The sequence below is a fragment of the Neopsephotus bourkii genome, unplaced genomic scaffold, assembly GCF_033783945.1.
Source record: "Neopsephotus bourkii isolate Nb327-2 ecotype Australia unplaced genomic scaffold, CSIRO-AGI_Nbou_v1 NB_867, whole genome shotgun sequence".
In the NCBI taxonomy this organism is placed as follows: Eukaryota; Metazoa; Chordata; class Aves; order Psittaciformes; family Psittacidae; genus Neopsephotus; species Neopsephotus bourkii.
Genome location: NW_026901363.1, coordinates 1,171,375 through 1,315,553, shown reverse-complemented (window position 1 = coordinate 1,315,553; position 144,179 = coordinate 1,171,375). Strand labels below are relative to the sequence as shown.

The 144,179-nt window shown below is 46.5% G+C and overlaps 1 protein-coding gene across 2 annotated transcripts; it reads right to left on the bottom strand.

Annotated features, from left to right (window-relative positions):
* Positions 1-51,013: 51,013 nt before the first annotated feature.
* LOC133214076 (gamma-aminobutyric acid receptor subunit beta-4) lies at positions 51,014-124,338 on the bottom strand. 2 transcript variants are annotated; one of them, XM_061356758.1, is made up of 9 exons: positions 123,336-124,338; positions 119,254-119,342; positions 96,326-96,393; positions 76,560-76,780; positions 64,128-64,210; positions 59,809-59,946; positions 57,925-58,077; positions 54,917-55,161; positions 51,014-54,417 (listed from the first exon to the last, which is right to left on the bottom strand). In XM_061356758.1, the coding sequence occupies exons 1-9, from the start codon at positions 123,413-123,415 to the stop codon at positions 54,040-54,042; spliced, it is 1,455 nt and encodes a 484-aa protein (XP_061212742.1). In that variant the 5' UTR covers positions 123,416-124,338; the 3' UTR covers positions 51,014-54,039. The 2 variants fall into 2 exon arrangements, with proteins under 2 accessions (XP_061212742.1, XP_061212741.1); XM_061356757.1 differs by having other exon boundaries at positions 54,905-55,161; positions 123,336-124,336.
* Between the last annotated feature and the right edge of the window lie 19,841 nt (positions 124,339-144,179).

Genomic DNA, 144,179 nt, shown 5'->3' with positions numbered 1-144,179 from the left:
CACTGGGAGGGCAGAATGTACAACCATCAGGGACATCATTCCAGAAGACATTTCCATTCTGCAAGTCTTGAATTTCACCTTTCCTCTGTGGTATATGGCCCTGTGTCCCCCCGATGCCCACTGTCTCCAATGGGAAGCCAAACAGACACAGACGAATTCAAGCTCCCCATCTCCACCCAAGCTCAGCTGACATCAGTAACTACTTTGTTTCTGAATACCTCCAAACTTACAGCAAAGAGAACCCTTTGCCCTGCAACAGCACGTTTGATGCCTTGTGCTGATGCATTGTACTTTACGATATGAACTTTGAGAGTGCCCCAAGGTTATCAGCTATAAAAGCAGCTAATATGACAGGAGGTTTATCCAAGCATTGCTCCAAGCCCTGAGACTGGCAGCTCATCAATAGGGAAGGGATACTAGGCACTGAATGTTTTAAATCAAAAAACACATCCTTAAAAGAGGATACTAACAATAGCGATTCTTTCCCCCATCCCACTAGGGTGGGAGTGAGCAAGCGGCTGTGTGGTGCTTAGTTGCCGGCTGGAGTTCAACCCTGATACAGAGGAGGCCACTCAAACTGTAGCAGGCACGTTTAGATGCAGAGCAACGATGCTGTTACTGCCAGGGTGACAGCAGGCTGCTCCTGCTCATATCTGGGACAGCCACATGGCAGGTGTTAGGAACACCTCTTCACATTCCAGAGCAGAGGGAAACTGAGCAACACCTCCAGTGCCACAGAAACTTACCTACAAGGAGCAGTTCACGTACAGGTTACCACTGAAGTGTATTGCAGGGGAATGACCTAAACTTGTCTGCCTGTTCCTGCGCTCAGCTAATTTCAAGAAAGTGCAGCAGCATGGATTTCAGAGTGCATTTATTAAATCACCTAATGTGGTATGTCCTGTGTTGCTACAGTCATTTCACCTTAACCCTGCCGCATGGGAAATTTCTGCATAAACAACATAACCCGTTATAGTGTTGTGATGCATAAACCCACAGTGGGATGAGAGAGAACAATTAATGAGTATAAAATTTTGTGTTGTTTTTCAGTTGAAAAAGAAGCCTGGGAATTTGAAGAGCTGTTTTCTAAAAACCTGCCTAGGATGTCAAGGGAAAAAGCCAAAGAAAAGAAAAGAGAATCAGCCTTTTGCATGTGATTCATGCCTAAAAACACCCACGCAGCTCATCACATTGACCTCAAAAGACAGAAATGCTGCAGCAAGACGCTTTCAGAGAGGGAATCCATGGGCACTAAACCACAGGGAACAAAGAGCCCATGAATTACCCACTCTTCAGAGCTAATCTGCCGAGCAGATATTAATACAATTAGTGCTGATCCCTGAGTCTCATTGTTTTGAAGATATACTGAATTTTTTGAAGGATGGAAACTTGTCACTGCTGTCAGCAGATCTGAGCTGGAGGGAAAAAAGGCTGAGAAAAACCTAATGAAACAAGGAACTGTTTCTTTTCTCTCTGTGTAAGCAAAGAGCAACTGGGTATAGCCAGAGTGGCAGAGATGATGCTTAGTGTTGCTTTCATCAGGCTGCTGCAGAGAAACTGTTCTCTTGGCTTTTGAATTGGTATTGCCCATCACTGCTTGCTCTGCTGTCTCAATCTGTCACATGTCAAGCTAGTCCAGATTTACCAAGAAGGGAAGGTCTGAAGGGCCTGTGCTCATTCTCTGGGTGCCAGCACAGTAAACTGTGCTCCTGAAGAATTTCATATGCCCCAACAGTAGCTCAGCCCAGCCCAGGCAGGAGTTGTTCATGGCTCCCTAGAAGAGAAGACGCTGCATATCAGGGCATACCTAGAACAATAGGCCACCCACTGTCTGATCTCCAGAATCCTCATTGAATCCAAACATAGATCTCCTCTTTCTTCACCCCAATGACAAGAATAAAGAAACCTACTGCTTGGGTATCTACAGATGAATCTGCATGAATAAGTACAAAACTACTTTCAACTTCTTTTAACACTGCTTCATGTGATATCTGGTCAATTTCTGACTTCTTCATATATCTTTGGACTTCCTGAAAAGTGACCCTCTCCATAGGGATACAATCACTGGAGAGTTTGCACAGAGACCTTCATTTCCTCAGTACACATCCAAGTTTGAAAATTGCAGCCCTCAATGTTCAACCCAGACAATTCTTACTAAGAGACAAGGATTAGGCTACAGCTATCTAGTGTGTGAGCATCATAACCACTGGCTTTGAATACATCTGACTAGAAACAATGAACAAGCTGAATACACTGGTCCAGCTATGAAATCCACAACAAGCATATTGAAGTGTCAGCCATAGCTTCAACCCTCTGAAGACAGGCAAAACCTCTAAATGCTCAGGCTAGCAGTGTCCTAATATATTCATAACTAAAAAGAAAAATCCCTATGGCACCCCAAACACTGAGTCCTCACCCCAGGCCCCTCTGAACAGTGCACTTCTTGGAGTTATTCTGCAATAAGACAACATGCACATCAGAACAAGCAGCTCTTACAATTCATTTATACCTTATCTGCATCCAGGATAGGTTTTTTTCATATTCTTAATATTGTTAAACATAGTCCTGGGGAATTCCTGGCCTAATACTGATTATGGTTCAAAAATGATGTGCTCCTGAAGGTAAAATATCTTGTGAAAATATGGACAATGGCCTCGCACAAAGAGTTGTTATCAATGGCTCAATGTCCAGCTGGAGACTGGTAACGAGTGGTGTCCCTCAGGGGTCGGTGTTGTGACTGGTCTTGTTCAACATCTTTGTCGCTGACACGGACAGTGGGATTGAGTGCGCCCTCAACAAGTTTGCCAATGACACCAAGCTGTGTGGTTCGGTTGATACGCTGGAGGGAAGGAATGCCATCCAGAGGGACCTTGACACGCTTGTGAGGTGGGCTGATGCCAACCTCATGAAGTTCAACCATGCCAAGTGCAAGGTCCTACACCTGGGTTGGAGCAATCCCAGGCACAGCTACAGGCTGGGCAGAGAAGAGATTCAGAGCAGCCTTGTGGAGAAGGTCTTGGGGATGTTGGTTGATCAGAAAATGAACATGAGCCGGCTTCAGTGTGCGCTTGCAGCCCAGAAAGCCAACCGTATCCTGGGTTGCATCAAAAGGAGCGTGACCAGCAGGTCGAAGGAGGTGATCCTGCCCCTTTATTCTGCTCTCATGAGACCTCACTTGGAGCATTGTGTGCAGTTCTGGTGTCCTCAACATAAAAAGGACATGGAACTGTTGGAACAAGTCCAGAGGAGGGCCACGAGGATGATCAGGGGACTGGAGCACCTCCCATATGAAGACAGGCTGAGAAAGTTGGGGCTGTTCAGCCTGGAGAAGAGAAGGCTGCGTGGAGACCTCATAGCAGCCTTCCAGTATCTGAAGGGGACTTATAAGGATGCTGGGGAGGGACTCTTTATTAGGGGCTGTAGTGATAGGACAAGGGGTAATGGGTTAAAACTTAAACAGGGTGAGTTTCAGTTTGATATAAGGAGGAAAGTCTTTACTGTAAGAGTGGTGAGGCACTGGAATGGGTTACCCAAAGAAGTTGTGAATGCTCCATCTCTGGCAGTGTTCAAGTCCAGTCTGGACAGAGCCTTGGGTGCCCTGGTTTCGTGTGAATTGTTCCTGCCCATGGCAGGGGGGTTGGAACTAGATGATCTTAAGATCCTTTCCAATCCTAACTATTCTATGATTATATTCCAAAAGATGAATGAAAACCAGTTAGGAACACTCTAACTTATCAGTTTAAGCATTTTGTGAGAATTCATCTTTTACTTTCCAAATATAAACACTTTTAGCATTCAAAAATATTTGTATTGAATAAAAATCGTAAGTGAAATAAAAATCTAAGTTTAAAAGTGCACCATAATGAGTCACACAGCTGTCCGCCAGTCTTAATACGTAATTTCTAACTGGAGCTGAAAGCGAAAGGAAGAAAAGCAAGAGCAAAGCAAGGCTGCAAGATGCTAATACTCTATAATACCTTAAAACCTTTTCAGCTCCCGTGACTGAGGCACATACAATTCCTCTGTCTTTAGCAACAGTAGGAGGAATGCCTTTCATTAATTGACCATTTTCCCCTTGATTGCATATAAATCTTTGCCATCCATGATGTCTCTTTGCAGGAAGATCTGTAGTTCAGCCCCTTGCTGAGTGAAGAATCACATCCTTTTGCTTGCTTCCAAACTGTTCCTATCAGTATTATTTGGTGCCTCCAGATGCTTGTAGTAGAAGAGAGATCAACAGTCAGTACCCAAACACTGTTTCTATTCTGCTCATATGTATACAAGCTGTGGGCATATAGATGAGTTACTGGAGTACATATTGGGTAGTGTAACAGAACAGATATTAGAATTCAGTGTAATAATATAGTAAAGTATTTTGATGGACTCATAGATGTCCTCCACCAAGTTGTCACGAAGCAAGAAATCCCAAAGTTTTAGTTTTGAACATTTCTGCATGAAAACCAGTTTTAAAAGAGCAGAATTTCCTTTGACACACAAAATCTGGCTTCTGCTAAGCAGTGCTGTTGAACAAGCACATTCTGAAGCACTTTTCCTGTATTGTTTCTTTCCAGAGACAAGCTCCGTGCTGTCCCCTTTCCAGGTGACGTCTGTTACTAGTGAGAGGATGTGACAGGCCGTTTTGAAGTTTCCTTTTTCACTTACTCGAGAAAGGAGAGCTCTGAAGCTTGCCGCAGTGAAGTGATTTCTTGCCATTTTCTCTCTTTGTGCTTAACTGCAGGTTTCCACCTCTGGTCTGCAGCACCCTAGGGAAAATACATACTACTTGTAAGCTGTCAAGGCAAGGCAACTCACTGAAGGAAGTCATAATCAGGAGGCTTAAATTAGCTGTGGAGAGGACTGCACCTTCACTGGAAAATACCAATTGAAACTGAAAACAGAGAGAGCAGCCCTGGATGTTGGTTGGTAAGAGAAAAATGATAGAAGCAGCATTTTTTTCTTCTCCCTTCTCCCTTCTTGCTTCTTTATTTTTTGGTCTCTATCCATTTTAACCAGGGCAGTGCAGAGGCTTTCCTGTCATAGATAATCGTTTTGGGGTGGTTTACGTTATTTTTTTCCCTTCCTCCTTTTTTTCCTCTCCTCATTGCCCCTTTTCCTTTTCTCCAAAGAGCTTTCTTGGACCAAAAATGGCAGCCACCTGCTTCTGTTGTGAGGCTGCTCCCAAATGCGAACAGCCACTTTACTGAACACAACTGCCTTTGGGCAGAAGCAGGCCCAGCTGGGACTGAGATCTACAAGTGGACAATTAGCAGCCAAGTAGTGGACTAAAGCTGGTTATTTTTATTGCTGCCTGAGGAGATAGGTCAGACAAGGCAAAACATTAGTATAACCAGCAAACTGTAAGCATCTGAAGCTTCTGCAGGCTCTGAAATGCCTGCGTGCCACATTTTTGCACAGCACCAGGTAGCAGGAAGATGTTTTTCACATCATGTTTGTAGCAAGAAAGCAGGAAGCACTCTATGTTATTGTTAATATCAATATCTCAGCTTTAAAAGCCAATTTAGTATTTTTTCTTTGCTCACCATGTTACGATTTTTCAGTGCTGCCAGCACCACTGGTTGCTGGCAATGCCAGAATGGCATCTTCCACTTGCATGTGCTAAACCTACATCTGCAGAACCAGTCCAGAGACACGGGGCAGGCTCCAGGTGAGCATCTGTCAAAGGAACTGCTGCCATAGGCACTGAAAAGGAGGTGGCCACAATTTTCTTATGCTTCTTTGCACATCAGCACCATCAGCTAGCACTGCTGTTTGGCGGAGCTGGGCTGCTCTGTGAGGTGCGGATCTAGATCAGAGGGGATGTTGCGTTGGAGAAGTGGCCTTAAGCTGTGGATATGTCAGTGTGAATGCCTTCAGGGAATTATCTTCCTCATCACAGACATTTGGCTGGACTTTCCTTCTTTCCAGTTTGCAGGCATGTTTGATTAGAGGAAGTGGGACATTGGAGACAGAACTGGAGCCTGCTTGCCTGAATCCTCCATGTACTGTTATGACTGCTCTTCAAGCCCCAGTGACACCCCATGTAGTGCCAACCTGGCAGCCGAATTCCCAGAATAGATGCACGTGATTTTTTCAAAGTCTGTTGTGATGTCAGAAAACTTCCTTTTTTAGCTTTTGCCTCATCTATCAGCTAGAACTTGCTCATGGTTGCTGAGCCATAAATAGAGGCTAGCGGTTAACGTAGGCTAAGATTCACAAAATCATTTGAATAAGTTAAAAGATCATTAAGAGGGAGCCTGAATCTCCTAAATAGCTTTTATTGCCTTAACCTCATGGCATGAAGAGAGGCATGAAAATGTGATAGAAATACATGATGCTTCATTGTAATGCAGGGAAGCTCTTCCAACATATTTTACATCTATCACCGTGAAAGACTAAAGGCACCAGGTAGAGATATGTTTTTGCTTGGCCTAAAAAGGTCGAAGGCTGAGAAGGGAGGACAGACAGGCGGACTTGTACACCACTTCCAGAGCACAATTCGCCTTTCCCTGAAGTAACTGAGGTACCTCCTAGGGGTGGACTATAAGTGAAGCTTTGGGTGAAAGCTTCCTATGGAGGCACCTGAACCATACTGAAAGAGGATTTAGAGTCTGCCCACCTATGTGTGCCTACAGCTTCACCAGTGGAACCTGCCAGCAGCCAGGGTCCTCAGCACAAGCTGAAACCCTCTGGGACTTTCTGAGGTTGTGCCAGTTGACAGTGCACTGACCATTAGTCTTCGCAGATAGAAGTCACCTCACTTCTAACTATCTATCCAGTCAAAGCACTGAACATCTCTGCCACAACCAATAAATCAAAACCATCAAGGAGTCCAAAGAGCTATCTGGCTAAGAAGCTGGTAGAGATTTTGTACATTTAAGCCAGAAGCATTTGCTGATCTTTCTTTCTAGTTATTTACCACACAGCAAGAACATGCAATGACACAATATCTGCAGATACACTCACGTGCACCCACTTCTTCAGGAGCTTGTGAGCCCACCCAGGGAACACCTATTGCTCTGGCAGCTGGTAAAATCTTGCTTTGCAGTGTCAAATCCTGTGGAGAAGAAAGACCAAAACTTTAGTGGGTGAGCAAAATATTGCAATCTTCCCTTCACATCACTCCCCAGTAGTGAAACACTTTATCTTTCCTATCTGCATTCGCCTCCTTTTTCCCCAGCTCAGAAATGGCAGCTTTGCTTAAATACTCAGAAAGAAACCTTTAAATGGTGAATTTTGGAAAGCAGGAAGACTGCTTCTTCATGTGTAACTGCACATGAAGCAGTTTGCCTTCTAAATCCCCTATTATGCAGGAAAGAAAGCTTCTTCCAATTCCTTTACTAAATGTCTCTCTTTAAGGAGATGTGCAAGCCGTTCCTCACCCTGCTCCCACCTCAGCCCCCTTTCATTCACCTCCTCACTGTTGCTGTAATTCATGTTATGCAATTCCAGATGACCCAGTACACCCAGTAACACTGAGCCAAGTGGAGCATTATGTGTGAATAAAAGGAGCTATGGAGCGAACCCTGATGCACCTCATGGGAAAACTCCTGCATGCAGCAGGCACATTTCTCCAGCACAGAATCATGGAGCTGTGCTACAGCACAAGAAACAGCAAAGGTCAGAGTCAGATGGGGCCTGGTATCTAAGATAGATGGGATTTGGTTTATTTTTAACTGGTTTGTCAGTGGCTGGTGTCAGGCTGCAGTGAGCTACAGAAGACAGCACAGGTTTATAAAGTTACATCTCTAGGATTATTTATCTCTGTGGTAGAAGTGCAGGTCCCTGCCTGGTGACTTTCATGTTGTTTCAGATAGGGATTCTTAGAAGATTTCAATTTCAGATTAAAGATTTATGAACCTTACGTTAGTGACAGCATAGCAAGTGTGCAGGTGATCTGTCTGCAGGCACACGGCAGCTGAGGGCAAAGCTATTTTAATCCACAGGGCTGTTGTTTTGGTGGTGGGTTTTGTGTGTGTGTGGTTATTTATTTTCCTTCTTCTGTTGCTTGTTTTTGGTGGCATTTATTTTTTAAAAGAAACCAGGAGACTTGCACCTTGGAGATGTTTAGGTACGTTCCTACAGTGGCAGTCAGGTTAAAAAATCAAAGGTCAGTACATTTACTTATCCAGTACACTTCAATATTATTTTTGCTAATTGCAGCTTCAGTGCTCTTTCACTTAAACCATGCTGAGCCTGCAGTAAAGTAAAAGATGGAGCATTCCCGTGCCCTGTGCAACTCCTGCTCATCCCTGTCAGTTTTCATCTCTCTGCTAGGGAATCCCTTTAAGGATGGTGCCCATTCACTCAAAATACCTGCTAGTCCAGGCATGGCAACACCATTACAAGCCCTTCTGGTTTGTCTCTGCAGCCGTCCAGTGCTGATCAAGTTGACCTTAAAAACCTTGATGACTTCGCACATTAAGAGCCCCTGATGAGATCCCTCTCATGGATCTATCCTAGATTAGTTTCCAGTTAATTCATAGGGTATCCATCTTTTAGAATTTGTTTGCTGCCTTTAAGCTACACTTTGCAAGAGACTGAAACACCAGGGGAGCCGTGGGTTGTAGATCAAGTGTATGTAATCCTTTCTGCATGGATATTTAAGGCTGAATTTGTGGGAAGCCAGCAATATTGGTTTATGAGCTAAAGATAAAATTAGTGGGGGCAAAAAAATAGGAATCAATAAAGGGACTGCAAGGGGCTGTGCGATCATACCATGCAATCTTCTGGGATAGTTTTAAATCCGATTTAAAGCTGCAGTTCCCAAGGTCTGCCACTAGATGGTGATAAAAACCAAACCGCTAAAGCTGACTCGGCTTTAACATCTCCTCCAATCTCAGCTGCAGGAGTTTCCCCGCACTACACCACAGCCCAGCTATGCCCGTGAGCCCAGAAGACGGCCACTTGTCCCTGCAAAGACCATCAGACTGGTATCACCTCCTAACCACAAGTCGCAGTAGCTGGGCTCTGCTGCTGTGCTAGGAAGGACATTGTATAGGTGTACCTGCCAATGGCCGGTGTGCAAGGTAAGTGTAAAGATTGGTAGAGTTTTGCTGTTGCCAAATAGGGTCATTCGTTGCCAGTCTTGCAGTGAGTTAAACCCAAGGTACCATGGTCCCAGCTGCAGAGGGCTCCAGAAGGGAACGCTTGCCTTTTCTTTTAAGGATGGTCTCCACAGAGCATCCTCCTCATTATGGCACACATACCCAGGCAGGGGCTGCCACTTCCACAGTGATTACCGCTTCCCTCTAGCAAGACTTGAGTAGTCTGGAAGGAAAATCTTAAGTAGAACATTTAAAACACCAAAATAAATGGGACTGCTCGAAGCACCGCGCTGCTCAGCAGGCGTCAGGAGCTAAATTATTCCAGAAGCACCGTGTGCCTGTCAGGGGCAATTCTGTATTGGCAGAGAGAGGATGGACAAAGCAGCCTGATAGATCCCTTCTTTCCATTCTAGCATCTATAATTTCTCTGTTAATCACTTGTAATTGTGTCCTACATGTCAGGACACATTTTGATTCCTTGCTTGATAAAGCGCTGGGGCCAGTAAGATTATTCAATTAATTGCACAGTCCAATACCTCCCCCAGCACCAAAACCTCCCATCCCAAATCAGCCAGGATTGCCTTTCTGTACCTCTGCAAGAGCCCAAGGGGGAAGAGAGCAGAGCAGAGAGAAACGTTTGTTCCCCTCATTTAAAAAATGTGAAACACATTCAGGATGGTGTGTAACAGTGTTGTAAATCTTATTTCCATAAAGTACCTCCAGGGCTAATTCACGAGCCATCAGTTATATTCCAGCTTCTCCCAGCTCTTAACTCATCTTCAGGGTTTTTAATGAAAGATGTTGCATGCATTTTCTAAGGGCAAGTCATACCAACAGGAGCTGGCCTACTTGGAGGTGAGGTTTACATGGTCTGGAACAAAGACCACTTTAGAGGCTCCCAAGCCCCTGCCTGGCAGATTTCACTCCCCAAACAGAGTCCTCCCCAGCTCTGAGCAGTGTTAGCTCACCCTCCATTCAATGATGCCCCATGGTGATGAGGTTTGGCTAAGGGACAGGCAGTAATGTATTTCCAGGTCACTTCCTTTAAGCGCAATCGGATTTATTCTCAGCCAGTGCACTGCCATTGTTCAGTGACAGAACCTTTAATTATTCCTTTAAATCTCATTTCAAATTCCAAGCACTGCCTCCCTCCCTCCAGCCTCCTGGAATTATAATCTGATTGTCTGGATAAACACACTGTTTCCTTTTATCCCACCTGTCTGAAGGCTCTTCTCTCCAGGAAAGGCCTTGTTTCATCTCCGTGTCATGCTGGGGAGGTGACAAGCTCACACAGGCATGGGATCTGCTGTCTCAGGGACCAGGGAACACAACTGTCCCCAACCTGGGAACACCACAGCACATCCAGAGAGATGGGATACACCTCTTTAAAATGCTGCACATACAAATCTCCCTTGGCAAGACAACAAGTGACTCCAAGTTGCAGCAGCAAGGTGACCAGGCACTGGTGTGCTGCATTACAATGTCTATTCAAAGCCCTTCTCCGCTGACATCTCCCCCACCCCAATCTGCTCACTCATCTCATGGGCCTCACCAAGTCCTTGTCTCTTTCTTCTCCTTGCAAAAACAACCTCTCTGGTTGCCAGGCCTGTACCTCCCCATTCAACCTGCATGATTTTTCCTCCAGATGAGCCTGGGATAGCAGGGGAGAACTGTCCTCATGTTAGCAGCCAGGCAGCAGGTCTGCCCCAGCCTCTTCTTCCTCAAGCTCTTTTTCCATATGCAAAGCCAGATTTGGGAGGATTGCATTGTCTAAGTCCACTCCCCAAATCAGCCTGCTGGCTAATCCTGTTTTAAGCATATTCCACATTCAAGGGACCATCACTGTCGTTGCAGAAGACCTTCTTTTGCTCCACTTACTTGCACACGGTAACATTAAAACCAGCCTCAAACTGGAGGAACCCGGTTGTCAAAGTGGCATAGTCTTTCCAAAACCAGTTTCTTCTCCACTGTGAAGGTTATACAAATTAAAAGCCAGCAGCTACCTCAAAAAGGGAAAAAGCTGGGCATCTTCCCAGTATCAGGACAGGCAGTTTTCAGTAGTGGTGTTCACTCAAGGTTGTGTTCTCAACTGATAACTCAGGTTTTCATTGATTTATTTAACCACTTAAAAAGCCCAAACAAACCGACTAATTTTAAAACTAAAAAAAATCCTACTTTGTACTGAAGCATCCAGGTGTTCAGAGCTGTTGTTTTCCAAGGGAAGTATTTCAACCTTTTAATTCCTTTTCTCAGCTACAGTTAATCAGCAAATTTGCCTCAATTCCTCAAACTGCGTCTTTAGCAGAAGAAATCACTGGTGTTGCTAAATCCAGGAACATTTTTCTTTCTTAAAAATATAACAAAAGAAGATGTGAGTAATAGAAAGCCAAGTTAAGCATAGGTGGGACCACATTAGATCTAGACAGAGGCACAGTGTGAGGAGAGACATGTCTTAGTTTTTACTGGAGGAGAAAAGATGTAGAAGTTTAGGTATAACTGTTGGTGGGCAAATAAAGCCTCTGCTTGTGCAGCCTTCCCTGTAGTTATTTTCCTTCCAGACCAGCTTCAACTTTCTACTCTCACCATAAACAGTTGTGGTGTCAGTGCCCTCCAATGATCCGACATCTGGAATGGGACTAACTACTATTCCCAGCTTCCCTTCCACGTGCTTTGCCATCTTGAAGGACCCTAATGAGTGGTTTAAGGCTAGCAGGGAACCTCCAGCTGCTCAAAAAATCCAGGCACCCTCCAGCACAGTGTGAACTTTCAGCCATCTGCATCAGAAGTGATGGAAAGCCAGCATCTGGACAGGCCACTGAACCAAGAGACTGTACTTGCACATCTTGTAAAGCTGCTACAAGCTGGTTGCTGCTGTAAAGCAGAGAGAGATGGCCAGTATTTGCTGGGAATGGGAACCTGCCTCTAAGCCTGTGCTGATGAGACAAAGCAGAAGGGGTCTAACCTCACCACAAGGTCATTCAAGTGGGTGTAAGGATAAAGCAAAAAACCAGAACAACTGAGCAAGTCAGAGTCAAAATGCTGATTGCTGCTGCATTTTGGGTAAGAAAGCACAGTCCGTGCTCCAACCCTTTGTCTGTTGACATCTACTAAAACCCATCTCCCCAAGCTCAGCACCAGCACAAATGCATTCTCTTGGGACTGCATGCGTGTTGCTTGCTCTGTCTGCAACTGTCCCCTCAGAAGAGCTTGCACTGCCTCTCTCCTTCCTTTTCTTTATTGGTGTTTCTTCCTTTCTAGAAGCCTTCCTTCAGAGGTGACAGTTCAATACTGCAGCTATTCCTGATATGCCACTCTCTAAAGAAAAGGGAACATTTCTCTCCTACTAATCCATTGCCTACCATGCTGCAGGCCTCACTCTTCCTGCCTGTTGCATCTCAGTTTAATCTTTAATACCACAAAACAGTGTCCTAGGATTACCTCATTAAAGGCAGAAAAATTCAAGAGTAGCTACCTAGCACCCTGGCTGTATCACAGCTAAAATGTGGTCTTGCAAGTGACAGAGGCAGTCAAAAAAATCAACCATTAAAGGAAAAAACAACTCCAATTCCTTTTCTCACCTTTCTTTTGCTTCCATTCCTAAAAGATGATGGTTTTGGCTTAGCATTTCTGTAGGTTCCCCACTGCCCCACACAGCCTTTCACTATAAACAAAAAGAATGTCCACATTATTATCAGACAATCTTATTCACACTTTAAAGCTGTTTGCTACTTACCTTGGAAAGTACCATTCATATCACTGCTATAATCTTCGTACTTCTTTTGAGTAGGAGAAAAATCCAATACCAAGTGCTATTAAACCTATGTGATACCAGCAGTTATGTTCATGGTTACCACTGCATGGAGTGTCTGTACTTCTTTTCTCCAAGCCCCTGCTGAGAAACCAGCCCTCCCCACAAAATTCCCAACCCATCACACATTTGGCAGCTACCAATAATTTGTTTGGAGTCACACGGCTGCAACTGAACAGACCCATTATGAGTTCTGTGAGCAGCTTAATTTAGTTGTTGTGGATAATCTGTTTGTTTCCTTAGTGCTACATTGTTCAGATTGATTTTGCCATTATTTTCAGCTCCACAGGAAAGAAAATGTGTAAATAACTTCCTTTTTTTTTTCCAAATCGTGACAATCATTAACTGTCAACAGACCATCAGACAGTCAGAAGCCAGCAGCAGAGATCACTCTGTAAGAAGGAAAAGACCACAAGCTCTACAGGCACTCTCAGGCTCAGGAAGAGCTAGTACTCAGTGAACACAGCAAAATCCAGGCAGCCCTCCTACTTCTGGCCCCACACAACCATGAAAATCCATGTTTTCCTCAGTGAAAAGAGGGATTATGAGCTCATAAAGCTGTAACACGTCCTTGCACTTCTGGGAGGGTGCACACACAAGACATAGCTCTGAGCCTTGATATTCTCCTGCAGAGCTCAAGACCTTCCTGGTCAAATCTCATACCCAGGCGTGTGGCAAGCTCTCTGCCAACTGCCCTGCTTGAAGATCACCTGCTGGGACCACCCTGCATCCCTTCAATAACACATCCTTGAATGCTACCAGGCAAAGTTGAAATCACTCCCAGCTCTGAGCTCCAGACCAACGGTACAGCCAAAGCCGACTTTTCTGTTCCAAAGCCACTGCTTACTTTGCCTTTTCTTCTGGCTTTTCTTGCTCTTCCCCACCACTTACCCATCATCTCAGACAAACCTACAGCAGCAGCTCCACATCTTCAGACCATCATATTCACATCAAACTCTCCTCATTCACCCAGCCTTCACACCAGCCAATAGTGCAACACAACACACCCCAACGCTTACCTAAAAGCTTACATTCAAAAACTGCTCTCCAGACTTTACCACCAGCCTTCTTCTGCTGGGCTTTGCCCCTTTTAGCTGTAACGCAATATAGCTGTGGCAGGTAGGGCTGACTGAGCAGAGCCTGTGACCAACACGGTGATAGGTACCCCTGTTGTATTTGAACACCAGTTTTTGTGAGATGAGGCTTACTCATGAAGGGTGAGCAATCACATACCACCTCTTTTCCCCCTTAAATATGAGATTTCAGCAAGTCAGGGAGAAGTATACTTCCTGTTTAGAAAGCATTGCTCCTTTAGAGCTTGATGCTCCTGTACAAAGTATCAGCAGGTATCATTAAACAAAGCTCCTACTGCTGCTTGCTTCCAGGATTAAAATTGTGTGGGGACTGGGACATAGTTCTCCTAGCAACAGAGATCCTTCTCCTTACAGTCCCTAATTCACGACATGTCAAAGCTATCCATGTACCATCTCCCAGCCATGAGAAACAATCTACCCTTCATTTCACTCCAGCCAATCTGGCTATTTTATGGCTCAGAACAGCACACATCACTTACTGTTGCAATCTGCAGCACAGCTGTACCAAGAGCAACACTCTGCATTTCCCAGAAGATTATATGAAGTCTTTAACCAGGCCAAATACTTTAAATAAACATTTGAAGACATGTTTGCATTCTGGGAATTCTTCAATGCTAGCAGATGGATTGATAGATGCACTAGATTAGTTTGGGTACAATATGATCTAACGTGATACTCAAGTGATTCAAGCAAGGAAACCACATGCAGTGTACTGCTCAAGGAAAAATTATGTGTTTTCTTGTCAGGAGCATCAAGATGTTTTGATGCTAACCCTCTCCCCACATACACTTCCTATACAAATATGGTCTGCTATCATTCATGGCCAGATGGCCACAGGTCCCTCAGTGTTTCTTGAAGTGAGCATCATAGGGAAAATCTTGTTCCCACATACCCTGGATTATACAACTCCAGGGGAGACTGTAGTGGAGCATTTCTGGTGAGGTCAGTGCAGGACTGATGGCACAACCAGTTTTGATGGGGGAGAGATCTGGACACCAGACAGGCAGGAAAAGCATCAAACGTCAAAGCTTAATTTTATGTTATGTCAGGTCTTCAGACTGCCTTTTCACTCACCTCTGTATAATAGACTACCCTTTTCCTAAATATGTATCTGAAAACAGTTCCTGAGTTTATCCTGGGAGCTGGAAAAAGAAACTCTGAGGTTTTTGTGTCCAGGAAAGCTGCCTGTGCTACACCCGCCTGGCTGTCTCTGAAGGCAGCATCTCTTTCCCGAGGCAGGCTTTTGAAGAGCTGTCATACTGTGACGTCTAATGTTCAGCTCATGTGCCTTGTTCTTGGATGCCAGCCTTTCACCCTTCATACTCAGTGTCATTTTGCTGTCAGAGCAAGAAGAGCTGCTGCAGAAACTGCAGCAGTCATGATTGCTAGGGCTGGGATTGGTGTACCCTCTGTGCAAAGGGGAATGATGGCATGGTGGCAGCCAGGTGATGGCTTGAGTCAGTTTACTCCTGGCATAAGGATCATATTCTGGCTGAGGACTGACATTGACACCTCAATTTACCTCTTTCCCAGACTTTTCACTAAGCCTTCCCCTTAATGAGTGGTTCTTGGAGTGTTTTGTGGGGAGGGGTGGGACTAGCTTCACCTAAATGCATGGCTTTCCCCACCTGACGGTGCCCTTGCTCTCCCCTTAGTACTGCATCTTTGTTATAGCACTTACCTCTCGTGGGAAAATGACTCATGTACATGATGATTGGACAGTCTGATGAAGGCAAAATCACACGTATTATACTGGAAAGGAAAATGAAAGATACTTTCCAGACCTCTGTGTGCACTAAAATAGGCTTCATTCTCCTGGACTAGCCTAATCTGGGACACTCACCTACATATCATCCATGGGCCTAAGAGCTATATGAAAGCTCTGGCACATTTTCTAGCTTTGTCTTCCACTACTCCTGACTGAGTAGGGACATGGCTGCATGGACAGTAACTTCCCTTCCCTTATGACCATGGCTCGCCAGAGCCTCTTACCATCACCAGTCCACCTTGTTCAATGTGGTGAGGTTGTACCGTGGCTGCTGAGGATACAGCTGGCACTGTGGTAACCTGCCTTCAGCTTGGTTTTCCTTTCCTGGCTTTCTTTCAGTGCTAGATTTCATGCATAGACAAGACAGGAAAGGGAGGATGGAAGGAGAAAAACTTGCTCCCATGCTCAGACTGTCAGGGAATAAACAGCAAAGGCTGAGCAGGATGTGATGGTTGTTTGCAGATGGCAAATCTAGAAATTAAAGAAAGATGTCGCTTGGTAGGTGGGGAATACAATGAACCACACTTTCTGCTGTCCTGTGCACAGCCCTTCTACTGACATTGGAAAGACAGAGGGGATAAGACCACGCAGCTCATGTATTTGACTGTGAGCATAATATTAGCTTGTGGAAAGCTGCATTTGCAGGATGCAGCTCAGCTCTGGTGAAAGCCTCTGGCAAACTCCTACTGCTTTCAATAGCATGCATGGAGAAATCCAGAAACACCAGGCGCTCTGTTGATGTAACTTGATGGATTTGTCAAACACGTTTTTGCAGTTTTACCATTTTAACATAGTTTTATGTGGTGCAGAATCACAAGCTTTTTCTGTGCTTGATGCAGCTTAACTGCTTTGAATTGCTTATAATGGAAAGCTGACCTTTTGTGTGCTGATGCCATACCACATCATGTTGAGGGAGGGGGTTTGGAGGCAGCATGTGCCAAGGTTAGGAAGAGAGCAGTTTGACGCAGTGGGACTGTATTATGTGTGCAAGTCTTAACCTGGGAAATTGGGAGGCAAGCTGTACTGGTGGGATTGACAACTTTGGGAGGTTGAAAGGGTGTCCCTGGGATCAGCAGATATCCCTTGCACCGTGCTTGCAGGATGGCAAAGGAAAAGCATTCTCATCCCTTAGCAGATGGTGTGTGGCCCATGCAAAGAGCAGCAGGGAGGAGAGAACTCAGGTGGAAGGGGCAGACCATGGCAAGGAAATGGTTGCCTGAGCACTATAAGGGTTAAATGTTTCTTGCTCTGCCAGGCAGTGTGATCTTAGGGTCTGAAGAGAGAGTAACTGTCACAGAAGATATGGGGAAGAAAATGTCAGATTGCTAACTGTCCCATGGGCGAGGGAAGGGAGAGGAGCCGCACTCTGCAACATGCAAGGAAAGGCTCCCTGGTTATTTCTGGTTTTGAAGACTTGGTTGAATGAACTCTCTTTAAGCCAGCCTTCAGAAGTCTTGGAGCAATTTAAACTGTTTTTGGTTGACAGCAGCTGCTCCACTGCCTGTGAAGAGGAGTGTGGAGCTGAACATGGAGGAGGAGCAGAAGGAACAGTAGCAGAGAGCAGCAGTGTTGCAGTGGCTTGATTGTTTGGGTGTCAGCCAAACTGGAAATGGGGACATGTGTGAAGCAGGGTCAGGGGAAAGTGAACAGCAGAGAAACTGCTGAACATCTCAGCCAAGACTTTGTCAGTTGCTCAGCACTAGCACAGCTGGTGCTGTTGTGAGGATGCTTCAAGCTGTTATTAGTCCCTGATCCTTACAAGCCTGGCTCCAACAGTGGAAAAGGAGTGGGAGCAGGATTTCTCCAAGAAATGAGTGAGAGCCTCTGACTGCTGCCTTCAGAAGTTGGTGATGGGTGGTGCTGAGGGTCCCCCATGCCTATGATGGAGGTCAGAGTCTCACCAAGCTCCTTTACAGGCCATAACAGAGACCATCTATATTGCATTGCATCTCTCATCTTTACAGATGTGATGAGGAAGTGTAAGCTGATGGGGCTTGAAATTATGGTCTCAGCCATGCCTACAGTCCACTTGGACAGCACAGTGCTTTGCCTTCTTGTCAGGGAGCAAAGGAGGACTCTTCTAAACACGTGGTGTCCCCATTTAACCACACAAGCACACCCTGTGAACTACAGGGAGATGTTTCCCATGTTCACATGGACAGGAACTGTTAACTGGGTAGATGCAATGGCACTAAGAATAGCTTTGTGCTGGATGTTATGTGCTCCACCATGTACACATCTATCTCCCAGCCAGAGACCATCTGTGGCCTTGCTAATACTCAGTGGGAAGCAGGAGAGGTGGAGGAGGTGTGGGTGCTCCCTGGACAGCAATACAGGCACTGGGGGCTGTAGGAACTCACCAGTGCTCATTTCCAAGCCAAACCCAGGCTCTTGGACTCAGTGCAAAGAGCCTCAGACATCAGGTACATTAACAAGTAGGCTTTAATGGTCCTCAGCAGGCAACCTTGGCCCTGCCAGAGTTCCTGCAGCACAGTTGGGAAGATCAAAGCTGTCACACATGATTGCCAACCTGACTGATGGTGATACAGGAGAACAAATACAATTAAGCAGGAGGAACAAGGCTCTGCCTAGGTCTTCCCTGACAGCAGTGGGAGGTTGGAGAGCAGCTGGTGTTGATCTGATGTCATGTCCTGGGTTGGGTACTGCTCCCCAGCTTAGTTTCACACAGTGCTATGTGGGAGTAACTCAGCTCTTGGCATCCAGTTTTCAGCCCTTCCCTCTGCTCTGAGTGAATGGGGATGGGCTCTCCCTCTCTCTTCCTCCTTCCCTGCTCTGTAATTCAGGGAAGCACCATAGTGCACACTGAGCTTTGGTCTTTTCAAATCCCTCACCAGGAGCCTGAGTAGGGGATGGGGAATTTCCCTGTGGTAATCCCACTTCTGATGCTGACTTTGTAACAGACACTTATAATGAATTAATTATGCATTATTAGCATCCATTATTCATTCCTATTATGTGTACATACATGTGTGGCACTGAATAATAAGGGAATTATGCCAAACAATTAAATGGCCCTCCACCGAGAAACAGCCTAGAGAGGAGGGACTGTATTACAGGCAGAGGGGAGTTATAGAGGACTGGCACCAAACTGGATGGGGGAAGGATGCAAACAGACTACGTAGGAGGAAAGCCAGGGCAGAAGGCAAGAAACTGGAAGAGGTGTATGAATTACAGCTGGTTGAACAGACTATTTTTCATGCGAGTGAACCTAAAGCAATCAGAGGAAATCTGGGTCAACCTTTTCTGGAAAACAGAGTAAGACCCTAAAGGTCATGAAAGTCAAGCCTAAGTGCTTCCTTGAACAGGAAAAGTTTCCTTTATTGTCTAGTCTGGTTTTTAATGTTATGCTAAATAAAATTTGCGTTAGTTTTAAGATTTTAAAAATGTCTGTTTCAAAACATTTTATTTTGATGTCAAACTGAAAAATGTTTCAATAATGTCCTGCATGCTTTCAGCTGAAACTGTCTGTGGAATTTGACCCAAATTTTGGGTCTACTTCAGAAAGGAAAAGTTATCAGCAATTTGGCAATTTTTCAGCAATTTTTCAGCCATTTGTTTTGATTATTCATGGCATGGTGGGAAGGGAAGAAGGAGGAATCACCCAGTGCTCAGGGGAGAAAAGCAGATCAACCAGCACAGCTCAGAGATGCAGTTGGTGTGCAAAATACCAGAGCTACAGAGCAAAGCTGGAAAGGGGAAGCTCAGGTTTTCAGAATCCATCTTAGTTGGTGGAGATAATTACAAGTGCCACATTCCAAATTTCTTCTTCTGGGAACTCTCTTCTTTAATAAACTTGTTCTAACAAATTTATCACAGCCTCTCTAGTACTCAGCACATATCAAAGCCATTTTTAAGATTGAAGAGGACACTGTGGGTGAAAAATAGGAACCAGTGCTAGACATTATGGGGAACTAAATCTACCTCAACTGTAATACAATTGGATTAACTTGCTTAATTCACATACCCACTACTTAATATGTTAATGAATGTCTGTTTCTGAGCTTGGGTCAGTGCTGAAACTGGAGTCCAAAAATCTCAGGAGAGGCAAGGACCAGTGGGACATCTTGTCGCTGTACTGGTTTGGGCTGACCTCAATAGATTGAGCCCAGCAGGAAAAAAATCTCTCTGGAGGGGTTTGGGTTGACGACTACTTGATTGGGTCTAGAATACTTCTCTTAGTCCTTTCCAGTTCTTTATATTCTCAGGGAAATATTTGTACCATCATAGTTCTAGTGAAATAACTAGACAAAGCAACTTTTTCACAGGAGAATCCATATGCTAACAAAGGACCTTGTTTTCTAAATCAATACAATTAAACCAGCTGCAAAAAGAAATTCAACAACTTCCTAGGTGAGCTTTAAACCTAGGCTTTTAAGAGCCTTTCATTAGGCAGATGCAAATACTGTGAGGATGCTCTGATTTCCTATTGCAAGTTAGTGTGAGGCCATGAGGAAAACATGACAATTAACTCCCTTGCCTCCAAATAAACACTTCTTAACCCAAACTGAGAGTGTGCAGACTGCCATTGTTCCCTCAGCTACTAGTTCAGACAAGTAGTGCAGGCAGAGTGTGATCTATGTGGAGATGGTTTGCTCCCCACATAAAGAGCAATGACCCATCCAGCTATTTTGTCTGCCCCATGTTCTTGCAGCAGTCTAGGCTGTCAGTAGTTTATAGGAAGCAGGAATACAGGGATAGGGCTTATCCTGGCCTGTTTTCCTCATGTCCAGTCAAAATGGTGCTCAATCTAATGTGGGCTTCCCCTTCTGCTGAGTAAAGGGGGGATGTGGGGTGTGTGTGTGTGATGGTGAAGAAATGGCCTGCTTTCCTCAAGGAGGCTGGAAGGAGCATGTGAGGTTTGCATTAAGACCAAGTCCCAAGGGAGAGAGAGGTCCAAGGCTCAGTCTGCTGCAGCTACAGCTGAGTTTTGTCATAGTCAGGTCTTGTGGGAGTTACAAGTCACAAGTTACAAGTTTTCCCCAAGATGCAGGAGCTTATTTGCAGCTGCTGAAATTCCCAAAGTGATGAGGGCTGAATCAGAGATCCTCACCCTCCCCTTTCTGTTTTTCTTGCATTTCCCAAACCCTTTCTACCCAGAAGAGGCTTTGCTGCACAAGAAAGGTGCATCAGTTTTATGTAACACAGAGTTGAAGCCAAGGCAGACACCTGCACAAGCCCTCTTCTTGGCACCCATTGTACAAGCTTTCAGTGCCAAAAGCACCACCTCCTGGTCCTCAGTGACAGCACTGCTAGCCTCAGGGCTTTATAGCCAGATCCAAGAAAGGGAACTGATCGATATCTCTCAGAATCATATAATCATAGAATGGTTTGGGTTGGAAAGGACCTTAAGACCATCCAGGTCCAACCCCCCTGCCAGGGACAGCTCACACTAAACCATGTCACCCAAGGCTCTGTCCAGCCTGGACTTGAACACTGCCAGGGATGGAGCATTCACCACTTCCCTGGGCAACCCATTCCAGTGCCTCACTACCCTTACAGTAAAGAACTTCCTCCTTATATCCAATCTAAATTTCCCCTGTTTAAGTTTTAACCTCTTACCCCTTGTCCTATCACTACAGTCCCTAACGAAGAGTCCCTCTCCAGCATTCCTATCGTCTTCTTTGCACTCCTACCTCCCTTAGACAGCAAGACTTCGTTACTGACCAGCCCCATTTCCCTTCAGACTCAGGAAAAGGTCCTCTGCTGGCTTGCTGATATAGCACTGCTGGTCTTCAAGGGGCTGTGCATGCTTCCATCATGGCCACAACTGTGACACTCCCTTAAGAGCTAGAGAGGGATGTGGAGAGCAAGGCACAAAGGCAGCTGTCAGCACCACATGCCTTTGGCTAGCAGAGCTCAGCCCTGCAGGCAGGTACCAGGGGCACCATGAGCAGCATATATGGAGCAGCCAACAGTGGCTTATCAGCAAGATGCTTCTTGGGGCATCCCACTAGGACATCAGGCCTTTGTGGGAACAGCACCAGCACTGGGACTGCAGAGAGGAGCTGCTGGCGGACTGCTTGTGCTTAAAGGGACCTCACAAAGAGCTGGGTGGGTGGCTGACAGCCTGGGAAAGGAGCCATTCAAAAGCAGAGGGAAATGATTTTTCCAATTCAGGTGTGGTTTTGATGTTTCATACGCATTTTTTTTTTTCCAGCCTAAATGAGGATGGAAATTTCAAATGGAAAAATAAGTTCTAAAATGGACCAAATAAGCACGTCTGAGCTGCTGAAACATTGTCCTGGTAATTGTTGTGTTTCATTTCTCTGGGATTTTTTTTAGATTTTGAACTATGACTGGATATAAATTTATGTAAAAAAGACTGGCCTTTTTTTTTTTTTTTGAGCATATTTATATAGGAGTTTTGGTTTTATTGATTTATTTTTTAATATATACTTTATTGAGACCTTCCCTGTTCCATATTTGCTTTTGGCTTTACAGAGTTTGCTCTCTGATTACTAAAAAAGAAAAGAATTCACCCAGGCACACTCCCTCTCCCACCCCCCATCTTCCTGCAAGGACTGTAGAAGGCAAGGCCATGATTACATTCATGTACCCAGGGGACCCTATATCTGGATTCCCAACTAAAAAAGTTGGAGGCCTGTGGCCTGAGGCTCAGCCTCAGGTCACAAGCACTGGGTGAACTAAGGCTAAATTTCAGCTTCATAAATAAAAAATGAAGGAGGACAGGCATAATTTGCTCTGTGGGTTTTACCCAGGGGCAGGGATTGAAGGTGAAAAGAAAGCCATGAGTGGGTTAAAAGCACAGCTCCTGAATCAGGGAAAGCCTGGATTTGACTTATAATAGTAGAGGAGGAAGCTGATGGAAGAGCAGACAGCACATTTGCTACAGGGAACCAGTCTACATTTGCCCACCTGCAGGTCCATAAGAAACATTAGGGCAGCACCAAGAAACCATGAAACAAATCCAAAACATGCTTGGTGCTGTACAGATGTAAAGGAAAGAGACTGCTTTGCTCTGAAAGGTTTCCTCTGCTTGTCACCCACTCTGCAGTGGCCAATTCTGCACCTGGGGCACTTCTGTGCCCCCCTTGGGAACACCTCATCCCCCTGGTCCCACCGCACCACGGTGGCAGTCATCTCCCTCTCCTGCTAGGGACAGCAGGAACAAGACAGGCACCATGAGCAGTGTTTGGGGAGAAAAGGCCTTTTCTGCTTTGCAGAGCAGTGCCCAGCTTTAGCACAGGGTGCCTACATCAAGCTGGGCAGCAAAGAGCTTTTTCCTGTGTATTGGTGGAGATGTTATGCGGCCATTGCTCTGGAGCCTTTCCTTGCTATTGCCCTCATGCAGCCACTTGGCCCTGTTCTTGTACTCCTTCTGTGTCCTTGCTACCACCCTGCTACCAGTCCCCCCTGCCCACCAGCACCCCTTCACTCCCCAACTCTGAGGTCAGGGCTCAGCTGACTGGGAGGAATGGTAGCCATAGACAGAGGGCTGGCAGGACACCCAGCTGTGCCCTTTGCACTCCATCCTTGCTGTACTTCTCATTTTTGGCTGGGGAAAGGGGAGCAGGGGGTATTTCATTTTGCTGCTTTAAACACATGCAGGATCATCTGCAATAAGAACATTGCTGTGGTCATTAAAAGCAAGTGAGACACGCTGACTCCCAGCATCAACACCGCCACCGAGGGACAAGGTGAGAGCCGGCAGTCTCTCCAAGGAGTCCATGACTTTCCTGAGGTGGGAGCAACTGGTGTATTTGGGTTGAGGTGAAGACACTCTCCAGATTAGACTCCAGATAAGGAGCCCAGACATTGCCTGGAGAAGAGGGGAAAGACCAAACCATCTATCCCTAAGACATAAATAATCAGTGCAAGATCCTCTGCTGGGACAAAAGCATGTTATTCTCTTGGCTTCCCATCACTGCTGCTGTTTCATGAGTTCTTCACAAGACAAAGCCACACTGACCTGTTCTAGTGACAGTGGCATACCTATTTTGAGGTTGGCCTGGATGGCCTCCACACCAGTGTCTCAGGCATGGAAACTGGAGGGCCACCTGGAGAGGATCCCTTACCAGACCCCAGTAAGACCCAAACCATTCTCACCAGTGTTAACAGCAGACAAACAGAAGCTTATTCCAAGCTAGGCAAATCCTGGAGCTGGTGGGCTCTTCTACAGCCCCTGCTTGGCTCACAACCTTGTGGCAGAGGATATGTTATGTCTGAGAGACAGCAAGGTTGAATTGTGGTGTGGTAGGGTCCTAGATTAGCAGCGTGTCAGCACAGATTCACTGGCACTGTAAAAGATCAAGCAAGAAAGGTCAAATCCATTACATCAACTTCTATTTTGGCTGAAAATATATTCGCTTTTAACATTAAAAAAATGTTTCTCCTGGGGTTAGTATTTTAGTGGCATTTATGGGAAAAGCAGACCACCGCTGTGTTGCTTTTCAGGAATATTTTTGGATTTGTTAAGGCTCCCGTGGTCTCCCAAGCTAAAAATATTATTTGGGTTTTGGTTATTACTGCTGCCAAATATAAGTCAAAATCAAAGCCCCAAATAGAATCTCATTAGAGGCTGTTTAAAGGTCAATTTAAAGGGTCCCTGTAAGATGGATTATTAAGACTGTGTTAGTGCAACCTGGCCTGGATCTTGGAATGGGTTTGGAGAGGTGCAAGTTCCCTTCCTGTCAGCAGGCATGCTCCCTTGTCCTGGTGCACACCAGAGCCAAAAGCCATTCATCACTAAGCTACAACTGCTCACTGCAGTTGCTGGTCATTTGGTCATTTGCCAAGGTGAGCAGCTCCAGAGAGGATGCCTTCAACATCAGAGCGAGGGGAAATGCAGGGTCCAGGAGCCTCCATTCTGAGCAGCAAGAGCCATCAATGGAACCTCAAGCCCTCGACAGGACTTGTCCAGGAACTGGGGCCAGTGTGGGAGCTCAGGTCTGGCTGCAGGGGTATTACAGATGTGTGCATAGCCACAGGGGTATGATATAATAGGCACCACAGAAACATGGCGGGATGGCTCTTATGACTGGAGTGTTGGAATGGAAGGTTAGAGGCTCTTTAGGAAAGATAGGCCCTGCAGACAGGGAGCAGGAGTAGCTATTTATGTTAGGGATAGGCTGCAGAGTATGGAACTCGGTACCGGTGATCAGTTAACAGAGAGCTTGTGGGTCAGGGTCAAAGGGAGAAGAGCTATGGGGGACATTACTGTGGGGATCTGATACAGACTGCCTGATCAAGAGCAATTTGTGGATGAAACACTATAGACATATAGGAAAAGCCTCATGCTCACAGGCCCTTGTTCTCATGGGTGACTTCAAACACCCTGACATCTGTTGGAATGACGATACAGCCTGGCAAAAGCAATCCAGGAGGCTCCTTGATTGTGTGGAAGACAACTTCCTTCTGCAAGTAATAGAGGAGCCATGTTTGACCTCATGCTCACCAACAGGGAAGGGCTTGCTGGAAATGTGATGCTCCAGGGCAGCCTTGGCAGTAGAGATCATGAGATGGTTGAGTTCAAGATCCTCAGGACAGTGAAGAGCATGCAGCAAGCTCACTGCCCGGGACTTCAAGAGGGCAGACTTTGGCCTCTTCAGGAAGCTGCTTAGTAAGGTTCCATGGGATATAGCCCTAGAGGGCAGGGGGCCCAAGAATCACCTACTGCAAGCTCAGGAGTGTTGCATCACAACTAGAAGGAAATGTGGCAGGAGGGCCAGGAGATCTCCTTGGATGGATAAAGAGCTGCTGAAGAAACTTAGAGTGGAAAAAAGAACCTTATAAAAAGTGGAAGTGAGGAGAGGCAGCCTGGGAAGAATACACAGATGTTGTCCAGGAAGCTAGGGACCAGGTCAGGAAAGCCAAGGCCCAGTTAGAATTTAATCTGGAAAGGGATGTGAAAGATAGGAAGGGATGCTATAAGTATGTAGCAAATAAAAGACAGACTAGGGACAACATGGGCCCTCTCCAGAAGCTATTAGGAGAACTGGCTACCCTGGATTTGGAGAAGGCTGAGGTTCCGAATGACTTCTTTGCCCCTCTCTTCATTGGCAAATGCTCTGACCGCACCACCCAAGTCTTGGGAGGAAGACGCAGGGACTGTGAGAATGAAGACCTTGGGCCCACTGTAGGAGAGGAACTGATTCAAGACCATCTTAAAAATCTGAACATGCACAAGTCCATGGGTCCTGATGGAATCCATTGCGGGTCCTGAAGGAGCTGGCGAATGAAGTTGCTAAGCCGCTGGCCATCATATTTGAGAAATCATGGCAGTCAGGTGAAGTTCCCGACGACTGGAAAAAGGGAAATATAACCCCCATTTTCAAGAAGGGGAAAATGGATGACCCGGGGAATTACAGACCAGTCAGTCTCACCTCTGTGCCTGGCAAAATCCTGGAGCAGATTCTCCTGCAAGGCATGCTAAAGCACATGAAAACCAACAAGGTGCTTGATGACAGCCAACATGGCTTCACTAAGGGGAAATCCTGCCTGACCAGTTTGGTGGCCTTCTGTGATGGGGCTACAGAACTGATGGACAGGGATAGAGGAGTTGACATCATCTACATGCACTTGCGTAAAGTGTTCGGCACTGTCCCACACAACATCCTTGTCTCTAAATTGGAGAGACATCAATTTGATGGATGGACCACTCGGTGGATAAAGAACTGGCTGGCTGGCTGTGCACAAAGAGTTGTGGTCAATGGCTCAATGTCCAGCTGGAGACCAGTAACGAGTGGTGTCCCTCAGGGATTGGTGTTGGGACTGGTCTTGTTTAACATCTTCCTCGCTGACATGGACAGTGGGATTGAGTGCGCCCTCAGCAAGTTTGCCGATGACACCAAGCTGTGTGGTTCGGTTGAGGTCCCGTATGAAGACAGGCTGAGAAAGTTGGGGCTGTTCAGCCTGGAGAAGAGAAGCTTCATGGAGACCTCATAGCAGCCTTCCAGTATCTGAAGGGGGCCTATAAGGATGCTGGGGAGGGACTCTTTATTAAGGACTGTAGTGATAGGACAAGGGGTAACGGGTTAAAACTTAAACAGGGTAAATTTAGATTGGATATAAGGAAGAAGTTCTTTCCTGTTAGGGTGGTGAGGCATTGGAATGGGTTGTTAAGGGAAGCTGTGAATGCTCCATCCCTGGCAGTGTTCAAGACCAGGTTGGAGAGAGTCTTGGGTGACATGGTTTAGTGTGAGGTGTCCCTGTCCATGGCCGTGGAGCTGGAATTGGATGACCTTAAGGTCCTTTCCAATTCTAACTATTCTACAATTCTGTCAAAGAACAGAAAAACCAAGTTAGAATCCCACAGGGCCTGAAGCTGCTGTTCCCCCTGGGTGCACGTGAGCATTGGCATTTGGGAATGAGATGAGCACATGGAGAGGAAGCTGGGGGTAGGGAGAGAAGAGATTCAATGGTGTAGATAAGCTTCAGAAGCCATGCTGGGACATCACAAGTTCCCCCGAACAATCTGGTACAAGCAGAGAAACTCATTACGATGAATTCCAAGTCCCAAATTTGCATCTTTGAAACTAGGATTGTAAAGGAAAAGGTTAGACTTTTTTTTTTTGTTTGTTTATTCATTTTCTTAAGTGGCAGCTCAGATTAGAGGCATCACCAGAAGGATAAGCACTGAGTCCTGGGCTAAATATTTCATTTCCACAGATGCTAACATCAAGTTGGTTACAAGAAACTCTTTTGCATGGTTTTTTCTTTGGGGTTTGTTTTTGCTGTTGTTTGCAGGCTTTCATTTAATTCTGTTTATTTTTTTACACAGCCTTCTGCTAAATTTTGGGGTGAACAAGGGAACCAACAATTAAGCTCAATGAAATTGATGTGAAACTGAAAGGGGGAAGTAAACCCACATCACCTCTGCCTTTCTGCACAATTTTCCTGTGCTCAGCTCATCTGCCTCATGCAACAGTCAAGGAGGGCCTTGCCCTAATTCATGGCAAAGAAGAGATTTTTCTCAAGTATTACCGGAGGTGGGAATCAAATTTAGACAGCAGGGAGTGCTGCCAGGGTCACTTTTATCTTGCTGTTCCCCTGTGCATCACTGACGTCAGGGAGCCCACCTCAGACACGCAGGTAACATTGCTTTTGGTACAGTCAGCAAAGAGAAGCTAAAGAAAGAAACGATGCTGAGGAGCCACAGCTCCTTTGTTATATTTCAGAGAATCACTGTAAAAACTTCACATGGGAAATTATGTTTATGCTTCAATGCAGTGAGCAAGAGCATTCCATTTCTCTCCTCTGCCATTCAGGCTAAATTCAGCTCTCCCTGACACTGGTATCTTTGGAATACATCTGCTGAATTTATTCCGGATTTCCAGAGCGGCATCTGGGAGCAGAACAGGGAACCTTATTTATTTATTGAGGCTATATGGCTTTGAGATTTGCAGCTGCAGGAGGAAACTTCCTCAATATATTTTATGCTTGGTTGCGGCGGATTCAGTGTTACCTCCAGAGGAACAGAGCCAATTAGCAGAGCCAGGGCTGCAGCAGCCTGCACGCTGCAATCCTCCTGAGCTGCTGCTGAGAGTGCCAGCTTCCAGGAGATCAAGCAGGGTCTTTCCTGGCTGAGGAGCCTTTGACGTCGGCGCTGATGCTGAGGCAAGGGAGACACGGATGGATTAAAATAGCACAGCTATTATCATCTTCATTCAAAATTCTGGTTCAATTTAAATTCCTTTGTCAGGAGAACAAGAAAACTGACTTTTTCTTTGAGAGGCTCTTCTTCCTCCTGGCTCCAGAAGCATCTCAGTGCTAGGAACAGCAGAGTCCAAGGCCTCACAACAAAAGGCACCATCTGGCTCCCAGGGAGGTTCCCGAATTTCTTCCAAATCAAATTTCTTCCAAACCAAATTTCTTCCAAACACAACCAAGTGCTGCTGGCTCAAGTTGAGGTCCTGCCAGACATAAGATACAAGAGGCCAACCACATCCTACTGTCCCAATTACTTTAGAGGTAAAGAACCAACCCACACAAAGAGAAATCCAGTGGGCTTGCTGTGCTCAAAACATATTCTCTGTGCCAGGAAGTGGAGTTCCAGTTTCACCTTCAACTGGGGCAGCTGGCTCCCTTTATCCTTCACTCTGTTGCATGTGGGAAAACAGCCATTGATGGCATTTTCCACTTTGCAAAATGTGTCACCTCTGGATACAATTCTGTCTGCATTTGTGCAGACTAAGATGTTCTCAGACTGGTATTTAGGAGCTGGCACGTTAGGTTTCCCTTATAAGCACGTTTAGGTACTTTGTGCTTCAGAGCTTGGGGACATCCAGCTGTACACTGGGCTAGTCCACGAGGGTGACACCTGTGTCTCCTCTTCATCCCAGCTCTGACCTCCTGCTTTCCTACCTTGTATTACTGCAAAGAGATGATTTCTCTTACTGCTCAAAAAATGGGATTATGGGATGCCTCAATAAAAAAAAGCCTCTGAGGAAGTGGTTGAATTTTTCTTGCTCTTACTGAAGGAAAGACATCACTATGAAGCCCAGTGTGATTCTAGCATGGCCCCTTCCTTCAGCACCTCAGACCCTGGGGTGCCAGCAAACAACAGAAAAATACAGAAAGGTTGACACCTGCACCCACCATCTTGATTCCTGAACATGAAAGTATTTGATGCCTACCATATATGATGTGATTCAGAGACACCTCCTTTCAGTATGAGGTACATTAGCACCCTGTGCTCAGCAGTGTCTGCCTCCAGCTCGCAGCACATGGGCAGGGCAGGGATGTGCTGATAGGAAGAAACCCAGGCAAGGAGGAGTAATGGGTAGAGACATGGTTCTGAATGAGGTCCTTGTGCAGCCGGGCCAGGTCACACACGCACACCACAGCCCGCAGCCATCCCCTGCCAGAACTGGTGCTCAGCTAAAGATTTGGAGTGGTGAGCTCCTGTACCCCATTTGTAAAGCAAGTTCTGCCTGTGGGGAAATAGAGAGAACATGGGCAATGAAGGAGGAAAAACCATCATAGACATCAGCCAGTGGATTTACAGTACCTCTGCTCTATCAGCTAGAGACTTCCTCAGTTTCCCATCTTCTCTGCTTCCACAACTCTGTTCCCCTCCCCAACCTCCAGATCAGAAGATGGTTTTCTTTCTCCTCCCTCCTTTCCCAGTGGCAATTCTTACTGAATTCGTGACAAGAAGATGAGCGTGTTTCACACACAGCTGCCCATCTCTGGAGACCACTGGAGCGAGAGCCAGAGCTGCATCACTGGGTACTCTGCGGCAGGACTCCCGGGAACCATCCTCCCCTTCCCTGGGGATGGGGCTGCTCTGCTGACGTGCTTGGCTGGGCATGAATAGGACTCATTAGAGATGGAGGAGTCCTGCTGGCCCTGACTGTGGTGCAGGCAGCACAGCGTCAGCACACCCCTCACTCACTCTTCGCTTCATGTCTCTGAAGAGGGATTCATCTCCTTTCAACCCTTTCAGAGCCACCCCTGGTCTCCAGCTGGAGACGGGTACTTCCCAGTCATCTACCCCAGCCCTGCAGCATATGGGCAGCTTGTCCAGGGAAGGAGAATTTAAGGTAGAGAGCCTGGGTTTCTATTTAAGTACTGCAGCTACTTCCCAGTAAGGAGATAGAAAGCATGCGAAATGTCTGCCCTCCTGTAGAACCTTGTCATGAATTTGCAGAGGATCACTATAACACTCCTCTGAGGAGGGACTCTCCAGGGTTGCTCTCCTGAGTGTTTGGTAGAGCAGTCTCCCACTCACTGCATCCCTGGCCCTCACTCTGCTCGTCCTCACTGTGCTCTGCAAACCCCTTGCCTGTGACACGATGGTTATCAAGGCTCTTTCTAGCTCTGCTCCCTGCTATGGTGGTGTGACCTTGTTGGATTTCAGGTGTGCTCTGGGCCTCAGCTCTCCATCGAAAAGGAAGGGTTAATGTATAACCTTGTCAAGGGGCCATGATGGGCACAAGCAGAAGTATACCAAGGAACATTCAGCTGCATAAAAGATGAACTGAGCAGATGGCAGTGATTCTGCCAAACTCTCCATCACTGCTGACCACATCTGTCTGCAAAGCAGAGCTGACAATGCAAATTTTGGGTGGGAATAGCTGCATTGGCCCATAATGGCACTCGATGCTATTCTTGTGATGCCAGTGCCTCAATGCCCCTGAATCCTGACCCCATCGCAGAGCTGGTCTCCGCTGGATTGTTATATACGGCCCAAAGTAGAGCTGGCATCAGGAGCAGAAGTGCATTGGATGGACTGGGTCTCTATAGTTTGGAGAAGAGGAGATTGAGGGGTGACCTTATTAGTGTATATAAATATATAAAGGGGGAGTGTCACGAGGATGGAGCCAGGCTCTTCTCAGTGGCAGACAATGATAGGACAAGGGGCAATGGGTACAAACTGGAACACAAGAGGTTCCACTTAAACTTGAGAAGAAACTTCTTCTCAGTGAGGGTGACAGAACACTGGAACAGGCTGCCCAGGGAGGTTGTGGAGTCTCCTTCTCTGGAGACATTCAAAACCCACCTGGACATGTTCCCGTGTAACCTTATCTAGGTGTTCCTGCTCCGGCAGGGGGATTGGACTAGATGATCTTTTGAGGTCCCTTCCAATCTCTAGCATACTGTGATACTGTGATACTGTGACTTGTGAGTGGCTTTAATACAGCTGCAGTGATGTTCAAGATCGTTCTCCAAACAACACTTGTGCATGAAAAAGCATCCCCTCTGTGCTTTCTTGCATGTTGGAGACTTTAGACTGTTCCTTTCACTGTTCACTCATGTAATCCAAGTGGGATTTTCCTCTTAAGGCACAAAAAGAACCATGTTGATTTGGGGCAGCTATGTGGGTGTGATAATTTCTGCCCACGTCTGCCTCATGAACACAAGACATGGGCTCCTAGTTGTCTGTATGAGAGTACATGATAAGAGAGTATACAAAAAGCTCTTCACCTGCCTTCTCCAAAATGCAGGGACCTCACCCCTGAAAAGCATCCACTGGTGAAGAAAAGGCCCCTGGCTGCTCTAAGGAACAGTGCTTTGCCCCAGCTCACTAGCTGCAAACCCGTGCAAACTCCTGACCAACCCATCTCATTCAGGTAAATCCCAAGCTGTTGGACTAGAACTTAAAAAGTATCCAGGGGAGAGGAAAGCTGGATTATTGCATCCCTTTAGAAAGGTTTGTTTCTATGCAGGGAAAGCCCCATTCTTCCCTCCCTCCCTCCCCAGCTTTGGAGGAATTGCCCACACAGTTTTGATTTAGTATTTCCCACCTCTCTTCCTCATTTCAAATCCTGAGGCTCTCCACACCTTCTACACTGGGAACAAAGCCTTAAAATAAATTAGAGGAGAAAGGGAAAAGAGTGCACACTGATCCCCCAATTAGCACCAAGCACTTAAGCAGTCAAACCTTTGCATGTTAATTGCAATCAGTCCAAACACAAAAAGCTGAAGCGACAAACCCCACAGCTAATTCCAGCAGATTAAGTCACTCCCCATCCCAGCGCTTGTGTATGTTTCTGGTTTAATTCCCTGGCCTCTGGACACAGCCTGCTGATAAAGGCAGAGCTTTATTTTTACTCTCCTCTACCCACATCAGTTTGCTTCACTGAATCCAATTGCAGGGTCATGTCCACACACCCAAGTTCTTTCCCCTGGTCTGGACTGTGGCGTTGGGTCTTGTGGTGCCAGGGACATCCCCAGGACTGAAGGTTGATGATGTGGGGTAAGGAGCAGTGGAAAGCAAAGCAAGAGCCGACACAGAATTCACAATATCCCTGAATAAATCAGGTGGGAAGGAGCTCTGCAGGTCTTTGTTTAACCCCTGACCAAAGCAGGACCACCTTTGAAGTTAACTTACGTCCTCCAGGCAAATAGTGAGTATCTGTAAGTATGGAGATTCGACAGCCTACCTGGGCCTGTGTTTTGATGACTTCCCTATGGAAATTTTTTTCTTTTATATAATAGGATCTCCCCTGTTGCAATTCTGTCTCTCATCCTATTACTGTGAAAATTAATTAGGACAAAATTAAATCAGAAAGGGAGTATCCAGACAGAAGAAGAGCTCTCAATTCTCTGTGAAAAGCAGGGTGCACAGCACAGCCTCTTCTTTGAGCACAGTAGGCTCAAACCAAGCTGCAGGTTCAGACTTTCTGGGGATTTAGCTCCAGATCAAGAGTGTGTAACTGAATACACCAATACATACAACTCTAAAGAAACAGCCTTTGTACAGTCTTCCCCAAAAAGGGGCTCCTGTTTCCAGTATTCAGCATAGATATAGTGTTAGATCTGGGATGGTCAGCTCACTCTTCCCACTCCCTATACCACATAGGGCCACCAGTTACCCCTGTAACCACAGGGACTCTCTATTAGACCTTGATGTGCTCTCCTTCCAGACACCTAAGGTAAAAAATCAGAATGGAGACCGAAGCTGGTGGTGTTTGTCACAAGCTGAATTCACATCATCAAAGCAGCTCTGTGTGTGGAAGAACATGCAGTAGACAACTGCATGTATACCAGAACAGTGCACAAGTTCATGAAGATGAACCCAAGACTAGAGCTGCACACACTGGGTCAGACTCTGCATTATTGTCCCTGCATCAGGTGCTAAGGATGCCAGGGAATGTCACGTATCAGAACAGGTTCAAGGTGTGGATCTTCAGTTGTGGGACTGGCAACTCTTTTTTAAGGTCCTGACTGAGAAAGCTGGGGCAGACACTGGAGGAAAAAGAACTAGGAATACTGTGTGAGGCTAGTACAGAGCCCTGTAGCACATTTGTTAAAGAAGAGAACTGAGAAGCAGATAGGAGCTGTAAATCTAATGTGACATTACATAAGAAACTCCCTCTGAAGTGCAATGTGAAGGATGAATGACTGGGACCCCATGCTCCATGACAAGATGTTGCTCCTGTATAACCATGGCCCTACACATGAGGAGCTAGTTGTTGAAGGACTCAGAGGACTGAAGGTTTGCATGACCTCTCTGGTCCCCATTATTCCTGTTGCTTTAGCACAGGATACAGCATGAAATGTCAAATTGGTCTTTTGAGCTTAGAAGCAGTGAGGTCTGCAGGTCTTGTACAGAGCTCACTGAAGGGTTTTCTTATTGTTGCTCTGTTAATTAGTTCTTTTAATCAAAGTGTTCTTTACCTATGAGCAATTCTTGGAAGCAAAAGTATAAATAGATTGAGGGCTCAGGCTCTCCTCTCACACACATCCTTCTGAGGTCTTGCAGCTGGGTGCAGAAGGGCTGGTGCAGCATGGCTTACACTAGTGAGCAAGGGAGAAACAGGTTCTAGGTCACCAGCACTTCACAGGACAAGGGATGCACAGTGTCACCTTGGCTCTGCCACTTCCAATTCTGTAGGTGCTCAACTGCACTCAGGATTAGGTTCTTACATAGCCAAACATGCACTTCAAACACACATCCTTTCTGTAAAACGGGTAGCTCAGTCTATTTATGTGTAGTACATTGTGTTCAAGAATATCAAAGCCAGCACTACAGACAATGCTGAAGTTTTATTTCCTCCTGTGAGCAGGGCTGTGCTCATACAAATGTGCTATTTTTAGTTAGTCAGAGTAACGGAGCAGTTCTCACAGAAGGGTGGGACATGAAGAGTGTATGGCTTTACACTGAATCAGACAGAAGGTTAATTCCTTTTTTAGTCCCACATGAAGAAAAGAAATGAAGAAAGGAAGTAGCTTCACAGAACTGGGGCAGGAGGAAAAAGCCCTGATCCTAACATAGGCTCAGCACTTACAGCCAGGATGTGGGAAGACTGCCCCTCCTCTTCCCAAGGGGGTTTGAAACAGCAGGTCCCACATCTCTTTGGTGGGGAGGGCATACCAGGCTGCTTCATCCCTCGCATTCTGATGGCTTTGAGTTACATGAGGTACAAAACATTCACTGTTACAAGAGATGGACACTGTGGACTGCATCCCTAGAACATATTCTCTAGCAGCAGGTATAGAGTATGTTTCACCTCACACCTAGGAAATAAGGAAATGCAAGTAGACCACTACCCCCTCTACTATTTCATTGCCTGCCTTTAAGGCCCTCTTGACTGTGCGTTCAGGAAAATTCCTCACGGGTGGAATGAGATTGCACCATGCACCATATAGAACAGGTCCTGACCAAAGGAGCTTGCTGACCAAGCACCTGCACATTCCTACCTTCCCTGCTCATTGGGGTAAGGTACTTAGCAAGGTAAATCCCAAGGTGCTCAGGAAATGGCCCAAATTACACCCAAATTTCTCCCTCCACAGAGCAGCTGGGAGCCAGACCAGCAAGTCACAAGACTTCCACAATGCACACTAAAAACTAACCACATCTAGGGGACAACAACTTCAGCTTTCTGGCGATGTCCCCCAAAAGAGCTACTTGGTCTATGAAGAACTGAGAAGCAACCCAGACACTGCACTGTTGACCCTTCATCTTCTGATTAGGCAGGACTCCCCCTAGAATGCAGCCAGGGTGAGGAAATCAGTGATCAAAGGGAGCCCTTTGGTTTGCTCCAGCCTTTCCCAGATACCTTCCTTCCCTCTTGCTATGTACTTACAGAAATAAATCATTTAATTAATCAGCTTTAAAGGAAAAATACAAACCCCATGCAGGTAATGGATCTTAACACTAACTATGTTTCCAGGGACAGAAACTCAAATCAATTACTGGAGCTCACCATTCATTCATCTACATTAGCAAATGCATTTGCCTGCTGTTCCAGGCCCTGACCACCCAGGTACAGTGACTGCAGGAGGGATGCATGGCATTTAACAATGACCACTGCCTTCACATTTTCCATCACTTCCTCAGTAAGAAAACAATAGATCTCAGCAGTTTCAGTGTCAAGAAACAGCCTGTGCAAGCCTGAAGTACTGCACACCATGGAGGACATTTAACACATCCCGGGAAGTCCCTTGCACGCTTCAAGGCTTCCTTAGAGAACTACTGTCACACCACTCCTAAAGCACAGGGGTTCTTGCATCCCAGCCTCAGAGGGCAGGGCTTTCATCAGGTGTCTCAGATTTTACCTTTTTAAAGTGAGCTGTTGCAGCAGTCCTGCTACTGAATACCGCTGGAGCTTCTGCAATGATGGGAAGCAGCAAGAGCAAAGCTGCTCCATGAGCTGTGACAAAAGCAATCGCAGTACAACAGTACCCAAGCAGAGTAGGGCTGGCAATGAGATCAACTGACAGACCAGTGTGAGACAAGCCGAGTGTTTATTCTGCCAGCAAGCCAGGACAGAGCCCAGCACAACTCATATCAGGACTAGGTCTCAGGTGAGGCTGTTCGTGACTTAAAGCCTGTTAGTGCAGGCAAGGCCCTGACACAGGATAGCAAACAACATGACTCAGATGGATTCTTTGCAGGTTCCTGGTTTGCTTTAGTGGGTTTACCTGCTGCAGGAGGGAGGCCCCTGCACCTTCTGCAGCTCACTGGTATAGCTTCAAATATCTGCCAAGAAAAGAGAGAAAAGCCACCCTTCTGCCTTTCTCTCTTTGGCTTTAATGTACCCTATGCCAACATCTGGTGGGACTGAAGGTGTGTTGATAAAAGGAGTGGAGAAAAGACAGAGCACAGTAATGAGCTGCATGACTTAGTTCCTAAAGCTGAAATGGGGAGATGTAGAGCTGGTTCACAAGAAACTTCCACACCTCAAATGCGCTAAAGAGAACAAACCCAAATCTCTATGGGCAAGCTTAATCTGTGTGCAAGTCCACCATGGTATTGAATAATTCACAGCACATTAAACAAAACAAAGGTATTCAACCTGCCAAGAGAAACTGGCCCCTATAATCTGGTTAGCTGCCACTAGTACCAGATTCTTCCAGCCCTAGTCTTTCCTAAGTGATAACTATTTTCAGCTGATAACTGTGTGTGTCCCTTTTTTTTATTCATACTCTTAGGAGCCTTTCTCCTCTCTCATCTTTATTTCTGCTCTGTGTTTGACTTTGTATAATGCATCTTGTCTTCTCCATTTGCCTTCTGGCTGAAACACTTAACCAGCTGAGGTTTCTTCCTCTGAAGATTTTCCTCTCCTCCTGTGAAGCTTACAGAAGTGCTAACTCCGCATCTTTGTTCCTCCCAGGAAGATGCATGGAGCAGGTAGGGTTGCTGTCCTGGGACTGTGCAGTACTCTTAGGTTAATTTGTGAAATTCAGACTCAGCAGCTGCTGTGGTTGCTGCTACTCCAAGGGAGAAGAAAAATGCTGATGGTAACAGCTGCCACTATGATTTACGAGCCATACTGGAGCATCTAGCAAGCTCCAGAGAGCTGCATATGGAAGGGGATTTTCCTGTGAATTACCTTCTTTAAGGAAAGGTACTAGGTATATACTTGAGGGGAAATTGTAAAAGACTCCCTCAGTGATGAGCAGTTCCATCTTCCTTTTGCCTGTCAACCCCCTCCCTGCTGTAAAGAATTATGATAAAGTGGTGATCTGAAGATACTTTCAGGGAAAGGATCGTCTTCTGTAAACCACTGTCCACTCACCTCTAAGATCTGTGGAGATGATGCTTTTCATGACCCCAGTACCTCAACATGAGTGTCTAGGAGCTTTGTGTAGTGGCTTGTAGGTCAACGTGTGCAAATCTGTAGGGCAGTGAGAAGATGGGTGAAACATCCTCTTCTGTTTCCCCCTTCTTGACACCCTTCTGTGGACAAGCTTTTCACACAGTTAGGGAGATCCAGGGCTCACAACAGCTTCTGCCAATGGAGCACTCACATTGTCATGATAGGTTGTAGGACTTTCTCCCTAAATTGCACAGTATATCCCTTATCCTGCATCCAAGGACACTGCAATGCTTCCCACCACTCCAGCTGGACACCTCTACCAGTAAATGGCATCAGCTGATTGGGATGACAGTCCTGTCTCGTCTTTCTGAACCACCACTGGAGGGGAAGCAAGCTCTGTTCTGCAGCAGGAATCCTTGTAAATTCCCCATAAGGACCACAAATGTTCTCTGATTCTGCCACGCTCCAGTGGGTAGGGTACAGCACCTAGGGGATCTAGAGACCTGAACTCTATGTTTGTGGTTTTCTTGTTTATACCATTCTTGGGTGTTCCCTCTTGCTCTGTTTACATACCTCCTGGGGCATTCACGTGCTCCTGAAGTATGAATCATCATTGCTGTTTCATAACATGAAGCCAGGTGGACACTTTATCCAACAAAAATGTAGCGAGCAGTCATGTACTTCTGTGCCATCCTTGTTTTCACAGCATAAATTATGTTTTTTTTTCCCTTTGTCCAGCAAAGCTGACCAGAAGCACTGCTGTGAGACAGTCCCAGAAGAGAAAGGTAAATTCTTCTGGGAGTGGTACTGGGGTATATACATATGTGTATGTTGCAGGGGAAGGATGCTGAGGAGATTTTGGGCCTGCTACAGAAATACCACTAGACACAAATATTCAATAATCATTAGTCATTTGCCTTTTCACTTCTGCAAAATCTGGATTTTGACTTGAAACCCATTACCTAATTAATAAACACATAATAGCACGTTCCCTTAATTTATCTGCTGGTAACTGGCTCCAGCACTCACATTTATGAAAGCTTGTCTCCAAGTCAGAAACTTACTTTTTGTTTTCAAATGCAAACACAGCCCTGGATGTATTCCCATGAATCGAAGAACATGTTGTTGTTTTTTTGAAGAAGGACTTAGAACTAGGCTCATGGTTAATTCAACAAATTAAATCAAACCAGTTGGCAATTCTGATTTAAAGTTGGCTCATTTTCACCCGTCTGACTTCAAAATGGCAGAATGGATTTTGCTCAAACATGAGATAAAAAAAAAGAAAAGAGCTTGCCTTTGGGAAAAGGAACAGAGACTAGAAATAGAAATATGAAATAATAATAGTATTTTTATATCCTTCCTGTTCATCCCATGTTAAGCAGAAGAACTGTCTTGCCAGCGCTCTGCCTGCAGGTGCGCGGCAGGGGAGGGATGTCTTTGTCAGATGACAATGACATCCAAGTGCAGAACTGAGATGCCATAGTGGTTTCCGTTCCAGCAGGATTGCTATCAGCGGTCCTTATCAGAGTGCTGACTTTCTCTCTCTTTCCTATAAAGAGACTCCATCTTTACCTGCAGCACCCACATTTAAACTCAGTATTTTAACAAACTGGGCAACAGCTCCTGTTGTGCTCTTCACAGATCCCTGAGGAGGGTGCATCTCCACATAGCAACTGAAAGATGAATCCAGTTGAAAATGTTCTCATCATTCACCAATAAACCCACAGAGTGAAAGAATATACAGTGTGAGGATGTGGGTGGGTGAGGATGGATATACCCTGTGAGATCGGGTACATGTTAGATGGGCCATCCCAAAACAGCACCGCTGTGAGCTCTGTACCATGCCACCAAAATGCTGGCTTTTTCCACAGAGGGAGAGTTCTTTCCTGAGGCCTTGTACAGCAGAGATTTTTGACATGGAGCATGAGGAGCACAGCCTTGTATCTGCCATATCTGCTGATACTGCTTCTTATTTCAACAACATACTTTCTAATTGGTCTTGCATGTTTACCTGACAACATCTCCTAAGAGAATTTTGTGAGTGCTAAAGCTGAATTCTTCTCTTGTTGCATGAGTGCAAGTACAGGGGAAAGGGATGGGTAGATCTTTCTTCCATATAATGGATACAGGCTAAAGTCAGACACTTCGTTGACACAGAATAATGTGCTTTAGGGAGCTCCTCTAAATCCTGATATAGGACTTGGCCTGTAAATACACAATGTAAATGAGACTGATATTCAACATACAGGCTGTAGAGGTGAATTTTCAGTCATAAAACTGAGGTAATAATGCAAAAAACACTGTCTGTAACAGTTTATATAAATCGCATTTTTAACCAGGAGCTCCTCTGGAGACAATTATTCCAAACACAGTCTTTGCTATCACAATTTGTACCTTCAATATTGCACTGTTCTCAGCATGATGTCAGAACTTCAGTGAAGCCATTCACCAAAGTTGGTGCAAGCCCTGACATGATGCTTGTTAGCAATATCCATTGCTGTATTGTTTGATCTCAAGAATGTTAGCTTTCTGGTGGTTTATAGGAAGGTTTGATGGTTTGGGATATTTTGGCCAAGTAGCCAAAGATCTCAAACCTAGCTGTTTTGGAGGTAGGAGGTCCTCAGTTTTATGGAGAAGGAGCCTTCATCCCTTCATCAGATATGTTTTGGGATGATGAGTTACTTTTGCCATGTGTTTGCTGCAGCCCTGTCTTCCTACACTGCCCTTTCGGTGTAAGAAACAGTGTCAGAGCTGGCTGTTGGAAAGGAATGTGGGCTATCTCCACTTTGTTCATGATTTAACAGCTCTGATGGGGCTAAAAAGTCCATAGTGGGATTCAAGGTTGAATCCTCTGTCTCATACTGCATTTCCCAGGGGCTGGTGAGAACACACAGAACAGTTAATATTTAAACTGTTGACACAGTGCCCGATTTAGACAGCTGCTTCAGTGTCACCCTCATCTGGGAAACGAATTGTCTGGAGGAAAGCCGCATGATCTAAACAGCCAGCACAAAATGTCTAGGCTCCTTCAAACCACGTGCTTCGGTTGCAGCTGAGTTGGCTTGGTTCGACTCTCCAGGCAGAGAATGACTTACGAGGGCTTTTCAGCACAGGTTGTGTTAGATGAAACTCCACAAGACAACTGGCTGGAAAATGTTTGTTGTTCTTTTTCCTCCAAAAAATTTGCATATTTTTCAAAACCTGTAAAAAGGACAGTGAAATCATGCTCATTTGAATGCAATGATTTCCGCTGCCTTGAAATAGAATCTTTTATTTCATTTAAGTTTTAATGTCCACTTTGCGCTCTAATTTAACTTCTCTAACTTTCCCTCCTTCTGCCTCTGCCTGCTTGAAATCAGTCAATGAAAATTGTGTAGATGGAAATCAAAACATGATCTATTCTTGGACACAAAATGCTCCAAAGATATATCAATGAAAAAATGAAACCTTTTTGACACTGAACATTTCACATGCATTAAAGACATTAGTTTGAAATTTCCAAAACAACTCATTATATAGAATCTCTGTTCTTTCTCAAATGTAAGAGGTTATATACTTGCTTTAACACATGATAGTTGGCAGAGCAATGCAGTGAACTCTGCCAAGTTGCTACCTTCTGAACTCTGGGAGGTTGATCTGCAGAGGTATTTTCTGCAAATACGGTTAGGAAGGAGTGTATTGATAGTCCTGCATGCTGTTATACACACTGATCTTGAGGATTCCTTTCTACAAACTTTGTGTATTATTTTGGATATAAATTCCCAAGCCATTGAAAAGTCAGAGGAACTTGGATGCTTTAATCACTAAGGAGTTTTGAAAATGTGGAGCTCTCATTATTTGAATATTCAGTAAGTTTATCAGCACCATTGATGGGAACAATATCCCTGCTGTTATTAGCAAAAAATCTTTTCAGTATCCCATGACAGAGGTGGATAGGTTTGAATTTAATGGGGTGTTTATTGCTGCAAACGTTGTAGGCGTGCTCTCTCTGGGCTTCCAGAATGTTTGGGTGAATACTGGTGCTGCTTACTAAGGACATGGGTTAATATAGCAAAATTGCTGTAATTTTAATCTAGACAAAATATTCTTTATAAAAGGACAGAGGATAGTTATCTTGGGCAGGTGTGAACCCTGGAGACTGTTTATGGATGTGAAGCAGTTATTAACACGTTGTCCCAAACTACGGCTAGAAGAAATTAAAGCTTTTTCCCTGTTGCAGTATGAGATCTACTCATGGAAACCCAGGGGACAATAGACTAAACAGAAGAGAACAAGAAGGTATGGTCAGATTAACAGGGCTAAAATCTCATTTCAAATTAAATGAGATGGCAAGATGAGGAATAATTTACAGCAGTTAAACATACACACAGTTATCTCTTTAATAAAATGAAGGAGGGGTAAAAGGAGCATCTCAGAAGCTCTCCAGACTGGCAGGTTACAGGAACTGTAACTCACCATCACAGCTTGAAAGGATTTCTGGTTTGCTGTTCTCCTCTGCTCTATTCTTTCATTATTTAAGTGTAAACATGACAGACACCATCCACTTGATATTTCTTTTTTAAAGCTACCAAATAACCAGCTTTTACTGTTTCTATACTGGGGGAAAAGCCTCTTTATCTTTCACTTGCGATTTTGGTGAGGCCGAGACCCTCAAGAGTTTGGACATCCAAGACTGTGGACCACATGTCTAGCTCACATGTTAGGTTTCTAAAAACTTCAGCTTTAAACACTTATGGGGTCAGTGGCAAAGAATTCCAAGAGGAAAGGGCAGCAATGCTCCCAGGGCCTCCCCACTGTCAGGAAAGGGCAGCTTGGGGCTTTTAAAGACAAGAACAGTCCTAATGGCTGGTGGGGGGAGCTAAAAGTTGAATTGTAATATTTGAAGAAAGGAAGGTAATGGTTTTATATTATACATAGACTTCAGTGAAAAAAAAATCCAAAGATATTGCCTCCCAAATGTCATACAGTTGGTTTGCTGAACAGGTGGTGGCTTCAGTCAGTGTTGGAGAGGGGAGCAAGAACTGGATTCCATATGTTGGGTGCTGAATGGAGTTCCTAGCATGATTTTTCATCCTGACTTTTCATCCTAGCACCCACACTGATGCCACTAGCAGTAGGTCCCAATTAAGAAGAGATTCAGATACCTGAATGCCCAGCTGGAGCATATCAGACAGTGTAAATCTTCCTGTTTTCCAGCCTGTGGCAGAGAGCATGTCTCTGCTTCAGGGATATAAGGATGGTTCCATTAGTAGCAAGCAGGTTTCCAGCATCCCACTTGCATTCCTGCACTATTCAATTTCCCTATATTTTTAACCCTTAGATTTATGCTTACAGTGTAAAGCCACAGAGGTGTGGAACAGACTAAGCTGTGAAAGAACACAGCCTGGATGGAGCATGGACGCACAGTGCAGCGGCAGTGAGCAACTTTGGGCTGGTAACATCAGTCTGCACCTCAGAGAACTGGGGATTCAAAACCAGCTCCCTCCTTTTATCTGCATTCACAGCTGACCATGAATCCCACCTCCCTAACAGCATTTCCCTGTATCCCCACAGCTCCTTGCTGCGTGGTGACCTGGCTGTTCAATACATTTGCCCACTCTGCACTAGCTGTCCATGGCTGTTCATACAGTCCTACTTGCACATTCAAAAAACTTCTAGATGACCCCATAGGGCCAAGCCTTTTGGAGTTTAAGACTCAGCCTATTAACATGAAATACCTCAGTGCCTTACTGATAATGGTCCTGTCCAATCCACTTTTGGTTAACATGGCAAAGTCCGTAAATGCTTGAGTACTTCACTTGCTTGTGGAAGGACTCAAGAGCCTTTGAAAATGTAATCTGTGATCTTTGTTCTTCAAAGTTAGGGTGAGTTACTCACCTTATGGTGAAATAATAAGACTAGGGATTTATTCTAATTTTCCCTCAGGGTCTAGGAACTGTCACAGAGCTACTGCGCATCCCAGCTTGTGGTTAAACCAGCAGAAAGCTTGAACATGCAGAAAACTTTGCTTATGTCTTAGCAAAGTCTTAAGTCCTTTGGGCACACATTTCAAGCGGCATCACTACAGTTATGTTCTAAGTTAAGGACTTTATGAGTGAGAATCCTCTGGATGGTAATGTCAGTTTGCTTTCAGAGGCCAGTAATACAGATTTGGCCTAAAGACAGCACCTTGAAATGCAAACATGTAAGAACATTCAAACCAGCAGAGAAAAAGTTGACTGTTTCTCCTTTAAAGGCTGTATTTTATAAGTGTTACTTTTGTTTTGGGTAAGAAAAAACAAAGGAAACCCCCAAGCCCAAGAAAGATTCCTAACCAATTGATAATTAACAGTGTTCAAGTACATTTATGTCCACATACAGCATCTGTTAAAAAAGAAACAGTTTTTGTGTTTCAACACCTTTTTTTTCCCAAAAAAAAAACAAAAAAGAAAAAGAGAAGAAATGAATGTACACATTACATTGGTTTGGCACTGGAATGGACCATTTTTAAAAACATTTCTTGTCAGTATTTATAATGGTTTGTACAAAATTGTAAACTGTTTTCAAGTTTGCTTGTTTTGTTCATGATCACCTTTCAAAAACTGTTGCTGCAGAAACGAGAACACACCAAACGGAACCCCAAAATCAAACCAAGGCGACTCTCCCTGCCCCTTCACCTTAGAGAAGGTGGAGGGGACAGTTGCTGAAAGCACCCGGCAGTAACGGGTAAGCACATCTTGCTGCATGGTGGGCTCCGGCTGACAGGACGGCTCTGAGAGCAGAGAGTGCCACCCACCAATCACACCTTCCCACCTCTAGAGTAGACAAAGATGGCTCTTTAGGTCATTTTATTTTATTTCTTTGTTGTTTGTCCCTCCTTTTTTTTTCTTTTTCCCCTTTTTTTCTTTTTTACAAAAATTTCTACATCTAAATCACTTTCTAGAAACATTATTTTTCCTTCTTTTTTTTTTTTTTACATCAGTTAAAGCAGAATCTGCTTTTGTGAAAAAAGACAAGGATCAAGGTCTTATTTCATGCAGAAAATGCAAATTAAAGGTCATAAAAATGGGTGGTTTGTTCTGTATTTTTGTTGATTTTTGTTTTGTTTTTTTTTTTTTATAACGCTGTACAGGATGCAATGCAGCCACTCAGAGTACATTAAGATGGTTCACAGCAGTCCCTTTGATAGTATACATTGACATTGATCTCCCTGTCCTGTTGCCACTGTTGTCCAGTTAGTTGTTTATCTGCATTTCAGGCCATATACGATGTCCCCAGTTAGAAAAGACATTGCTGCTTCTTTATCTTTGAGAGGAAGATGGAAGGGTGCAGTTTAAGAGGATGATACATTGGCATAAATGGTTTAGATTTTCCTAGGAAGGATGTCTGAGCCTTTGAGATCTCATTTTGTTCACTTTGATACCTCTTGGAATAACATCCCTGTAGTAAGCACATTGTGAGAGGGCATTTATCCCTCAGAAACTGGTTTCTCTTCTGAAAAGGGGTGTGATTTCACACTAAGGAACAATATTATGACATGCCAGGCAACGGAAAGAAAAAACAGACTGGACAAAGGTTCTGCCACCAGGGTTGAGTGTATTCCCAATGGATGGGATATTTCTGGATAACTCTTGAGGCTTTCTTTTATTCTCAGTTTTCCATGTTCTTCTCCAGCATCCAGCTATTCATCTTTCTGGATGTTAGAAACTTCTGTGTGACAACTACTGAGCCTTTCTAGAGGGTTGCTCACTAAGGATCTTTCTTTTTGGTCTGCCAGGCACATTGGCTCCAACCCAGTGAAGCTGTCAGATTCAGGCACGATTTTAAGCAGATGTGCAGTCATCAGGTCTCCTCCTGTGCTGACTTGAGCAAGGGATGGGGCTTTGCTGAACCAGCACACTGTGTGGGTTTAATCTCACCATGCTTCTCTGCTTTGCCCATCCCCTTCTTGCTTTGGTGCAGTTGAAACAGGAGAGGGGGAAGTTGTGTCAGCCTCCCCTCTCGTTCTAACCTCTTCCTTCATCATCACCCAGCCTGGATAGAGGCTGAAACTCAGGGAGTTTTGCTCAGTGTCTGCTTGTGAGAAGCTCTGGGACACATCTCCCATCTCTCTGCCCCCAGACTCATGGGACTGGTGAGATCTTTAATAACAGCTTAGAAGGTGCACTAACAAAAGATATATTCCTGTTCAAAACACCCCTCACGAGTCCCCAAATATCTCTGAGGCAGGTATCACAGTTCCTGTGGGCCACTGCCTCTGGAGAAACAAGGATAAGCATCTGCAGATATGCCAGTGACAGCTTTCTTGTGAGGTGCATCTCCTCCTTGGCTTCCTACCTGACATGTCATGATATTGTGCACAGGCACCGCTGCAGGGAGGAGTTACCTCTCGTCTCCTGCATGCACCACCAAGAACCCTCTGGTCTCGTTGGGAATGGCCAGTGCCTCAGCAAAGCTTGGTGCTGTAACAGCACAGGCTCCATGGCCCTGGGCACAAACAGGGAATGGTGATGAGAATGAAGAGACAAACCAAATGCACCATCCCCTATAGGTAAAAATAAAGAGGGCCTGCACAAAGACTGAGTGGGGTTGAGCGAGTCCATCCCAGTGTGAGCCAAAGCATCTGTCAGTGAAGAGGCAATGCTGGTTCCTTTCTCTGCAGAGAAGAGTTGAGATCAGCCACTGATAAATGCCTCTGCTAACCTGAGACAGGGCGTTCCTGATGCTGAAGAACTGTCATTGTCCCTTGTCTGAGTCCCCAGGAAGTTTCAGCATCACAGTAAAGGCAATCATGTTTTCCTTTCTTGCTGGCCTGGCTTCTCCCAGCCTGTTGGTTCCCAAGTCCTCCTCACCAGGCTCAGCAGTGCCAGGGCTATCTGTGCAGCTGGGGAGCATGAGCCACAAAGACAGCATACCCAGTGAAGCACACTGCAGCCAAAGACATGTCCAGAGGGCTGGGAAAGTCAGGGAAAATATCTTTGACCCTCCTGCCTGGACACTCTATCCACTGGATCCCCAAATAAGACCTATACCCAGCATCTGAGTATAGCAATTAACTCTGGAGCTGCCCATGTCATTCAGCTGGCATGGCACTGATAGCTGGGAGGCATCAGCCTTTAAGTCAAACCAGTACTGTTATGCTGTTTAAAACAGATATTGGAGAAGAAATTATCACCCTCTCCAAAACCCCAATGTTACTCACCATGTGCTACCTCAACATTTCTGGAGGAAAAGTTTGCCAGTGTAATTGTTGATCTCAGCCTGTGCAAATGATAAAATGTGAATCTCTGTATCATAAATGGGTCTACCTCTCCTCATCTCCCCACTTTGTCACACACATATTCAATACTATTCTGTAAGTGCTTCCTGGCTGTGGCACTGGCAAGTTCTGGCTATCTTAGATGGGAGCAGGCAGCCCATAGCATAGAGCTGAGAACAGGTGGCTTGAGGTGGTTTGAGTCCATTGTCTCTAGGAGATAGATGATGACAGCATAATCTTCTTGGAGCAAGGGATCGCATTCTGTTCCAGGGTTTTCTAGTCTAGAGCACAATAGGGTGCAGGAGCTCATGCTCACACAACTCCTTGTTTTGGCTCTGCAAAAAGCTTGTCCTTGCTTATCCACCAGTCCTGCTTGGCCCACTCATCAGCAGAAATGGCTGAGTCAGAGCTGTGTGGCTGCACCGTGCTGATGCACTCTAGCTGGAGTAGCATCTGCAGTGTAGAGAAGCCTTACTGCTGAACAACAGCCTTTCCTAAGAGAACTGACTCTTCCCTCTGATTTGACTTCCACCTAAAGTTTTTCTCTCAGCCTCTCTGCAGTAACACAAACGGTACAACACTCATTGGCCCAGCTGTAGAAAAAAAGCCATTTCTGTCCCATGGAGGCAAGATTGTCCTCTGCTTTTCCAAAGCACTAAACATAAGGCAGGTAATTTCTCATATTGCTTTTTGCTCTTGACACGCCTCCCAGTCCAAACAAAGACGGATTGTAACACAGAGGGTCACCTGTGTGTCTCAGACTCGCTACCATCATCATCCTTGACATTCCCCATCACTTATTTCTGCTAACTGGAAGCTGCATAGAAACCAGGTGCCCCTCAATCCAAATGCAATCAGTGCCCTACACTTGAGCCTACACATTTGTACTTCTGACGTGTACTTCCGCTGGAGAATTTGTCTCTGCAAGGCCAATGGCCACTAAACCAGATAACTAAGCTTAACACATAGTCCCTGCTTTTTACTCCCTTCTAAACCCATGCTTCACAAAACTTGCCAAGAACAGCAAGGTTCCACCGAATTGCAAAGCATCTTAAGATACATCTTCACATTTTCTGAGCAGCTGGACATTCCCTAGCACTTACCATGCTAGGTTAAGTCACAGGGTAGAAAGCAGCAGCAGCGCAAGCTTTTCAAAGTAAGTCCAGACTCACACTGCTTTCATCCATGTTACTTCATTTATGCAAGTGATACTTGAGATCGTCTTCACCCCCGTCACTACATCCCAAGGTACAGTAAGGCATAGTGCAGGTTGGCTCTCCAGGAAGAGACCATGTGGGCAAGAGGTTAGAGTTCAATACACAGCCTCCTCCTCCTCCCATTGGCCTCAGGGGTGGTAGGATTAAACACTGGAAGTTACTTATATACCATCACTTCCAGTTCTATTGCCCACCTCTTCTGTACTGCGCTTGGAGGTGGATCAGGGAGCCAGCCCTAAGGTCACCATCCCAGCGGGCTGCACCTCTGTGTGCAGGCACAGGCACCGGGTTTGCCCTCCAACCCCTGTGGGAAAAGTCTGGGGAAATGCGTTATAATATCAGCCTGGAGGACAGTGTTTCTTTATTACACTTGTCACCTTTCAGCTGTTCTTTACTTCCAAATGTACAGAACCATTTTTATTTGGTTTACATCAAGACATTAGAAATCAAACATTTTCAAAAAAAAAAAAAAAGAAAGAAAAAAAGGAAAAAAGGAAAAAAAGAACAAAACCAAACAAAAAAAACCAAATGAAAAATAAAACCCAAGCCCCAAGACTATATACATCTTCTCCTCCCCAGTCTCCGCTCCCCTCCCTCCCTTCCCACCCTTTCACCCTCCCTCCCAGCATCTGCGTTAGGTCCTGCTTCCAACACATAGGTTTCACATCTCTCACCCAAACCGATGCTCCCAACCCAGTTTCCATGTCTACTGTAAAGACATCCCACCCTGCTTGGTAAGCCCAGTCACATTAGCATTTGGTAACCTTCACGGTTGTTCTTGCCCAGTTGGCTCTGATCTCTGACACCAGGGGAGAGCTCAGCCCTTGCCCCAGCTTGGCATTCGCTCCTCTGCACGTCCCAGTCCAGTTCCTGCAACACTGTCCTGATGCAAATGATTGTCCCTGCCTAAAGGGACTGAGCGCATGCTGATGGCAGTGCACCATGAGTCTCCCTCTATTTATCCCATTTCTGACCTCACCATCTCCCAGAGACCAGGAACTGCTGCCATGGCTGGGTTTCCTCGAGTGCTGCCTGCAGCTATACCCAGCCTGTCTGACTCTCTGGAGGTCCCCAGTTTTCAGTGCTCTAGTCCCTTCAAACCTATTGTATTGCACATATATTTTCACTACCTCTCTCCTATTTACTTTGTTCCTGAAGTTACAGGTCTCTCCCATCAACAACTCTCCCCTCATCCCATCCTCTCTATTAGGATTTCAGTAACCACGTTGCCGAAAGCCTTTGGTCTGCAGCTCCAGAGGTTTCTCCTCTGCCTGATAACAGAGATTTAAAACCCCTTCCTCCTCCTCACAATAAAGAAAACAAAACCAGCTCCTCCCTCACCCCTTATCTCCTCCTGCCAGAGCCTCTGGAGCAGATCTGGTCAAACAGACCAGCCGAATCAGTTCTCCGCATGGCTCTGCTTCTGGGAAGTGGATGTGCTGTCCATTGGACAGAGGAAGTGCCAAGCCTTGGCAGGTTCCCTACTTATTTGCAAGACATAAGTTGCTGGCGTGGTGTCAGATGTGCATGCAAGAAAGCTGGATGCCAGTTAAGACCTACAGTCCTGTTTGTTTCATGCACTGTGAACTTAACCTATATACACTACGGGCTGGTTTATGCTTGACGACATGAATATAAAGGTATATATTTTCCTTTTACATTAGTAATCAAAGCCTTACTTTCACCCATGGAATAGCAGGGATTTGCTAGCAGGGCTCTTGTTTTCCTCTTTTGCTCTTTCTCTCATTCTCTTTTCAGTTCTTAATACTCAAGGTGAAGGGGGGATAGGAGGGGGACAGGTAGGATTACAGTCCCAAGGTCCTAGTTCCTAAAGGTCCCTGAGTGACAGCACTATACAGTATCAGAAAATGAAACAATAGAGTTGCGTTGGCCAAGTATATCCTGAGAGAGATTTCATTTCTATTTCTCCTCTTCCTTCTGCTCCTCCACATGCCTGCCTTAGGCTGTCATGCATGGGAAAGTTGCAAAACATTCTCCCCCAGTCCAGCTCCCTCAGGCAGCCCAGAGCATCCCTCATGCTCGTGTTTGCAGCCTCTGCTAAAAACCACAACCCAGCAAGCAGCAGTCTTGCCCCAAGCTGCAAACAAACCAAGCCCCAATCAGAATTGTGATGTGCCTGCTGCACCACTAAAGTGAAAGTCAGAAGCAGCTCCACTTTGGACATTCTTTCCTCCCTTTTCCCACACTACTTTCCCTTTAGAAAGAAAACGTGGACAGCAGTGGGCACATGAGCTGCAGTGTGAAAATCCCCTCCACTTTTCCCATGAGATGAACTTTGTACCCACTGCATGAGAGGTTCATGCCTTTCCTCGTGCTTGTGATGGCTTGAAGCCTCTGAGCCTTAAGTATGATCAAAAATACCTTTTTTTCTCCACTATCTTCTTTCTGGATCACTGGACCTCAAAATGAGACATGGGTTTGTTGTTTTCCTTAGTGGTGGATCTGGACAGCTATGGAGGGTGAAAATGGGGGTGCCACCTCAGTTATGGAGGAGGGCATTTCTAAAGGCCTTCAGCATTCTTCCCTCACCCCTGTATGGGAACATATTTTCTATTACTCATCTGAACACAGGACACTCAGTTGTTCTCCAGCTTTCTGCCCTGTCACCAGAAATTTTAAGACAGTTCCTGAACTGTGAAAAGTCCTGACCTCACACTCTTTGGCAAAGATTATTGTGTAGGACCAAATAGTCCAGATGTCTGAATATATTAAGACTGACTCTATGAAGTAAAACTGACCTGGTAATACCAGGTCAGAAACATTCAAAGAGAGAAACTAGGACAACTCCTGATAAGAAAGAGAACCCAGCCAACAGAGAACCAAGGCAATAGCAAAGGAGTCTGGCTTCCAGTCCCAGCAGGTGAAAAAATAAGCTGGGCTGAGCTTTTTCCCTGGAAAGCTTTTGGATTGTCTCTATGAAATTCTGGGCTCAATCTCTGATTGAAGCCTCAAATATGAAAGACAGCCCAGCTGTGCCTGATCTCCAGCTGGAGGCCCTGGGCTGTACCTGCAGGGTGCTGGATGGGGTCAGTTAGGACCCTGCTCTGTGTGGGGCTCACTGCCTAAGCAAAGAGCATAGAGGGTTTTGCATCATCTGTGTGCTGTTGCTCCTGCTGGTCTTTGGGACCAGTTGAGAGAGCTGTCAGGTCTCTAATTCCTAACACACATTTGTCAGGCTTTTACTACAACTATCAAGTTACTGGAGGTCCTGAGTCATCTCCCCCAGCTTCGTAGTATCTTACCACATGGCCATTTGTTCTCCCTCCAATGGTTATAGGCTTCTTATAACTGCCTCTTTTTTTCCCTTCGCTGGTTCTTAACACCCTTTACATCGCAATCACATATATAAAGGGTAAGTGTTTAGATATTGTATTTATTCATCAATCAGCTGGTTAGACTCCCCTTGAAAACTGAACCTGCTGAGAGGCAGCCTCCATCAGGAAACTGCAGTCATCTGACATGCATATATCCACCTACATTATACTGCTGATGTCATAAAACACAACTTTATGACTTCCATTAAAACCTTTAAAAGCCATTTCCAAATAGAATTCCAATAGAAAGCGCAAGTTTCTCCATTGGCCAGGCTTTAACTTCCTGTGTATAGGGTAAACAGAATTACCCAATCCAGCACTATCATCCAGCTCCATTCACTTTTCAGACTTATTCCTATACAGACCCATCTAGACCATAAACTCTAATAATATTGGAAAAACCCATTTTCAACAGCATCACTCTGAATATGGAAACCAACAAGAGACTGTTCTGCAGGACAGCTGGCAATCTAAGTCTGATTTAACAATTGTGCTAAAACCTTGGTGAGTCCAAGGAGGCCTGGACCAAATGTGTTCATGCATGAACATGAGAGGGGGAGACAGAGATTGGGCGTGAATGAGAAGGATGGACGCCCTATTTCTATGCTTAGGATTCTGTTAGTAGAAAATGCATAAGACACATTACTGATATAAAAATAACAATACTTATTACTCTGATGAGCCCTGATCCTGCTTCATCCAAGTCAAGGCAAAACTATTCATGACTTCAGTGCTACTAGGTTAGGCCTATAATGAATGATTCACATTTTCTGTAGAGACATGAATGAATGAATGAATGAATGAATGAATGAATGAATGAAAAGATGTGCATTAGGTGCATCTGTCATCTGAAAAACAGGAGTTTCCTTGGTCTCAGAGGATCACTCTGCTTACCCAAACAATGAGAATCAAGAAAAACAGAAGGGAATGCTAGCAGGAAAATAAACGTATGGTTGGATTCAAGGTATTATGTGTGTCTGGCATGTAAAAACTTCTATCAGGTAAGAACAAGGTTCTCATCCTTACTCCAGGAATGGCAAATGACCCTAGTTTTAAAGTTTTGCACTTGTGAATTTATTATTTTCATGGCTTTTGTTAATATTATAAGGGACATTATTAATCATCAGCGATTGCCAAAGTGGCCAATAATTCAGTGATTTTCCTGAAAGTCACTGTCTGCTTTGGAAAATTGACCTTGCTGTCCAAGGCCAAGTTAGTTACCCTTGTGTACCTTTATAATGAGCGCCAGTGGCTGGAAGCTGCTGCAGACTTAGGGGCTTCCATAAGCACTGACAAGCTCAGGATTTTCATTTCAAGCTTCACCCTGCCCAGGCTTTGAAGACTGTTTTCTTCCAGCAGGATGATGCTGCATGGAACTCTACAGCATCCTTAGTTACGTCTTCTGCAAGAAGGGACACAGGGTGCTCTTCTCTACACTCCGCATATATTAACAGACATAAAGGAAGGCCTGATAGAAGCAGTACAGATCAGAGGGTTCCAGCCCACAGTTTGCTTCTGAACTTCTTAGGAAAGGGGACAGTTATAATTTCCAGACTTTTTCATTTCAAAGCACAAAGTTAAATGACGACCACCCTTTTCAGCACCTTGCCGTAGGCTATGGTCACTCAGTGGGCTGGAGTGTGAAGTCCCTTGTCTGGCACAAGGAACAGGTATGGGGGGAAGGGTTGAGTTTTCAGAGTCCTGCAACTGCCTTTCTCACCAAACTCAGTAAGAAAGATGCAGGGTGGGAATGATTGGGAACAACCCATCCTTTCAGGGCTGAATCAGCTTAGTCTATGAGAGATCAGATGCCAGCAGTGAACAGCAGCACTGTCCTGTTGCTGACCCCCAAAACCCTCTCTTTCCTCAACAAGAATATAATTGCACAGTCTACCTCCCCAGCTCTGTCTCTTTAACATGAGCTGAGACTCCGACCTCCAACCTCACAAAGCTGCAGTGAGCAAACAAAACCCTGCTATTCCCCCAAAACACTGCCAGTTAAATGTCATCTGTGTTCTCTTTCTACAAAAGACATTACAAAACCCCCCTCCCCAGCTCCCCTCCCCAGAAAACATGCTTGCACGCACACATCCGTATCTACATACATGCGCACATACACGCACACAGATGCTTCGCACGCACACACGCACTCATACAGGAAAAACAGTTTGCAAACTCCTGAAGGTGGAAAAAGGCAACTTGCAAATGTGCCTTTGTTTCTGATAAGCTCCCTCCTCACTCCCCCCCCCCCGTAACCCCACATTGCCCCTTCCCTCCCAAATAATTGCCTTGTCCTCCCCCCTTCCCAGCTCTTCCAAAATAAATATTCTTTTTTATTTGTTGGTTTAAAAGATTCTTTTAGGCTTGTAAGCAAGAGAGAGGGAGAGGGAGAGAGAAAAAGAAAAGAGAAATCTCATAGCATGAGAATGAACCCCCACCGTCTCATGAATCCATGAAAGGATAAATATGAAGGGGTTAAGAGCAGTGACAGGAGAAAGATTAAAAAAATATAACACTGAGAAGAGAAAGATGAAATTCAGTAGTGAAATGGAAGTGAGGATAGCGCATTAGTGAGCACAGCCAAAGATAACCTATCGCCCCACCAGCTTTTGACTCAATTTCTTTAAATCTCCCTCCCCCCCCTTTTTTTAAACTTTTTGTTGGTTTTTGTGTGTTTTTTCTTTTTTTTTATGTCTTTTTTTTTCTTTTTTTTTTTCTTACTTTTTTTTTTGATTTTTTGAGTGTTCTTTTTTTTTGTGGTTTTGTTTGTTTGTTTTTTTTACAATGGTTGAAGTCCTTCAGCAGGAAACCAAAATCAAGGCAAACACATCCCTCCCTGAACCAAAACCCCTCCCATATACCCTTCTCTCCCTTACCCCCCCAACACACACTCCGTGGTTCTACATGTGCTGAAAAGAGAAGAGTAAGCTTAGAATAAATCTAATGAATCAAAGGAATAAATGATAATGATAGTAAAGAGTAAAACCCAAACCCAAAAGACCACAACACTCCTGTGTTGTCATTGTCTGAGTGTCTGTCCCTATCTCTCTTGGAGGCTGCAGGCATCAATTTACATAGTACAACCAGTAAACAAGGTTGAAGAATCCAAAGGTGATTGGAAAAATGATTCGTGACCACTTGTCAATGGTGCTGACGTCTGCCAGGTCTGGGATTTTGAGCTTCAGCTTAGATGACCGCCGGCGGAGACGGCTGTTGGCACGGTTGCGGGCTGCAGCATGGTGGGTCAGCGGACCATGGCGGTCCAGGGTTGGGTGGTGACCAAATCCATCCCGAGAGGCCAGCTGCTTGCGGAACTGGATTCCTGAGCCTTCGAAGGACATGACAGAGTTTCGAGAGTCGCCAACACTGCTCATCATGTCCGTGGCCAACAGCTCATTGTTCATCTCCAGAGTGCTGAGGAGGATGTTACCGTAAGGGTCAACCTACAACAGGGAAGACAGACAAAAAGGTATGGAGGATATCCTGTGTACAAAGCACACAGGGACACACCCTCAGGGATGATGCTGAGCTTCTTTCTTTGTAGCAATACTAGTGACAGGATCATTTTGTGAGTTCGGAACCTGGACTTCTGCATTTGAAAATGTGGTCCCACCAGTGCTGGAGTCAAAGGACTAGCCAAGTGTGCTTGCAGCAAACTTGAGTTGGGTAGTATGATTTGCCCAACATGGTAGAAATAAAAGCCACAAGAGTACTTCTGGGTATACCTGCCCTGTGCAAGAGGATTGTCCTGATGAGACCGGCTTGAGGATGATGAGAAAATGATCAGGGAGAAAAACATTTCTAGTAATCACGAGACAGGGGAAGTGGAGTTGGTCTCTCGTGATGAGAAAGGCTGCTCCACAGCTCACTCAGGACTGAATGAACAGTGGAGTCTGAGGTTTCCTGCCACAATGAAAGAAGGGGACAAACCTGCTCTCTCACCCTCTTCTCCTCATAACGGTGGCGCTCATTGTTGGCCTTGCCAATCCGTTCACTCTGTTTCTTTTGCTGCCGGGGGCCTCTCCCGAAGAATATGTAGTTGACAAAAGCATACTCCAGGAGTGCCAGGAACACAAAGACGAAGCAGCCCATGAGATAAACATCAATAGCCTTGACGTAGGGGATCTTTGGGAGAGTCTCCCGCAGATGAGTGTTGATGGTAGTCATTGTAAGTACCGTGGTGACCCCTGTAAGGAGAGGGTAAGCGCTCAGTTATAAAGCTGGGATGGTTTCCTGAAATACTACCCTCAGTTACCCTACCCCTTTCTCCCAGCTGGACAACCTCAGAAAGGATGGGATCAGTGCAGCTGGGAAGAAAAGTGCCATTATTTTTAGCTCAGCTGCCCAGTGCAAATCACTGCAGACTTCAAACCAGATGCCAACAGTGGGAGACAATGTCAAAGCTGAGTATCATCAGGATGATGGGCATAAACATCCTCTGGACCTTCGTTCTTTAAATCCTCCCTGATCTTCTCTCTTTGCCTCAACATGGTAGGAAACATTCAGTTTTGCTTTCAGTCTCTCTCAGCCTCTTTTCCCTTTTTTCTACTTCATGAACACGTCAGGTTTCCCTACACGCTACTGAATGCCTCAGTATCCTTGACATGAATGTATAATTGGCTGTGTCTTTCCAATGCCATGAATAGGAGATAGAGTGAAGAGATTCCCTCTTCATGGTGCTTTCTTTTTGTGCCTACATCATGGGCTTCTGTCTACATCCTTGACCCCATCAATTCCCACCTTGCTCTCACCAGCTTTACCACTCACTACTTCAATTATAATCTGTACACACTTCTTCCATGGTTCTCATGCTCTCCTTTTTAGGTCTAACTCATATTTCCTGCATCTTAAATAAACATTTCTTGGTCTCACTGAGCACATTTTCCCCATCTACTCAGTCTCCAAGAGCCTGGTGCACCATAATTACTCTCATAGCTTCAATCTTCCTGGATTTCTTCTCAGCCTCCTTCCTTCTCTGGACTGTCAGAGTGGCCTCAGATCTGTCTCTTTGACAGTGTTCTGCCAACTTCATTAAGATGCCAATGAGTCTTCATGCTTCTTTTGGGCGCAGTAAGTTTCCCTCTTCAACCTAATCTTCTATTCTGACTTCTTTAGCTCAGATGTCCTGCTTTTCTTACTACCTTGCTGATCTCTTTTCTTCTAGTGTCCCTCCTCCTCATCTCTCTTTTGGCAGCTCTCTTCGTCTCCATGACCTTAATTTGCTATTCTAGTCTCAGCCCTACCTCTACAGTGATGGCTCTCAAACATCCTTGTGCATCCTGGACCTCTGCTTGTCCTGTTTCCTTTTCACCCTCATGGACTCTTTAGTGTCATTCCTGATAAAAGATTAAAGATTTGAAGAACTAATAGTCTTCAGTTCACAGAAGAGTAAACAGAATTGAGATGTATTTTTACTCACAGAATATATTATTTTGTCTATATTTAGACAGTAGTCTAAATATCCAGAAATCTGGGGCAAAGAAAGGTGGAAAGGTGGAATAGAATGCTACCCACATCTCCATTAAGATCTGGACAAGTTGTAATGGAGACTTTGGACAAATAAGAGCTTTTTGATTGAATAAGCAGGCAAACCTGGAGATAAAGCCCAGAGGAGGCTGTGGAGTCTCCGTCTTTGAAGCTTTTTAAGGACAAGTTATATAGAGAGCTGTCAGGAATAGTTCAGGGAGAGCTGTTACAGCTCTGATCTACAATGTTTTTCTTCTGTCTTCTCTTCTGAATCCAGATGTCAGCAGAAATTCAGCAGCTGTGCATCTCATGTCCATCTTTCTGCTTGTGCTTTCACTGTGCCAGCAATGTCTGCTGTGGTCTCTTTTTTCTTCCCTCAGTGATTATACTCTTGTCAATGCAACTTACCTTTTTAATTTACCATGTTGCCATTTTTCCCTCCCTGCCTCCCTGCTCAGCCTCTCCAAGCAAGCAGAGCCGAATCATCTATTTTATATCATTGTATAGAACATCCCTCCTTTGAGTCTTCTCAAACTCTGTCTTCTCCTAGAGTCAACTTAAGCCCCCAACCTTTTCTGCAGGACCTGGCCTCTCCCTGTGCTTGATTGCCTCTCCAAGCTGTTTCCCTCTCACAGATGAAATCCTTCTCCCTCCTTGGCTCTCCTATTTCCTCTGAACTTTCTAACATGTTGCACAGCCCCATTCTCATATGCCAGCCATCCCCCCTTTCTGTTCCTTCTCCAAAATCCTCAACTGCAATCCACCCCCACTTCCCTTCTGTTGCTTAAAAGACTTCATTTATTTCCTCTTATAGGAAAACATTCCTATTTAAGGGAACATGTGCTTAAGAACTCAGACTTTAACTACTGTGCCACATTTGCCTTGGTTATGAAGGTCTTCAGCTACAAAAAGTGTCTGTATGGGGCTTAAACTATCATGAAAACGTGTAATGTCATTTCCTTTATTTATTTTTTTTCATCTTTTAGCCGTTCACTCACCATCCTTCCTACTCTTTGACCACCCACCCTCAGCATTTATCATCCAACTAGCTGGTCCTGGCATACCCGTTGGCTAAGAGGTGCCCAGATTTCTCTTAAGGAAACAAGTACAAACCAGACTGAAGGAACTGGTGTGCTCATGGCATGTCATAGTCTTACATGTATGAGAAGCTACAACCATTTATTTATGCTTTTGTTATAGAGTTTAAACTTGCACCCACAGAAATTCATGGGAGAACTTATACTGATCCACATCATACAGATCGAAGCTTGGGGAGTACTGATACTTCCAAACAGAAAAAGCAGCTTTTGTGGATGAAAATTTATTTTCAGAAAAAAATGTAATTCTTTTGGGATGACAAGCTTAACAGTCCTATGTGGCTTTCTTAGCTGCTACCTCATGAAAAAGAAGTATTTTCTTACAGATGTCCTAGCTGATCTCCCTCAAAAAGCACCTTCTACAACATATAACGAAAAGGTACATACCCAATGCCACTCGTGCAGCAGAAGCATCATAATTGATCCAGAAGGAGACCCAGGACAGGATGGTGATGAGAATAGATGGCATATAAGTCTGCAGGATGAAGTAACCAATGTTCCTCTTAATCCGGAAACTCAAGGATAAGCGCAAATATGAACCTGTCAATGAGATATTAAAGTAAGATGTTTGAGAGGAGGGAAAGGCTGTATTTATATAAGAGTTTAGGTTAGACATTGAAATTTTATTTGGAAAATGCTGTCAAGAGGCAGGGATAATGAGAAATTTCCTTTTTTCTTCATTTAGTTATGCAGACTCATCAGTTTTTTGAAGGGGGCTCTTCAGAGTCTGCTCAGATGGCTCAGAATATTAAGAAGAAAATAAATTCTGCATAAAATACATTATTATATCAAACATCACTGGAGAATGTCTGTTCAGTACTGAAACTGCTATAATGGTGTGTGCCAATTTGCTACAGGCTTACACAGGAGACTTTAACCCTATATCTAGATCCAGTGAGATGATTTTCCAATGTTTCATGTGCTAGCTTTGCCTCCAAACAGCAGTGAAGATCTGAATCATATTTTTCCCTAGCTGTTCTAAAAATGGGTTATGGTCAGACTGGGTAAATTCATATGCAAATAGAGTACTGTTAGTTAATCTCTAGGTCTTTTTTGATTCTTTCCAAGTTGTTGCAACTTCTTCCTAATCTTTTTTCAAACCCAATGGGGATACTGATATTTCTACAGTTCTTTCATTGGAGCAGGGTCATTCTGACAGGAACAAAGCAGGACCTCTCTCATTGCTGTGAACCAAAGTCCAAGTCATTCCTCCTTCCCCTAGGCAACACAGCAGCCTGAAACATGGGTGTAATCATGGGCTGGCAGTCAAAATAACAAGACAGTCTTTAATGATCAAGGAAGTAGACTAGGAAAAAGAAGGTCATGTTCTCTCAACATTATATGCCATTTGCATAGCTTGAGCCCAGTATTTCATCAGGCTTTTCATGAAGGTCTTGCCTATTTAGACTGTAAATTTCTTTTGGAGGAACACTACCTCTTGTTGCCGGTTTCTAGAACACCAGTGCAATGGCACCCTACTCCCAGCATGCCCCCGAGGCGCTATTGTAGCAACATCACCATCTGCCACCACTGCTGATACACTCGGGCTGTGATTTCATGGCATTTCAAAAATTGTCCTATTTAGCAGGTGTGTGGCATGCTGTTTTGGCAGCGAGCTCCGTGCCAGATCAAAGTGAAGACAGCAACCAAAATCCAAACCCTTCCAACTTTCCAACTGGCAGTATGTGAATCGTCCAAGGTATTCTCTCCAGATCTTTTAATTGCCATGCACAGATGGGTTTGCATCCTATCACAGACCACTTGCTTTTCAACTGATATATTCTTATGCTTACTATTGCACCTACAGTAGCTTTGGGAGCAAGTTGAAAACCACACGATAAGGTAAAGGCTGAGAATCTTCTAAAGAGATTCTGGTTTGAGCTCAGTTGGTGTTTTGACTGTTCTGACTAAGAAATGAAAACCACTGCAGCAAAAAAAACCTGTTCCCATAAATGTCTGAAGAGAAGAAGAAAAAAAAACAAAAAAAACAAAAAAAACCACCCAAAACCAAAAAACCAACCAAAAAAGACCAACAAAAAAACAAACCAACAAAAAACTAACCCAAAACCAAACCCCAAAAAAACTCAAAACAAAATGCATTTGGTGATTTGTTGGGCACAGAAAATGCCTCTTTTCCAAATGAATGTGACCCCAAGCTGAAGCCTAGATCCTAAGTTAATGCCTCAGCATCTGAATGAGAGGAACAACCACACTGATGCTGATCAGCAGAAGGTTTGCACATCCCATGGCATCCCTTCAGCAGAGACTTACCGGTGGTGAAGACCACTTCTCTGCTGACCAGCCTCTGCTCGATAATGGTGAACTGGGGCAGCTCTAGCACCTCCATCCCCGTGACAGCAGAATCATTTCCTTGCCAGAAGAAGACAATGTCATCAACTGTGTAACCATCTGCAGAGATGAAGAAGCACAGAGTGAGAACTAAGCTGACAAACTGGAGCTGCTAACACCCCCATTTTCACTAAGTTATCTGGAAGAGGATCCAAAGGGAACCCCACACCATCAGATAGCAGGCATAGCTCCTCCTTGCTGACGTACTTTTCTTCTTCAGCTGAGCTTGGAAGTACAGTCCCCAGGAGAAGAGGAAAAAAGTGCAGAGCTCCCACTTCTGGCTAGAATTCACTAGAAAAAGGTGAGAAGTGGCCAAGCCTTGACTGGCCACTCAATAATCTCCACTGCTGATATGACAGGGACTTGTGCATCAGAAGCCTGTCAAATGCACCAAACACGGCATTTTGGTTTTTAAAAGCTGCCTCTGTTTACCAGAAGGGGGAGATCACACAACACATTCTGATGGGGACAAGGTAAACAGAGCATCCAGGTATTAAACATTCCCAGAGAGAAGAAGATCCACAACAGCAGTTGAAAAGAAAATTGAACATCAGAGAACCTCCTTCTTCTAAGTGCCATCAGTCAAAATTTGGAGCTGAGAACTGGATGGAGTATCTGAGATCAGGGGTTGCTTTTACCATGTGCCGGCTGAAAAAGTGCTAATAGGAGAAGAGAGGGAGTCAGGCTGGTAACACATACTCTTCCCTTATTTTGCAGGGGAATGTATGTCTTAACTCAGTCAAGGGTACAGCATCTTACCAACCTATACATTCCAGACAGGGTGAAAGTGATGAGGAGCCCATAGCCACAGTCCCGAGGGAAAGACTCCTGAGGTATTCTAGACTTACAGGGAATGAGACCCAGAGGATGAAATCAAGCAACTCCCTTCCCATCAGCGTGATGTTTACAGTCCTGGCCATTGCCTTTGTGAGCAAGGATTCATTTCCACTTAAAAATTAATGCCACCTGTGGCAACCTGGGTTTTGAAGCACTGTGGCTGTTGCTGCACAAGGGGTGGCCTCTTAATCTAAGCAAAGTGCAGAGCTACATAGGAGAACCTCAGTGTGCAAAGCAGTAATATATGTACAGGCTTTGGTATGGCATGGTGCAAGGCTTCCTTTAGAGCATGAACTTCACCTATGCCCACAGACCACTTTAATTCACAGCCTGCACTACAGCATGGCAGCCTTGTCCACAAGCCCTTGCAGCAGAGAGGCAGTTGGCTGGTGATAATTAGCAAGGATGACATCCACAAGAGAGCTGGCACCAAAACCAGCACCCGTGGGATCTGGGGAATGATGGGTTGTTGAATGTACCATGGAGGAGATATTCTTCCACCTAGCCTTAAGAGCCAAGGGATACCAAAGATCAGAGCTGAACCCTTGAGGATGGTGCAAGAAGTGGAGAAAGAGCTGAGAACCCTGGTCTGATCTCATAGCTGACCCTGCTTTGAGCTGTGGTCTGGACTAGAGACACCCTGAGGTCTCTTCCCAAACTGAATTATTTGATGACTGTGTAGCCTCCAAACCCACATCCTGTGCTCTCAGTCATTACTGCACTTATTCATGGGTGCTAAGAAATAATGATCTTCCAAATGCCATGCCAGATATGCTTCTGATGTAAAACAGCCAAGCCAGGGCTCCACCTCCTCCTCTCATGGCATGACCCTGCTCCCATGGCAGTGAGTGGTAACACACCCACAGAGATTAAGAACCCTTAGGTTATCATCTCATCTGCCACAGACATTGGGTTACCTCAGGCTGTTGCACTGCCTCAAGTACCCCAGTTTTGTGCACAGGACCTGGTATTCGCATCATCTGTGAAGGGGAAACTGCAGCATCTCGCCCAGAGCACTGAGACCAAGTGTGGCAAGCAGCAAGAAACAGCCACTCCTCCCGCTGGTTGCTTCCAGCAGCTCAAACACTCTCAGTCGAAAACATTGTGTACGATTTTACATTTGAATTCATCTGGCTCAGACTTTCAGACTGGTGGTTGTTCCGAATTTGCCTAGGAGGTTACCAAGCCCTTTCCACCCAGCACTCCCCCTCTGCAGAGGTGCACCCAGTCTGTAAACAAGTCACCTCTCTACCTCCTTTGCAGTAAACAAATCAGACTGAGCTATTGAGGTTTCCCATTGCAAAACATCTGCTCTAGCCCTTGAACCACTTTCCAGCATCTTTTCTCAATCTCTTTTGATTTCTCAACTTCCTTTCTTTATTTTCACACCCAAACATAGACAGAGCCCCTTTCCCCAGATCACCAGTGATGTATTCAGAGGCTAATTGATGCCCTGCTCTGATTCATGGCTCCCTGCTTTATATAACCAAGACTCACTCCAGCCCTTTACAAGAGCCTTGCTACAACCCCTCCAGCAGTGATGCTCTGGGGTGCCATCCCTTTATCATTCCCCCAGGTCAATACTCATGGGGGTACAAGTCCCTCGGAGTGGCAGCCTGGCCTGTGCTCCTGCACCCAGGCACAGACCTTTGCGTTTAGCTGCATCCAAATGCATTCTGAATGCATTCAGATCGGGAGGTATTCATACATGCAGCAAGCAAGTCATGCGGACTGCCATCTTCATCATCCACATATTTAACAGCAGTGACTTCAAATTTACTTCCTGATCTGCAATGAAAATGCCAAATTACAGTAACTAATTTTAGGAGATCTCGCAGTTAACCAGCTCTATTCCATTTATTCCATGACCTGCTGGTATGGGGTACCATATTCTGTATATTTTTTTTTATTATGGCATTACGCAATATGAAATCAAACGTTTTTCAGGAAGCCATTTTTTAAAGTGATTTGAAAGGGAAAGGTTGCTCAGTCTATAAATAAATGCTTTGCTTTGATTTCTAGCTTTAAAAAGAAAACCCGATTTCCATTTTACTTTTAAAAAGCAAAAGAACTTGCACAAAGACAAGGCATTTCAACCTGGAATATCATAAAGTATTGATATGACATCTTAAAATGTCAGATTAACAGCCTGTTTGCAGCCTGCCTCATCAGGTTTTTGCTGAATCCTGGCACACAGCTAGGAAGGGGTATGCGGTAAGGACGATTTGTGGGATGAAGGGATAGGATCAACAAGCAGTGCCAGCACTGGCTCATCTCCTGCAGGTAAGTGTCCTGAGCTACAGCAGAGAAGGATACCCCGGCTGCCTGCTGCTGCTTTCCAAACCCAGCACCTCTGTACCATGAAAGGGCTATTTTGATGGGTTTGGGACTTTGTTTTTTTAATATATAATATTTTTATGCCAACATAAAAGGACTGATATTCCAGAGCTGTGTGGACTTGGAAGTAAACAAAATGGAGCCCTGCAGATTTTGAATGTGCAAGTGTGTAAAAGACAAAAGCTCTGAGGAAGGAAACTATTGAATCTCTTCATCTCAGTATGGATCTTAGAAATATCGTAAGGATACATAGCTTTGACTAACAAATTGGCTTGACATGTCCCATTAAGAACAAAATCGCAACGTGGGGAACTGTGGGTAATTCTCTGCCTTCTGTTTTCTTGGTTGTACCGTAAACTATTCTCAAAATGCTCAGGAGTGCCAGAAATGACATGTCATTAGTGCCTCCAGCAGGACCTAATTTACATCCCATTACCCGCCACACCAAGTGCTATGCATCCCGAGCAACCTGAGTGAGCGGGAGCAGGAAGGGGGCTCCCAGGCACAGGCAGGGATGGGAGGTGGCATGGCACCTTCCAGCTATGGATGCCATGGGAACTCTTTTATGAAGAAAGCAATTCTCTGATAATCACTGCTGAAACTGCATCATCATTACAGTGAGATCTGCTGCTCTGGACTGCTCCTGTGGGGATACTGCAGTGCATTTTTATGAGGGAGAGCTGGACCTCCTCCGCCAGCACGATTGGAAGAGATTTTCCATAAGAGCCAAGGGAAGATCCAGGTGTGGGAGGGCTTGGTTCCCATTTCCCAAGCAGAGCAGGGCTAGCCATGAGTGATGGTAGGCTCTCAGGGATTTGTTAGGCTTCCACCCCCCTTCTGAGGATGAGTGATTTTAATGCCCAGCCTGCTGCTAGAGCTCTGTTGTCCTGGGTATTTCACCCACAAGGTCCCTTCAGGATGGAGTTTGAATTAGGGACCCTGGTGCTGCTGCAGGAGGGGTAGCCCATGAAACACTTGGGAGTTATCCCAGGAGCAGGATGCTGTGGGTTGGACTGGGTGGCATCAGGTACCCCAGGTGGCAGAGGATGGGCATGAGGCATACGCACAGCTCTCGATCTCCAGTGTGCAGTTCTGCTGGTCCAGAGGGTACCTCCGCAGGTCCATCATGCAAGCGGCTGTGGTGGTGATCCTAAAAGGGGAAGGCAGAAGAAAATATCAGTTGTGTTTTTTCCTTACAAAATATAAAATAAAAAAGAAAGAAAAACAAAAAAGAGAAAAAGGAGAAATGAAAGGCAGACGTGAAAGTCAGGCAGCATTTGGGGCTGCTGTTTCCCTGGAAACCAGGGAGATCCATGGTGGGAGGTGTGCGGGGCGGGGGGCTGGATGCTGCTCAACCTCAACTGTATGGCATAAACCCTTCGTGACTCACGTCAGCAAGGCAGTATCTCTATTAACAGGGTGGGGAGGGATTTGTGTTCCTCCTCTGTCTCTCCCTTGAGAGAGACAAAGAAACCAGAAGTAGGCAGAGCAGGGAATAGGAGAGGCATGTCAGTTTGTAATAGGGAGACTGCCAATACATGTCCATAAAACCAAACAGGTATTGATTAAATTGCCCAGCAGTGACCTATGGAGAAGAATAGCTGACCATATCACCATTCCCCTTTCCTCCTGAGTTGCCCTAATGACCTACCTGCAGCCCTCTCCCCTCTACCCATGCCCTCTCCATCGCACCCACTTTGGCACTGAAAAATCCAAAAGCCTGAACCCCACAAGTGTAGGAAGAGGGCATGAAGCATGGACAGAGCAAATCCACATCTAACTCACCAGCTTGGCAACCTTAACAGACTGCCCCTGTTTCTCAGATATATTACTGCCCTTACTCCTTAATGCAGTTTTCTTCCTGTGCGATGTATGTGCGCAGAGTACTGAAGACGGGGGAGAGATTGGTGCATTCCCCCCCCTCCTTTTTTTTCAATTAACCATCTGGAAGGCATTAATCAAGCTACACATTTTTTTACTATGTAGGCACAACCAGTGAACTGTTAACAAGAAAGCTTTATCTTCTGAGCCCTGTGGCTTGGGAGAGAGAAAAGGGAGGGGAAAAAAAGGAAAATCAAGAAAGCAGAGAGGATGAGATGGTGAACCAGCAAAAAAAGAGGAGAAAAAGAGAAAAAAACACCAATGGCAGAAAAAGAGACCAGAAAACGGGAGATAACGGGTGAAGCTGGACAGAAAATTGGAAAGGGTGGGGTAAAAGGGAGGGGGGACAAGCACCCCCACTGGGGCAGCATCACCCCATGGGTACCAGGGCAGGGGCTGCACAGGGCAGGCGAGCAGCCCCGCAGAGCTGCTGGCTCTTTAAGAAATCTCGTGTGCTAAATTTATCTCTCTGCTGTCTGTGAAGTCTGTTTGTAGGAGATGAAGCCTTGAGGAGAGCCTTTGCCACTGCCTGCTGTGCTATAAATAGACCCGAAGAGACGGAGGGAATTTATATATATCCTCGCTGAGTCTAGATACAACATTGCAACTGCCCTCTCTCCGGGCAGGGGGCCCAAGTGAGCTCTTAACCCTTTTATCTGTAATGCGGTTGGGGTGGAGGAGAAAGCTCGGAGGGGGGAGAAGGATAACGGGACATGGAGCTCTTAAATATTATCACCATGGCTTTGGTATTGCATGCATCAGTATTACAGCCTCCCAGCTTGGCACCTCTAGGAAGGCTGCTGGAAACACAATACCTCCCCCACCTTGATCCTCATGGACCAGGGTAGGTGGGCACAGGACAGCACAGTGGAGACACAGACCTGAAGCATCCCTGGGGGGAGCTGCACCTTGCCCAAAGTGGCAGGTGCAGAGTCCGTCCTGGCCAGGCACCGAGACCAAAGAGTCATGCACGGGCATGACTCATCCCCCTTTGCTGCACAAGGCATATACTATATATATATATATTGTACTGCACCCGTGGGAAAGAGCAGTTACAAACGCGTTTTCCTGTTTTCCGCAAAGTGCAAGATGCAAAAATGACATTTTTCCACCCCATTTGTGCAACCCCTCTGGCTAAAACCTTTCCACAGTGTCCACCCCAAAACTGCAGCCTGGCTGGTTAACTTGGCCCCACAGAGGACATCCAGAGGAAGCCTTTTCTAGTTTGAGAGGGATCCTCTTGCCTTTCGCCAGGATTTGCTTATCACCTGCAGTGCTGGTTGGAAATGCAGAGCACGACACAGTGAGCTATGGCTACCACACTCCATGCGCCAAATCCTGCTCACAGTAGCAGCCAGCATAAATCCAGAGCCACTCCAATGATTTTTGCAAGATCACACCAATTTATCTCAGCAGAGATTTACATCAGGGCAGGATTTAGCCCTGCTGGTTCAAAAAGAAGAGAACCTCAGGACAGGTAGCACAAAAGGGAGAAAAACAAGACTAAGAAGGCATCTGTCCTCAAAAGGCACACAGTTTCTCTTTTTTTCCCATTAAAGGGCAGGCGTATCTGCACTGTATAGTTCAGCATCCTCCAGAGATACCCCAGTTAGCTGCAGGTAATCTGCCCATATAATGCTGCTCAGGCAGGTGAGACCTGGGACCATGTAGGGTGAAGGTTTTGTTCTGTTTTCAGAGTAGAAGTTGCAGAGCCACACGCCAGGAAACACCCGTCTGGAGCAGTTCAGCTGTGGAGCAGTACCCACAGTGAGGTGTGCCTGGCAAGCCCAGGGGCACCAGCACCACAGGACCACGTGGATGTGGGGCTCCTGCAGCATGACAAGATGTGAGGGACAGGTGGCCTGGGGCACCAGGTTCAGCTTAGGTCCTGCCCGTGGGCTTCCTAAACTCTGATGAACCAGCTCTACTTGGGATAAAGCTATCAGCATCCCAGAGAGGAAGGGGTGTTTAATTCTTTAGACTTCAGATGTCAAAAATCATCCTGGACACCAGCTTCCCTTTGCTGTACCCTGATTGTGGTCCCCGGGTGATGCACAGCACAGCACCTGCCACTGTTGGTGAAATGTCCACCTATGGCCCTTGTGACTGGCCCAACATTCACTTGCTCTAAGGTGAAGAGATTTCTCTAGCTCCTTTGGTGGCTGTGTACTATGGGCAGGCGGGACTCTAAGGGATGAGAGGTTCCATGCATCTCTCACAGCCAGAGGGCAATGGAAGCAAAACTCAGGCTCCTCAGTGACCTTGTGGGGCCACAGGACCAACCTCTGTCTCATGCTTTGATGGGTATAAATGTATTACCTTGTTACACTTTGAGCTGTTGTGAGATGTGTTTGCTTGGCACACAGAAGACAGCATGGAGAAAACTGGATGGAGAGCTATATGGTGGGGATTTACACTAGAGAGCTCCTGCGTGTCTCAGCAAGGTTAACAGGCAGTAAAAGTGGAATGGAAGTAAGAGGTGGAAAAAAGAGGAGAGGATCAAAGAGCGATCATGGCATGAGCACTGATGGAGGAGGCAGGAGTGGAAATGAGCGACAGTAGAGCAGATAGTGAGGGACAGGAGGCCACCAGGGTAAGAGAACATAGGAGAGGAATATGGGGAAGCAAGGGGTAAAGCAGCCTGGGGGAGGAGAACTGAAGAAGAAGGAGAGGTTAAAAGACAGAAAGCAGAGGAGGAGTGGATACTCAATCTGTGAGAAAGGAGAGGAGGAGACAGAGAACAAAGCATCACTCTGTAAACAGCTCTAGACAGAGCACGCTGCCTCCAGAAGACACAACCAAAGTGAAAGGAAGCAGGGAGCGCGGGGGCCGGAGGGAATGCCAGGGAAGGATGCCACCTTCCCCGTGGCGTTAGCAAGAGGCGCTGGCGCCCGTCCAGGCTGCATCTTCTCCCTCCCCCTCCTCCTCTCCAGCTCCTCTACCCACCTCCCTCCCCTTTCAAACTCAGAAATTCGTGTGGTGTGAAATCTCATCTGCTTTGACGGCGATTCACAGAGACACTGCATCCGAGATGATGCGCACGATGCGCTCAATGAAGTGGCCCTGCTCCCTCCAGCCGCTGCGCCCAGCCACCACGTCCACCTCCCTTTTCCTCCCACAAGCTCTGCCCACCTCATAGACCTCCAGTGCAGCCCCCCCACATGTCACAACCTTTACACCTCCTTCCCCAAGAAAGGCATTCATGCCCTTGCCCTCATCCTTTCTCCTAGGTCTGTAGGCAGTCATGCTATCAAGCAAAAAAGGTCTCACTGCTCTGCTACTTTGCTGCACAACTGGCTGGTGGACACAGATCATCTGGGGGACACAGGGCTGTGGAGAAACTGGGGGGCAAAAAAGGAATATGTATTCATAAGATGTCAAGCAGCTCTGCCAGACTGTGAGCTGATGGAGATCCCTCTTCTCTGCCAGCACACAGTGGATCCAAGCAAAGCCAAAGTAGCATGGATACCTTGCTCTGGAAAGCATCTTCAATCCCAGGAGAGGTTGAGACAAACCTACTCTAGAAAAGCAGCCATGAAGCTCTCTGAGTGCTAGATCTCCATTTGCTACTATGAGGAAAGCTCTGCCAACTTAAAGCTTTTGTTGACAAAGCAGATGCTGGCACAGAAAGAGTAATGCACCTCACCCGGCTGTCCCTCTGCCTGCTCTGCAGCTGAACTCAGCAGCAGCAGCGTACTGTCCCACCACAGCTGCAGCTCAAAAAGGAATGTCCAACTTCCTGCAAATAGAAATACTTCTGTTCTCCACAGATACTTCAATCCTCCGACATGAACACCACCAGCCATTTCATTCCCTCTCTGGCTCTCCACATTGCTGTTTACTTATTAATGGCTTCTTCTGTCTTAGAATGATTATATAAATTCACAAAGACTGAGCATCATAGAGCTCCAAACTGTCATTAAAACCTGCCATCGTTGAATGTCTTATTTCCACCTCCTCCTTCTTCTGTTGCTGGCTGCCTCCAAGGTAACTGCACTTTCAGCTCCTGCCTGAGTCAGATCTCCCTCTAACAAACTTCAGCTCTATAGGCCTTCAGCCACCCGTTCATCCTCTAGATCATTTCCAGTGTCTTGGGAGAACCAAATTCACCAGCTACAAGTGTAAGGAGCAAAAAATTACTTCCCCAAAATAGAATCTGATTTCAAACTCAGTGGGTCCAGACTCTTTGAGGAGGATGGGGTGGGTGAGAGGGGAAGACTATTACCTTTGAGGGATTCCTAGAGCAAGTGACTTCCCATTTCCCTCAAGCTCATCCCTGCAAAATAATCTGCACTGTTTGCACCATAACTGCGTCTATACCAGTGAACTGACTGCCCCTGCAACTGGTTTCTGGAGCCAGTGCCAATTGATAAGGAACAGCCTTTATCTACACTTAAATTCTTACTCTCCAGAAGAAGCGTCTGGTTGCATGCAAAATACCCATCATGCATGGTCACTAGCCTCTGCTGTGCTCCAACTGGGAGATGCCCAAGAGACTGTTTGTGGACACAGACAAAAACAGGAAACAAATTGACTATATGGGCCACTGATGTCCAGTGCCCAGGAACGTTCCCTTACACCTCTGGCTTCAAAAGGATGCGGCCTAAAATTCTGTATGGATGAGAATAGGAGGAGTATAGCAGAAATATCCCCACTATTGCTTTCCTAATTCAAGGAGAGACAGAGCTAGCAGTTCAGACACTTAACCTGTTCTGCAGTTATGGATTAAGTGTCATTGCACAGGGACTAACACAAACACTTCCACAGCAAAAGATAAACATTTTCTTAAGTTGCTGGTTACAGCTTTCTGGATTTCAGATCTCCCAAGAAGCTGAAGATGCTCCTGTCCCCCTGGGATACAGCCTCCCAAAGCTCACAACAGTTTGCAACAATAAGGCGAAGGGATGGAAGCAGCTCTGGTTTTGCAGGACTTGTGCAGGCTCACCCCATGGGGGAAGTTAGACTTGTAAGGGAATTCTGGTGACTAAGAGCAGAGAGAGAGGCAAAAAATGCTGTTTTGCTGAACAGGGAGAAAAAGAAACCCAGACAAACTGATTATTTTTACTCTGTACTTTCTCCAAGTCAGCCATAAAAACATGCTAGCAAATGTCACCTTCTGCCTGGCAGTAAACACAAACTTTGAAGGGCCTGGAGGGATTTATAAACCCGTGGTGAATTCTGCCATTCTTTTAACACTCCCTGATCTTTGCAGACTCCTGGAGGTCATATCAGAACCAAGAGCAAGGCAAGGATATGGAATATTTTCCCCTTGTGTCTGTTTGCCTAAAACTGACTCCATAAACCTTGGCACAATCCTGCTAAGGTCACTCTGTTTCCAAAAGCATCTGTGCTTGCATAGGCATCCTTTGACAAACAACAGTGTGTGCTGCACTCAGGTGGGCAAGGAAAAAGAACCTCTTCTAAACTAGTACTCAGGGTATCAGTCATTTAAATCACCCATTTTTCCAGCCTGCAAAGTTACCTTGGCTGCAAGGTTTTGCTTTTCTACCTCTTTATTCTATTCCAAATGCGCTGTGCATCTGGCAAATTGTCAACTGGACTGAAGAACAAGAGGGACCCAAGTGGAATATGTTTTAAGAGAGGTGTGTTTGTTACAGTTGTTTCAGGCAAGAGTGGCCTGCATTTCACAGAGCAGGAGGTCTCTTCCTTCAACAGCATCAGGCTGGGATGTAGTTGAATTAATAAAACAATAACTCATAACATAAATCTGTGGGATTTGGCAAACAATTGACAAGGTCCAAGGATGGGTTTAGACTGATGGCTGGGATAGGATAAGGAGGAAGACTAAAGAGATGCTGCCAGGGCGAGCCAGCAGTTTTGAGCACACAGGTGATTTGTGAGGAAACAGTGGGAATTAGCTGTTTGGGGATACCCCTTGACCTCAATTTCTGCTAACAAACAAGTCAGACTTATATGAGATGTAGCACAGGCATCAATTCCATCCAGGCCCTGATAATGTTTGCCTCTGTTCTTACAGCACTAAGGATGGAGAAGAAGCTCTGGCTTGCTGCTTTATCCTTTTTCAGTGAGCTCCAGTTTCTTACACAGTTTCTGAAATTCCATATTCCTCAGCTTTCTTCCAGTATTTCCAGCTAAGTCCCCCATTCCAGCCCTGGGAATGAAAAATGTAGAAGGGGATCTGCCCTTAACCTCAGTTGAAGAGGTGAGTTCCCATTTAAATACTCCCTTCTCAGCCACCTAATGAAGACTTCTCTGACCCGCATATCTTTGTGGGAGCTGGCTCAAAGCAGAGCTCTGTGATGGGAGCCAGGTAAGGCTGCAGGACCAGCTCCAAGGGGCTGGCAGGATGTACACAAGCCAAACTCTTCTCACCCAGACTGCCAAAGGAGAGATTTCTATTGCCTTTGCCTAACCTGCAGAGGGAGCAGGCAGAACTACTGGAGACAGGGTAGAGCCTGAATCATCTCTCACATTTCCAGAGAAACCTCTCTCAGGGAGGGAAAAGGAAGCAAAAATAGCCAATTTCTTCCCTTCTGGTCTATTTCTGGGGAAATTAAAATTGCCAAGTGGCTTCAGCACATGAAAAACTCCTCAGATTTAACCCATCAGGCCATCTTCTCTGCAGAAAATAAGTAACACCTATGGAAAGAACAAGGGCATGGCTGCAAACTGCAGATGTCAAGTGAGATAGGAGCAGGAGAAACTTTTCTATCAGCTGGAGAAACCTGGACTGGGTCCTAGGGAATATAATACAGACAGGGTTGGGTCATGATCAAGAGGCAGGTTGGAGATGGGACATGTGAAGAAGTCCCTGAGGTGAGCTCCAGCAGAGCCCCAGCCATGGGGCAGAAGGTCTGGCCCTTGCTGCAATGTGAGGGTTGATGTCCCCTGGGAGCCACTACCTTGCGAGGAGCAACTGACTGATGGGAACGTACCCCATGAAAAGCAGAAATGAAGCAGATACACCCAGCTTCCCTCAGTCTGAAACAGCAAGTTTTGAGCTATTTGAAGTATGCCAGGTTCTCTCCCCCTTACTTTAAGCACTGGACAGGTATCTACACTTATAAGGACAGCTGGGGTCTGCTTCTCTAAGGCAGCACTCACTGGGCTCAGAGCCCTGATATGCTTCTGCACCTTTGTATGCATCCGAACTGCCTCATCTCTAAAACACACCTCACTGCAGTGACAATCATGGACAGGAACTAAAATATCACAACACATGCACATGCTCCCCACCACCACCTTCGCAGGAGGAGATCCCTCATTCTCCCTGCACAAGATTTAGTCTCTGTCATCAAATTCCTCTGCAGATTTTCAGTTGCTCAGTTTACATTGCCTGGGCTCCTCGCCAGCCAGGCATTGCATCTCGCTTGCTGTCCACCCGGCTTCGTGCCTGCTTCCCAGCATCCCACTCCCCCTGTGAGCTCAGGGATGCAGTCTGGGCTCCTCAAGGCACCTGTTTTGCTGGAATCTGGTTTTATCCCTTCATCATTTCAGTATGAAACCAAATAGCCCCAAGATTCCCCAGAAGCATCTTTTAAAGCTGGTTTCAAATATGTTTTCAAATTTCCGCATGAGGATTTCAGCATTGTTACAGTTGTTTCTATTTTTAGCTCTATAGCAAAATACTGATGACATCAGCATTTGGTAAGTGTCAGCTTCTTTCACTACCAAATGGATGCTACACGGTCTAGAAAAGGAAATGAAAGTCTCAGATTGGGATGCATAGCTTGTATGTGTGACAATGTAAAGCTTATTGAATATTGTGGCAGGAGTGGACCAGTCTTTGGAGGTCCAGAGAAAGCCTCTGTGTTACTCAGATGTTGCTAATGGTAGTAAAGCAGTTTGAAATAGAGAGGAAAATATTGACAGAGGTGAAAAATTCTCTACATAAAATTAGGAGTGAAGCATCAGCAGTTTCTGAAATGCTTTTTCTTAAAAGAAAAATTTCACCCTAATTATTTTTTTTTTTAAATTTGATGAAACCAATGCAATTTCTGGCAAAAAGCCATTGGAGGAAAGATACACGGAATTCAGCCAATGCTACCCAGCTCTTCTTCACTATTTCATCTACCTCCTTCCACTACCCATAGCTGATTGATTTGTCTTTGTGGGTAGCTCCTGTAAGCCTCCCTTCACACTGCAGGCTTTCCACGTCATTTTAACACTTTCCTGCTGTATGCCACAGCTGACCAGCTCTCCTCCTATGCTTCACAGACACTTCTAACTCCTTCAAGGTGTTTGGGGGCCAGGTGAGCTCATGCCACCCTAAAACCTCTATCACCTCTGCCAGTCTGCATCATCCCATCCCTCTTGGTGTTTGCAGAGACAGGAATGCCCTTTGGGCTGGATCTGGGCTCCAGGCCCCTGTTTGGGCTTTTGGGATATATGCCATCTGCTAACTCATTGGAGAAAGCGGTAGGGAACTCCAGTCCTGACTGCAGCCCCACAGCAGCCCAGCATCACCACCCCAGCACAGCCTGCTGCTGTCTATGCATTCCTTTTGTTGAAGAGCTGGCAACCAGCTTTTAATCCAGTCCCGGTGGGAATTAATTTTGGAGTAAGCTCTTGTATTGAATGCTTTCCTAAGATGTAGCTATATTACATCTGCTGCACTGCCTTCATCCATTAATTTGCTAATTCTACCAAAAACAAGCGTATACTTTCCTGACACACAACTTTCACAATGGAGCAGAGCAGAGGAATAAAGGACTTTATTTACTCATGCAAACAAGTTATCTGAAGCCTGATCTCATTGTCGCTAAAGTCAGAAACAAAATACCCATTGACTGCCGTGTGAGCTAACTTGGACCTTGGGATCTGATCTAGAGCTAGAGCCTGATCCTGAACACTTGCTGAAGGCAGGGGCCTGCCAGGGTGTCATTCTCGCTGGTCTCTGACATCAGAGGCTGCTGGAAAGAATAATGACTGTTGTACCACAAATAGCATGATTGAGTCACTTTGCCACAGGATCAGCTCAAAGGAGGGGGAAGTGACTGGCAGGAAGATATCAGGAGAAGGAGCAGAGCTGTACTATCTCCTTCAGAGAAAAACAAACAGGTGAACAAAGGAAAAGGAACAGAAATTGCCTCCTTTGGCCTTCTTCCATCAGAGTAACTCCATTTTATGAATCCTCCTGAAAAACGCAGGAAAAGACAAGAATAGGCTTCAAAACACAGGAAGGACCTGCACTTTTATTCCTGTTTGCAAGACAAGCGTGGGTGTCTTTTTGCAAAGATTAAGGGAAAGGTGAACATTTAATGACTACTTTCTTACTTGCTCACACCTGCCGTGCATGTGGCTGTATTTTTGAATAGGATCACAGTTATTTGCACCTGCAAAACTGGACCTAATACTTGTGTTGTCAGCAAAGTCACAGATGCATGAATCAGTACAGAAAGCAGCCCTAGAGAAATCATTGTTCATACCACTATGAATAAAGCTGAGAGGGACTTCAAGCATTCAGGGCACCTGGCTTGTACCCTTAGTGCTTTCAGAACAGTCAAAGCCAGCCACCCTGACCTGAGGTACAGCTGAGGAAGAGGAGCTGCAGTTGCTCAGTGCTTTGTCTTTGCAATTGCTGTTTTCTCCAGGGGCAAGAGAGCAGCTTCCAGGAAGACCAGCCAAAAGTTAAAACAACTCAGGCAGCCCTTGCAATGGCCCTGGAAATAACAGGGGCAAACAGCCGTCATGGTCTTTCTTTTGGCCTAGATGCAGTTTTTCTCTTCTCAGCCGTTAACACAGGTCATGAGAGAGAGCTGAGCTCCGTTCCCCACATTTCTGGGCCCCATGGGAAGGGAATGGACCGTGCAGGAGATGCTTGCATAGTGTCCCAGCCCAAGAGCAAACCCTCCAAGGACTTCCATTGCCTGCTACCTGTGCTGCAGGGCTCATAGTGCTCATTATTTGAGCTGACTAAATGGCAGCTGATAAAAATACACTGGCATTTCTTCGTCTTTTGCTGGGCAGGTGTGTGCAAAGATTTCCCACCAGCATGGGGGAGGCAGCTTTGCACTCAGGTGGGCTGGCTCAGCAGCAGAGAGAAACCTGAGTTTAACAGCATTCTTTACCTCCTCCTTCCCAACAGGCTGAATTTATGCTCCTACCTACCCCAACCCACAGCATCTTCTTGCTTATCCTTGTCTCTTGTTTTAACACAGTGAGGGAATTTGGGACAGTTAGCTGTGGGAAGGCTGCTGGTGGGTCAGTAAAGCTGGCTCGGGGTTCCCTGGTAGTATCAGCTGAGCAATGTCCCTGCCCCAAGGCAGAGAGATGGATGTACCTGTCCCAGAAAGGGAGAGGCAGAACTGGGACGGAGTCACCAAGTGAGGCTTGTTGCACATTTTGCTGTCTGTGGGGCTGGAGAAAGAGTCATCCACTAATTAGAAGGGAAAAAAATAGTACGTACATCACCCCACATATCGCAGCCTGTCCCTCAGCGCCAGCAGTGACTGTTGCTCTTTGGCTTCCCAGGGCTCTGCCATAGGGAAAGCACAGGGTGCAGCCACCTCGCTGCCCTGACAGGATGGTGCCCTGGGCAGCCTCCTACTTTGCTATGCCTACACCCATCCCTACCCTCCCTGAAACATCCCTGCTACTTAAAGAGAGGAAAAAAATCATAACAAGTCAGACTTTGCCACAAAACACGAAGCAGCAGAGGAGCTATACCGTAAATGGGAAGGGTGGGTGTACCCTCTCTTTGAAGGAGAAAGGTCTTTCCTCCCCCTTTGCTGCACTGGGATGTGAGCCCAGAGCTATCGCTATCATTTGTGAACGTGGAGACAGGTCTAAAAAGCTAGCTGTGAATTCTGGTAGTCAAAAAGGAAAAAAAACCCCACAAAACACAGAGGAGAAATGCTCAAAACAGACAAATACAGGGCTGAGAAAATCATTGCCTAGATTTCAGCTACAGCATCCAAACCCAGTGCTCTTACATATAGGTGCAAGCTCCCCTTTTAGCCCTCTGTCTCCTCTATTTAACTTTCTTACCTACCCTGGCATTTCCCCATATCTAGATAATGCCAAGCATTGCCACCTCCATCGCACACAAGCACAGCACTTTCAAACGCTGTGGACCTGCTTATGTTAATTCATTCTAAACACTACAAAAAGCCTCATCACTGAGTACCATTTCCCTACTAGATATCAACTTTCAAGCCCCGATCTTCAGAATTACGCCGATAAAGAGGCATTTTTCTTTATATAAAAACATGTCTCCTATCTCATACTCAAAAAGGACTAAAGTGGTTTAACTGAAATGCTACAGAAATTCATTTTAAGTATGAATATAACACAGTCTCATCTCAATAGGCCAAACTTACAGAAAGTCATAAGCAACTGAAAATGAACGTTTCAAATGGAAGCATTACGCAATATGAATGACAGTGACCTGAAATGCTCAGAGCAAACTATTCCCATCTCCAGTATTTGTCTATAGCAGTACAGGAAACATTGGAGACCTGAAGGAAACAACCATGTCCAACCTGAAGAAAGGACAGATACTTAAAACTGTGCAACACTTGAGTATCTTGTGGTCTTTTGGGTCCTTGCCTTACCAGAATATCTCTGGAAGTGGGGGAAGTTTAGATGAGATGTCATTCTTGACCGCAACCAACAAAGATTCCCCTTAGACTTACCTCAGGCCATACAAGACAGTCCCATCAGGGTGGAGCCGAATCATGCGGTTCTTCACTGTCACCCCATGCAGAAAGGACTTCTTGTCATTCAGGAAATAGGTGTCAGGCAACCACAACTGGTCAGCCACCCGGTTGTCCAGGGTCAGGTTGAGAGGAAGGTCATTATACGCCAGGCGTTTGTCCCGCCAGCTCTGCTGGAAGTACATGGTGATGGTGTAGTCCTGGGAAAGAAACATGGAAGTGTCAGCCTGGCTCCAGGGCAAGGACATAACTGTCCCTTCACTATTGCCACTGCCCAGAGCTTTGGTGGGTCTCCAAATTCCTGGGCACCCAAATGTTTGTGCCCACACCTCCAGTGGTGGGGTCTGTGCTTTGTTATGGGAAAACGGAAACAAGACTGAGCTTTGTAAGGGATGAAAAGTCATTGCATGACTCCAATTAAACAAAACTGCATCCCACGTTGTTGTGCCAGTCTGCATAGAATTTGCCTGCAAAGGTACTAGTAGTTCTGACTACAGTGGCACTAAAGGATGTCAACCAACAGTGGGCTACACTGCGCTTAAGACTTCAAAGATTGATCTCCCAGTTAAGTCACATAAAGGTGTCTGGACACAATGCAGTCACGCTCAGCCACTGCTTCCTACCATACAGTTGGTAAAAGCCAATTTTAGTTTGAGCAGAATCTCTGGAGATTCCAAAGGGCACATGGAGAATCTCACCTTGAGGCCAAGGTTTCGAAGTCAACCCAGGCCAGCCGTGACAAGCTATTAGCACTTGCCTTGTTATATGAGCTAAGTTGGGAGCTCATTGTGATTCTCAGGAAGGGACATATGTGAAGGAAATCTGTCACCAGTGGAGCATGATCTACCAGTAAAGGGGCAGTTTCCTAACTATCCCCAGCTAGAACAATGCCATACGTATCTCCTGCTCCCCTCCTGCTCAGCTGACACTGCTGCTAAGACAAGAATTTTATAGAAGGCAGGGAGAGCTGGTTGGTGGCCCACAGCTCTGGTTATGCAGAAACCATACTAGCTGCTGGATGGTAATAGGATCAGCTTGTTCAGAGACACAGTATTGTGGCACCAAAGTAAAAGAACAATTGTTTCTTCTCGGGTAAACAAGCAGCACAGGAAGGGGTCTCGTACACACCAATAACAGAAAACATTCTCACAACAGGTCTTAAACAGGTTCTGAGCCAAGATTTTTGGGAGTAAAACAACTGACATTAAAATAACAAGATGTTGCTAAAGAAGTGGGTGGACATCTTGCTGACAGTGGCCTTACAGCAGTCAGTGATTTTTCAGAAGCTCTTCAATAAAAATCATTTTTGCAAACACATGCAATGATCTACAATAAGGGGGGGCAGAGACACTTTTTTTTCCCAAGTGGATACCTACAGTGCCACAGGAATCCTTCTGACCACACAGATTTGCACGATGGGCATTTCTGCTCTGCAAATTCCAGCTCTGTGTAAGGGGCTGGTGAGGACCTTGCTCATGTGGTAACATCTGGGCTGAGCACAGAAGTATCCTGCTGGCCTGTTTTCTCCTATTGACTTCACTTGAAGCCAGGTTTGATTAACACATCTGAAAACAAGCTCAAATAATCCCATGTTACTGCTATGCCAGATTTTGGGTATCTAAACGTGATTCAGAAATCTAGAACCACATGCATATCCAAAAGGTCACAGAACAAAATCTGCAGTGTAAACTAGATACAAAAGCTATATCTGTCACTTTCTGTGTCATATTGGAAAGAACAAAAAACACAGTGACAGCTTTCTGGCCAAGAAGCAGTTTTGCTTTGTTTTTTAAAGGACTGTTAAACCCCTGCCTCAGAAGCCTCGCAGTCCATCTCTCAGGGGCAAAAACATACTCGTTTCTGTTAAGACCTTGCAAAGGAAAATGCTCTTCCTGGTTCCTCTCCCAGGTGATTGGACCTGCATTGCAGTGAGAGCACAGAGGAGCAGAATGCCTCAGTTCCTGGACCCTCTTACCCTCCTTGGTAACAAGCCTGTGGGAAGAGGCATCATTTCCATCCTCCCCCTTCGAGTACTCCACCCGCACATCTTGGCAAGCCGCTTCACTGACCTGCATTTCCCTAACGCTTGATAGAGCCCTGAACACCTCACCCCTCACCAGGCCACCCTGCTGTCACTGCAGGCTCCTGCCAGCCTTCAAGCAGCAGCAAAGAAGAGGTGCCAGTGATTCTCCAGAAGACAAAAGGGACAAAGTGCTTACAAAGTGATGGGAACAAACTCAGAATGGTGCAGGAATAAAAGCCTACACCCTAACCATCAGGCTGATGGTGTTCTTCAGGTGCAGAGACCTTTCTGTGGAAGAACCACCAGCCCAGCCCTGAGTTGAGCAATGTTCTCCAATCTTCCTGAGCTTCTTGGCACAATAGATTTCTTTGGGCAGCATCATGGAAGTCTGGAGGAATTCATAATCATGGTTCATCTAGTGCCTGAGGTTTCCCTCAGCCCCTCTCTGTTGATTCGTGTGTTCTGCTTCATGTTCTCCTGCTCTCCCTATCCCGTCACACTGCTGAACAGTGGGCAGGATTTCTGGGCAGAAGGAAAAGAATAAGACAAGTGTCCATCCCACAGAGGTGTTACCAGAGGACTGTAAAATGCTCAGGCAGGGCCAGAGTATGGCCAAGGCCAGTTACTGCTGTGGCAAAGATGGAAAGGCTTTGCAGAGAGCTCCCTGCCAGGTACACCTACTGCACCAGGACCCACACTGGAGGGAGCATGCATTTTCCAGGTTACCCCATGTAACCTCCTGCTTCATCTGGTTGGTTACTACAGAAGCAGGGGCAAGCCTTGTAGAAGGGAGATACAGCCCCTCATCAGAAGCTCTGTGCAACAATACACTGCATAAACCTTGGGGGATTGTTCAGTGTGAGCTGGGATTTCCACTTCTGGAGAACAAAGACTGGAGAAAGGGAATAGGGGCTTCTGAAGGGTGGACATGAACAGAAGTTCTGCGCTTCTATCTTCTACCTAGTCCTCCATTTGCCACCCCCAGGGAAAACAAGCTTTCCAAAGATACCTGCAAACTTTCTCTGGCTAGGTTTTGTAGCTTAACTGGCTGTGTCAGCCTGTACCTACCTTGACCAGCATCCCACTGCAGGAAGCTGAAATGCTGTAGGCAACATCACTGGCAAGAGGAAAGCCTGTTTTGAGACCCAGATGAGCTGTGCCAAGCCTCACTGACTTACAAATCACATGCCCCTTATGCTAAGAGAGCTTGTGTGCTTCAAAAAAAAAGCCGTTCCTCTCCCCTCCATCTCCACTAGCCCTTGGTTTGTCCCAGAAGTCTGGTATCCAGTAGCTCACAAGCTACTCTACTACAAACAACTCCAGCACTGTTTCCATCCCCTTTACTTACCACAGCACTGCTGTGCTGCCCTCCCTGCCCTGCAAGGCAGATCTACTGTCCCTGTTACATGTGAGACCACTCTACAGCTCCCCTCCAGGCCCCTACACAGCCAAGACAGTACCTGATGCTGCTGGAAAGCTTCTCAGAATGGCCATCCCTATAGGACCCCGCTTCTCATGCCTCCATTCAGCCTGCTCTGCTGAGCAGCTCCTTGCGAGCTATCAGTCCCACCTTATTTGCTTCCCCTGTGCCCAGGTTTTCCAAAGGTGTTGCTCTTTCTCTCTCCTCCTTCTTGCTGTATGTTGCACACAAACAGAGGTGAGAGCAACACATGGAGCCAGCGCACGCTCATGTTGTAGAGGTGCCTCCACGTAAGGAGGGAGGACAGGTCACTTAGAGGCACACAAAAGGCCCAGGGAAGAAAGAGGAACTTAGTTGGTGGCCTCACGTGCTGAAATGACAGTGTTTCCCACCAGCTACTGAGGACAGGGCTGCTAGCATCCATCTCCAGACAAGAGGAGGAGACTGATAGTCACAGCCTTTTCTGAAACTCATCAGAGACCCCAAACCAAAGATGATGTAGGAGAACTGAACAGTGAAAGGCTGAAACATTGACACAAGAGGGCACGGATGAAGGAAGGTATTTCCTGCAGGACCCCGGAGGCAACAAATTCACTGAAGCATGCACAGGGATTCCCCAGTTTCTCAGAGGACAGGAGAAATAAGTCTAAGGGAACAACAGCAGCTGAGGCACAGCAAGAAGGGAGATAAGTTCGCCCATTTTCAGTATAGCATCATATGTCCCTTTCTGCTCACCACAGTGAAAGAAAGGGTCCAAAATTAAGGACTCCCCTTCTTCAGAAAGAGCTGCCCTTCTGAGCAGTTGTATATCAGCATGCAGAGCAAACATGGTATATGTCCCAAGTGGTTTTCTTATAAGCATGCTTGCACTCACTTGGAGACACAGTGGTACTGTGTCAGACCAAAAAGTCATTCTACATTTGTAGCCTGTCTTCAGGAACAGTGAAGAGAATAGCAGGGAGGACTATAAGCAAAAGAGAATCTCTGTTGTGATCCTTAATTCTCCAGCTACTTGAAGCTTAAGAATCTCCTGAGCCAGAGCTGGCAGCTTCTGAAATGAAGCTACTCAGTTTCTCTTCTGAGAGCTTGTTTTATCTCTCAGAATATTGAGCCTTTGGTATCTGCAATCTTGTAACTATGGGAAGTGAGTTACACTGCTTAGGTTGTCACTAGGGGAGAACTGCTGAATGGGTTAAACATAGGACAGAGCCATATGATGACAGTGTCTGACATCCTGCAATGGACATTGTACAAGGCAAAGTAATGAAAATAGCTTTCCACAAGGCCTGTGGAATTTGCTGAACAAAAGCATGCAGACAGGAACATAACAGTATTTTGGGAGGTCTAAGCATTAATGTGGAAAACACAGTTGTAAAAGGAAGCGACTAACAGGAAGGAATAGCCTAAGGAAGCAGAACCTCCTGCTGCAAGGCAGGAGCTCCATCTCCCAACAGAAAGCCACCAGGAGCACCCCCCCTCGGGCAGGCTGCTTCATAAACCCTCAGCACATCTCCTAGGAGATGCAGATCACTGGCAGGTTGGCTCACATCATTTTCATTTGTGCTGTGACATACAGAGTCCCTGTTACTAGACTTGTCTAGAGGCAGAAGTGCACATGCTCGTTGGGGCTACACTAGATTCAGAAGTCAGGATTAGAAATGGAAGGAATAACGTATGTGAAAGGATCAGATCTTCGCTCAAAATACAGCATTTCTGGCAACCTGGGGGTTGCCTGCGCCTAGTCCATTTTGTGGGTGGCAAATGACTCTGATACCTTTTGGAGGCTTTGAAAGTGAAGTTGACCGTTTCAGGCTGCCAGTGGAGGTTGTGTTTCAGCAAGCACTTGTAAGGTACTGGAAGCAATAACTCTTCTGCAGGGGAGGGCACACACTGCTCTTCTGCTGCTGCATGACTTTGGACTTGAGAGATAAAGGAGATTTCGCAACTTGCCTCTAGCATTATCTGCACCACTTGACTTTTTCCTCCCCATTTCTCCTCCACCCTGACTTTGATAAAACACCTTCTTTTGGAGAGTTGACCAAATGGAAGTCCTTCCCCATATAAGCAAATGACATATGGTCTCCTTGTCCAAGATCAAAAAAGAACATTAGGAAAGCCAAGATGCTCCAGAAAGGAGGAGAAAAATGGAACATCTGACTTAGTAAAAACCAAGCTGCCACTGCCAGAGACTAATGAACAGTTTGCTGGCTTCAACTTCTTTGATGATTAAACACCATCTTCTGTTCCCGTCATTCTTGAGAAAGAAATTAAAGGACAAAGTAGTCCTCAAGTATGTTTCATTTAAAGGAGAGGGTAGGGAAATAAGAGGAATTATATTCAAGGGGAGGAGACAGGATGTGTCTGCAATCAGTGGCCAAGAACTGGAGCAGTGTGAAATGTACAGGAGAATATATGAAGGACAGATCAAGAGGGCCACAGCTCTTCCTTAGCAAACTCACTTAAAAAAAAAGCTACTTTGCCCTCATAAGGGATTGTCTATTTCCATGAAGATGAATCAATGGGTCCCAGACCTTAACAAGTACCAGTAAATCTGACATGAGTAAATACCTGATGGCAGTGTTTCCAGCTCTAAGACAGCACAAAGTCTGTTGGGACTCTTACCATTGCTAAGGGCAGGAGGCAGCAGCTCTTGTACTTTCTGTACTTTTCATGGGGAGAGTATTCTGCCAAAATACTGCTTTTAATTTCTCTTTTGGTACAAGCCAGTGCCCAGTTTACAAGTCTGATATTCTGCATAACTGTTATACATAGTGACAACTGGTTTAGATACTGCCCTTCTCCCTATGTTTCACACAAGCCACAGTCTCTTTCTAACTCCCCTATTTTTGAATAACCAGATGTCAGCACTGTCTTGGGCATCAGGAAGAGCATCTTCCACCTGCAATCTCTCTGCCAGTAATATAAGATGAGAGGAAAAGTTAGCTTCTAGGATCAGTCTATGCCCTCCTGTGCTGCAGGTTTTTGTGCTCTTGAACTCATTTCCTTCAGGACCCGAGAAGTACTTTGCATGGAGATGCTCCCTTCACTAATCTGATCTACTTTTGCATTAATTTGCATGTGTTTAATTGCTGAATGCATGTTCAGAAACTGGGACAGGTATCAGCTATATTCTCAACAACTGAGGGCGTGAAAGCAAAGCATCACTATGTTGCCCTATTTCTCTCCTGCCATGCCTTAGCCCTTCAACATCTGGGTTGGCACTGATCCTGCAGGTGCGAGATAGAGGACATAGCTATATGGGTCCTACACCAAAAGGGCATTATCTACCCACAACAAGACTTTCAGACTTCAGAACCTGCATATCCATGCCTTATCTGAGCAGGAAGCAGTACCACATGTCATCTGCTTAACAGCCACAGTGATGGTGGAAGTAGAGGTCAGGAGGAGAAAGCCAGAACCGATGGGCACAGGAATGAATATCACCTGCTCTATAAGCACATGCAACACAGCAACATTGTTCAGTGTTACAGGCAGCAATTCCAAAATCACCACCTGCAGCATGACATCTTCCTCAGCAAGCTCTTAGAAAACAATGCCAGGCAGTTTCTATTCTTAAGCCATAAAAGCTGTGAGCTACCGCATACCATTTCTGTTGATCTGGTCTCCTCCATAGGTTGTCCATGAACTTGTAAGCTGAACAAAACCCAGTTCCCATTCTACCCTCAAAGCGGGATTGTTTGACCTTCCAATTTCTGCATCACTAGCTCATTTCCACTCTGAACCTCATTGTAACTTAAGAAATGCCTTCCCATGCCAAACCAGCACAGAAAGAAAGCCATGCTTTGTCCAGACAGCCAAGTAAGGCTAGAGAAGTAAGGCTATACATTAAATTCATTAAAAGGTGGTGCATGGATTTGACCCATTTTCAGACAGAAAGTCAAAGGGAATAGTGCTTACACTACCCTCTTGTCCTAGATGGGGTGGGAACTGCTAAGGACTCATTGTAATATCAGGAGAGCTAAAAACAGGCAACATGCTCACTTAAAAGAGGGGGAGTTCAGGCAGCAAATCCCCAGCTGAATAATTTCTTCAGAAGGACCATCTTTACCTTCCACTGTTTGCCTGCACTAACCTAGTATGCTACACAGCTACCTTCTGCACACCTAGAAGTCATAGGGCAGAGCTGGCGCCTGCATCCCATCTCTTTTTCCCTCTCCCAACCCGTCTTCTTGTGCTTTCCCAGGGACACCCTTACTGCCTTACAGCACGTCGCAAGTGTCCTCCTGCATATGCATATTGGCATATCTAATATACAGCCATTAAAGCTAAAAAATGTTTTTAATAATCACTTTGCATTTAATTAAACATGCAACAACTAGCCTAATAGAGTAAATTAAATTTGAGTGAGACATTTGAACAGTGACTAGTGAAGATATCAGTTTCTAAAGCCCTTAGAAGGACAGGGGAAGAAAACTGGATCGTGTCAAGGGAAAGGTGATGCTAGAAGACCAGTGATGCTCCTTAAACCTTTCCAAAGGGGCTTCACAGCCTCTGCATGTATCATCAGAGAACTTTCCCCTGGTGGTGATTTTCTTACTTCTTGCTTGCTGAGATGCTCACCTCAAGAGATTAAAATTCAATAGGCTTTCTAGCAGGAGCAACTTGGAAATGGAAAAATGTAATTTCTCCAAAACGTTCCCAGAACTTTTGATTCCTCTGTATTTCTCATATTTAAATGAAACATCCCCTCCACCTTGCCAAGAGCTTTACTGGTCACCAGTCAAGTCAGACTCTGCCCCAAGCAGGAGAGCTTCTGCAGCCCTCCACACAGACACTGACTAGTAGAGATTATGGGGAAAAAAGGCTGTAAGAATGTGGAATCAAAGCAGTTAAGGGGCTTAGTAGCCCACTGAAACTAGGAAATCTAGAAAACACCTCTGGGTATCAATTTCATCTCAATGCTAATCCTGTAGAAGACTTCGGGCACTTTCACCTGTGCCTCATTTTCTCTTATCTGTAAAAATAAGACACTGCCTCTAACTTGCCTCTATGCTACAGTTTGGGATCCCCACATCTCTGGGCAAGTGCTAAGTGTGTAATGAACAGAAATTACTTTTTCTCCCTGGGGAAAATAAATAAATAAATAAATAAATAAACTTGTAATTCCCTGTAGCAGTCAAGACCATCAATGCAGTTTTGGGGCTGTACAGGTAAAGAATCATGTAATGAATGAAGTGATGCTACTATATATGGTGAATAAAATGCTGTATGCACAGCTCTGAGCACTGAAACCATGAGGCTGTCTGCAACAATTATCAAGACATGCAGTAATTTAAAGACACTGTTTTAACTTGGAGAAGGAAAGCCCAACATTCCAGGTTCTGCAAATTGTCACAAAGACATCATTGCCCAGGAGGTAGCCAGAGTCTGACAAATCCTTTAAATGATGTAAGACAACTAATGTGTCCTGGGTAGATTACCTCAACTAGGCTGGCACAGATTGTCTTGACCAAACAGTTAGAATGGGTTTATTTCCTGTAGAAAGCAAAGTTGTATCATGTAGGAAGAATAACTGGGCATAAGCAGATAAGATGGTGAAATGCAGAAGAGTAAAATCTATTTCTGGCAATAGAACAGTTAGGTCAAGGGTGATCTCCAAAGTGTAAAGAGTAACAGCCCTGTACTTTGAAAAACAAGGCCTACTTTTCAACAAGCCCGAGTAAACTGGATGCAACCTAAGGCACTTGAAAACCCTAAGACTCCTGCCTGCAGAGACCCAGTTGTAGATCTGGGGTGACTGCTTCTACATAGGAGTATTCTGCACAGCCGTATCTGTGGTCCCTCAATCTACCTCTGCCTCCATCCATGGGTTAGTCTGCCCTTGGTTAAGTCAGGATAAAGCCAAAGGAACCAATCCAGGCTGCCACCAGCAGCAGTGAATACAGTATGGCCCATATTATCATTCCCCCACTTCAGCAACCCGAGTCTCTGCTGCAGATTCATAAACCTGATGGATGGGTGCACTGTAGTTAACTGACAATAGCATTCAAAAGGCAGCTGTATGAAACACTCCTGTTTCTGCTGAACAAGTCAAGCTTATTACAGGATGCATGAAGCAAAAGGAGATTTCAGCAGGCTGTGGAGGTCCACAAACAAGCAGACTTTGACTTCACAGCCAACTGGATGGCAGAGAGCAAGCTGCAGTCTCTGTCCATGCTGAGTGAGTGCTCTCTGCAGTACCAGGACCAACAGTCCTGGAGCCAAGGAGCTCTATTTGCAGAGCTGGCTGAAAGTTATTGGCAGGGAGCCCATGTGAGCTCGGTAAATAAAGGATCCAGATAATAAAAATACCCAAAAGCACTATTTGATTTTTCTGAGGGTTCTGATACAGCCAGTAATACTGAGAGGGTGAGAAATCTGGTGGAAAGGAATAGGAGCATAGGGCAAAACCGTCCTTCCAGAAGAGCAGACACAAGGTAGGTCTGGTGGTTCACAGCCTGTACAGCTAAATACCTGACACTCATTCATGGGGTGACAGTTGAAAACAAAGAGGCTTTGTGTTCAGGAGCTAGACTAAGACTCAGGAAAACTAGGCTTGGACAGGAGCTTGTGTATTGTAAAACCTCAAGTCCCCTTGAACCTTAGCTGCAAACTCTTTATGGATAACAGGGTATCCATGACCTAGGAATGGCTGCCTTCCTCTGCAGTCACACTGAAGTTAAAGGAGATACTGTGATAGCAGTTTGCTGCAGTGGAACAGGGAGATGAGGTCCAACCTGTGAGCAGTGAGTGTTTTGGGTCTGCTTCCCCCTTCACTAGAGCCTCAGATGGGAGCTCAGCACACCCTGCAAAGAGGGAATACTCCAACCTGGTGACCCACTGCACCCTGGACAGACACTAGAAGGCCAGTTGTGCATACCTTGCAAGCAGTGATGTAGAAGAGGCCAGTGCATCTTGCCTTTTACTCCTTCCTCTGCCATTTTTCTGGCTGAAGCTGACCTGAGACTCTACTTGTGTCAGGCTGCAGAAACTACCCACATTTCACCCCACATGCACAGACACTTTCCTTGCCCTAAAAGATCCCTTCTGTCTGACTGAAGGACCTTTCTGGATCTCCAAACAGCTCAGCAGATCCTCTTCCTTTTACCATCCCTTTTCCTTGAATGTTCATTTTTCTCTGTAGCCTAGCAACTCAGCACAGACTCAGAATATTAACAGCTCCTGTCCCCACACACAGTCTTCTCCAGAGGCCTGAAAAATGTGATGGAAGAAAGGCTGAGAGGGGTAAGAGCAAGCATGAGAGAGGTAGGGAGCATGCAGGGAGCTTCTACCAGCATTCAGAAACAGCAAAGCTATTCAGCTGTCATACCTGCCACCTTCACTTAACATGTACATAACATATAGAGCTATATATAGCTGCATTTATTTACATATTCAAATAGCAACAGCACACGCATACACTTGTATTTGGATTTAGGTTCTATATTGAGGCACTGGCACTCTTGCGCACATGCAAGCTCTGCTGCTAGATGCTTTAAATGTATATATGACAAGATGTCAGAAGGTCAGATTCTCAGCATCTAATTTGGTTTTCAGTCAAACCACATGAAGGTTTCACTTGTGGGAAGATACTTCAACATTCTGCAGTAATTCTCTCCAATGCTGCAGTATTGCTATTGAAACAGGTGGCAGTTTGGAACATTGCTCTCAAATACTGGCAGCTTTTTAATATATATATAAAAAAATATATATATAAAGGTTGTGGGAGTTCTGCCTGTGTAAAAACCTGAATAAAACTAAAGCAGGAAAAGAAAAGAAAAGATGACATTTTTATCCTAGGCAAAGTTTGCTGCAGTAGCAATTCTAACTACTACAGGAATGCCAGGGTGCAAGCTGAAGCAGTTCATACCACCACCATACAACACTGACAGGTTCAGATCTAAAGATAACTTGGCTGATACAGGAACAGATGGAGCACTGCAATACATAGCACTGTTCAGCTGAAAGCATGCTGCAAACTGTATAGCCATGGACTCTCATCCTCTCCAACATGACTTCTTTCCTGCCGTGGGGTGGAGTCACCTAACGAAATGCAGAGTGAACTTAGCCTCTTCAGTGAGAGCACAGAGATGCTCTCATTTGGGAAACTGCCTAGTGAGAAAAACGTGTGAACTCTGCTTCTCAGCACTGGGGCAGGGTTGACTCAGCCCTCCTGAGGCTTGAACTGGTGATACTGGAGGACTTCAAAAGCTGCTTCTTAGGGATAACAGCATCATAGATAGAGACACAGGGGGAATCATTTGGAACAAGCATTGTCACCACTTTTTATCTGTGCTGCAAATGTCAAGGTCTAGGCTGGGAATCAGCCAGCCTACCCAGCAGCTTTCCCATAACCAAGACTTTTCAGTTATGCAGACAAAGAGATTTCTGGAAATTCTCCCATTAAAATATCATGTGAATGCTGCAAGATGCCTAGGAAGAAACAAGCATTGTAGAATAGAAAGCCTCAGGGGCAGAGACACATTCTCTAGTCCAGCAGTCTTTCTTCAAGAGAGAGCTTGTTTCAGCTAGGTTTCCACAGTTCACCATCTAATGGTCTATGTGCATGGCAAAATCATACAATTCAGCCAGCAAGGACATTCATTCAAGGACATAATTAATGTTCAAATCATCAGAGCCCTTCAGCACAAGCATAGGGGACCCCTTTATAGGGGAAGGGATAAAGGTGTCCCCTCCCACATGAGGGCAGTACAGTGGCAAGGACCTGGCAGGACTGATGCTTTACCAGGCTACACACGCACCAAGTCCTTGAGACCTGTGTCTCAGAAGGAATTCCTGTTGCTTTGTGCAGACCCCAGCTTTCAGCTGGCCACAGCATTTGGAGGAACTCTACTGTGATCTTTGGGTTGTTACTTAGCAACTTGACTCAAAGATGTAGTGAATTTACTGGGCTGTCTCTGCAGCCAAGCAACACCAGGACCAAGGGCATAGGGAGAATTTTGTCATGGGAATGGGATAATCTGTGAAATATTATGGAAGACAGATAAGATTTTTCCCTTCTGCAAGTTGCCATAAATGCAGTAAATATTGACACATGAGTCACACTGACCTATTTTCTCCTTTTTAAGCCAGGACAATTTCATCTGTTTGCAACCAATTTCAGAACCAATGAACGGGGAGCACTTGAGGCCTTTTCACAGGTTTGTTTTATTCTTAACTATTCTGTGCAAGAGTTCTACCCTCTTGTGGAAAGACCATTCTTGTCTTTGGGGCAGAAAGGGGACCACTGGTTATTTAAATTCAAGCATTCACACCCCTCTACCATCACACTGCAGAGCACCCCTGAGGCCAGATGCTTTACTTGTTCTCATGCACTACCTTAGTTAAAGGGATCCCTCAGCATAATCTGTGGGATTTCTGTCGAAGAAAAGCACAATATGGTGAACACATATCCACGCCCGATTCTTGTCTTTTTAGACTACATCAGAGCCTCAGCAGTTGCAGGATGTCACCACTGCAAGGACAGACAAAGCAACCCCAGATCTAGCAATGGCAGATAAGATGGGTCCCTGACATCTGCTTTTCTGCAAAGATGTTTCTAGAAATTCAGTCAATTTCTACTCTTCCCATATATCTGGATGGGCCACAGAGCAGGCAGTGGCATCTCCTGCCTGCAAAAGAGACTAGCTCAAAGCTGCTATGTCTAGAAGGTTTGGAGGTTACTCTCCACCCTGCTAAAACTATCTTTTGTTTCTCCAAACATCCCTCTAGCAAAGGGAAAGCATCAAGATGATGTTGCTTTCCTTCAGCTAGCCAAGTGGTCGTATGTTTATGCACAAGCTACTTGCTATTGCTGGGGATATCTCACCCTAAGTTAGAGCATACCAGTCTTACTACGCCACACTGTAGGATCTGGCTGTTCTCCAGCACCAAGGCTCCACTGCATCCTTTGCTACCTGTCACACTACCATCCCAGAAACCTACAGCAATCCAACAGGACTACAGTCCCTGCAGTTCCATTACAGCTCAGCATCAAAACTGCCTCTTAGTTTCACTAAATTTTGGCAATCTTCAATATTCAGCAGCCTTAAATACCAAGATGTAATGTATACGCACAGGCTCAGTACAGATACCACAGTATCACAGGGCTGGAGATACCCTAGGCTACATGGAAACATTTGCAGCACTGGAGTGTCATGTCATACTTGTATCTCATTGCATATAACTCCAGAAACCTCTGACTGTAGGATTTAAATGCTTTAACCTTTGCTTTTTAAAAACCTTTTGATACCCAGGGACATAGAACAGACTGACTGGGAAATATCTGTATGTCATTTCTCCACTACAAAGGGATGACAATAAAACAGAACACTCTTAGTTAAGAATAAGAAAAAAGATAATATATTTGAAAAAATATATCGTAGTATAGATACAGTACAATAGTAGAAGCCTCTTCTTAAAAAATCTTGTTTTTTAAAGCTCCAAACATCTATACCAATGGAAAATCCTTTTCAGGGGCATAGTGCAGTAAAGTTATTTGTATCCATTACTGCAAGCATACAGAGGGTGTGCTGAGAGTCCTCACAGGCTACTGCCAAAGCTGTATCAGCCCCAAGGAAACCAGCATTTTGCATACACAATTTGATTGTCAGAACAGTTTGAGAATAGATTGGACATCATGCCTCCAGATCAACAATTCACATGGATATATATTCCTCTGCCTTTCCCTTCTCCTTTCCTGAAAAGGTCCAAAGGCAAAGAGCTCTGAAAAGGAGAATATAGAGCCTAAGAGGTTGCTGTGTTTGGTACCAAAGAAAGCCTCTCATGGAGCCTAGCCATCCACACTGCCTTCTTTCATCAAACACACCCAGCATACAGCAAGTCAAGCACATATATTACTGTGCATGAGTTACACTGGAACTGAAATTCAACTAATTGGTGCTTTTTCATATTTCAGTGAAAACAGAATTCCAAAGCTTGATCAGGACAGATTCCACCACAAGGGCTATCTCAAGCATGCCTAATTAATAGAAGGAAAATTTGATGTAGTGAGAAGAGTGATGTCCAATTGATAATGGCATAACTGCTCTGGTCAAGACCACTCTTACACACAACCTGATCTACTTTCTTTTGAGATAAAAGCCAATTTAAAAGCCTTGCTGCTCATCGCTGTCTTGGGATGCGTTTTACATCTCTCAAACAGGGAAAACTTTGCCAAACAAGCCAGTTTATATTTCAAGCAAGCTTTGGGAAGTTGGGAAATAACAGGCATTATGCCAGCGCAAGTGCAGTTGCTCTGACAAGACAGTAGCATGGCAACAGGTCATACATGAATAGGGAGCAGGAAGCAATGAAGCATCAAGGCCAGCTCTGCCAAGCATCCTGCACCAACCCCTAACCTATCTGCATTGAAAAAGGTATTGCCAATCCCACAGGCATCGTTCCTTTAACGCATATATTGCTGCAAACATTTCTGTTTGGAAGCCTTGTTTCTTGTGCTATCCCTCTACAACAATCCTTTTGTAACTTTTCAACTTGTCACCAGGTTTATAAAACTTTAAAGTTAGTGCTATACAAACCGAAACGATGTTATTGCAGATGTAGGAGAGCATCTTGGGATGAATAAATTATAGGAGCCACAAAGAAATCACAACTACATGGCTGGATGCTCCAAGCTGTCTACGGTGTGCAGATATGCGGGAGAGAGCAGGTTTAAACTGCACAGATCATAGGGCACGAAAATTGAAGCGTTATGAAGGGGAACCATCTCGTATTTCAAATGCATACAGAGCTTCTGTTGTTCTTCTTATTGAAATAGTTCATCAATGCTTGAATCTGTACTGTCAGGTACTAGAAAAATATGTCCCCAGAGATTACCTAGGGAGAGGAAAGGCTACAGTTGGAAGTACTAGCCTCTTGTCCCACCATAGAGCAAGTACAATATACCCTGAACAGGCTAGTCTTCAGCTGTGTGCTGAAAGGACATATAGGAGTGGGGAAAGACTTCCAGCTCCTTCTGAAGCTATTGGTACTGGATACAGTCAGAATTGGATCCACCAAAGCAGGTTGGTTGAAGCAGACCACTAAGGTGATAGTGACTTTGAGCAGTACTCAGACCATGTACCACAAGGACAGAAACCTGCATGCTGCTTCAGCTGCAGGGTGCCTTGAGGTCCACACTGCCAGTGCTCTTCATTCTCCTGGGTCAGAAGTACTAATAGGCTCCCCAATAACCTGGGTACCATACTAAGAGTTCTGAACATAGCACTGTCCAAGCACCACCATGCACCAATGAGCATCTATAAATACCTGCATGTGTTCCATGCTTACTGCAATCAACCATCTGTAGCAAAATGGCATTCAGCAGATAACTCATCCAGCCCATTTCCTTTAAGGAGAGCTAGGATATACCATCCTTCCATTCTATGCAGATCTTCTGAGCTGCTGAACATTATTATGAAGATTTTCCTCTTTGCAGACTGCCTTTAAATCCCTAACTTGCAAATTTGTGCAGGATATGAAAAGACCCCCAGCTAGACTTTTCATCTTCATGGATCAGCACTTCCCAGAGGGTCTGTCAGTCAAACATGCCCTCCCCAATACCTATTTGGCCTTGCCCCTGGCACCTTTTCCCAGGTATTTCAACTGATGTCACTGATCTTGGCTCCCCACATAATCCTTCTGATCACTGCCAAGAATGGAGGCTGCAGCTCAGCGTTGCTTAGCAGGGCTAAGAGGAGTAAGCAGTAATAAAGCATTACTCTAGCAGGTGAGCTTGAACATACGGCTGACCACACACAGGCAGCAACTTTGATGAACAGGGTGATATTTTTTTAGTAGTCGTTTTGGTCCCTCATCACTGGGAGACCATTACAAAGCCAGTAGTGCACCTAAGAACATCTTGCATGCTCTCGTGACTCCATCTTCTGAGGAATATCTGGGCACGACCTTCAAAGAGATAGAGGTGCATCAAATTCGTATGGTGTGGCACCAGGAAACATGTGCAGGCAGCTGGAAAGCATTCTGTATATCAGAGTGTCTGGGAACTTCCAGCATAAAGACTTAACTGTGTTGCCTCTGTAGAGAGTCCAGTATCCTCCAGGATTAAAATGTCACCATGTCATCACTTTGGGAATACAGTTCCTATGTGAGTGAAGGCAAGGAGTGTTCTTTAGATCGTAAGTGAAGCTGTACTCCTTCACATCCTGCTGGACTTGTGTGGAAAACAGCCTCTGGAATCATGAAACAGCTAATCACTGACAGTGCTTGTTCCCTGCCATCACACAGCCAGCAGGCACTTGGTGTCCCAGGGCAAGACACAGGAGAGCTGGGGGCTCTGCTCAGCCTGCCCAGCCCCAGCACCAGGGCCATTATTCCCAAAAGGATGTCTGAGGATTAATTAATTATCCTACAAGGGGCAGTAAGTAATAACACTCTTTGTGGAACAATAGAAGCTATTTGGTTGCCATGACAACACAGCTTCACTTGTGTGCCTTTAATTTATTCATTGCACAGTCCCTTTCCCAATCACACATGATGTCACAAAATGCTTTGTTTTTCTTGCCAGTGTCCATGTCCAGAGTAGGGGTAAGGCACAGCCCTTTCCCTGGGGCACCTGTCACATAGAAGAATGATACCCAGAAAATCGCTTCAGGAAACTCATATCACATGAGAATTCCTCTGCTCCCTAAATGTTCTTTAAGATGATTCTGATTTTTCAACCCCTTTTTGAAGCCATCTCTCCATGGTGCTTATAGACCTTGATCTTGTGTAGGTTCTCACATGCAGCCACTTTGTTCCCCATTCCCCCCTTGCCCTAATGTATGCAAGAAGCATGGGCAGATTGTGCTTGTCAAGTAAAACAGAGAGCCAGGAGGGGTAGTGAGAAGCCCAGAAGTGACATGCCTTCCCAGTATCAACAGAGCATGGCATGAACAGTGCCTGGTGCCCAGCCTGACTGCAGCCTTGCCACAACTGTTAGAACACATAATGTCCATCTATAGGGCTGCTCAAATTCTGCAAGATCCAGAGCAGCATGTGGATGAAGGTCCATGCCAGGAAATCTGATCTCCCATGCATCCCACAGAGACATTATTGCTGCTGTTTCTGCCCAGCCCCATGCATACACATTTGCTCCAGCCATTCTCAGGCAGAGGGACACAGTTGTTTACTGGAGAGGGGAGAGCATCGCATTCCCTTGGCAAGGGTTGCTAAGGCCTGGCCACAGATCTTCACAACAGGTATGACAAAGCACTTCATCAGCCTCTGTAGTCCAAAGACACATCTCCAGCAGGAGACTCATCCTGAACCTGCTTTTGCAGTGCTCAGCTATCTTCTCAGGTCTAGAGAAGATGATCAGTGCAGGTGGTACAGGAAAGGTGAGAGCTAAATCTCTCACTCCTTTATGTCTGTGCAAGCTGGGGTCTTAAGCTACAGGTCCAGACCCCAAATTGTTCATTCTGCAAGGAAGGTGACAGCTGGTTCATCGCATAGGAAAATTCAGGTCCAAGTTGAGACCGGGGGAGGAGATGACTCAAAGTTGAGCTCTGGACTGACAGGCAAGATAGATGGAACTAGGTTAAGCCATCTGGCTCTTCTAAGTTGAGCCTAACCTCAAACACAACTAACCAATGCAATGGGGACATAGGTAGGTACTTCAATTTCTGACTGTACACACTGCCCAGTGTCACAGTTACTAGAGAGAGGTGTAACACACTATGCAGATAATTATGGTAATGGTGGGATGATAGCAAAGAGCCTGCAGAAACTGTTTCATGAGAATGTGGATGTTTATGGCTGGCCCTTCACCCTGGATCATTTGCATCCAGGATTTTCAAACAGTTTGGAAACAAAAATGACTTATTCAGATTGTCTCTCCTCCCCACCATGCAACAGCAGAATAGCTGGTGGGCCAGGGAAACAGGGCAGGAGAGTCCAGAAACAGCTAAATAGGACAGGAGCCCTGGGAGACCAAGGTTTTAATTGACTTGAACAGCAAGAGCTCTAAACTGGCCTAGGATTCTCCTGAATGGGTAAGGAACTGAGGAATAGGACAGTTGCTGCCAGGAGATCCCCACCAGCCTTCCACTCCACCCAGCCTCTTGGAAAGGAGATTGGAGGAAAAGCCTCTGGGTAGGAAGGGAGAAGGCAAGATTAGGCAGTGATCAGTGCAATCTATGTCCTTTGCTAGATGCTAGGGGCTTCTGAGGTACAGATAACACAGGCTTGGATGTGTACCCAAACCATGACCAATATAAGTTTCAAACATCACCCCAAACTGTTGCTATCTGAGCAGATATTTTCTTCTCAGTGGTATGAAAAACTCCAACTTAGAAATACCACCCAAAACCAGAGCTCCATTAGATGCAGATCTCCAAGGAAATGCCAGATTACCACTAGTAAACATGAAAAGCCACCAACGGTTTCCCAACTTGGCAGGCACAGGCTGACTGTAAAGCCACCGCTGCCTTCATGTCAACTGAAAAGTACAATTCTCAGCTACTCTTTTAGGGCATAAGCATTAATGGCTCTGTAAGGTGGCAGTGCAACTAGCACAGAAGTATAAGGAATGTCAATATACTCTTGATAAGATGCCACTAGCTCTAGAGGTGCCAGAGAGCTCCTCCATCCACATGTTCACAGGGATACTTCCATGTGCCAGTATAGACATTGACTGACCGTACTGGAATTTACCGCACATTAGGAAGAGAACTACAGTCTTCCAGCATGTCCAATCACATCACAAGTACCAGCAGCAAGGGTAGGTGTGTACCACGGAGGTCCCACATGCCAGTCCTGTCTTGCAAAGTGTTGTTTCAGTGAGTTCAGGGTTGTTTCAGCCTAGGGCTGGGCTGAGGCTATGGGGGACAACTGAGAAGCAATGTCAGTAACACAGGCCGCTCAGGGGGAGGAAGGTGCAAGGCTCAGACTGAAACCAGCATGCTAAGAAATTTGGGAGAAAAATATAATTTCTAGAGCCCAGTTGAGTGGTTGTCTTTTCCATCATATGTGGGGAAATCATCCTTGAATCCCTGATGATTTAGTGAGGAAGAATTCTGTCTTAAACCAGAGCTCCCATCACCCCTCAAAATTATATGTCTAGAGCAGAAGAAAAAACCCACTTCTTCAGTACCAGAGAAGTGTCACTCCTCCTCCAACACCTTCCCAGATGCAGGAAAGATCTGTAGTAGGAGGTGAAGGAAGCAGGGGTGTGACTACCCTGCTTTTCAGAACGCACCCTCAGATCTGAGGTGGCTCCAAGGAGCCATTGTCTTGGAAGCACATCTCAAACAGAAAAGGGAAGAACAGCTTATTGGGCTTTATTTTGGTTCCCAAACTTACCATGTTGACTTCAGAGATCTGGTCAATGCTGGAGATATGGATGCTCATTCCCACTGTGACAGGGTTACCTGAAACATAAAGGGATTGCGTTAGGACCATATTCAAGCCTTCCTACCTTATCTGCTATTAAAGAATTGCCTAGAAATGCATGGATGTGATTTTAAACAGCCTCACATTCCCCAATTATAAAAAATTTCTGAATCACATGTATTCTTCTCTAATCATTTGAGCACATTTCTCTAATTCCAGGCTTTACAGGCTCACCCTTAGAAGCAGTGCAGCCAATGCTTGATTCTTCAATTCCTGGAAGTTAATTACCCCCTAGTTATACAATTATCTCTGGTTATTCCAAATAATGCCTTCAGAGACCATCAGTAGGCTCCCAGTGGGCTCGCATAAGGTGCTACTGATTGACCATACAAAGAACATAGCAATCAAGCCCATGCAACACACTGGCTGGAAAGATACTTCAGCTCACTCCTCCATCACTCTGTCAGCTCTGAGTGCTCAGTCTGAAAACCCCAAGTGGATTTTAATACCCAAGATACCAGACAAATACAGGAAGCAGATCTATGAAGTGAGAAAGCAGCATTTGTATAGCAGCTTTTCAGAGCAGACCTGTGCTTGGATTAGAGAACAGATTCCCCATTTCAACAACCGGCATCAGGACACGTGTCACTCCACATCCTCTCGCCTGCAGCCACAGGCAGACATCTATGCACAGGTTTGCTGGGAAATTCAGATCTTCCCTTACCCGGTGACCAAGCCACCTTCATGCTGCGGTAAGTGCCACTGGCTGTGACATGTGAGATGAGCTTGTGAAGGAGCACCAAACAAGGGCAGCCACAGCCAGACCTATTGCCCACTTAGGGCAAGAGCTGTATTACCTGTATTAGTCTCAAGGCAGAAACCAGACATTTCAGCCAACTCTTCCAGATGTGTGAGCATCCCAGCTAGATCCAGACTCATACACAATCCTATTTAAGCCCCTTTAAGTGGCAGCTCCCACAGCCAGCCAACAGGGCAGCCCTTTCAGTGAGGTTGAAGCCACATTAAACAATTTGCAGAGATACACATCCACTACAAAACCCTGCAAAACCCCTCCTCTAACTTGAGATGGGGTTTCTGAGTACTACCCCTTTCCTGTCATCCCCACTGTGAGAGCAGAAACCCAATCCCACTGCAAGCAGAGCCCCTCCTCTCACATGTGCAAGGTGGAAAATGACTCCTTGCAATGCAGCACTAGAAAGGGAACGGTTATGCCACTCAAGGTATTAACTCTTCCATGGACTCATTAGTAGATATAAGTGTTGAAATATCTACAGATAATCATGAAATGGCTTAGAAAGTAATTAGGAGACTGGGGGAGAGGGGAGAACCACACAATTGGAAATGAAGTGATTTTTTAATTATGTGTTACCAGAAGTAGGGAAGTAGTGTCATTAGGGCTGTCTTGTGATTGGGTGCACTGTTAACCGCGACCCTCTGCTGCAAATTAAGCGGCATTATCCTTTAATGGAATATGAACAACACTGAAAACATCAGAATCAACAACTGTAATTAGGCCCTGCTATGCAAATAGCCTTAAAGAGGTACTGTTCTTCCCCAGCACCCCTGGCTCGCTGGTAGGGGTGCTCAAGACACCTTGCAGAGCCTCTGAGAATCCCTACACAGGCACAATCCCAGCCACGTCTTTGGTGTATGCTACATTCATCTTTCACAAGGGAACCAGGTGGGAAACTAACCAAGAGTCACTTCAGGGAAAGCCGATTCTCCTTCATCCTCCCTTGTGCCAGAGGCTCAGTGCCACAGGAAAGCTTTTAAGGAAGTTATCACTTTGGTAGATTGTCCTTTTTTCCTGAAACCTGGGCCTTGTGATAGAAGCCATGGCAGGAGAAGGAAGTCACTGCTTGCCTGAGGATCTTACAGACTAACTGGTTACAGGAGGAGGGATGAGGCCATGCGCAGGGCTACAGCAGAGCAGGGGTGAAGCCAGCCCCTGACTTTGGGGTCTTTCTGCCATTCCCTGTTGCTTCCTCCAGCAGTTGCACTACTGCCTGCTTTACCTTCAGTTTGTCACCACTGGTACCTGTGTCACTGTGGCTACGTGTCCCCTCCTTCCTCAATGCAAAAAGTGGTCTTCCCCCTGCTGCTGTGTAGGAGACCCAATGAAACCAGCAGGTTGGGTGGCTATAGCACGGGAGCACTGACAGTGGCGATATACAAATATTTGTCAAATACCGACTCTATCCAATCTAATCTATCTGTCTAGACATTTGTGCTGTGTTCATCACCATGGTATCTGAGCGCTGGAGGTCATGCAGTGACTCAGTGTCAGAGCCATGGATAAGATCCAGACCTCCTGACTCCCAGCTCCAAGGCGAATACTGAAGTGGAGATCAGCTACACTGCTCCCCATCACCCTGGGCTCAGCTGTACCCAGCTCCCATGCACAGTCAGCAATGTTCCTCTTGGTTACTCTGAGCACAACCCCATCCATCACAGCAAGTGGGAGGCTCTGCTGCCTGCTTGCGAGCCCTGGTGTGTGTGCCCATCAACTCACAGGCAGAAGTGTGTGACTGTCATACAAACACTCCAAAGATGAAGGTATGCAAAGTCCTGCCTTTACTGGACCAACTCTTAGCTTGACCACAGGGAAGCCATTTCACCCCATCCATCCCTGTTGTGAAGACTGGCTTGAAGTCTCCTCAGGACAGGGACACAAGAGCAGGTACACAGCCAACAGAAAAAGCATGCCCTACCTTTACTGCAGCCCGACAATAAACTAGACCGGTTGGTGCCCAATGTTCAGGCTGTAAGTAGTACACAAAATAAACAAAGGACATCAATTCTGCCAACAATAATAGCCTCAGGCAAGAGGAATACAAAAGTAGGGTATTTAAATATGGGATAATGTCATCTGTGAATTTATCCAAAAACACAGGACTTTGCATTCGTGCATCTGAGGCAAGGCAAAAGAGGAAAACCTAATATTAAAGCTCCATGTTTTTATCTGTGCCTTGCCAAGTAGGTGCAAAGACCTATTCTTTCTCCCCTTAAAGAAAAAGCTTATACCCAAGAAACGTTTCTAGGCAAGATCACGAGTGAGGGAGTGTGAGAAATTCTGCCACATTCACCCAGGAATGGCACACTCACACATCCCCTTTTCACACTGCCACTGGAGGAATCACCAACATTTTGTCCTGAAATTAGTTTGATGCCCATGAAAAATATACTTGGGAAGCTGGAAGGGAAGCAGACAAAAGAGTTATAATAAACCTGCCTTTTTTTTTTTTTGTTTTTTTGCAAATGATACTTGTCACATATAAAAACAGTCAAGGTAGAGAACAAGTTGTGCTAATCTGCAATATTTTCCCAGCAACCAGTTATTACTTTCACATTTTATAACGCTTAAAAGTCCCAGAACCTAGAGTCATGTTGCTATGGTAGAAGTCATTCCTATGGCACAACTGCAGAGGAAAGGTTGTTTCCACCCTGCGTCTGCCTGCACTGCAACCAGAGGTGATGGTAGCCTGGATCAAGACATCTCTTCCAGATGTCAGCCTGGTACCTCAGCTGTAGAAAGCAACAAAGACATAGCACAAAATTCAATGTAACAAGTCTCCAGACTGTGTTCTTACTTGGGCAACTGCCCTGTACTGAGGTCCAAGCTCCCTTCTCCACTCCTACCCTAGAATGTTAGACTAGAGCAAGCTTGGGTTTCTTTGCCATCAGATCCCCAACTGCAATAGAGATACAGCCAAAAAAGACTCAAAACCAGGGCAGACAAACAGAGCTTACTTTATCATCCACTGAAGCCACACCAGTTTTATGAACTACAGCCAATGCTTTGAGGAGCCTAGTTGATGCATTTCTGACCACGTGAACTTGGCAATGTTGGCAGAGCCGAGGCTTGCGGTTGCTAAGGGACAGGCATCAGCCTCAAACCTACCCTTTAGCTTAAACTACAGGAGCAAATGCACCAACAGGGATCTTGGGAGGTTGCACAGCCCTTATCTTCCACTGAAGCAGACCAGAGATTCCTTTAAATCACCAGTGTCAAAATTCCACAGCTCCCCTGGACAAGCTCATCCTGCATTTCACTGCACTGAAAGATTTTCCTAAATATCCAAACTGAAACTTCTCTGCAGTGTAAAGGCAGTTTTGTCTCATCATTTCCCCCCAGTGACAGCAAAAGAATAGATCAATCATCCTTCCTTAACAACAGCTTTTATGTACTGAGAAACCATGACATCCCTCTCCTTCCTCCACCAATACTAGATTAAATGCACCTGATTTCTTCAACCTCTCCTCAGAGGTCATGTTTTCTAAAGCTCTGACAATTAGTGCTGCTCCCCCCTGGCCTTTTGCCCATTTGTCTACATCTCTGTTTTAAAGCATGGTATCCAGAAACCAGCCACAGAAGTGAATGTCCCCAGTACAGAGAAAAGAAAAAGCAACCTCCTGTGTACAGCATTGGAGAAGCATCTCCAAACCCACTGCAGCCACCCTGGGAGCTGCTCACTTCGTGTAGGAGGTTAGGGATGCTAAAGGGGCAGCCTAGTTCTTGCCAGTAGAGTGCATCATGCATGCAGGAAGAGGGAGTACAGCACTGTCTGTTTAGGACAAGAGAAAAGATTATTCAAGACAGCTTTGTGCATGAGCCCCAGCATTCCTTGCTTGCACCCTGCCTGTGGCATCACCAGTCTCTGAGATCTCTGCAGCAGCAGGAAAGCTGCTTTAAGGCCTTCTGCTGAGTAAACAAACCCAACCAGAGATATTAGAGGCTTCAGCCACTAAACCTGCATATAGAACAGGTCTGTGCCTTACCCTGCAATGGTAAATACCCACATAAGGCATAAGACCATGTAAAACCTTGCTCCTCATCCCCAGATCTCCAGAAGCCAGAAGACAGCAGTGGTACTAGAGAGCAGAAACAGCAAGTCCCAGGCATGATTGCCCTGCACAGGCTGGCAGAACTGTTTCTGCAAATGCAGGGTAATGCAGGCAGGCACGAAGAGGGCAAGGTTTGACAATAAATGTAACTACAGGATTGCAGCACCTTATCTGCATTTTGAATGATCCTCACCCCGAACAGGATCAGCAGTTAGAATACTGTCAGGCTTGCCAAAGGCATGACTGTAATTACACTCCCAGGACTTTTTCTTTCAGTCTTCTTCCTGAATGAGGGAATCAGTATCCCTTGGTTCAGTATCTACTTGGTCTTTCTGCAGAAAATAGTTTGCCCAAGCTGCTGCCTCTGCTTTGTTCACAGCACTGAACCTCAGGGCACCCTGGCTTTATGTTTACAGCTTAAAACCATGACCCACGTCACTGCTACATGCAGCGATGAGTTGGTTATACAAGGGCTAACAGACACGGCTAGTTAGGAGGAAAGAGCTCCCAGGTAATGAGAGATGCAGAAGGCTGCACATTTCATATGAGCCTTATCACTGGCTGAGGAGCTGCAGCCTGGATGCAACCATACGATCTCTTAAGAAGTCCCACTCTGTGCCTCTCAAACCTGAAAATTGAATCATTTTCAGCTGATGGACTAATTAGTCCTGGGCCATAGATTTTTTAACCCCCCCAAAAGATAACTCAAAGGATACTCAAATTCATAATGGAAGAGTCTTTACCTGCACCCCAGGACAGGAAGGATGGAAATGTTCCTGGATTTTCACCATATAGGAGGATTGTAAGAAGAGTGCACAAACTGGTATCTTCATAATAGCTGTGCTCACAGATCTCAAGACTGAGGCTCTGCTACAGCAGTTAATAAGAGAATGTCTAAAGGACGCCATCCCAGCAGGCTACTCAAGCCAATCACAAAGAAGTTTTCCAACACTAGTTTTCCTGTTCCTTTCCTTTATTTATTTATTTTTTAATAGCTTATGCACAGCATCAGGCACATAGTTAAGTGTTAGCATTGCTTGAGGAGTGAGAAAACTTGACTGTGTATCATGAAAGCAGGAACATTTTGGGAACCACTTTCACCCAGCATCACTGATTTGCAGTGACATCTGGAAGTGCCAAGTTCAGCAGGGTCTTTTAGGGACCTACTTAAACTTTCCCAACAAAATCTAGGTTTAAATATCCATTAAATATTCTCCAACCCTTTTTCCCACTTGGTTCTTCACTCTTATTTCCATGACCTCTCCCCCACCCACAGCCAACACTTATCTTGCCAGGCTCAGCACAACAGCCAGGGACATCAGACACATTCAGAGGCTGCTACTCCTAGCATAGCACTCCATGACATCCATTGGATTTAAAAGAGCAAAGCATGCCATGACATTATGTGTTTGGCCACTGTTACACAGTACCTGAAAGAGAGATGGTCTCATGGCAAGTCAGCAAATATGACATTGCCTTCTTGCCTGTGGGGGAACAGGGAGCTATTAGGGACTTGCTGCTGCTGGGTAATCTCCATGTGAAGTACATATGATGCTTTTCAGCAGAAAGACAAGGCCCTGGTCTCCAAAATATCTGGGGCTGTCAGTACCTGCTACTTCCCCATGGATTCATTGTTGTGCAGGGGCATGGAGATTGCAAGGAGGTCTGGCAGAAAACAGTTTCTTCTGCCTGACAGGTTTCCTGCATTTTGCCATACTTCTTTAGGGAGCGCTTGGCACTTTTAAAGCCGCTGAGCCTGTACACAGAACAAGATTGTGCCTAACCTTGCTAGGTTTTCTATCCATCCCCATCAGACCAGACACAACGTCACCCTGTGCAAGGAGGCTAATGAAGATTTCCAGCCTTTGCCATTCTGTTCTCCTGGCAGCCTGGCTTTTCACCTCATCCCGTCAGATGCCTGAGTTTGTGCTATTCATTTAAGATGGGTTAATACTAGGGACTTCCAAAGAGAAATGAAAAGTTAGAGCAAGCTCTCACCAAGGCAGTGATATCAGAGACAGCACACATTTGATGGAGTATCTGAGGGAGGGTACAACTATAGCAGAGCTCTTGAGCAGACTTTTGGGATATCTACACACTGAGCAAATCAAGGGCTTCAGGAAGAGACAAGCTTTCCTCCAAGCAAGCAATGAGGCCAATTCAAGTAGCCAAGAGACACAGCACTTGCAGAGCAGGCAGAACTGATCGCTCAAGTACTGCTATCCTGTGATGCTCTTTGCAAACACACAGGTTAACCTTGATAAAGGCAGCCACTTTTCCAGCATGTTGTCAAATGAAGCTGTCCCTGTAGATCTGAATAGATACAGAGCATTTTCTCAAGCAAGCTGTGCCTGCTTGTGAGCCAGTGCTGAGGGATCCTTATGGAGGAACAATGCTTTCCCAGTGCAGATGTACCACTCGTTCTGTAACTATTCTAGGGAAAGCAGAAAGCTAAGGAGCACAATCTGTGAGGCACAGTGGATTACCTAATCTATCTCATGGGCATTTTTAAAGGATTAGGAGGTATTAGAGTGGAATATTGCAAATATCCCATGGAAATTTGGAAGTGAGAGAGAACAATCAACTGGCTGCAAGAACACTGTAAAGGTTGTCCCAGAGGTATCGAAGGATTACAGATGAAGCTAAATAAGGGTTGATTTTAAAAGATGTTGGTGGAGAGCTACCCAAGATGAATAAAAACAAGGTCTAAAATATACAGTCTTAAAAATGGAACAAAAGAGTTGACATCAACCCTTAGAGCATCTGTACTACTGGTGGGCTCAGCAAAGCACCTGTACACACACAGGGCTTTCAGCATTGAGAAAAATTACTGACTGCTCAGAATGCCATCTGATCTTGGGAGAGGCCTAGGTCAACATGCAGGAGACATTGATTTTTAAAGCTGTTTCATCCTCAGTGACGAAGATAGCCTTCCATATTCATCTCTCTTGCCCGGGTGATGCACACTTGGTAAGGTTACAGCAAAGTGAGGGAAAATAACTTCCCAGGTGTGTCAAACTGCATATTTGCTCTCATTTACAGACATACACAACTGCATCACCTTACCAGACCTGTTCATTATGAACCTGGCACTACCAGTGGGTCCCAAGAAATCAACTCTTCAAGAGCAGCTTTAATAAGAGCACCAATTCTCAACAACCATTGATTTCTTGAAGCAAGCAACACCCAGCTCAGACCACAGCCAGTTTACTTTGCAGGGCTGCCACAGCCATCAGTTTCTTTGTTGGAGCAGGGTGGTTGCAGAAGGCAGATCCAAATCTGACCATCAGGAGAAGAAGGCAATGCCTTGACTTCCTGGTGCACTGTGCTGCTAGAGCAAGGATCTCTCACCTGCTCTCCCCTTCCAGGGACATTCCTCCTTGTGTCCTCCAAGGTATCCACACAAAGCAGCTCTGTAGCTTTGCAGGCTGCAGGGCACACACTGTGTGTTTTACAGCCCTCTCTGCAGAGCTGGGCACTAGGAAGCACTGCGTTTCCCTGTGGTTACACTGAGCTATCCCTGGGCAAAGCAGAGACACTGAGCACCTCAGATCCGTTCAGCTCTTTCTCTCCACCAAGAGCAGCAGCAGGAGGGCAACAGAGCCCTACATTGTAGACTGACAGCAGATCAACACAAGACAGGCAATTTTTCCCCAGCTGCAGTGTGAAGCATCAGACCCACACGGATCAGCCACCCCCATGTTTTTCCACCTGAGAAGACTTCCCTCCTACCTCTGTCAGGATCCTGGCAGGCAAGCACATCTCCCCTGTGGGCCTTGCCAGTGCAGCCATGGGGCACAGCTCTGCCCTTCTACCTGGAACCTGGGTCGGGGGGTAGACTCAGGAGCAGTGCAGCCCTTTGGCTTTTACTCAGGCCCTCAGAGCTTGTGTTTGCTCAATCACCTTACAGCTAACCCAGGTACTTCTCTGCACGCCCATAGCTACCACTCTCCCAGGTGAGGCAGGCTCAGAAGCCTTTGGCACTCTTCTGCTCCTCATTTCCTACCCTCACTCCCTGGTACCCTGCTTTTTAAGAGGGCAGACCTTCAGAATGGATGCATACAGACACTAAGTATTTTGAACCCTAGGTAAATGTGCAAAAGGGAGAAAAGGCATTTAGTCACATACCCACAGTTTTGCACCAGAACACACTCGTCACAAGCCTCAGTGCAGGCAGCTGCCTTCTACTGCCTCTTCTCCAGCTCACAAGGTTAGCCTCAGAGCAGACCCTCTCCCAGGGCTCCCTCACAGCCTGGAAAACACTTTTATAACCCAAAATGCTGGACACCTGCACAAGTGCTACAAGGTCTATAAACACCCATCCATTTTTAAGTAGGATTAAGGCTGAAACTCTACTGCTGGGATCTTCCCAGCACCATGACATCGCTTGCAGCAACTAAGGAGGCAGGAGAGCAACAAACTACCTGGGAAAACCACAGCACTATCCTCCTATCTACAACCAAACAGCTCCTAATGGTGGTGCTATATGTAGGGTATCCCATCCCACCTCCTGCTATCCCAGTGCTTGCTGGGGACTAATCCAACCCAGATCCAGCCACTTGGCTCCATCACCCCACAGGACCCTCCATCCTCTTTATTCTTCCATGTTCCTGCTGGAGAGAGTCCAGAGCAGGGCAACTGATATGATTAAGGGAGTGGAGCATCTCCCTTATGAGGAAAGACTGAGGGAGCTGGGTCTCTATAGTTTGGAGAAGAGGAGATTGAGGGGTGACCTTATTAGTGTATATAAATATATAAAGGGGGAGTGTCCCGAGGATGGAGCCAGGCTGTTCTCAGTGGCAAACAATGAAAGGACAAGGGGCAATGGGTACAAACTGGAACACAAGAGGTTCCACTTAAACTTGAGAAGAAACTTCTTCTCAGTGAGGTGACAGAACACTGGAACAGGCTGCCCAGGGAGGTTGTGGAGTCTCCTTCTCTGGAGACATTCAAGACCCGCCTGGACATGTTCCTGTGTAACCTTACCTAGGTGTTCCTGCTCCGGCAGGGGGATTGGACTAGATGATCTCTTGAGGTCCCTTCCAATCTCTAGGATACTGTGATACTGTGTGATACTGTGATGTTGCCCATCAGTCTCACTTCTCATCTTCCTGCTCAGGGCATGATCCACTTTTTCAGTGCTGGGTTTCTCTAGCACATTACCAGTAAACATCTGCCACATAGAGGAGCCTGTCTCTTATGTGCACTGGAAATAGCATCCCCATACAACTGCAGACCTGGCCTGTACTTGAGTATGTGACCCGTCTAGGAAAACACTCACACATTACCAAATCCTAAGCCATCTAATCCCCTTAGCTGAAAATGAGCCAAACCAAATTAATTTAAATGGGTTAACACAAGCTTCACCGTTCATACCAAACCCATTACTCTGTCTTGGAAATATTTGTAAGAACAACCAAACATCTGGACTTGTAATCTTTAACAAAATGACAACAAGAAAGTGTTTTCCTTTTTTCCCCCTGTTTTCAGATTTTAATGAGTTAGTCACACCTCCTCATTGCTGTTTACATTCTTGTCTTTAAAGGATACCAAAACACCTAATTCCTGGATAGAATCCAGTTGGACACATGCAGTATGAAGGGAAAAAAGAAAAGAAATAAGACAGCCAGGTGAGGACATGCCAAACTTGCACAGATATTGAAATCAAGGCTGGGATATCCAGGAGCAGGAGGGGACAGACCTGCTGTGGTCCCCTTGCTATACCTCCATGAGATGCTTTTTGAACATTGTCCTTTATCACCCAACACAGCGCAAAATCAGTGGCTGGAGCACCCAAGGGAGTGGGTCAATCCTTTCTTGATAATTTGTGGACAGAGAGCCCTTTCCCAGTTCCTTCCCTATCCCTACTGACAGATCCTGCTAATCCTGTTAGTGCTGACTATAGATGCCCCTCACCGCCATGTCTGCACACCCAGTACTTTCCTTATCCTATGAAGGGCACGTGGCCCTTTAGCTCAGCTTGAAGGCAGAGCTTTGGGGTAGTACAGTGCCTAAGACTTACACTCAGTGACAGTCAGGACATTACAGTGCAAGTATTGAAGAAAAAGAGTACGTCAAGCCTGAAAATATCACGACATTCACATTAAAATCGTGAGTCTGAGTTAGAAATCACGAGAAGCATAGCACACACAAAACCAAGCCTCCCTCTTTCCTAATGTTATACATGGGAGGATATGTTCTTATCTCCTCGTTTCTGGGTCACTTGAATCTGTCTTGTTCAGGTTGTTTTGCTTTTTCCTGTCTCGAGACAGAGAAAATCTTACAAAACTCGATGATGACTGAGGGGTTTTAGAAGAATTCAAGTTTGTGAGTTGGTCACTTCTGAAAGTCTGAGCCCTGCGTTGGTGTTTCCATCATTTCAGCAATGACTGATTTGCAAAGGGGTCCTGGAAATTCAGCAGGTCAAAAGCTACCAGGTTACATTTTACCCCAGCACCTCTTATTAAGAGCTAGAACTAACTGTCAATTGCTCACCAAAATAATTGCTTTCACTCAGGATGCACGGATGAGCGAATCTTGCAGAGCTTTTACATATATATTCATCTCCAGCAATTCATCAACATAATAATCACGCATTATTAACTTGAGTACTCATCACTTTTTTTTTCTTTCCAGCTTCAAATACTAGCAAGGATCTAGTGTGCAATAGGGAAGAAAAACATGTAGGGGAGCTTGTGATGGGTGTTCTATTTTTGATATGAAAGGAGGATAAGAATCAAAATTCAGCTCATAGCCTACCGTGTCCCTCACTTCCATAAATTTCCTATGAAGCTGAGACCCTTCCCCAGAGACAGATTGGGCTTTCCTGCAGACCTCCCCAGAAGGAGGAGGTTTCCTTCTTCATTAATGAATTGAAGGTGACAATGTCCAATCAATGAGCTCCCACCTCTAACGTGGGTGTGCTCCTCTCCTGATGTGACAGCCTCTGATGCTACACCTGCAATGGGCAGCCCCCTTCTCCCATTTCAATGAACTGCCCAGTGCAGCCCCCAGACCTGGCTTTTCCCCTATTACAAGTTTCCCCCAACCTGGAGAAGTCATCTGCTGTGGTCTCACTAATGCAAAGCTCCTTAAAGAAAGAAGTCTGCAGGTGGATTGCTCTGCTATGGCCAGTGTGTAGGGAAAGAGCAAGAAGAACACCAGGAAGCTGCCTGGTAGCTGAGGGGATGTGTTTGGAAAGATGTCCTGATCAGGAAACCCATCCTCGTTCTGTGGTGTAGCTGCTGTTAAGACCTGTGGAAGATGAAGGGACAGTTTGGTGTTCTCACATCTCAGCTGACTGATGAGCCCTGGTCAGGAATGTAAGCACAGGATGACAAACAGTCAAAGGAATCCAGTAAGGCACACTGCTTCTGCGTCATTGCTCTTGGTAGGGGTTTGTCTGTGTAGTAGGTAAAAGCTTTTAGTGGCTGAAATGACCCTGCAGGCTCAGAAACTGGAGTCTTGCACTGAGGCAGGGAAGGCTCTGGTGTCCCTTCTTGCTGACAGCCCATGGTGAGATTCATTACAGAAGCACAAGAGTGAAGGCTGGAACTAGTGCAGTAGGCAGGACATCCTTCCCACTTTTTCTCCTGTATGACACGATCATACACAGTGAACATGTCATCTGCCACATACAATTTTCTGAAATATCCAGCCAGGGATAAAATCCTCAGAATTTCAGTTTTTCTGAAAAGGATGGTAGGGAATGCCCTCCTGTTCCATCTGCCAGAAGGGGAACTGTTTGTGAACAAATAATGCCCACTGCATGTGAGAACCCTTTCCATGGCTATAGCCCTTCCATTTCTCTGCAGCAAGAAGGGGGCCCGCCTGCCTGCTCCCTTTGAGGATTTCACAGTCAAAGAAAAGGTCACGGTTTGGTGCAGGCTGTGGACCACAGCATTAAAGGTGCTCAGGTCTGTTCTCATGAATAAAGGGCAATACCAGGAAGCTATTCCTTGTCCTGCCACAGGTTTTCTCTGTCATCTCCAACAAGCTGTCCCCTCTTTAAGTCCCCTAGATGTAAAATAAACATAGCAGGGGTCCATCATCCCGCTGGTAGTAGGGAAGATTAGTTAGTCAGTGTTTGTACAACACCAGGAGATTTGCTGCTGTCTGTCACACGGAGCTCATAATACCACCTGAGAACAAATCATATTTGTGCATAATCAAAATCACATCCAGTTCAGCCCTTATTTGAGAATCCTTTTTGGCTTGTGATGATGTCCAGAGCAGAGAGAGCACAGCTTGATTTCCAGAGCCTGGGCTGAGCTGGCAGAGCTGGCAGGTAGAAGTATCTTGTTTTGACTGGTAAACTGAGCAAGTTTGACATGGAAACCACTGAGGGAGAATAAATATGGAACAACAAGATGTAATTTTTACAGAGGCCCTTTTCCGACTATAATGGTATTTTGAGCCATCCCAGATTTGAACTAAGAGGTCCTGAGGTCTGAGGAAGGAAATTAAAGCCACGATAGGTTTGGTTAAGGCTCACCCCTGTCACAAGCAGAGACATCTGTAAGTGCACAACCACTTAACAGCAGTATTCCTGCAGGATTACAAAAAGCAGGAGAAACAGGAAAGGGAGGGGGGGAAGATCAGAGAAGAAAAAGGTTTTTATCTCCAACACAGAACCAAGGATAAATGCCAAAACCAGAAGAACAGCATATAGGAACTGCATGGTCAGTGTTCCCCAAACCAGCCTGAAATTCATACCCTGCTCAAAGCAAACAGCAGCTCTCCTACACCCTGGAAAGGAGGGCTGACTGAGAAGAGCTGTTTATTTCCATTTAATGGGAACAGAATCAGTCACTGGATCTCCAGAATACTTGTTTATTATTTGACTGATCTGCTCCTGCTATAGGGCTCCACCATCCCACATTTCTCTTTCTCACATATGTGATGTGAAATCCTTTAATGGGCTTTATGCCAACATTAAGCACATCATTTGCTTCCTCCATATTTCTAGCAATGTGTTAACAGGTTTATTATATTTCACATGAAATATCAAGATATAAAGAGACATTTAACAAACCCCACCAAGGGCTATCCACAAGAACAGATCTTACAGACTTGCACTCCAAATGCTGTCACTACTGATGAGGAACCACCTTACATCAGTTCAGCCTGACACTTCAGTAGCCTCCAACTTCTTTTTCTTTGAAGCAGACATAGGTGACAAAAGTGACATGCACACACAGCCTGTGTTTCATGTAGCAGTAAAACTACAGCACATTCCTTGGCTTTTATGTTTCGTGCTATGTGGGTTAAAAATATCTCTCTGCCTAACTGGGATATTTGGAGACTTAGGAAATGAACAATGCGGATATGTAAAGCTGCTCTGATGAACAGCTCTAGGGCTGTGGGAATATATTCTGAGTAATCAAAAGGACTTGTACTAATGGGTTTTACACTCTTTTTACATTGTGCTTTCAGTGGCAGTCCCTTGAAGGCAAGTTTACCAGCAGGAATAAGCTCAGAAATGGTGAGTGCTCTGTAGATGTTATTCAAGGAGCAAAATGGGTCCAGGTGAGATGGCAAACAGCCTCCTGACTGGCTATAAGCAACAATCTGCTTTTAATGAGTTAATTAATTAAGATACATAGGAATTATTCTACTAATCAGAAAGTTGAATGCATTGTATTCAGGCATAAAAAAATCTATGACTAAGAAAAGAGGCAAAATTCATGGACTAAATGCTTTGTTAAAACACTGATAATACCTTTCTTTTAGAGAGGAATCTCAGATCTCCCCATTAGCCACCATGAACTACTATTGACCACCTCCAGCACTGCTGGAAAGAGATTGTGTCAGTGAGTGGCTGAGCTGCAGTGAAATAGTGCCCCAGTCAAGGGTGAAAAGGAAGGAGGAGGGCAGCCGGTTATGATTATCCAACATGTGCTTTGGCACAAACACGAGAATCAGCATCTCCTCCAGTTCCTGTGAAAGTAAACTGGCTTAATGGATGACAGCAAGACTTCGTGCCCACCACCTAATACCAAATCCAGAAAACAGTGATTGGTACCACCAAGAACAGCTCTAGGCACACAGATTGATCAGAAACCCAAGTTCAATTTGACTCTGGGCTGAAACTCAGGGTAACTCATCTTTATTGCTATCTTCATTGAGCCACCTGAAACTCCCTCCACTGCTTTGTCAGAGCTTCCTGTCTCTGGGGGAGGATAATAAGAATCTTGGGCAGCCATAGATGAATGCACAAATAAGTCCAAGATGCAGCAAGAAGCTCACAAGCTCTATCACACTGGGAGAAGGGTCTAATATTGTAAAATATTATTACACTAAAGAAGTATATATGTGAAATCTATATGGATTAAAGTTAGGTGGAAGGATGCCCACTGATGAATGGATGTTACGGAGCCAGGTCTTAATTGACCAGTCTACAAGATCCTTGTCCATTCCTTTTCCTTGTTTGATAAAGGATGGATTTGCTGAGAGGATGACCCAGGATTAAATACCAGAGGATAGTGCTGGCAGTGGGGTCCCCGCCTGATTTGCTGAAGAAGCTGATGTAGGTATGCAGCGAGTGAGGGGGAGGCCTCTGGCAAAGGGAAGATGTTTGTGTAGCTGAGTCCTGTTCTCCAGGACTGGATGTGTCACAGGGGTTCCTAGTGCTCCTTCCTACACAAGTCACCTAAACCTCACAGGTTTTGGTGAACTCTGCATGTCTCTCTCTTGAGGCACTACAATGAGCTCTGAGATGTGGCTGAGATCAATAGGAGCTGTCCTTCCAATATGCAGTGTGCTGATGCCAACGCTGCCAAGTATTCTGGAGAATCAGGTGTTCTAGCTGGGACCCTGCAGCAGGGGATGCCTTTGGCTCCTCGGAGGGGAGGTGTGACCATGTTCATGCTTCACTGGTCAGCTTGACAACAGATATAAAGCCAATCAATTCTGTGTTGTGAGTGGGTAGGAATGTGAAACAGTCAAGAAAGTATCAGTCCAAGATGGTCTTTGCTTGCTCATTCCCAGGCTTTGCATCAGACATTCATCTCACTCCCGTCTGGCTCAACCTGTCCTAATCACCTGCCATGACCACCTCAGCTAATCCCCATTGTCATGCTCCCAGCCTGTCCCCTGCTTGGATGAGGGAACAAGATCAGCTCCACATGTAAATGGTATCTCTTGTGTGCTCTGTGTTCAGGAGGAAGCAACTGTTGGACCTTGCCTTCTAGTGCACCCTCACAAGGGGACCAAATATAGATCCACAGAGAAACCTCAATTCTGGCTTTTCTGAAGTCCTGAGAGTCTGACTTTACAGCCTCAAAGTCCTTTTCACAGTATATATTTCCTATAAAAAGAGCAAAGTGAAAAAAACATAGAAATTCCATCATGTGGCAATGTGCTAACATCCACATATGTCCCAAGAAGGACTGGATCCTTTCATTTCCTGCCACTTCAGTTAATGAAGAAAGACACAACAGCAGGAGGTTGTCATCTTCCTTCTGGATTAGTCCTGGAGAGGATGTGACCCATGGTCTGAAGCCAGGAGTCACGTAAATGAGAGAGGAATTGAGGGCTGCACAGCTGCAGTTTTACTGACCAAGAAGATCCTATTCTCAGGGACTAAACTGGGACTACAGGCAGCCTTGGTGACATATCCAGCTTTCCTTCAGATGCTGGGGTTTGCAGCCTTCTCCAGACAACTCCTGCCTTTCCTTCCTCAATTTACCCCTTTCCCCAATGCGATCCATATTCACCCCTCTGCTTTCAAATCCTCTGCCCTGCCAGGGTACAGAGCAGGGAGTGTGGTATTTCCTGCTGTAGTAAGGCTCTGTGAGGTGCAGCTTTTGAGGCTAACCCTGTGTCCAGCTTTGGGCAATTTCTCCTGTGTACAGTGAAGGAGATGGCCCCACTGCGGGGAGTGCCTTCCTGCTAAGCCTCAATTCCCTGCCCTGAAGCGTGCAAAAGAGTTGGCTCAAGGCATCTCAGAAGCGTTGGGAAAATTGAATCTGGCTGCTCTGAGATTTAAGCATTTTTGCTACAGAAGTGGAGGGGAAGGGATCTGGAGAACTGAGGACTAAGCCCTGGAAGGGCAGGTTTGCAGCTCCTGCAACCCTGGGACAGGCACCCTGGGATCATCGGGCTGCCCCCTTCCCAGATCCACACCCTGGCCCTCCCGCATCAGCACCACCACTCTGGGATGCTTCACCAGCACCAAAGAGAGTGACCATGGTTCTTGTCCTACCTGGGTTACTGGCAGCCTTGGGAGCCTGCCTGCTGAGCAAGTACCTGCGCCAGCCTTGCTGAAGATGCTGCCAGTTTCATCCTCCAGCATCTTAGGAGAGGAAAAAGCCCAGCAGGTACCTGCATCGGCTCGTTCCCAGAAATCTCTGAATCATTTTGCCTAAAATTTCCCCCCTCCCCTTCAAAAAGTCAAAGCGAGCTGCATGGAAAAAACCACAACCACTGTGGCTGAATCTTATATGCAGTAGAAAACAGGGACCTTGTCAAGAAGCCTTAGCAATGTGTAATACCACCAGACTTGGCTATGCAAGAACCCAAATTCCCATTCCCCCCAGTACAGACCAACTAAGAGTATCCATTTCCCAGACACACAGGGTTGGTAGGGCAGAGCTTGGCCACCCCTCCAGCTCCTGCTGCATCCATGCCAACCAAAGCAGCCACTTTCAGAGCCCTGAGCTACTGACGATGCTTCACTGCAACACTTTATGCATCAGCAGTCATTTATTTCCACAGTTCGATGTTTCAGGTGATGCTATTATGCAGGGAAGGACTGAGGATTTCATCCCCAGGTCCACTAAATTTGGAGTGGCCTTTGAGGAAGGGGAACCCTTGGGGAACAAGCAGGACGTGGAGGCAGGCTGGGTCCCAAGAAGGGTGGAGATGTGATGGAGCAGAGAGGGGCTGACGGCAGAAGAGGCAAGGGATAGAAAGGAGGGAGTCCAGAATATTGAGGTTAAAGCAGGGTTTGGGTGTCAGGGTTGAGAGGGGTGAGACTGGGCAAAGGTGATGAGACCTGGGAAGCCAGGTCCATGCCCCAGAGCACATGAGGAGCAGGACACAGGCTCATTTCAATCCAAGACCCCCTAAGTGCTATTTGTCCTTAAGGAAGTGTGAATTAAAAATAGAGCAGGGAAAGCTGCTGGATCCACAGGCATGAAAACATTGGATTTAGTGTGTAAACCTGAAGGCTTCTCGGTCATTCCTTTTTCAACAGGCTTTTTCAGACACCATGCACACCACCCAAGAGAAACAATAGGAACCCTGCACTCTGGGTGGGCTGCACTCAAGGAGCAGAGAATGCGCTCACATTGCTTTTGGCTAACAAGATCTGTGATTGCTTCTGGGAAACCATATAGGGCGCCTTTCCATCCATGCCTGGGAAATAGAGGCAAGTCCTTGAAACTCTCATAAAGTTTTGGGCTGGAGATGTTGCACCAGCAGAGTGCAGCTGAGTCACGGAGCTCAAGTGGGATCCTCCTGCCATTCCTTCATTTCCCTCTCTACCCTGGGGCAATACAGTCTTCAGTTGCTTGCTGTATTTTTGCTTTCTTTTTTTTTCCTCCTATGGAACTAATGCTTCTGAAAGCAAGTGCCTGAGAGCACTTACAAGAACCAGGATGCTTCTCTGAAAGCTCCCTCTCTCCCCCACCCGTGGCCCTGCAATGCTCCCCAGACCTGATCTGCAGCATCCTCTCCTCATCCAGTCCTAAATGATGAGCATCCTGCTTCACTTACTGTGGTATCATTGTGCTCGCAATATACCCACCGAATACTGCCCCTGTACTGTCCATCCCCAGGCCAGGGTCAGCTGGATTTGATCTCCCTGTGAGATACATTGCCATGACCCCTAGAGCTAAACAGGGTCCCCAGCATTCCCTGCCAAAAGACCTTCCTCTGCATGATTGCTCTTCTTGTACCAGGACAGAGATCTCCCTCTTTAGCAGAACAAAAGCCCTTGTCTGCATCTGTTTTCTACCCTGCAAATCCCTCCTCCAAGGCTGCTCTAGATCCCCACCACAATCCTGGCCAACCCCCTTAGATCTGCTTTGTAGTGACTCCCTGCCCTTTCAGTCCCATGCCATCTCCTTGCTCAGCCCCTGAAAACTGTGTTTTGTGGTCCCTACATGTTTCACAGCTCTTCAACATGGTGTGTTGCCCTATGCCTTGGGGGACTGTCCAGGGCTCCCCAGGCTGGAAGAATTCACAACCTGCACCCCAAGAACTGATGTCCCTGCATCACCTTCAATACCAACTCTTCCACTTCATCTCACCTGATGCTTGACCCCCCTAGACTGCCCCCACTGAGACAGGATGTCTTTCTGGAGGAGCTTCTCCCAGATTTTTCTATCACATCCCCATAGCTCCAACTCTCCTCCTTTCTCCCATGGGTCCCCCCCATTCAGCCCAGCTCCCCAGATGAGCACGTCACGCTCACTGCCACAGCACCACCCCTGAGAGCCGACCTCCTCATTGGCTTAATGGGTTTCCAAGGGGGTGATGGAGAGGGGAGGAGAGCGTGTGGCTGACGCTTCCCAGGCACTCAGCTCGGCCCAGAGCTAACGAGGCATCTCCAAATTAAAAAGTGAACTGCAATCCCCAGCAGGCCTGTCCTCCTTTTGGCATTAGTCGGAGTTCTCTTTCTCAAAAAGAGGACTGGAGAGCAGCGAGTTGCATTTGGAACCATCGAAGCAACATATCCCGGGGATGCTGGAACGAAGAGGCTAGGCTGCGGAAGCATTGGTTCTCTTAGAAAGGTTGTGAGGGGCAAGATCTGCCTCACCAGGGGAAGGAGCACAAATGGTACATGGGAATAGGCTCTTCCAGTGCCTCTACATCCAAAGGTACCTCCTGCTCCACGGGCAGTAACTGTGGAGGAGGCACCCCAGGGTGCAAAGGTGGTACCCTGACTGTGAGGCTGAGTAGGCAGGGACAGTGCAGGGGTGATGATGTGAGGGGAGGATGGTAAGAAGGGAACAATGCTCCTGTAGGAGGAAGATACAGGGAAAGCAAGCAGGGAAAGGGCTGAGGTGGGAGGGGAGCCTGGTTTATTGCTTTTGTGGGTTGAATTTCTTACATGGAAATCATCTGGGAAGGACCTTTCTCTGCCCACACCTCTGGGGTACCCAGCACTGCCCTCCTGCCCCTAAGGCCCTCATGCTTGAGCTGCAGAGCACCCAGGGCTCTGGTTTCTAGAGGTACTCTCTGGAGCAGCTGAGCCTGGCTCACGGGCAGCTGAGTGGTAGCTGCTTTGTTCCAGTCCTCTCCATTCCAGCTGCAGAGAGCTGCTTGTCCATCCAGACCTCTCCATCACTGCTGGGCCAGCCCTGAGGCAGCCCCATGCCATTCCTCCAGGGCACACAGCTCCAAGCAGGACCTGCCACCCCTCTGAGATGCTCTCTTGGCCATTCACAGCTCACCCTGACTGGAATTCCTAGGATGAGTGCACAACTGAGTGAAGAGTGACCTCCTTCCCCAGCACAGATGGATTACACCCATCTTGCCCAGCTAGAAATCAGCCAAAGAGTGGCAGGCTGGTCCAAGTGGAGCACGAGGTGGGCTGCAGGGCAGTGAACTGGAAAACAGCCCAAGGTGCTGGAAAGGGGGTTCAGCCCAGTCCCATGCACCCCTGAGAGACATACACACATGTTCTAGGGTTTTGCTCAAAGTGTGCCTTTTTCAGCTGCACTCAGTTCACTGGGGGGAGATTTGCCATCTTCACAATAGGGCTGTTGGATGACCTAGAAGCCACAAAGGCTTCTAGATCCTGGCATGATCCCACATGATTTCTCCTGGCAACGGATTTGGCCCATAATCACAGAGAACCGGTGAGCACTGGGGATAGCAGTTGAGAAACAAAACTTGCCCCCCTTTCCCCATGGCTTAATGCTTGCCCAGCTTTCAGAATCACCTTTCAACACACCCTCAACTGTAAATGCTGCAGGGAATATTTTGACCAGATAAGCTTATCGTAACAAGAAAGGGGACTAGATGTGCCAAAAGTGAGGGCATCCCTGCACACCAAGCACCAAAGGCATGGGCACTGATGCTTCCAGCCAGGACTTTGCACTCATAAGCAAAGAGAAGGACAAGAAAGGGTGAAAGGCAATGGTGAGATGAGTGCAGGAAAGGGGGTTGACATCATCTTTTTATTTCTCTGCTTAAGTGAGTGAAAATGCAGCTTGTACTTTGGGAATTCAAAGTAGAATCAAATAAAATGCAATGGTTGCCCAACAACATGCACTTTACAGCCAGGAAGGATGCTGAGCCCAGCCTGTTCATCGCACAGACCCATGCAGGGTCAGCAGCACTGCCCCGAGCCCTGTGTGCCCTGCCCAGGTTGAGGGAAGGGGTGTCTGTGTCCTGGGTACTGCAGGCACCTGCCATCAGAGCACATAGGCTGTGAAATGCACCTGCACTGATGGACCTGTATCCCCATGGCTCCTCACTGCACCCCTCTGCTCTGTGCCTCCGCTGAGCTGGACCACCTACTGTTATTACTGTATCAGAATCATCTCAGTGGCTTACAAGATGGTTTTCTTGCAGTTTTTATGTCATCTCTGCAGTTCTCCCCCTCATAAAATGTGACTGCACCAATTCCTGTGATTGGGACTGTTGAGCTAATAAGGACATCTCATGTTTCTTAAACAGAGCTAATAAATCAAATACACCTGTATCCCATGTCCAAAGACGACAAGGGAGTGGGGGGATCCCCGTTTCCTTGCAGAGCACTGCAAGCCCCTCTGAAATGGTTCCCACTGCACTGAAGTGACCTCCCAGATGCCCCTGAGCACTACAGAGGTATGAACATCTCCCAAAGCCTACAGCCCTCCATGAGGCCAGGCTCCAGCAGCTCCCAGTGCTGCCACCTGAAAGCCCCTGTTCCATCCCAGGGGAGAGTGTGCTGGGGACTGTGTGCATGAGGGGGGAAGGCAGCCTCTCATGAAGGGTAAGGGACCATCAGTGGATGGGGGCAAGTTTGAGTAGGTTGAAGGGAGACCAGAAGCTTCAGGGAGAGAGAGGTTTGTTCATGGGGTCACGAGAAACTGGAATACACCAGGGTGATGTCAAAATCTGATGAAATCAGTGGCCATATTCCTCCACCCCCTGCTTCAAGGAACTCTGGATTAGACCCCTTGAGAGAAAACTCCTCCCTTGTATCACCGTGGAACTGGCCCTGGCATCTCTCCTCCTTGTGAGCAAAAGCATGAATCTGCTACCCAGCAGGCATCTGGAGAAGGACACCTCTACGTGGTTCCTGTCCTCCTGCAGGCTGAAGATCTCCCAGTCCCACACATCTCCTTGTGAGGAGGAAAAAGCATTGCACAGAAAAGACTGAGAACAGCCAAGCTCGGCAGGCTGGAGACAGAAGTCCTCCAAACCCCCCTCCCTGTGCTGTCAGCTGTGGTTTTCCACTGCCTGCTCCTCTCCAACAAATGGTCCTCAGCAGTACCCAGGAGTATGACAGGACCCAATGTTTATCCACCAGGATAACAAAGAGAAGGCCCTTCCCATTCTCCTTTTTGCTTGCAGGACTCAAGAGAGGAGCTGCAGATCCTTGCATCTCCTACTGAATAGCAGCCAGGACACCAGCTCCCGGGGAATATTTTATCCCATATTGTTGCTTGAAGGGGCAGCCTGGCAGAGCAACCAACAGACCAATGTTCACCCCAGCCCTCTGCAGGGAAAAGAGCTAAAATAAATGGCAATGGGAACAGAAGTGGAGGAGGGATGACCTGGAGTCTGTGATGGAGGGAAGTTTGGAGTAAAGGAAAAGCAGGGTGTCTGTCCCAGCAAAATGTTCCCAGGGACATCACGCTATGGACAACCCAGTTGTGTGCAGGAATGGGTGATGGTAGGAGGAGAGGAGCCAGTGAGAGGAAGAAAACCAGGAGAGAAGAAGGAAAGGTGAGGGAGAAGGCAAGAAGGAGTTGAGGGCTAGCAAAGGAAGGGAGGAGATGTCAGGTGGGAGTGTTTCATGAGGCCAAGCTGGCAGCATGGACACAAGACAGGCCCTGTGCTCTGCTCGCTGTGACCGGCCATCACCATACCTCCAAAGTCAGGCCTGAGGCGGACGTCATAGCCCTTCAGCAGTTTGTCCACAATCTCTTTCACCACAGAAATATTCCCAGTGGATGGGCTGAAAGACAAAAGAAGAGAGTCCTCGTCATCCCTTGTGCCTTCCTGGCTGGGCAGGATCTCCGCAGCATCCCCGCAGCATCCCCTCAGCATCCCTCGCTCCCCTTGGCACCAAAGCTCCTGTGTGTGCTACAGACACCCAGCTAACTCATGTTGAATGTCCCTGCACAGGTCTTGGCCTGTACATGAGCCCCAGTGGGCTGCTAGGGCTCCTAAGCTATCCTGGGGAGTGGCACAGGAGTCTCAGCAGCAGTTTGGCTCTTCTGTGGCTCACCCTGACTCCTGGGTACCACGAACGCCATCACCCTGCGCTCCGGCCCAGTGTGTGCCTGCATCCCAGCAGTGCCACCAGGCTGGTGCACCCCTCAATGTGGGCACCACTCACCACACTCATGGTGGCCAGTGTCCTGGCCACTGACCCACACATTTGTGGTGCCTCACTGTGCCTTTCTCATGGGTGGGTGCACACACACACACACACACAGAGGCAGAAATTGTCTTTTCTGTTCCACCAAGATGTGCATTGGGTAGCTCCAGCCCCATTTTTGCAGAGCTCGCTCCCTTTTGTCTTCCATACTGGGCCTTTGTTCCTGGTCTCACCCTGCACAGCATGGACTGGTCACACAATGAGGTCTCAACTACATGAGTGCCCCCCAGCAGTCACCCTGCACTGTCACACACCCCAGTGCAACCTCTGCTTCTCAGTACACCCAGGTATTTCTTCGTATCATTGAAGTAAAGGAAAAAACAATGCTACTTTAGTCCTATGTCCTCAACATACAGCTGATCTTTGGCGTGTAAAAATGCCTTTTCTGTCACTCAGCATCATTGTGGCTTCTTAGCAACATGAATCAAGAGACAGAGGCAGGGGAGAAGAGTCCATTTTTCCCTCTTTGTGCCAGAGTAGCGATCCTTTCCCTGCCGACCCCATGACTTGCACACAGGAGGGGCATCTGTCCTCCCTAACACTGATCCAGCCATTTCAGAAAGAAGGGAGCTCCTTCTAAAAACAGCCCAAGAGCCAAAGCAAAACTGAAGGTGGGAAACCAGAAAGCAGAGGATGCTAAAAATATTGAACCTATTCAGCGCTGCAGGGTATATAGGTTTTCTGCCTGAATACCCAGCCTCTCTGCCACCCTCATTCCCTGCTTTGCATGAGAATAGAGACCCTGCTGGTGACAACTGCTGCTCTTTGCAGTCACCCACAACAACAGCATGTCTCCCTGTCAACACCACCTCCCACATCCATCCAAGTCAAGCTGGAAAGCTGCACCATAGCACTACCACTGCCAGCCAGCCCCGTGCCTCACTGGACACAGGGGTTTGCAGTGACATGTCCGTGTGTCTGCACACGCATAGACAGACAGATGTGCTCTCCTGATGGTGCGAAGGATGTTTGGACTCCTTCCTATGCGCACAGAGATACAGACACATGAAGGTGCTGGAGCTCGAAGCTACAGCTGTGATCAGTGCACAAATGTGCGCACATGTATGTGATGATACACAAGTCTGTGTGAAGGTGACTGTAGGTGCAGATCTTGCTTGGGTTATGGAAGCGTTCAAGGCCAGGTTGGATGGGGCTTGGAGCAACCTGCTCTAGTGGAAGGTGTCCCTGCCCATGGCAGGGAGGTTGGAACTGGGTGAGCTTTAAGGTCCCTTCCAACTCAGTCTCTCCATACAGGTGTAGGTGGAGGCATGTGGGACCACTGAGAAGTTCTGGCATGCGTTAAGGTTCTGGATGCACAAGCTGTGTATGTGCAGGGATTTCTCAACAGAAGAGGGATGTGCAAATGTGAGACAGCACACTTCCCAGGCCCAGTTTTGGTTCATGGACAAACCATTCAGCTCAGCGATGGAGGCTGTGTGCGGGGAGGAATGTTTGAGCAACATTCCTGAGTGTGCAACTTAGAGGGGTACAGCTCTTCACTGCATTGCTTTAATCACTGTAAAAAGGCCAGAGAGGGGCACACAGGTGGACATCTTCACCACACTGTGTCTAGGCTGGCAAGGCCCACTTCACCTGTGGATCTCTATGTAGGTTTGTGAGGTTTTGCAACATGCTTATATATACATGATCACCATGGATGGATAATGTGCACCAGTATCTGTTCATCTCTAGACAGTCATTCCCAGGTACATAGATTTCCATAGTCATAATTTCCATATTCATCATATAGACACTGTATTTCTCAAGGGATTTAGACACTTCTGTAGAGCTTCACATGGGACATAAACTCAGGAAGCAGTGTCACCTCCTTAATACAGGCAAGGAAAGTGAGACAGAGGCAGTAACCAATGTGCCAGGGGCCCTGCAGAGCGGGGCAGTGGGAAGAGAGATATAGGGCCTCTTTCCTCCTCACCAGCTACAAGTTGGCCCAGTGAGGACATACACTGCCACCCTGAACAAGGGCAAGGCCTCTTGCCTGTTGGTGCTATTTTTGATCCAAAAAGCCATGTCCGCCCTGCTGAAGAGGCAAACCCAGCTGCGAGCAAGCAGCTGCATTTAAGTGCTATTCCTGGCAAATGTGGGTCTGCATCCGCTCAGGGAGCACATTCATCCAGCCTGTGAACTGGATTTTTCAATGCTGTGTCCCTGACTCTCTGTGGGTGTGCGGGTGCTTTGCATATGCACATACACTTGCAGCCAAACGTCTACATACATGTGCACTGTGCTGCTGGCTGGGATGTGTGGGAGCAGCTGAAGGCATGTGCACATGGGAGAGTGTTTTGTCTCCGAGGTGTACAGATTATACGTGCAGACTACAGGTGAATAGCAGCCCTGGACATAAGCAGATATAAACACACATGCAAGGTCATGTCTGAGCAAAGGCTTTTGATATGGGCATTGCTTGGACACTGCCTCTTAAGCATGCTGGTGTATGTGTCCATACACAGTGGAACCAGGCATGAATGGTGTGGGTAAGGTGGGCATGGATCTGCGCATGTGCATGTTTATAACTATGGGAACATAAATCTTTGTATATAGAGATCTGCAAGGGACCTGCGTGTGTGTGCGTCGGGAACACACTGCTCAGCGTGCCTGGCTGAGCAAGGAAATGCCACAGCTCCCCTCCCAGCAGGCTTCATGCACACCGTCATCACAGAGGTACAAACCCACCTGCATGTGTGAGCAGGGAGGGCGAGGAGGAGTAGGCAGTGCTACTCCTGTGTGTGAAGGCAGTGGATAAATGCCTGTGTCGGAGCAAACAGGTGTTCTCCGTACACCTTGTCCGGTCTGGATGGGTGCCTGGATCACTCGGAGTGCTCCAGGCATCAACCAGGAATTGCTGCAGCTTGAGTATGCAGGGTATTAGTGCAGATTTACATGCCTACACGCAGAGCAGGTCAAGCGTGCTGTACTCTGTAGGTGTGTTGTGAGACACATGTGTGTGCATCCGAACAGGCATGGATGAATGCGCACATGCAGGGATGTATCTGAACGCCTCGCACCCACAAATGATGATGTTGCATGCCATAAACCTGCAGGGAAGCACAGACATCGCCTCCACTACACCGCAGAGCCAGGGCTGTGTTACAGGCTGGATGTGCGTGTGTGCTGTATGTGTGCTCTGTGTGTGCAGACACAGGCACAGCCAAGGCAGCCCTGTGCAGGGTGCGTATGCACACAGCTCGGTGCCATGCACTCCTTCAGCTCCCGCAGACACCATGTTACACAGCAAAACGTTTCATTTTGCCATTTTCCCCCAGGTCACGTACTAGGGTGAAGGGGGGGGGGGGGATGCGCTGCAAGTGGGCTGCGAGGTGGGTTCCATCTGCAGAAAGCCTGTATCACATCTCATGTATGAGCATCCCTCCTCCTCCTAAAATGACACGGGCTGGGAAATAACAACAGCAGGCAGCAGAGGAAGTGATTTGGGGAAAGAGCCCCCCCCTCCCCTTTCCCCTGTACGGATCGATGGAGAAAACCCCAAACCAAACAAACAAACCCTGGATCAGCCCCCCTGTCCCTGCAGCTTGGGATCGCAATCCTTACCTTTGCGCACAGCAGGCGAGACAAAGAGCTGCTAAAGCAGAGACAATTCCACTCAATCTGTCTGCCTGAAATGTCCACATTTCCACAAAGACGAAGGAGGAAAAAAAAAATCTTTGGAGGGGAGGGGAAAGAAGGATGGATCTTCTGAAATCCCCCTCCAAAAAAAGGGGGGGAGGCAAAAAGAAACCAACCCCCCCCCCCCCAGGCAATGATTTCCTAGAGAAAAAGAATAATGAAAAATATCCTAAAAAATAGGGGGGAAAAATATCCCCCCCCCCCCCCCCTCCTTCAGTGCCAGTCAAAGAATTCGGTTCTTCTTCCTTTCAGCATCCTCTCAACAAGAGACATCCTCTGGCAACGGAGAAAATCCCAAGAGAAAGAAAAATAAAATGCCCCAAAATGGGCTCAGCAGAGCACAAAGCGGAATCTCACAGGTACGAGGGAGAGGGGGAAAAAAGGAGAAAAAAAAAGGAAAATTAAAAAAAAAAAAGAAAAAGAAAAAATAACTCAACGTCCCCCGAGCACTCCACTTGGATTATTTTTCCTCCTGCTCTTTTGCCATCCGGTTCTGCAGATGTTGCATGGCTCCTGCTACCCACCTTCAGAGGAGAAGGAGGAGAAAGTGTGTGTGTGTATGTGTGTGTGTGCGTGTGTGTGAGGGGGGAGGCGTGCGTTATCTAGCAATATGATTTTATTCTGGATTTTACCTACTTGCTCCCCCTTCCCTCTTCATTTTCCGAGGGTGAAAGGGAAGCAACCCAGCCCCACCGTGCAGTTCTTTTATTATAGGGAAATCTCAGCCTCGTCACTTGGAAGGTTTGGGGCTTTTTCTAAAAGGGTTAAAGAAAAGGAAAAACAAATGCAACCCAGAAAAGAAATAAATAGCTCTATGCATGTGTAGAAAATGAATAAATCCCTGTCCGCAGAGAGAGCTGCTCTCCGAGGGAGGACTGGATGTCTCCCTAGTGCTGTTGCCGCAGCTCCTGTGGAGTTTCGCTGCTCATTGCAAAGTCACAAGAGGAGGGGAGGAGAGAGAAGGGAGTTTGTGGATGGGGAGGGGGACACTGACAAACTGGAATCCTGACGTCATGGCTGACAACATTAACCCCTGCTGCCTTGCAGAGGGGATTTTTTCTTTCTCTTTTAACCAGGGGGGCGTGAGCAGGGAAGAAGATGGGAAAGGTGATGGCATTTGGGCAAGTGGGGGGACATGCCTCTGAAAGAGCAGCTCAGCTGCAAGCGCTGATGGGTGCTGTGGTCCCTGAAATAGTGTGATCAGCAAAGGCTGAACCTCTTCCTTCAGCAACAGAGATAAGAAAGAAGGTGATTTAATGAGACTCTTTCCATGCCAGGGGGCAGAGTGGCCTCCTCCTGGGGTACTGGCGAAGAGCTGAATCCTCTGATGGGGCTGGAAACTTCCGTAGGCCAGGGAAGCCCAGCTCAGCAGGGATGCTCAGCTTTCCCAGGAGGGTGCTGTTATGGGTACAATACAGTTTGTGGGAACAGGAATCCTGAACTTCCAGAAATGCTGCTGAGGACGGTCTCCTGGTGCTGTGGCTTTGCCTGCTGACATGGTAACAGCCATTGAAATCTTCACAGTCACAATCTCCTGTGCATCAGATTCTCATCTTTACCTTAAAAGCAGTAATATAATTAAAGACCTCTACATCAGGTATGCAGTAATGTATTTCCATGGAGGATTTTTTCCTAGGAAAAAGAAGAGATCCAGCAGCACTTTGAATGCAGAGCAGAAGCCGCAGCTGAAAGAGGAAATGTCTGAGCTCTCACACCAGGACCATCCAGCATTCCATCTCCTCTATACCTGCCTGGCAGCTCGGGGCAGACCCTCCAAGCAGGTAAGTCTCCACTCCCCTGGTGCTGGCTGGCAGCTGTGTGTGAATGCTCTCCAAACCCTTCTTGGCCAAGAGGGAAGAGCTGATGTGTCACTGCAGCTGGGCACGACTAGGTCCAACAATAGCCACTGGGCAGCAGCCTTGTCCTGCCCTTCCCTGCAGGAAGATCAGTGCCAGCCCTGACTCTGGGGCCCATAGTGCTCCTTTCCCTCAGGCTTGAGTACTCTACACTCCCTTCTCCCAAAAAGGGGGATGGAGAGTAACCACTTTGAAAAGCCCCACCATTGCAGGCCAGACGGAGCTGTTGCGATGCACAGACATTAAAACAAGGAAAAGCTGGGTTGTGTGATGCGCTGTACTGGTGTCACAGCTCAGGCCATGTCCCAGCAGGGAGGTCCTGGGGGCAGCCAGCATGTGAACCTTGTGGGGACAAGGAGGGCTCAGGAAGGTTTTGCATCCTCAGCAAGGCTGTGGTAGAGTGCATCTTCTCACCTGCTGCTGAGGCTGGGGGAAAATGATCTCTGCTTGGTTTAGAGCCTGGACCACTCCTGCTCCTCCAGACCCCTGTGAGTTAAGCTCAGAGCAGTGACCCCTGCTGTAAAACACAAGGCCAAGCAGATAAGTGACACTTGTCACATGCCAGCAAATATGTCTGTGGGTGCCGGGATGAAGCATGCTACCCACAGGCTTTGACTGCAGACCACTCACTGGGGCTTCCCAGGCTGCAGTATAGATGTAGGGACTCAACCATGACATCCAGCTATGTCTGGTGGTCTTTAGCTGCTTCGTAGCCCCAAGCAACCACTGCCTGTCTGCCTAGGCTTTTGGTGCTGGACTGACTGCTGTGCAAAGGATGAATGTCCTCAGATGTGCCCTAGCTTCGACATGCCCTGGTCCCATAAGTAATACAGGCTTTGCTAACTCCCCCAGAAGCTTGTGACTCTGATTCCTGTAGCTGAGGGGTTCATCTTTGCAAGGGGCTGTGGGAAATTGAGCCAAAGCAATAGAGTTTCCTTTTGTGCCTGTTGAAGAAGAACCAGCCCAGCAGACATGGACTATGCTTGGTCAGGTTCAACCCCAACCATTTCCACAGGGCAATTTGTCCCCTGTGTGGTCACTTGTGCCTCACCTGGTGTGCCTGGCTCTGCAGCACAAGGCACAGCCAGCCATGGCACAGATATGCCAGGGTCCTGCAAAATCTCTCCAAGTACATGGGTACAGCTGGGAGCCCTGGGCCTGCGATGAGCTGCCTCAGTGCCTCTCGGGTGCCAGTGATTGTACAGGTACAGTATTTACCTCACCTGATGCTGCCAGCACACAGGTCTCCTGGCAGCAGAGTGTTTCTGAAGAGCTTATTCTGAATTAAGCTGCTGGGTACCAGGGAGAAGCTCTTGGGGAAACAAGAAGCATTTGCCTCTGCAATGGCTCTGGGCATCAGAGACCCCATTTAGCTCCTCCTGGGTCCTTCTAGTCCTCCCTTTTCTCGCGCCTTAGCACTGCTCTCTCTCACCAGCTATGATTGCATGTTGCTGGCTAAAAGGTAAGGGGAAAGCAAATGTCAGAGGCATACATGAAGAGGAAAAATTACGCTCACAAATGGTGACATTTGTGCTTGCAACTTCACCCAGTCGGGAGCAGAAACCATGTCACATGAATTATCTGACCACTCAGCCACAACGGGAAACTTTGGAAAGCCCATTGCTTAACAGTGAATGCATTCAAAGCAGCTGTGGTGTGATCTTGAATAATCTACCTGAAGCCATGTTCATAAATAAAGCACTGCTTTGGAATTAGTCACCCATCTCTGCTGAGTCTCATTAAATCTGATGCGCATTGACACATGATGATGCTTGCTGAGGTGTTTGTTTCTTGCCTCTGGAAGGTGGTCATCCTTGAGCGCCTCCAGGAATCCCAAGTGCTGGGCATCCCTCCCCTCTGGGACTGTCTGCTCTCTAGTAAGAGCCCAGCAAAGGGTTTTTCTGAGGTTCATATTCTGAGTCTAAAAAGAGCTCAAGAAACTGCTGGGGATGATGTGCTGTGGCTGTAATCACCCTGAAGAGGCCACGGAGGATTGTGTTCATAGCCATTTGCTGTTCTCCACTATTAAATCATTTGTTTTCACTCCTCTCTTACTTGTTGCTGTGCTGCAAGCTCCACTCCCTGACCTCCCTTCTTATCCCGTGGCCTCCACTGACTCCAAGTTAGAGTCATTGTGACAGTGTTGTGCCAAAAGCCTCATGGCTTATGGTCTATAGCCACCAGAAATAGTGCAATTTACCTTTTTTCTTTACTTTTCCCCTTTTTTCTTTTTCTTTTTTTTTTTTCTTCTTTTCTCCATGGTGCCTAGCAGTTGAGCACTTGCTGGGTCTTCATCTGTGTGCTACCTCCACCTTTGGGTTCATGGCATGGGAGAGAAGAATCAGTGCTGTCCTGAGGGGTTTGCATGCGGAAAACAGTGAGGCAGTGATTCAGATTGTCTCTGCCTTTTAGGAAAAATGGGGAAAGAGGAAGGCTGAGCTTTACCAGCACCAAAGGATGCTTTAGACCTCCTCTCCAAGCATTCAGATGCACTCAGCAAATAGATTTCAGTAGAAAGTATTTAACATTAGGAAACACCATAATTACAACTAGTGCTAGGGATCACTCAAAACACAGGTGTACCAGTACCACTTAGCTGTGTTGCTTCCTGCCCCAGGAGGTTTCATGTGTTCCTCTTGCTGAAGGAGGGAATGAGGCGCTCTTTCCCTTGCCATCACAATTGTAACTAAGTGCTACTTTTCCGAAGGGCTTACCATCAAGGTGGAAATCTTTCTGGTCACCTCTCCCTGCTGGCAGGGTGGCTCTTCTGCCAAGCCAACAGCTCACAGCAGAAGATGTTTTTTCTTCTAAAGAAGAAAAAGAATGAGAGAAGGGAAAGTGAAACAAACCAGGCAGTAAAGTTTAATAGCAGCCCAGCAGGAAGGGAGACCATATTCAGTCTTGGAGCCAGCATTTCTGTGTGGAAGGTGGAAAACACCCTGCAAGTAAATGACGTGTACCTTCATGAGGTGGAAAGAGAGGTGGAATAGAGGTTCTTCCACCTGGTGTGGCAAACAGCTGCTATCTCCTGCTGCAACTGCATCCAGGACTGAGCTCAGCAAAGCCAGAGAACCTTCACATTTCCAGCTCTAGGTTCCAGCAGGAAAGGTTTTCCCTCAAGCTATCCCATGGGACAAATGCTCCATCAGCAATTACAGGGCCACCTAATCACCTCTGGGTGCTGGCAGGAGAAGACCACAAGTTGCCATCCTCATGTACTGGTAGGGTGACAGCCTCCTTGGGCAGAGGGTACTGACATTTCAGCAACTCCCTATCTTCTAACTTACTCCTAATGTATTAGACTGGAAGCCCTCCCTGCTTCAGCACACTATATGCTAAATGTTATATGTTCCCGAGGAAATATCCCAAAGACATAGTGGATATACAGGGTTGCCCATCTTTTCTCAGTTAAGATCCTTCATCATGTTCCAGGATAGTGCAGACTTCTCCAAAGGAAGTGGAAATATTGACCATTCTTACGAACCATGAATGGGTGATCTGGCTAGCAGAGCTTTACATGCAGTCATGTACCTCCTCCCTGCCCAAATCTCTTTAACTAGGGAATGGAGTGTGTGGAGGGAAGGAAGAAAGGATTGTCTTTGGAGATGGGTTCATGCACTAGCTCCCATTCTAACCTGTCTTTTAGCTTGTGAGCCTGCAGACACAGTCTAAGTTTGGGCTTCTGTCACTTGAAAAATGGTATGGCCAACTGAAGGTCCTTTGACTATGAGGCTGTGGCAGCTGTGGTTGTTGAGAAGATTTAAGTCCCACTTCTCCAATGCAAGAACAGCTTCCCATGCCACAGCCTTCTCTTGCCATGCATAGACAAGCTGCTGAGCTTGTGCCACAGGGACAATCTCCTCCAGCCATACCTGAAGGCTAGTGATGAGTAAGGCAGGTGAGTTCGGTCTGCAGGGCAGCCTTAGGGCTGACACACATCCACAGAGGAGCTGTGGTACCCTGGGAGGTGTGAATTTGTTCCTGCATGCATGTTGAGAGATGTAGAGCCTTAGCCATACTTGCATGTTTGGCTGTACGTACCCTGGTCACAGACTGACATGGAGATGGGGGTCAGCTCCTCCATGGTGTCATCCTGCCCAGCCCTGCTTACTGTCATGGTGTGTCATCTACTTACCTGCTTGCACATCTCACCTCAGGGCTGTAAACACAAACTCGAGCTGTGGCAAAGGCCTGCTCGGGTTTGAGTTTAGCACATGAAAAGCCCCAAGTTTCTGTTCTGTTCTCATTTCCACAATGGTGGTTAGGAGAAACAGCGATGCCCTTTGGGACTGGCATTTCTGATCTATTATGACTGGCAGTGTGAAAGGCACAAGGGAAGGAAAAGGCTTTTCAGCCCCTGCAGATAGTTCTGAAGTGCCGAAAAGTGCCTCCCTGATCATTATTGTTAACGATGGAGATCTGCTCTGACACAGAGCGTGTCTGTTGAGCCCATGTCTCTCATGAGGCATCCCCATTTCAGAGGGTGTAGCAACTTTTGCTCCTATGGATGCTCCTTCCTTTATGCCAGCAGAGAAGTACCCTTCTAAGGCAAAGCTCCTTGTTTGCCCAGCTCCAAGGAGATCCAACAAAAACTGCTTGAAGCAGCAGTGAAATTTGCTGCAAGGTCCTAGGTGAATCATTCCATCACATGGAGGTGAGGATGGTTCCAGCTCCTCTTTCCCCTCTGTCCCTGCAACTTTTCTGCCCTGAGGACGGTCAGGGCTCAACACTGTCACCTAGTTGCTGGCTCCTGCTGGCCATGGGCACAATGTGTTCCTATAGCAAGTGCCACCTGGAGCTGTGTCCTCCCAAACACTGCAGCACACAACACCTGCACTGAGGGGCCACAGCCAATGTGACAGAAGAAATTGTTCCTGCACACCCTGGGGCACCTGCACTCCATTGCCCCACCAGCCCCAGGGAGGTCAAGCCCACATCTCCTGTGTCCCAGGCACATAAGAGAGGGTGAGTCCTTGTCTGTATTTTATCCCATGACAAAGCTCATTGTGGTGTCCTCTATGTCTCCCCCTTGGTGCTTGGAGACAGCTGAGGCTCTCTCCCACGACTTTCCTGTTCAGCAGGGTCTGGCTGGATCACCAGTTTGGATTTGCCATGCCTGGGTCCTGGGAAAGGCTCTGATTTTGTTCTGAGCTATGGAGACCAGTAATGAGTGGTTATTTATGTGGGACTGAAAAACTGGGTGGAAAAACTCCCTTTTCATCACCAATCCCAAAGACCGTTCCCACCAAAGGGACTTACACAGGAGGTGCCCCTCTTGAGGGAAGGCACTTAGGTTCCTGTATCCCAGTGTCTGCAGAGCATTTAGCACAGCACAGCCCTGTAGGCAGGGCCATGGACACTCCGACAGCAGAAAGTCTTGCACAGCAGTGCTGTCAACCTACAGCTTCCCGGTGTCACACCATACCAGGAAGCCACACTGCTCAGCTCCTGAGCAGACCAGGACCCCCTAATTATGGACTGGACCAAGAGGTCCCCACTGGTAGTGCTAGTGCCACATTCCCAGTTGGGATGTCTCTGACTTTCCAGATTTGGTCTCTCTTAGCTTTGACTGGACACATAAGCCTTGTTTCCATGATGGAGCTAGTATACTGAGTCCAGTTTTTAGTGTGGAAATGTGAGAGGACACACTGGAAATGTGCTTTCTGGAGGCACATGGTGCTTTGGGAAAAGCAGATGCTTCCTCTAGGACTCTTCCTGCCTGGGACAGGATATTTGCAATACGTTCTCACTGGGAACAGGATGTGTGCTCCTTAACTCAGGATTTTATGTGAGATAATTCATGTGTGCTTTCCCATGGTGTTTAACCACTGCAGTGGCTGACAGCTCTAAAACAGGTGACTGAGAGCTCAGTGACTTTTACGACCTGAAAAAGGTGATAATTGTGCTGAAATTTGCTCTCAGGAGTGTTATATGGCTGTCATGAAATGCAATTTGTACATTATAAGATGGAAGACAGTGAGATGTGTGTCTTGCTCCTGAAATAGGTCTGACAGTCCATCAGGCTGCTGACAACAAGCAAGCGCAGGTCATGCCTTGACTTGTGAAGTCATTTTAGTGTTCACTCTTTAGAAGTGAAAATCGAACTCCTGTGCTAGTGTGCAGAGTACCAAATGGAAGTCTGCAGACTGCACATCCTGTGCAGGCTGAAGGCAGGGTACTTGTTAAACAAATCCTCTTGGGAAACAACAATCATTCCAGTGCTTCCTACTGCTCCCAAGTGTCCGGCTTCCAGCCTGTGGAGTGTGCCCAGAGGAAGCTGCTGCCTTAAAACAAAACTCAGTGTGGACTTTCCAGGTGCAGAACTGGGAAGGTAAAGGCAGGAAATGTGTGCTAGCTCTGCCTCTGCCTTGGAAGAGAAACCAACTGAGATGACCTCTGTGTTCCCTCTTACACTGGTAAGAAACTGCCTTCAGCATTACAGAAAACACAGCGCTGGTCCTCCAGGTTGTCTCAAGTCTTGTCCATCCCCTGTGACTGCAGCGTGGGAGGTAGATGTCAAGAGTGAGCAAGCTGCATAGGAGGGACAAGGAAATCATGGTTGGTCTCAGTCGGCCTTACAGGTTTCTCCTTTCTGCCTTCACAGCCTTCTGCCTTCTGTCCCAGCTTTCCTGCTCCAGGCAGAGCAGCACCACAACAAAGCCAGTAGGGACTGCTGGAGACCCCTCAGCCCTGCCAGTCCCCATGTCTGGGAGGTCCCTCTTCAGAGGAAAAGAAGGAAAATCCCCTGTATATACAGTTTATTTTAGAGCTTAGGAGTGAAATCTATGTGATGCTGTGTTGCCTGGCAACAGGCCGGGAGTGATGGAGCACAGGGCAAGTCTTCTCCAGGGCTGAGCTGGAGAGGATCATCTCCATCCACAGTGCCTCTGTGTGTGTGCACTTAGCAAAGGGAAGGGGAGTGTGATCCAGCAGAGAGGGACGTTTCTTGGAGCAAAGGCACAGGCACAAAAATGTGAGAATAACCAAGAGGGAGATGAAAGACCAAAGGTAGGAGGAGAGAAGTCAGAGAGGGAGAGAGGAAAGGAGAGCCCTGAGAAGACATCTGAGCAGCCACTGAGCTGCAAAGGCTCATGGCTCTCATCTCCCAGGGAGAGATGATGTCTTTCTTCAGATATGTCCAAGCTTTGACCCAAATTACTGCAGGAAAATGCAGTTTTCCCCTAAGCGCTAGCAGCATTTCTTCACCTGTGAGGGATTCACATGGTCCTGCTGCCCTCACAACCCCTGGAGACCTCAGACAAGCTTTGAAACTAATTGCACTGATTTGGGCTATGGGAGTTTTTCTGCAAAAGGAGCTTCCATGGAAGACTGCAGCGTGAATAACATCACTTGAAAGGATAGCACTCCCAGTTCATCTGTCCCAAGTGGACCACACTCAAGCTAAGGGGTCAGGCATGGTCAGTACAGAGGGTGTCAGTCTAATGTCATTTCCTCTACCTGTAACTATCCCTGCATGTTGTCAGAAGGACATCATCCATCTCTTTGGCCACCTCTGCCTTCCCCTTTTGCTTTTTTAGAGTAACCACACTATTCTGCAGTGTCCTCAGGAGGAGGCATTCATCCATGCTGCCTCTGGGACACATAAAACAAGGTATCTTGTTCACACTCGCACAGTGATGGAGTAGTAGGATTGCGATAGACTGCGGTTTCCCCATGCTCAGCTCTAGAGTCTTAATTATTAAGATAAACCTTTTAGCTCAGTTCTTTCCATCTTGATGCTTTTCCACCCAGCCTGACTAAAGTCAGTGAAGTAACAGGACTTCGACCTGGCAGAAAACCTCAACTCCAGCAATAGATTTATCCTGATCTGGAAAGATGAGCAAAATGCTTTTTCTAAGTAAGCTGTTACTGAGATGTTGGGATAAAGTTTTGTTTTAGCTGTACCTTTCTTTCCATTTCCAATATGAGGTGATACTAAATTTAAACTGATAAGGACTGCAGCACTTATTAGAACAAAGTCTATTACAATCTTTTATTGTGAATATTGAGGGGAAAAAACCATCCCTCGCAGAACATGTCCATTTTGTACTGTGTTTTCTGAGAAAATTAATCTATTGCTTTCTCTTTAAAAATTCAGGTTCAGCACAGCACCTGAGGGCACAAGCGGAAGCAGCGTTCCCTGGGGCTGGTGCATGTAGGATGAAGCAGCTGCAAGACCAGGACTTGCCCTGGTTGCACTGAGTTTGCCTGTGTCAGCTATGCTGATAACCATGGCTGTCCTTGCCATAGCCTGAGCTTTGTAAGGAAAAGAATGTGGGGTTTTTTTAAGAGCAATACCCAGCAATCTTGACAGAGAAGAGGGTTACAAGCATGTTCCCTGTGCAGGATGCTCTGAAGCCTTCCTCATCTGTCCTTGTGCTGGGCTGCTGTCCCTCTCACTCCACTGCCTTTTTCTTGGGCAGAAGAGTCTTTCCTCAGGAAGAGCTATCAGTACTTGAAGCAATAGCTGAAACATCAGATTTTCCACCAGCCAACACCTCCTGCTGCAGCTAGCACCAGCCTGAAGTGACTGCAAAGACATAACACTTTGGTAGCACGTTACATTTGCTTTATGCTGGTGCCAGCTGTTGCAGGAGGTAGTAGAAAGTGAGTTGAAGCTAGCACAAGAGCTTCTGGAAAGCTATGGACATAAATTTAGGCTGCATCTCATGTCTACTGTGAACTGAGGCACTGATATAGGGGTGGAAGCTTTCTCAGTCATCCTGGGTTCAGCGGGATTTAAACCACAATATCAGTGCGTGCCCAGTTTTCCTTCACCAAGATGCTTCAACTTGCTTCCGTTCAGGTTCCAAACTGATGTTTTCTGTGCTTACCAAATTCATTGAGGGGAAATGTTTCCATCTAAAGTCCACAGGGAAAACTAGCTTTTCCAAGGAAACTGCAGGGAGGCAAGAGAACAAAATAACTAGAAGGGGAAGTATAAAGCATTCCTGCAATGCTGCTCAAATAAACCTCCTCCAAGAGGGGAAGGCAGTTTCCTTTATGAATGGGAATTTGGATTTTCCAAAGTCAGAGGCTAGGCATGTGGGTCTTGAAGATATCACTGATGAATTTTGTTTTCTTCTTTAATTGAATAAAACCAAATTCAATTGCTGCATTTTCCTGGGGGACCCAGTGGAAGTGCACAGCAAAGCCTAAATAACCCTCAGCTCAAGCTAAATCCTGACCTTCATATCTTCTTGGGTCTTCTAAAAAGGAGGACATAACACACCGCTGCTCACAGTGGAGTGAGGTGACCTGTATTTCTGCTATCACCTTCCTCCAGTCTCTGTTTCCCAGAGCAGGGACCCCTTTTCTTCCATAGCTGGAAAGGACAAAGCACTTTGTAGACATAACCATAAGGGACAAGATAAGACATAACGAGGGGCAAACCCAGGAGCAGGGACAGAGCTGGATGCCTGTGTCCCTGGGGAACCTGCACCTCAGCCTCAGTGCCTCAGCCAGCAACCTCACAGGAGAAGCAGCAGCTTCCCAGCCTGTTTCCCAGCCTCCTGTCCCAGCTTCTGCCTGTGAGGTTGTTTTCCAGACCACCAGTTTGACAAATCTTTCAGCAACATCTGATCAGTTCTGCAGAGAAAACGGAACCAACATGTTGGTGATACCCAGAGATTCAAGCGTAGAAACGCTGCTTGCAAGGGAGCTCTGGACATCATCTGGTCCAACCTCCCCTCACACTGCAAGCCATCCACACCTTGCAACCAGGAGGCAAAGCGGGGGGTGCTCTTGATCCAAGGGGATTCTTGTTTCCCCAACCTTAGGTAAGTGCTGGTTGGCATGCCATTGCTTTCTCTTCCAGCACAAGCCCTGTATCCCTTCCCATCACTATAATGACCCCAGGGACAGAAGGAAAAATGTCCTCATGTGAGCTTTGGACCAGGCAGCAGATCCACTGCTTCCCTGTTCTTGGAGTCAGCCGACACCCTGGGGGAGGCAGTTATCTCCTGGTGGTGGCACTCACGTTTACATCCACAACTCTTCCACAAGCATCTTCATCCTGGCAGGAAGAAGCAACGCCCATCAGATTTTCTCTTCTTTGCTTCCTGACCAACCCTGCAGGACATCTCCCTGGGAAGCTGGGGCTTTAAATACACTCTAAAAGAAGCCATGCTGGCACGGGGCTCCTCTGCCGTGCTTTAGAGGAAACAAGTGGGCAACGGCCCTACAGCCCAGCCTGATCTATGAGCTCCCTCCAGCCCTGCCTGCTCCCCTGCAGCGGCAGCGAGGGCAGGAAGGCAGCCAGGCATCGCGGGGAGTGGAAAAGCTGTTTGCTTTATTATACCTAATTCACAGTGGAAGAGCAGGGGTCAGGAGGCTGTTTCTCATGCCAAGATGTCCTGATTAAGTCAAGCACTGATGATGACATCTTAAAGGGGCTGATGAGGGGTAAATCATCTCCCAGCACTGGAACCTCTGGGGGAAAATTACCCCAAGCTGTCCTGGTTAGGGGTCAGCATCAGCCAGGCACATGCACATCCCTCCCTCGCCAGCCCCCAGGAGAGCGGAGCGCTCCTTCCCAGTACAGTGATGACAGCCGCTGTTGACATGGCAACGCGGGATGCTGCGGCGGGGACGGCCGGGCAGGAGTTTGCAATCGGCAGAATGGGAAACGTTTGATAGATTAAAAAACACCAACAGCACGCACCCTCCCTCTCGCACTCACTCACTCCACCTTGTGCTGCCAAGTTGAATAACGATGTTATTGTGGTGGGAGAAAAACAGTGTAATCTGTGCCTCGGCTGCCAGAGACAAGGGTTACAGAGGGTTTAACCGCTTTGCTTCTTGATATCCCCTCGATTTCTTTCCCAACATCTCTCCCTGGGGACGCAAAGACAGGCGGTGGATAGGGATCTGGGGTGCAAGCAGGAGACCCAGGCTCTGTGTCACGATATCTGATGAATCTCATCATCATTCTGGACTGCTTTTACCCTCCTCAATACAGGATGGAGAGGATGACTCTGATACGGTTTTTAATGGCTTAAGATCCTGGGCTTGTCAAGTATTAGGTAATTCTTGTTTATTATTAGAAACCTGGCAAAGTGTTCCCTAAGGAGCAAAGAGGAGTGAAGAGACAGAGGGGTTAAAAAAAGCAAACCACAAACAGCACAAAGCAACGTGTGATGAGAAGCAAAGCCACCTGTGACACCTAAAACCACCCAACCACCAGGACAACCACATTGGAGAGTTCTGCCTTATGATGCTGCAGCTGTGTCAGGCCCCTGAGTGAACCACCAGGCCCCAATTGCCCCTACCAGCTCCACCCTGGTCTCTCTGCTGACAGCCACCCAATCATTGGGCTGTGATTTCATTTAAGCTCAGTCCCAGAGTACTTTGGGTTGTGCAGTCACTGGATCTGTCTCTGAGAGCATCCTTGCACCTACTTTGTATCTGGATGACCTGAATCTGGTCTGTTGCTTTGGTTTGTGTGGGAGACTGCTCTACCATGTCCAGGTACAGTGGGGTTGCACCCAGGTTGGTAAGGACACTATGTGTGCTGTGATTGCTTTTGGCTCCTGCCTTGCTCCCCATCATGGACCAGCTCTGCTCTTACTTCCCCAGCACTCAACAGGAGCAGCTTTCTGAGGATCCTTCCATAGCTGATATCCAAGCAGGAAGGCGGATAGCAGTTTTACTCCTGGAAAGAAGGTACCAGTTGACTTCTCTACGCTGTAGTTTCTCTTGCAGTACTTCCTAGTTTGGCAGAGCCTTCTATGGGATTGTGCAGAGCAGGAGCCAGTTCCTGTTCCTAAGCACCTGTTGAGGCAATAAGTGAAGGTCTTTCCTTTGGCAAAAGGAGTGTCCTAAGGTCACTTAGGAGATTTACGTCAGATCAATGCTTCGCCACTAAAATTTACCTTTAACTTAAGGTAGGATTTTAGGCTGTAATATCTTGCATTCAGACATGGTTGGGCATGCTCCTGAATAGGTGGGTGGGCGGGCAGTGGTGTCCCTTTTTTGCAAATGGATAAAGAAGATTGGAAGAATGGTCAGTGGGAAGCATGAGCATGGGTCCCACATCCAGGCTGCCTTGCTTGCACCTTCTGCACATGCAGGAGCACAACAGATTTGCAAGACCAGTTTGTGTCTGTTACTGTGAGGACAGACAGGACCCCAGAATGGCTGTGTGGTTGAGGGGGTGCCTCTCACTAGGGACTGAGCTTTTTGAATCCCTTCTCCAGTGCCCAAGCCTTTCCCCCTGTATCCTGTGGACAGGTTGAGCAGAAACCCAGGGCCTTCCTTGAAGACAGGTTGCATGGCTTTGTGTGAGTGCTCAGCCCTGGTGCAGAGCATCCAGCAATGGCAGAGGAAGGAATCCTGCTGCTCTGAAGGGGGATGGGGATGCTGTTTTCCTATATCTCTACCATGTATGCAGGGATGAGACATCCACTCCAGCAGCTCGTCACTGCGCCAGGACCAATAGCGGGTGGTAGAGGGAATCCCTTTGCAGGGGTAAGCACTGCTGAGCCTAGCCAGCTCCTGACAGGGATCCTCTATAGAGCCCCAGTGAGCAGCACCCTACCTCCTCCCTCATCCTCCCCAGAGGAGCCGTTGGAGTTTCCACTCTCCTCTGTTCTTTGTCTCCCCCAGCACAGCCACCTCCCTCTCCTGCATCTCTTCTGCCTCACTCCACACCGCTCTGCAGCTTTCTCTGCTCAAAATAATTTCTGCTAAGGGAATTCCTCTCCCTCCCTCTCCACTCTCCTGCAGTATTTCTCCCTGGCCTTTGCCCTAGGAAATGTAGTTGAACATTAGCCCGAGCATCATCTCTCACTGGTGATCTGTAGCAGACTAGATGACTTTAAAACCCTCCTGCAAAAGCATCTTGTTGCAAAACCAGGGCATTAGAGAGGAAGACTTTGCTCTCCAGGTGGGACGTTTGCTGAGGAATTATTCTAAGCACTGATTATCTTAGCAGAGTGCTGTGTTCACCAAGGGCACTCCCAGCCTGAGCAGGAGCAAAACCTGAGCCGAGGAGCAGCAGCCTTGGCACTGCTGCCAGCATCCCTCTTCTCTCCAGCCACGGGGAGGTGCCAGCCTCCAGCAGCAAACCATTTCCCCCTGTGGTGCTGCAGGGAGCCCCTGTATCCACCCCACAGACTGCAGGGGAATCTGCAGCTCATCACCTGCAGATCCCAATATACCGATTGCTAGGGGCTGTGTTCCTGGGGTTGGACTTGGTTCATTCACAGGACAGAGTGCTCTGGACCTTGGTGAAGGACTCAGTGTTAGCAATGGAACCAGATGTCCTGTGAGACAGGGCTCTAAGGCACTGCAGAGCCTGTTCTGGTATTTGGTTAGTCCCTGCCCTGATTAGGTACTGTTTCTTCTGTCTTTTGTTTTAGCCACCTTCCTTCTGCAGTGAGCTGCTGAGTGTTGCGATTCCTCTGCAAAGTATTGAAGGGACTTGGGCAATTACTGCCCCATAGCAAATGTGTTTGGTTTTGCCTGTTGAGCTGGACCTAATACCGGATGAGCCCTAAAGGCAGAATGGTTGCCAGGGTGCTGTGCATGCTGTATTGTGTGTGTGTGCTGCAACTGCTGAGCAGGAGTTTAGTGAGATGAAGAAAGCTGCATGTATAACCTTTCTTTTAAAATACTCTAACAGTCTAACACAAGCCTGTGATGGGGGTAGAGTAGCTATTTTTAGCAAAATGCTTCAGGTGAGTCGAAGCTTCCCCCTTTGTTGCCTGTGTCTTCAAAGCGCTTCTCTCAGCCTGAAGAAACAAGGCTAATAAGTCTCTTGCTTTTCAGCTCTCCTGGCAGCGAGTCTACAAGACTTAGATGCTGCTGCAAACTTGGGCATGGTGTTCCAGCTGCAGCGTGCACTGTTCTGTGTTACCGTGCCTAGGTAATAAAATGAAGTGATATAAAATTATCCCAGATATGAGAAAGCTGGCAAACCCTGTGTGTGGGCTTCCTTTGAAAATGAGCTGGGAGGTATTAGCTGCTTCAGAGTTTCTATGGACGATGACCTGGATTAACTTAACATCCTGCAAAGGTGATGCTAAAGCTGTGGCAGGGGAGTTAGCAGGGTGGTAGCTTTATGCCCTCTGTAGTGGTACACCCTCACCCAGCTAGGATAATGTACAGAGGGGGCTGATGGTGCCATCCACCCAGCTCCCAGCTGAGGAGGAAAACTGGGTTGGTAAGGGACGTAATCTTAATTGCATTGGGCAATACTGAAGATTGTCTGGTTTTCCCTCTAAAAGATACTTTCCCCCCAGGGTGACTGGCAAAGCCAGCTGCCTCAGGAAAGCAGTCCTGTCTAACCCAGTTTTATGCCATGCACTTAATGCAATGAATCTCTTCACTTTCCTCAAAGATCTTCACTTACAAGAAGATCCCTTGGCACCCATCTCAAAAGAAAAAGGAGCCTTGCTCACATGCCTTTATTGGGCTGCTTTTAAACCTGGCACAGACAAGCAGCACAGATAAGAGCTGTTATGTAGTTTGCATTCAGTTAATAAATATTAATGCTGGCTTTAAGGTGGGTGGTGTGTTCTTATGTTTCTGGCAGTTAGCTAGTCTGGTATAAGAAATGGCTTATAGTGCTTCAACTTTTGATGAGGGTTTAAGAGGGTTTGAGCTCTTGGAGTTTGAGGCCAGAAGGGTTATTTGGTTAGTTGTTCTATCTGGGTCGTCATGAAGTTTCAGCTGGTTAACACCCCTCAGCTGATGGGCCCAGCTGGATGGAGGCAGAGTAGGTGTTTGGCAAGGCCAGCTTGTTGGAAGAGTGGTATTTTGACTTGTAGACCTCCTGTAAATAGAAGCTCCTATGAGACCTAACAGACAAGGAATACAGTTGCAGGGAATGCAATACTTAATTACCCTTGCCATTAGAAGTGTTTGGTTTAACTTTTGGTTAATTTCAAGCTCTGAAGGTCATTTTAGCAGCAAGTAGAGGCAAGTCTTGTTTCTCACCTACTTCCTTGTGGCTAAACTAACTCGTCTCACTGCTGAACTTGGGAGGCTTTGCATTTGAAGCTTCATTTTTGATGATGGTGGGTACCTGCAGTCTCCTAATGTGGGTGCAAGGTGTGGGAGCTTCTTAGCTGGGAAAACAGGTCTATAACTCCTGGGAGTGTTTATTTGGCATTTAAGCTCTCCTCAGTGGTAGCTGATAAGGATGTCCTGTGTTGGACTCGAGTCCAATGGATTACAAATGATCCTGTGGAAGGATGAAGGTGAATGCCAAGTGCTGTCAGTGTGATGGTGTATTACAAATGCAGCTTATCCTTACTCCAAGGGAATTCTTACTGCCTGGGACCTAATGGGTCAGGTAAGCACAAAGAGGAGAGGAAATCTGTGGTTAAAACTCTAACTGGAGGGCAGATGCTGATTCAAGGCAGATCCTGACTGGTAGCAACCTTGTGTCCTGTTTACTGTGTCTCAGCTTGAGGTTGCCAAGAAGGCTTGCTGACCCCTCTTTGCAGCACACCTCTTTAATTAAGTGATGCATTTGCAGAAACCAGTGCCACTAGGGCCTAATAAAGCTTCAAGGAACAAAAAAGCTGGGCTTGGCTGGTGAGACATCGTATTGTGACACTTCCCATGGAAATATATGTAACAAGGGCAATTTATGCACCTCTGTCATATCTGGTAACGTATATACACATTTAACACAAGAGAAATCCCCTGCTCCATGGGGATTGAGGGCTGTTTGGCAAAGTAAGCACTCTGTCATCAAATGAAGAGATCAGCTATGTTTCCTGGAGCCAGCAAGCCTCTGTTATATTTAACCCAGCAGTTTTCACACTGGGAGAGTAAGTACACTTTTTATATCTCAATTCTGTGCTGGGTGCCATTCTGCATTGCAATTGTGACAGAGGTGATACGTTCCCCAATAACACCTTTACAGGCTGCTTAGCACATCTGAGGCTCCTGGAGGATGTGGGAGAGGAGAAGGAGGCAAAGGCAACTGCGGAGCTTGGAGCCTCTGGTCCTGGTGTCTAATGAAGCTCTCCTCCTTTCCCTAGCTTACTTTCTGACCTCCTTTCAAGCCCCACAGGTAGTAAAGCAAGCCAAGACTTGAGTTAACTCTTAAATGTTAGGAGTGGGTGAAGAGATGAAGCAAATGGAGGAAGAGGTGCAACATCCCCATCTAAGAAGTCTGGGATAGCTCTGGAGGCTGAGGAAGTGCTGTCCTGCTCCTTTGTAGGGCTTGTTTTGGACCAGGGTGGTCCCCACTTTCTCTCAAGGCATCTATTCAGACTAAGACTGAACCAGAGCAAGCTTAGCAAGAAGCTTTAAGCTCTGTGATTGTTCTCATGCCCTCCCTCTCCTCCACCAGCAGTAAGTGCTGCTCCTGTGCTGTGCTTAGAAGGGTTGGAGATAGCACTAATTCTCTGGGAAGTGTTTGGGCCGTACTCAAAGGCTGCTTTCTCAGGAGCAGAAAGACATGAGGGATGTGATACCTTGGTCTGAAGGAGTTTTCCATGCCTGGGGCTGAGTGATGGAGCAGGAAAGGGAGAGCAGTTAAGGCATGTGGATGCTGAACCCCTTCTTGCCCCAGAGGCAAGTTGTTGCCTCAAGCAGGGCTGAGGCACACTGCTGTATCTGTATAGGCAAAGGAGATCTCAGATTCTGTGCTGCTTGCTATGTCTGTGAGCCCTGGGGAAAGGTGTAGCACCTGAAGTTTCTAATTAATATTAATCAATATCCCTTCTCATGGGGAGCCACTACTGGAAGCTGACGGGGGAGCAGAGCCTCTGATGGAAGCTGCTGTGGCTGCAGGAGGGGCACTGAGCTTTGCAGCACACTCCTGCACCCCTGGGGGAGGAAGACCTGACTTGCAAGATTACTGATGAGCTGTGGACTCTGCTTTTCATCCCTGGCAGAGTGAAGAGGGTGAAGGCTTCCCTGTCTCTCTTGTCTGTCCAATGGGATATCTGGCATGAACAGCTCAGTTCACAAGGATCCATGGAGAACTAAAAATGCTTTAAAGGAGCAGGCTTACAGCACCAGCCCTTTTTAAAAGTACGGGAAACTGAGGCATGCTACTATACCATCAGGATCAATATGTTAGCATGATAGTCAGGAATATGGACCTTGCAGGCTTTCCCCATCCTAAACAGAGCTAGGAGGTTACCTGAATCAGGGTTAGGGGAGTACAAGAGGGTTAAAAGTACCACCTGTATAGCAAAAGCAGTATGTGTGCCTGCTGAGGGGTGCCTATGCAGATGTGGAAAAGAGGCAAGACAGCAGGATCTAGAAATCACTGTACATAGGCAGCTGGCCACATGCATGTTGCAGAGGACAGCATGTGTCCTGCCTGACAGAGAATCACCATCTGAGAAATGGCACTTGGGGCATGGGGTAGAAATAAGGGGGATGCTGGCAGTTTCATTTCAGGTTAATGAAAATATGATTAACAGTTGTAATTAACTGATGAAATGGTGGCTAATTCTCTGCCCCCTCCTGATGATATATGAGATGCAGACTGCCTGTGTCCATGGTTTCTGCTTATGGCAGCACTCTGCAACATCTCAAACTTTCTGCCTCCAACTGAGGCCCCAGTGAGTATTCCCATGGCTCCTGCTGCTGAGGCTGGTGTGTGGAGCTCCTCTCTACCCCAGGCTTGCTGACCCCAATCCCAAACCTGCCCGGTTGGGAGACTTAATAGGAGCAAAAGGAATGCTGGGAGTGCTGAGGCAGGAACTGAGAAGGAAAGTGCTCAAAGCAAGGCTGAGAGGTGAAGCCTTGGCCATGGCTCACCATGGATTGGGGCCAGGCTGATCAGGCAGCTGAACAAGATTGCGTTTCCTGACATCCAGAGCTGCCTATGGGTCTTGTGTGCCCTGAAACTGAAACACTTGCCAAGCCTCAGAGACCAGAGTGGCTTGGGGTGTGCTCACAGTTTGGAGCTGATGTCCCAGGTTCACACTGTGGGGTAGGCTGGCTGAGCTGCTGTGATTGCCTTCTCAGTAGGTATTCCAGTTTTAATTCCTCATTCCCTCAGTTCCAGTGTTATATTGTTGGGGAGGTATGGGCGGGGGTGATCCAGCTTATGTGGGTGGCATCTCACCAGCCACGAAGTGATGCATCATCTACTGAATTAGTGTCTCTCTTTTTTAGTAGCACATTCATGGCAATGTTACTACTGCAAAGTACCTTCTCCCTGCCTCTGTCTTGTCTGGGCAATCATTAATAGGTTGTATGAAACAGGAGTTAAAGTACTCATGGAGCTGAATTTCCCAATTTAAAAGTCTAGGTAAACTTGTACAAATGTGCGAGCAATACTAAAGGAAGGTACAGTATGGATGGACATCTAACATGAGTAGGGCTAATGCATGGGTGACAAGGAAATAAGTTTCTTTGGTTTATTCCACTATAAGGGTAACATTTGTCCCTACAATGAAGACAGATGGCACTTCTGGTGCATGTGCCCAGGGCAGATCAGAAACTGGTGCTCTGTCCCATCTAACTAGCTATCGCTTTCACTGGAGCAATTGTGAAGGTTGTGCTTTTTGCTCTAAAGGGGAAGAACAAGGCAGGTGAGCTATATTTTGTTTGATTGCATATGCATGATCTAAAAAAAAAGTGAATATCAATTCCTCTAAGGATACCTGATGAGCATTAAAAATACAATTGCAAGAATAATCAGGTCAGACTTCAAACAAATGCAGGGAAGCAGATTTGTTGAAGAAACAGATACGCTGTTATGTCACACTTGTCTGAACAGTGTCTTAAAAGCTGATCTTCCTCTCGGAGATCAAGCCAATGTTCTTCAACCTGCTTGCCCACATGCTGCAACTAGCCAAGAAGTTCTAATTGGGAAGGAAAGCAAACCCTATGGTTTTATGGGGCTTTTCCAGAGCTTATAGCATTGCATGGTAGAGAGGGCTTGTGCCTCTGTGGCTTATGGTGGGCGCAAACAGGACCACAGGGGGTTGGT

Excerpts from the sequence above, each read along its gene's own strand:
- LOC133214076 (XM_061356757.1), bottom strand. The coding sequence starts at position 123,415 with ATGTGGACATTTCAGGCAGACAGATTGAGTGGAATTGTCTCTGCTTTA. Across the intron at positions 96,394-119,253 it reads CCTCAGGCCTGACTTTGGAG|GTAACCCTGTCACAGTGGGA; the intron begins GTATGGTGATGG and ends TTTATGTTTCAG. Across the intron at positions 64,211-76,559 it reads ACTGTCTTGTATGGCCTGAG|GATCACCACCACAGCCGCTT; the intron begins GTAAGTCTAAGG and ends TTCCCCTTTTAG.